Below are 144179 nucleotides of genomic sequence, written 5' to 3'. Positions count from 1 at the left end.
CTCTTCCTAACTGGAAAGACACAGTTAGATCCAAAAGTACTCATTTTCATTTCTGGTCATTGTCTGCACATGTCTGTCAATAAACATCTGGGATTCTAAGCAGTCCTAGAAACAGTTACAGTAATGAACTCTATTGGGCTTAAGGGAAGATCCGTATTTTCCCCTTTGTTACTTGGGTCACCACATTTTCATTAAAAAATATTTTCCCATTTGAGATCTTAAAGTAAAGCCTACCAAAAACAAAACAAAAAAAAAGTAAAAAAGAAAATGGGGATGCTGGGGATGGGATGTGTGTGCTTTCATACATGTGCATTTGCTATAATTTGGTACCCATTATTGATAGTTTGAAAAAAGCTCAGATGATGGTGCCTTTATTTGTGTATTTGGAGCTTCAGTAAGGTACTCCCTACCTCACCTCACTCCCCACTTCTGCTTCCCCAAGAACAAGAAATAACAGGAAATAACATTTGCCAATCAGTAAGATCAGCAACAGAGAGAAATGAAATTGCTTTAAAGAGACAAAATGGCTTCAGGGTCTCCAAAGCCCTACCAGCAACCCAGGGAATATGACCATTTAAAGAGCAGCTCTTCAACACTGGCAGCCTACAGAAAGGACAGGCTCAAGGGCACATGCTGATGGTGTGAACAAAGACCCTGAATGACCGTGGGAAGGGGCTGGGACGAGAGCCCAGAGGCCAAGAGAAGCCATGGAAAGGAGTCTTGGGAATCTTGCCCTAGATAGGCCATGGCTCTGCTCCTTACTTGTTGATTCTCCTTCTCCCACTTTTTTTTTTTTTTTTTGTACTGGGGATTGAACCTAGGGCACTCAACCACTGAGTCACATCCCCAGCCCTTTTTATTTTTTGAGACAGGGTCTCACCAAGTTGCTTAGGGCCTCCTTAAGTAGCTGAGAATGGCTTTGAATTTACAATCCTCCTGCCTCAACCTCCGGAGCTGCTGGGATTATAGGCAGGTGCGCTTGTACCTGGCAATTCTTTGTTTGATCATAAAATTCTATCATACATGCTCAAATAGAAGATGAAAATCCCTTCCCCCAAAACAGAATCCCTTGGTAAAGGGGAAGCAGCATAATTTTTAAGACCTCAAAAGCTCTCATTGAGGCTGTTCTCTCAACTTCTTAAATAACAAAGCGATTTTTTGGGAAAATGCATCCAGGTTAAACAGAGTCACTCTGTCTCCATGACAAAGACAATCTTTTTTTTTTTTTTTTTTTTTTTAAAGAGAGAGAGAGAGAGAGAATTTTTAATATTTTAATTTTTAGTTCTCGGCGGACACAACATCTTTGTTGGTATGTGGTGCTGAGGATCGAACCCGGGCCGCACGCATGCCAGGCAAGCGCGCTACCGCTTGAGCCACATCTCCAGCCCATCCATAACAAAGACAATCTTAATGTGAAGAAGAATGCAGAAGGGGACTGGGAATATAGCTCAGTTGGCAGAGTGCTTGCCCCACATGCACAAGGGCATGAGTTCAACCCCAGCACCCCCCCCCCAAAAAATGCAGAGGGTTGAAGACAATTGTGTTCACCTCTTCCAGCCCCAGTTAGTTCTAGATCCCAGTTGCCAGGAGGGAGCGTTATGCATATTATTTTGATTTCACTAAATAGTCAAGTCATCTAATGCTTGTGAATCTATGCTCTTCCAACAATCTTCTGATCATGACGTGGAAGCTACTTCAGACAAAGAATGAACTGGATATTCAGACTTGAGTGCTTGGGGCTCTGTAAGACAGCCCCATTGCCAGTTGGTACACAGTCAGTGCCCTGACAGTGCTTTTGTCCCTTAGTCTCACTATGTGGCTAATGGGTTTCTACCTGGAAAAATGGACCTGTTCATGGTGGGTTGTCCAAGTCTGAGCCTGCAAAGTTGAAGTCCAGGTTAGCCCATGGACAATCTACAAAGGTAATAAAGCCCATAAGTCAAAGTTTCCCAGCAGATGAATTGTTGATCTTCCAGAAAATTCTTTGTCTTGTGGGGTGAGTGCTATTTTTTCTATTGTCAAGTGATTGGATATTTGCTAATTCAAATGGCAAGCTTTTGATCCTCATCTCTGCAGAACTCCAGGTTGTTTCTCCTTTGTGCACCAGGAATGAACTTTGCAAGTAATGCCCACAATTTCTAGGTTACTGGCAACCTTAGAGGTGACAACTTTATCAGTTTTTACTTGCATTCCCAAACAAGAGCTCACAGAACCCTCAACAAGAATTGTGTATAAGACCTAAGCTGATGTAAACTGTATCTTCAAGACCTGAAGGCAAAGACTGGAGCCAATAAAGCTGACAACCAACTCTCTCTCCCTCCCTCCCTCCCTCCCTCCCTCCCTCCCTCCCTCCCTCCCTCCCTTCCTTCCTTCCTTCCTTCCTTCCTTCCTTCCTTCCTTCCTTCCTTCCTCTCTTTCTTCCTCTCTTTTTTCTTTCCTTCTTTCTTTCCTCCTCCCTCCCTCCCTCCTTTCTCTCTTTCTCTCTCTCTCTCTCTCTCCAAGCTCCTTAGGGAGTCCATTTCTTGACAGGTTACCATGTATCCATGTATATGCTTCTGAAATAAAGCTTTGGCAGGTGCTCAAGACTGCTATCATTTTTCAGTTTGTTAACAACATTCTAGAAATATTAAGTTTGTCTTCTCTTACCAAGGGAGGCTAGTTTAAAACATTGATTTTAAATAGAACCTGAAAACATCAGAAATCACTTGCATATAAGAACTTCAGAAATGAGAAAGCCTCCTTAGAAGGTTAATAGGTTAGAAAAGCAGATATCTGATCATTTGTAATAAAATTAACTAAGTGAATAATTCCAACTCCCTGGAATGTGCTCACATGGAATCTGTCTTCTCCTTTATAATCTTTTTGTCATGGTTATAATTAGTCAGTTATGCAATTATTGGGTTAATGTCTAAATTCTTGCTACATTTCAGGTTCCAAGAAGGCAGGCTTTTTTCTCCCTCTGAAAACTCAGCACCTAATGCTTTATACATGGAAGATGTTTAGTAAATAAATATTAGATGAGTGAATTATGTACCATCTAAGGGACTGTGTCTTTCATCTTTGAATCTCTAATGTCTAGCAGAGTGCTCCGTACAGTTGGAACTCAGGCATCAGTTCAGAAAGGAAGGAAGGAAGGAAGGAAGAAAGGAAGGAAGGAAGGAAGGAAGGAAGAGGGTAAGAGAGGAAGGGAGGAGTCTTGCCATCCACAAACTCAGTGTAGTTGGACTTCAGGTTTCCTGATTAATATCTTCGAAGGGCAAATCTCTTTTAGTTAGCAAAAGATGTGAAAAATAAACAGAATGACATCTACTTTAATTTGAGTAGCAAAAGAAAGTGACTAACGAGGCACTCTGTTTTGGGTACAAGGAGGACACCCCCAGAGTTACCTGGAAATGGCTTTAGTTACTTTGGTGACTGTTATAGTCTTGTGAGAATAATCTCCTCTTAATAAGGACAATTACTTAGATTTATTACTCCTCAGTGGTCTTGTTAAAGATCTAAGAAGAATCCTATTTAAATGGAAAGGACAATAGCAGCTTTTTAACAGGGAGCAATGTTTAATTAAAACCTGAACCTAGAACTGGTGCCTCTGTGGCTGGATGGAAAAACTAGGTTAAAAAAAGAAAGAGGAGTAAATAAATGATGGTATCTACTTTATCCACTTTTAAGAAAAGAAGTCCATTTTGAATGAAAAGTTTCAAAAGGGTGTGTGTATTCAGGTAACAAAAACATTCTTTTTTTGAGGGTGGCCTTTGGAATCAAGTCCTCCTACCCTGTTAAATGGAATATCCTTTCAGTTTGAGATAAGGAGCACTGCTACCTGCTGGGTGTCCAATCTGAGAAGGAGAGTGGGGATGACTGCTGAGAATTATTGTAATAATTATAATGCTCCCAGCAAGGAATAGAGACCCAGAGGGCTCCCAAAGAAACCCATCGCCCCAGAGTCCCATCCCACAAGTAGAAGTTCAGGATTCTTCCTGCTTGAGTAATAACAAGAGCCATTGGGAAGCCCCCAAATCTCTGACTCTGGAGAAATGTCATTAAAAAGAATTAACATCCTAGGACCCCAAAACAAAAATTTAGAATGAAAAACCACATATAAATAACCATAAGTCAAGAGGGTTCCTGGCTAGACAGGGTACCTTGCAGCAGAGGCAGAGCCTCTCAGCTGTCTGATGTACCCGGTGTTTCCAAGTAGGAGTGGCACATATAAATACTGCTGTCTGTCTGCTTGTGGCATTATTCTGCTCTAAATAAATAACCAACAGCCATTATTTAGATGTATTTTGGGTGACGATGGCACACAGGAACTCATCTCATCAAACCTAAGCCAGAAGTATTTTCCCATTAAATTATATCATTGAAAACAATGCAGGAGCAAGCACAGGATGGGACGGGGTGGACGGGCTCTTTCTTGGCTTATGGGGTCTGTTCTGATTTTATGTCACCCTAGTGGTCAACAAATGTCATGCCAAGAACAGATGAGCACTAAATGAATCTCTTCTTGTGATGATTATAACAAGACTGTAAAATGGAAAACAGTAAATATAACTCATCCTTATTAAGGCTCTCTGGTATTTGTTTCCAGCTAGAGCTCCTAACAAGAGAGTAAACAATACTTGGTCTCTTGTGATTGCTAATTAAAATGCAATAAATTATGGAATCAATTTAAATTCTGGATCAGCTCTACAGTGGGTTCAATAAACCTCCTAAATTTTATTTTCCCCTGGGGACCCCTTTTCCTTGAGGTAGGGGTGTGAGTGTGTATGGCCTCCCTTTTGTTTGAGTTTTAATTGCTCTGGCCGCTTCTCTCTGGCAAGATGGCCAATAGCCGGGCAAATCCCAAGATCCTGCCATGTGTTTTCCCTGGATCCAATTTACCTCAGGCAAGACTAGGACAAGACTTGGAGCCACTGCCCAAAGTTGTTCAGTGGTAGTGGCCTTGGCAGTACGCCCAGAACAACCAACCAGCCTGTTTCCCACATTCTTGTCTGGCCCCAGCAAGAACAATGGGGACCAAGGTCTACCCTTATGTGCCAACGACATGGAGGCAGAGTGTCAGTGAGGCCCAGCAAGAGGATAATGCCTCTTAGGAAGTTATGGTTTTGAAGCTATTCTGAGTCTAGTAGGCTCTTTAAGGAAACAAAAATTCTAAGAAAGATTCCATAAGAAGAGCAAAGTTACTTTGGCTAGATGTAGTGTGGCTCTTTCAAAATGTCAAAGAGGACAGAAAGAATGTGTCGTAATTGTAACGCTAACCCCAGATGCTAAGTAGCACTGTGTGAGTTGAGGACCTTAGAAGGTTTTACAGACTGCTCACAATTTTCATCAGCTAGGGGCAGGTGTTGTGGAGTGTGTGTGTGTGTGTGTGTGTGTGTGTGTGTATTCTAGCCAGAATGCCGTTCAGCTAGGCTTGCCGGTGAAGCCAACACCAAGACACAGTTCCAGTAATATTAAAACTTAGAGTTGAGGCACCTCCCAAGTCTGTGTAGAATGGACCTAGTTTCTTTCTGTTCCCTTCAGACACGCAACTTCAGCAATTTCAGCTTTCATTCCCTCAGAAGGGATGCTTGCTGTCCTCCACTTGACATCAACCAGTTACCCAACCAGAACTCAGGAGGACTAACTTCTACCCTATTTGTATGTATAAAGGGTTCTTAGCCTCAAACCTGGTGCTGCCTACCCCATCAGTACTTATACACATTGATTAGTTATTTGTGCTGCTGTAACAAAATACCATAGGCTGGGTAAATTATAAATAACAGAAAAATATTTCTTTTGGTTCTGGAGACTGAGAAATCCAAGATCAAAGCACCAGATTGGTGTCTGGGGAGCGGTACTCTCTACTTCTAAGATGGCACTTTGTAGCTGCATGCTCCAGAGGATAGGAGAGTTATACTCTCACATGGTGAAGGAACAGAAAGGAAGGAAAGTGTTTCCTTCAACCCTGAGCCCCTTTACAAGGGTGTACATCCCATTATAAGAAACTCTGCCCTCATGACTTAATTACCTCACAAAGGCCACACATTGCTACATTGGGAATGAATTTTGGAGAGGATGCCATCATTCAAACCATAATAGAAAGACAAAGGACATTTCACCTTATAGATAGATCCTTTGGTCTCTTTAAAAGTTATCATGAAGCCTGTCATGGTGGTACATACCTGTAATCTCAGCAACTTGGGAGGCTCAGGCAGGAGGATTGAAAGTTTGAGGCCAACTTCAGCAACTTAGCAAGGCCCTAACATACTGAGCAAGACCCTGTTCAAAATAAAAATAAAATAAAATAAAAAGGTCTGGGGATGTGGCTCAGTGGTAAAGGGCCCTGGGTTCAATCACCAGTACCCCTGCCAAAAAAAAAAAAAAAAATGTCATCATGATAGAGGAGAGTAAATATGGACTTTAGTTTGAATTGGAGCTGGGTTCAAAACTCTCTCACTACACTGACTGCATATTCTTGAGGAAGTTATTTTTTCTTATATATGAAATGGGACTAATACTATCTACCTACATAATTGGGGTAATTATAGAATTTAAGCATGTTTCTGCACATAAAATGCCTGAAACTTTACCAAATACATTCAGTAAATGTTAGCTAAAACAATTTAAAATCGGTTTAGTCTATTCTGTTAATTTTATTTTTATATACATTAATCATTTGACATACATATTAAAAAAAAGAAAACTTAATATAACCTGCTCCCATTTTCCTGCGGCAGGATATCTCCTTAAAGATATGGCATGACAAGATATTTCAAACAGCAAAGGGACAGAGGGATAGTTTTTCTTGCCTGAAAGAACACATATACACATGTGCATGCTACACACACACACTACACACACACAGCATATATACAGAGGCATCAGATGAATGACCTCCCAAGTGCCTCAAGCTTCATACTATCATCCTAGTTTAGAAGGTGATGTCCAGAGTGGGAAAACAGGCTGAACCCATCCACCAGCAGTGCATGATGGGGAGATGTATTCCTTTCTGATCTGTTAAAAGAAAATACATTCTGAAGAACTCAGCAGAAGCAGGGCAAATCTTGGGCACTTATGTTGGAAGGAAAACAACACAGTACCCAGCATCACTTGCTCTGATCCAACTCTGCAGTAGCTACTAATGAACATTTAATAGTTATTAGTTCTATTCTGCCCCCAGAAGCTGCCAGGAAAACTGTTGGCAGAGCTGCAAACAATAGCTAAAAAAGCCTGCATCTCTAGAGGGAATAGCCAGGCCACCAAAGGGTTTTTTCCTCCCTGTCCTTCTAATTGCCCTTGTATTTTCTATCTGACAGTGTCACATACAGTGAGCCTTTTCTGGTTTTGCTTTTTCTTGGGTGGATGTTAAATCCAACACCATCTTCCTATTTTGCTTCTGCCAGGTGCCTTTTTTGCTTTTAGTACTGCTTAAAGACAGATGGGGTTCCCGGAGAGCCACAGCCAACACAGTGGTCAGGAAGAGGAGTCCAGAGAATGTGGCCAGAGGAAAGAAACCCTGGGCTGGAGAAAGGCTGTGGGTGTGTTACTGTCCCCAGACAGGAGAAGGTCCCAGAAAAGTTATTAGAAATTAAATGCTTCATTATGATAAGCAAAATAAGCCAAACGCAGAAAGTCAAGGATTGTATATTTTCCCTCATATGTGAAAGCTAAAAGAAAAAAGGAAAGTGTGTATGGGGTGGGAGGGGGAAGCTCATGAAACTAGGGGACCAGGAGGAAGGAGGTGGGGAGGGAGAGAGAAGGTACAGGGGAATGAAACTGGCCAAATTATATTGTTATATTGTGTGCATGTACAAATGTGTAACAAGCAATCCCACTACTATGTATAATCATTATAAACCAGTAAAAAAATTCCATAAATAAATAAATAAATAAATAAATAAATAAAAGTTATATTCCTAATTGTGAGGATTAAGTGCTTCAAAGGGCTAAAAGTGAGCCAGGGAATCATTTCACCACAGAAGGCAAGGAAAGATCCACAAAGAGAGAAAACTGTCCCTTAATGTTTAAAAAATTAAAAACAAAGAATGCAAACCTTTGACTTTAAGAAGCCTCGTTTCGTTTATGGCTACATAAGTGGGTGGACGTGAGGGAAAGGAAATAGAAATAAAGACACTGAGAAAAAGTGACGGTTTATGAAAGACGAGCTCAGTTCAGGCGCACACGGGCAATCCGAGTCCCCAACACTGAAGAAGAACCGCAGCACAGCAAGGGCATCTCCAAAGCAGCTTAGGACGGAGGCCCAGGGACCCCGCAGTCACTGGGCCCAGCAGGTAAAGAGCCCCTAGTGGCGACTGGAGACAAAATGGAGAAAACCAGCCCTGCAGAGGGCCGCCAGCAACTGCGTGAAGGCCAAGTCCAAGGCTGGGAAGCGCGCCCTGCCGCACCGCGGTGCCCGCACTCAACGCCTGGCCACTTCCGCGGGTGCGAGAAAGGTCCAGCCTCCTCGTGCCCATTGTGCCTTTTTGCCTCTGTCCCTAGGAGAGGTCTCAAACTCAATCCCTGTTCCCTCACACACCTTCAATCCGTTTCAATCTCACTTTAGGGCTGTATTTTCTCCCCCCCCCTCCAGAAACACTTTTGCTCTCTCCTGAATTGTCAGTTATCTGCAAAATCCCCACATCTGCCCCCTCTTCTCTAAACATTCTTTTCACCTTGTGAAACTTGCTCTTCTGAGGACATTGCTTCTCAGTGGTAGATCCTAAGTCTGCTGCTCTGTCTACTTTCTCACTGTCCCTCAAGCCCCTCCAACTTCTTCCCAGCTTCAAGTTCACGGTTAGTCATAATTGCTACCTTATTTACATCTCAAGCCTGTACTCCTCTCCTGGTTGGATTCAGATATCCAGTTGCCAACTTGATGTTGCCACTCAGTCTTTCTAATAGTTTTCTCAAAACTTCAACAGATCTAAAATTGGGCTCATGATCTTCCCCTTTCTCCTCTGCTCCTCCTGTACCCTCCTCCATTTTAGTAATGACTCTTTTCCCTAATTGCTTGGATCAAGACATTTTTTGTTACCTTGAGGTCCTTTCTTTTCTCTGACATCTCATAATCTGTCAATTAATCCTGTTGGCTTGATCTAAAAAAATACATCCTAGATTGGACTATTTCTCACCATTTCCACCATCACATACTGGTCCTGGCCACCAACATCTGTTCCCTGGATTCCATAAGAGCCTCCTACTCATTCTCCCTTGTTCTCCTTCAGCCTGTTCCCACAGCAGCTACAGTGACCCTGCTAAACCAAGATGTCATGCCACCCTTCAGTTCCAAATCCTCCTATGACTTCCTTCAGCAGAGTAAAAGCCAAGCCCTTACCATGCCCAACAACAACCTTCTAGTTGTGCTCCCCAGCCCCATCTCTCTCTAATCTCATCTCCTGCTCTTGGTTCCTGAACCCTGCTTCCATCACAGTGTCTTTTCTGAGCTTCCTCGAGGTGTCAGGAGTGAGCTTCTACCTCTGGGCCTTTGCACTGTTTCTACTGCCTGGGATCTCCTCTCTAGTCCTTCTTGTCTTTATACCTTTTCAAACAGGCTTGCCTTGGTTAGGCCATCTCACCCACCCCACACATCTTCTATTCCCCTGCTTTCTCTCTCTACCCCTGCCTAACACCATAGTCTTTGTTATATTATATCATAGGTATTGTCTGTCTTCCACTTCAAGAAGGTAGGGTTTCTATCTATTCTATTCACCACTGAGTCCCTGTTGCCCCCAATATTGCCAGGCACACAGATGTTGAATAAATGAATGAATGCCTTGGGCTCTGGGAGCAGGCCACTGATGAAAGCATGAAGAGGAAGGTGGAATAGAAATGCAGGATAACTGGACAAAGCAGCTCTCTGAGATCAGCATTATGTCAACATTATTGACCTAGCATCTGGCACACAGCTGGGCCCCCAACAGCTACCAGGAAGTATTTATGAATAAAGGAACACACTTTCTTCAGGTTGGAGAAACCTGATTGTTTTTTCACTGCTGTGACTAAAAGGTCCCTACTGGAACAATTGTAGAGAAGGAAAAGTTTATTTGAGAGCTCACAGTTTCAGAGTCTTAGTCCACAGAAGGCCTGCTCCATTCCTCAGGGCTGGAGGTGAGGCAGAACATCAAGGCAGAAGGGTGTGGCAGAGGGAAGCAGTTCACATGGTGATCAAGGAGCAGAGAGAAAGAGAGATTCCACTCTCCAGATACAAACTATATACCCCATAGTTACGTCCCCAGTGAGCCACTTCCTTCAACCACACCCCACCTGCCTCTAGTTACCACTCAGTCAATTCCATCAGGGATTAATTCACTGTTTAGGTTAAGGCTGTAATCCAATCATTTCTCCTCCAAAGCTTGTTGCTTTATTTTACACATGAACTTTTGGGGGACACCTCACATCCAAACCATAACATTGATCAAGGAAAAACTAATGAGGATTGTTGATTTCATAATCTCTTATAATCTGAGGTTGCTCAGAAATCTGTCACTTGGGTGTCCCCTTGCTAGGTCACCTTTTTCTCTACTTTTTAAATAAAAATACTCCAAATCCTGTGGGCCAAATACTATGGGAAGTCCAGCATCTCCCCAGGATCTCAGTAAATCCCCAAGACCCAAGTTCTTTGTGTTACTTCTCTCACCAACTTCCCGTGCCTGCTAACTCCATCTGATGTGTGTTAGTTTGGGGGCTGTTCATTCTCCTATGGAGACGACATCCTCTCTGTACCCTGTTAATATAGAGCAGAGTATGCAGCAGGCTTATCCTAAAGTTGGGGATTATACCACAATAGCACACATCAAAAAAACTTAAACTGAAAATTAGTTATTTTTGTTCTTAAAAAGTCTCTTATCGTCTCTTCCTCTCCCCAGACTTCCATCTGTCTTCCTTTCTCCCCGGCCACATACATGGACATGGAAGGGGAACCCTGGCCCATAGCTATAGCTCTCCTCCTTGGGTCTGGGCAAGAGTTCTCTGGGATGCTGTCACCTATACTGCCAGGGACTTTGGGGCTAGGTCTCAGAAAGCTGTTTTGTACTTCAATTAGCTAAGTGTGATTTGGATTTTGAAAATGTGGGTGTTGTTTCAATTAAATATTTTGTGAACACAATTTCCTGTTTGCAAATAATTACAAAATTGCTTCCTTCTGGACCTAAGCCTAGGGTGGAAAATTAAAAGCAACAATTTAAATGGGTCTTGATATACCCAAGAGTTAAAAAAATCCAGACCAAAAAGCTCACTGAAACCCCAACCCAAGCTGCCACTATGGATTTGGGCAGGAAATAGGAGGTAAGGCACCAACGGAGTTGCTCCCAGTATGCCCACTCACTAGAGAGTAGGGGGTGGGAAGGAATAGCTTCAAAAAATCTTCAAGTTGTAAATGATCACTTGGCCCTAAGAGTAAGATTTCCTTTAGCAGAACTAGCTGGCCTCTCAGCCTGCATCGGAAGAATCAGTAGCCCTTTGAGTAGCACATAGGGGTGGCTGGCCAAGTGGCACATCAACACTGCCCATTCTATTTTGTCTTTCTTAAGGCAGCAGTTCTCAGAGTGTGGTCCCCAGACCAGAAGCATCACCTGGGAATCTGTTAGACTTGTAAATTCTTTAGCCTTACCCTACACCTACGAATCAGAAATTCTGTGAGTGAGGCTCAAGAATCCACATTTTAACAAGCTCTCTATGTAATGCTGATGCATGCTTGAGTTTAAGAACCATGGGACTAAGGACCCCCCAGGTCTTTCTGAAGTTACTGTTGATTCTGTATAGCTTATATGCAAAGTCAGGCCTGCAAATATGGTGAAATCTTTTTAATTATTTTCATGTGATGAAAAAAATAGTGAAAGAAAAAAAAAGAAATTTAACAGGGTTTATATAGATCAATCACCAAGAACCTAACAAAAAAGGCACAGAGGATGCTGGATGTACTGCTTTAATTCAGTAGGTACAACAATATTGGTCTGTCCTTGTCTCCACGAGTGAGGTGCGGCAGGGTCAGACCTCTAATACCCACCAAAGAACATGCACGCAGGTAAATAAGGCCCCTGAAGACCAGTCAAGCAAGCTGTCACAAAGCCTCAGGGTCCTCTAAGAAACAATTCACTTTTAGCTATACTCTATAAAAGCTGATGATTGGTGTCTCAGCTCTCAGAAGTCTCTGTGCCTGATTCTGTGAGCATGTGTTTTCCATTTTATAAACAAGGAAACTTAACTGCATAGAGGTAGTAAGCCTAGGGGCTCTGGACTCCAAAACCCCTCCCACCTGTCATGGTCCGTCTCCCTCTGATTAGAAGAGGTAAGTGGAATTTATAGGTAAGCAAACAGTCAGCAATAAAAGGAAATTCTAAAACAAAAGAGGAGATTGAAAGCCACAGCCAAAGAGCCAAATACAGCTCAGTGGCCCTGGGAGCCACAATGGTGTGGTCACTGGTGACAGTAATTCACTTTTATAAAGAAAATGTTCTGTTCCCTCAACTTTGAAAGATAAGGAAGTACACAATTGTGTTAGAAAGGCTAAAATGCAATAGTCTTACACCAGATGGTTTAGGATCCCATTTTAAATTTAGTTGTTTAGAAGATTCACTTTTATAGAAAACACCCCCTTTACTGACGGTGTTAGATAAACGAAGTATTATTACTGAGTTATGCTTTCATTCAAGAGCATGGTGAGTTTTTCAGAGTGGTTTTAGTGTTAAATTCTGGACACCCTATGAGCCCAGGAGAGGATGGAGGCAGCTCGAAGCATTTGTTCCACAGCGTGGGCTAGCAGCACTCTCCCAGTGAGGCACTTAAAACTAGAAAGTTTAACCAAAACCAAGCAGATGTAAGCACCTTGTTATTACAATTATTGCTTTATTAAGCATCTTCAGCAAATGTACCAATCTTGTCATCCTGAATGAAAAGAATCTAATCCTTTTTCCCTGGTAACAAGGGAATGACTGATAGAAAATATTGCCCTGCAATACACAGAATGGTGGAATGATAGGCAACATTCAAACTGGCAATTAATTAGTATTTGGGTCTCCCACCTGTTTCTCACATGTTTATTAGTTTGCCTGCAAAGTGGGGTTGCAGAATTCCTTATGATACACCCGAGAAGTCAGTAGCTTTGCTGTTCTGGGGATGGGGGAAACATTAATTATTCCTTTGAATTCTATTGTGTAAAGTGGTTCTTTTTCTTCCCTTTCCCAAAAGACAACAGGAGAATTATTTCCTAATAAAACTTCTACCAGGCCAGACAGTGTTGATGGAACATAATTTTTAATATGCAGTGGCCTGGAATCTGACAGATATTGGCAGAGTGGGTGCCCCTGTTTTAAAAAGCCGAATGTGGCTGAGAGTAATATCACTGCTTTCTTATGTCTATTATAGCCGGTGCAAGGTTAGACAAATACATTCCCACCAGCACAGAACAGCAACCTTCCAAAATGTATGTCAGTGGTGTATTTACAGCCAAATCCAGAAGGAGCTTGTACTTCTTATGTTGCTCCCATTAATGAGACAAATGTCAGCATCCATAAGCTATTTTTTTGTTCCTGCTTATCAAATCTTTCAAAAAATTGATAACTAGTCTTTATAGATTGTGAAAGTCAGATATAACTCTGAATGTATTACTTTGTGGGACCCCTTGGGGTAAACTTATCACCTGGAAACCATTTTACATGGACGATTTGACTTTCATGTGGAGTGTCATAATGCACCCTAGATGGAAATCTAAAATAAAATATCTGGACTACAACCTTCCTCTTGGTGGAATTTATGATTCCCTCAGTACAATAATTTTGAAAATTGTATCCCTTAAGCTACAAGACTTGATATATTATTAACTGCTTGAATTGAAGAAGCTTCCAATAGGCTTACGTGCTGTCTAGAGGCACGGATTAATTTCTATGGAACTACAAGCTTATCTCAAACTGTTTCTCAGCAATCTAAACTGCCAGCTTCATCTTCTCTAGGACAGAACAGAGTACCTGTGTCATCTCTGGTGGCTCCGGGATGCGCTGCTTTTAGCAAAGCTCTTCCAGGGGACGATGGCTCTTGATCCGCTAGAGAATTGGTGGCATTCAGTCAGTCACACCCCAGAGAGGCTGAATCCACTCAAGGTCTCTTATCGTTCTATTCCTGGTGGCATTTTTCTAGTTTTATTCTACTCTGGTGGAACTGACCTGTAGTCCAGACAATGCAGGAAGAGGGAGTCTGTAGGGCATAAAGGCTTTTTGATTTTTTATGTTTTTGTTTTTGACTGTAAGGGGCTTGAGCTGCCAGAGGAAAACTCTGTTCAAAAGTCTTCTACTAGCCTGGCCTGGTGGCGCACACCTGTAATCCCAGCAACTTGGGAGGCTCAGGAAGGAGGATGCCAAGTTCAAGGGCAGCCTCAGCAATTTAACAAGGCCCTAAGCAATTTAGCAAAACCCTGTCTCAAAAACAAAACAAAAAGGGCTGGAGATGTGGCTCAGTGGTTAAGTGCCCCTGAATTCAAGGTCCTATCCACACACACCTCTCCCTCCCCCCAAAAAAAGAAGGGGAAAAAAAAGTCTTCTACTGCTTTCCCACAGCCCCTCTTTCCGCATCACACATACCATATTTTGAAATCAGCAACAACCAGATATAAAGAACCACATCTATCTAAAGGCAGAAAGGGCCAGAAATCTTGCAGCAGGATTCACAAGATGCTTTCTCCTTCACCCGCAGCAGCATTGCACTGGGAATAAGCTCATTTGGAGAACATTTTATCTGTGTTTTACAGTCACATCTGCTTATGGTGAGGGCCTTACCACCCCGATACAGGGACAGCTTTGAGAAACTCTACTGCTGGGAACACAGACGTGCAGGGCTCCTTGCATACTGCAGTAGAAAGCGGTGTCCTAGTTGCTGGGAGAATGTGTATTTCGGATTAGTCACTGTAAGCACATAGGCACACAAAAGCAAGCTCTTCTTTATTCAGTGGTGGAGTCAATCGGACAAACCCCTGATGTGGCTCATTTTGGGGGATAAAATGGCTGCTGGCTACAGGGTTCTGGGCTTTATATACAGCTTTAATGGAGCCAGGCCATAGGCGGAGTTAGTTACTTTTGGGGGACCATTTTGGTGGGCAGCAGGCAGGGCCAGGTCATGGGAGGAGTTTTGATGGCAGGATCATTTAGGGCGGGGCGGGAAGACAGGTAAGTAACCATGCCCTTCAGTCACTACACAAGAAAACTTGAAATTCCCTGAAATTTTACAGCTCATATGTGAAAGAAAGGTTCTCCCAAAATGGACAACAATCCTAAAACTTCACATGAAATTACCCACAGCAATTTTTGGAAGTGAGATAAATTCTGAACTACCAATACTAAAAGCAAACTTTATCAAAAATAAAGGGATGATCAATTGTAGATGAAAAGTGGTTCAGAGGTCTGTCAACCAGTTAATCCATAAAAGTAGTTTAGTTTTGTGACTTTTGTCAGATTTACAATTTGTTGTGATTTTTTTTATCTTGTATGTTCATTTTTGTACTCAATTTTGTATCAGTGATTTTGTATTTTTTAAAGAAAGCCCTCCAAACTTTATATGCTTCAAAGGCCTTATAATACCTGGATTCACCCCGGTAGTATAAATCACCCTTCTCTAATTTGTGGATGCCAAACATTGGATAATAGGATCATATTCTGTCTATTTAATTTGATCAATTACAGGTCTAATCTTTGTAGAATTTATAGTTTTAAAATCTTTATTAAACCTAAACCACTATATATATATCTCCGTGAATCGTTTAAAGAGAATATATTAAAAACCTCAGCAAATTGAGATTTTCCATCCAAATTGGCATAATAGAGTTCTCTAAAGTACTTTATGAAGCATAAATTTATGGTGAGTTTCTATTTTTTCCCTTTTCCCTACTAGTTTTTAATTATTTATCAGCCATCTTTAATTATCTCTTTCAAAATGTGTGTGTATGCCAAGAACTTTATTCACCCAGTATATGTGAATGCATAGGGTTTAAAAATAAGCCAGTTACCTGGCTTATCAAATAATCCAACAGTCAATTATCCAATCAATATCAATATTGTCTATTGCTTAGAGGAACACAAGATACTTAATTTTCTAAGAGAAACCCTCAAGTTATCACTTACATAATTATCATTTTTGAGAAAACTTTCTCCCTGAGGGAGCTTTGGTCTGACTGGCAAGGTGAAGGTGAAGTATGTACATTTCGATGCCTTCCTAGCAGCTCATATACGTCCAGCAGTTTGTGAAAAATCTCTATTTTGCAGGTGGGGAAAAGAACCAATAAGCACCCTAATGCAGGGTCAGAATTTGAGGCAAATTCATGGGGACCCACATCTAATTCCTCTGAGCAGCACAGAGGGCTCCTATATACAAGCACTATGGAGATTCCAGGAGCTGTTTTGTTTTCTTTTTTTCTTTCAACTGTGAACTTCAAGCCACAGGTCACAGGGCAAGGAAACAATGGTGGGCACCTAGAAAGTTTGTAGAAATATCTGGAATTCAATATTTCCCTCCTAATCTTTGAGCCACACTGTTGGAAAACTTCTTAAAATATGGAAACTGATTTTTTTGTTGGCCCTTCAAAGAAAGAAAAAAGGTTGATCTCTTTTTTTTTTTTTTTTTTTTGCAGCGGAGAGACTGAAATCAGAGTGCTCTAGAGTCTCTTCCCCAGGAGACACCTGAGCACACAGCCCTCTTTGTTAGCTGTGAAGAAAACCAAGTTTGTATTGGTAACTTTGGCTGTCACAGAGACTATGCATTTGTAGAACATTTAGCTTATTGACCTAAATGTTCTCATCTTCGGGGGAAAAAAAACCGTAGTTTAATTAATTCACAATAAAAATCTTCCATTTCATAGAAGATAAAACTAATATAACCCAAACAGAATTGAATGTGTGATATGATGCAGTCATCAGAATGCAGCAGCCTTAAAAATTACAGTATCTGACCTTAATATGTGTGAATCTATCAGGATTCCATTGTCGACATGTATATTTTTCAATATTCTTCTCTGAGCTGAAATCATGTCATTTATATGCAAATGACCACATCTTCAGCAGCTGCTGCTTCTCCGTTAAAGCCCAGGGACTTATTTGCACTTAATAAAGCCTCATAAATAGGTTTTGCCTCTAAATGGGTGGGGGAGCAAGAAACCCATCATAGCCTTTTACAGTTACAAGCTTCTTTTTGTTTTGAAAGTGAGAGCGGCCACCTCTAACAGGATGGTTTTCAGTTGCCGAGAAACATATTCCTTATCCAGCCTCTCTCCCACTTCTCTCCTTAGGGGGAAAAAAATGTGCTTCCCTTTGATGGTGACTTCCCCATCAGAGCTGTAGGCATGTTACAACCTCCAGGCTGGGGGGTAACTTAATCCAGACTTCATTGTGAGGAGAGTTGCTTTTTGAGCACAGTCTCTTACCAGGTGCTAAGGGCAGGTGTCCAACTGGGAAAGGCCCCTCCAGCTCCCCTCAGGCTGTCCTGTCTGAAGAGCAGAAGGGGAAGGGGAAATTCCTAGGCAGGTGGAGAAGAAATTTTCCTTTTATGAGTTATGAGTTTGTTTTAAAATGCTCTGTGTAGGTAAGGGACAGTGTGGGGACTTTCTGCCCAATCAAACAACGGTAAGAGACATCAAAAACTCACCATAATTCATGTGATAATCACACAGTACTTCTCTTCCCTCTTTCCTAACTGATATATATATATATATATATATATATATATATATATATATATATATATGTGTGTGTGTGTGTGTGTGTGTATGTGTGTGTGTGTGTGTGTGTGTGTGTGTGTGTGTATAGATAGATAGATATATCTTTGTGGGTTTTTTTTCCTACAGACCAGGATGGAAAAGGAAATGATTATATGCATTTGGTATGCATATAACATTAATTCTACCCATTTTCTGTTAAACCTCCTATAGAAGCACCCATGTTTCTACTTTGGGGCCATCAGAAACATTGCATTTACCATTTAAGGCATGTTTTTAAAAAAGTAAGAAATTATTATTAGCTTAATTGTCTCCTGCTGTTAGATGCAAGACAAATGTGAAGCACTTATGAAAAATGAATAATTATGGGGAATAGGGTCGTTTACTTTTAAAGCACTGGCTGCTGATTTGGTAATAATGACCTATTATCCTTGTCAAGGTAATGGACTGTTTCTGGAGTTTCATTTCTAGAGTGTGAGCAACTGGCATAGCAGATGATTATACTGTCTAATAAATGTGTATAATCATTGAAGGCACAAGCTAACAAAACCATCATTAAATTGTCATCAGTTTAGCAAAGAGACAAGCAGCCCTACCATGTCAACATATCAGAGATATTTATAATTGCAAAAACTTGCAGGCAGAATATTAATCTAGAAAACTGAAAGCACCCCCCCACACACACACACACCCCTCAAAATATAGACAAACTTGAAGCAAAGTTCTCCTAGGGAAGATTTAGAAGGGAATGATATCAGCCCTTTAGACCACGAATACTGGGCTCTAGTCCCATCTCTTGGAGCCTCAGTTTCTTTAATTTTGAAAATATATCATGTGTATTATCTCTTAAATATTATTATCAACAATTTTAAAAATACAAAATACAAAGTACTTAACAATAATGGATTTTATCCTCTTGTATAAAGTTACTCTTGCTATATTTTCGATTTTACATTAGTTTTTTTTTTTTAAATTTGGTGAAATACACAGAACCACTTGTAAGTGTGGTGTCTGTGGCATTAATTATTCATATTGTCATGGAACCATTATCACCATCCATCTCAGAACTCTTTTCACCTTGTAAAATAAAAACTTTGTATTTATTAAGCAGTAACTCTCTCTTCTCACACTTTCCAATTACCATTCTATTTTCTGTTTTTATGAATGTGAATACTCTAAGTACCTTGTAAGAGTAGAATCATACTGTATTTTCTATTTGTGACTGACTTTAACCACTTAGCATAATGTCTTCAAGGTTCATCTATTTATTTATTTATATTTGGTACCGGGAATTGAGCCTAGGGGTGCTTTACCACTGAGCAAGTTTCCAACCTTTTTTATTTTGAGACAGATCTTGCATAGTTACTTAGGGCCTCACTAAGTTGTTGAGGCTGGTTTTTGCGATCCTCCTGCCTTAGCCTCCCAAGCTTCTGGGATTATAGGCATGCACTACTGTGCTAAGCTCATTCATGTTATTTTTATTTTTTGTACTGGGGATTGAACCCAAGGGTGTTTTACCACTGAGCTACATCTCCAGCCCTTTTTAAAAAATATTTTATTTGAGACAGGGTCTCACTAGATTGCTGAGGCTGGTCTTGAACTTGAGACCCTCTTGTCTCAGCCTCTCTAGTCTCTAATTACAGGTGTGCACACAGGTTCATCCATGTTATAATGTGTTAGAATTCCCCCCCTTTAAAAAGTTGAATAATATTTCAAAATACATTTTGTTTATACATTCTTCCATTGATAGATACTTGAGTTGCTTCTACCTTCTTGCTACTATGAATAATACTGCTATGAAAACAGTTGTATGAATAGTTCAGAGACTCTGCATTGCATTTTTTCAGGTAGGCATCCAGAAGCGGAAATACTGGGTTGTATAGTAATTCTTTATTTAATTTTCCAAGAAACCACCATAATGCTTTCTACAACAATATACCATTTCATATTGCCACCAATAGCACACAGAATTTCCATATTCTCCACACTTTTGATGACACTTATTTTCTGTTCTTTTTAAATAGTTGTCATCCAAATGGATGTGAGATAATATATATTGGTTTACTTTCAAATACAATGATGTAGAAAGGCCTTTGTCTGATATAATTTAAAGTTTTTACATTTAGAATGAATTTTGTATTTTTAACCATAGGTCAGATTATATATACATATATATACACACACACACATACATACATACATATATGCATATATATATATAGATGTATATATCTCTCTTTATGTGTGTATATATATATATATATATATCTTTATCTATATCCATATCTCTATATATACACATATGCCCCTCCCCTGGTGCTGGGGATTTAATGTAGGGGGTGCATGCTAGGCAAGAACTCCACACTAAGCTACATTCCCAGTCTCTAAATATATATATTGGATGAATATATATATATATATATATATAACTTTGCCTCCCAAGTTGTTTATATGTCTAATTATATATATATGTGTGTGTGTGTGTGTCATAATTTACAGTACAGTTATAGCAATATCTAAGAAGATTTACAATTTATATACATATACAATTGCAAAGCTTCTTAGTTATATATATATATGCTTATATATGCATATGTTCATAAAACTTTTTACATAAATAAATTAGTCTTCCTTTAGAGAGTAAGAATATTCAAAAACTTTAAAACATGCAGAACCTCAGAGATTTTAATTCAGTTGTTCTTGGTCAAGTCCAGGTGTCAGTATTTTTAAAGTTCCCCAAGTGATTCTAATAACCCTAATGTGGCAAACCCCTGCTAATCTACATGCATTTTATTGCAATTTTAAATATTAGTCCAGTGCTTTTCAAAATGATGGTTTTGAGGTCACCATTGTCATCATCATCATCACCTGAGAGTTTAGACATTCAAATCCCAGTCTCCATCCCTGACTCACTGAATCAGAATGTTCATTTTAAGTAGTTCCCCAGGTCATGACATGGGCATTAAAGTTTGAGAAGGGCTTATCCACAGAGATGGAGAAATGTTTTTCGCCCTCAACCACAACCATAGTGTTCCTTCTCAAATTCCTGCACTCTAATGTGAACCAGTCAAGGAAAATGGACATTAATCTCAATCCTATGGCAAATGGATGGCAGCTCAAGTCAACTCAATTCTATTGCACAGAGGACCCCAGCTGACTTCTGGTAGCCATGACTGCACCTTCCCTGTGGTCATCACTGCTATGAGCACTTGTTCAATCTACACCATAGATCTGCCTCCAAATTGGACATAGATGGTCTGCTGCCTAATCTCAGCCCATGAAGCAGTACAGTGACAGTGTGAGCTGTGGCTGTATAACATTCAGCCTTGTCTAGCAACTCATCAGCAATATGGAAGGTCCTCCTTCTGACCTTTTCTCCTTTATCTAGGATGTATGTTTTTCTGCATCTTCATCATAAGGGGACTTTGCTGAACCACTACCTAGATATGTGGACCATGTTTTAGTTGCAGGACAAAGAGTACCCCAAGCTCTAATGAATGATTGATGCTGGAATCTTAATGCTCATCTAATCCAGACTCTCATCCTTGGCATAGTACCCTCAACAAAGGCCTGTCAAGTGGTTGTCATCTGTGCGTTTGAGTATCTCCAGGGATAGAAGCAAAGTCACAAGGTTGACCTATACTGGCTTTATTTGCTCTTGAATAAAATCTTTTTTTTTTTTTTTTTAAATACAAAGCTGCTCAGATAGTACCTTATACTCTGCTTATAGAGTTTGATATTAGACTGAAAGATTAGACCCTTTTGCAGGCAAATATCATAGTTAGATTTGATCTGTTTTTTTTTCAGCCCTTTGAGAATTTTTTGAAATCTAATTTTGTAACTTAAATCCTTTCAGGTGATCAGCATGCTTCAGAAGATGGCATAATAGTCATTAAAGAAAATATTGCATAATTTAAGAACCACACTTCAAGTTATTCATCCTAGAAACCTTCTTCTAGATTTACACTATTTCTTAACTAATGTTGTTTGGGTTATTCAACAAGTTTAAAATGCTCCTAAGTGTGACAGACAGCCTGCAAATATTTCATAAGAGCATTTGTGAGACTCTTAGTTATGCCAAAATTCCAATACCCTTTGTCTATGAAATTCTTTTGATAGCCTTTTAGAAAAAGGAAAATATACTTTGGTTGATATGACTATTCAACTCATTCCTAGAAATTACTATTTATTTTAGAAACTGGTAAAAATATCTTTAAAATAATTAGTTCTAGTTTTATTATTTATTCATAATATTTATTCTTTCTCCATAATTTATTAAATATATTAAAGATCACTGATTACTGTCATTTCAACTATTTAGTTTATGAAGAAAATGATAAAATCAATTTATTATGTGCCAGATGCTATGATACAGTGCTTTATATTGAATTCTGACCCTAACTCTGTGAGGTATACATTGTTATCTGAATTTTAAAAGTGAAGATGCTAAAATTTAGAGGTAGAGAACACAGGAGACCCTAAGGTCTATTGACTCCAGAGTCCATTTTCTCAGCCTATAGATTACCTTCCCCTGGGATACAATGGTTCAGATGTGGAATCTTGAACAAGTCAGGTCTTCAATTCCTTCTAAAGAGCATTCCAGTTAACTCTGGTGGGTTATCTCCTTGCCTAGAAATAGCAAAGGAATAAACTGGGTGCAGTGGTGCATGCCTGTAATCCCAGAGGCTCAGGAGGCAGAGGCAGGAGGATTTCGAGTTCATGCCAACCTCAACAAAAGTGAGGTGCTAAGCAACTCAGTGAGATCCTGTCTCTAAAATACAAAATAGTGCTGGGGATGTGACTCGGTGGTTGAGTGCCCTGGATTCAATCCCCAGTACTCCCTACCACCAACAAAAATAAATAAAATAAGAGGGTAGTAGTAAAGTAGAAGTGGAAAAGTTCTGCTTCCTCAGGACTGTTGTGCTGATCTAGCATCATGATTTTCAAGTTGGGATCTTTCCCTTCCTCATGGAAGCCAGAAAGCCGAGAGGAAGATACCAGCATCCCATAACCCCCTTTGAAAGCACATCAATGGGATCTGTCAAGTCTTTCTGCATTGGATTTCTTCTTTTCTTTAGCATTTTCATCTTATTCTGAGTATTATATTCTTCCCCAATGTTCTTTACTAAGTCAGTCTAAGACTTTGGGTCTATGTCATCTTGTCCATGTTGAATTCATGCTCATCAAAAAGTTTGCTATCCAACCTAAGTGGTCTCTTTGGATTCTTCCAGCTTTCCTTTTCAGTGGGGCCATTAGTCAGAACCAAATGTGAAAATGAGTCCTTTCCTTTCCATTGTTTGCCTCACCTCTAATGGATTCACCACTGGGACATCAGTTCTTTTCCATTGGGACCATAAGAATTAGGGTACTTCAGAGAAAGTCAAGCTTGTAGCGCAGAGTCAGCCCATTTTCTGCTGAGTGCTTTTGGCAGAAGAAATTTGCTTGGTGCTATATGTAACATTTATACTGTATAACTGTATTCTAGCAAAGTCTTCCTGCATTCTCAGGGATTTTCTGGGGCAGCACACATAGAACATCAAGAAAACATTGCCATGACTATTATAGCAATAATATTCCAAGTTAGCTTCTGCTATAAAGAAAGGAATGCACAAGGGACACAGAGTCGTGGTAAACAATCCAGACCTGCAGTAACTCAAACCTACATCAGCCTGCTATAGGTCAAGGTGAAGTAGTTACATATTGCTATAATTTGGATCTGGAATATCTTCCAAATGCCCATGTGTTAAGTAAAGGCTTGGTCTTTAGCTTAGTGTTAGAAGGTTGTGGATTTTTTTTTTTTTTTTTTTGAACAGGGATTGAACTCAGAGGTACTCAACGACTGAGTCACATCCTCAGCCCTATTTTGTATTTTTATTTAGCAATAGGGTCTCACTGAGTTGCTTAGCACCTTGCTTTGCTGAGGCTGGCTTTGAATTTGCAATGCTCCTGTCTCAGTCTCCTGAGCTCCTGGGGTTGTGGAATCTTTAAGAGATGCACCTAGTGGGAGGTCTTAGATCACTGAGAGTATGATCTCAAAGGGGATTGTGGGATGCTGGTATCTTCCTCTCTTTGCTTCCTGGCTTCCATGAGATGAACAATTTACTCACCACATGCCTCACCATGATGTTCTGCCTTGCCACAGGTCCAAAAGCAACAGAGCCTACTGGTCATGGACTGAAACCTCTGAGACCATGACTGAAAACAAACCTTCCTTCTTTTTAAGTGCAATATTTTAGGTATTTTGTTTTAGTGTCAGATAACTAATACACGCGTCTTAAGTTTTAATTGAAAATGAGGATAAGTCTAAGATAAGAGCATGCCACATATGTTCTTTAATTTGATATAATATAAATGCTCTTTAGCACAGTAGCTATTAATGTTATCATTATTCAATTTCTTGGCCCCATGTGATATTTTGGTCAATGGCCCAAAGCCCCCTCCAAGCATATCCTATTATCTCAAGGGCATATCCACAGCTCATGACTCCCACTGAAGATACTTAACCACATTCTAAAGGCTTGTGAACATTCTTCTCAGCCTCCAGGTGGTTCATTTTTAACTTTGAGTAGAGAACATTAGCCAAGTTAGTGAAAAGTCATGGTTTGTAATTGTAAATATCCTTTTAGACAATATTGTTTGGGTTTTAAAAGTCTGGGAGATGGAAATTAATCACAAAATAACTGATTTCTTCCCATAGTTAGGAGCTCTCACTAATACACCACTTCTCTAAAAACCTGAAAACTATTAGCAAAGAAGTGAGCCTGTGATGAATAGAAGGCAAAGCAGGATCTTCTGCCGTAGGACCTCTCTGGTTTGTGATCAGACTTCTTTGGATTATAGACACAGTTTGGGAAAGTCAGTTCAATCTAACTAAATGATAAGAATATAGTTCTGTGCCACGTGATCAAAGATGCTGTGTTAGTTTTCAGAGCAGCTGTACCATAATTACCATAAATTTAGAAGCTTAAAACAACACAACTTACTATCTTACAACACAGATGATAAGTCTGTGTTGTAAGTTTTGGAGGTCAGAAGTCCAAAAATCAACGTTACTGAACTAAAATCATATTGCTTGGTTTCAGAATTTGGGGATACATTCCTTCCTCAAGATGGGGCCTTTCTTCCCTTAAATCTCTTCTCTGGTTCTCTCTCTCCTATCGTCACATCTCCTTCTCTGACTCTGACTCTCCTTGCACCCCCCCTTCACTTATAAGTCTCCTTGTGATCCTTGGCCCATCCAGATAATCCAGGAAAATCTCCCCATCTCAAGATCTTTACATGTGCAAATTAAATAATGTGTTATTATTTTGTCTAGGTGTGGATCGTATATTCTTTCCTTTGTCATAGGGCCAAGTTATTATCAGTCCCAGTTTATATTTTGCAGTCAAGACTTCTAATGGGACAAGCTGACATTCAAAGAAGCTAGTCAAATAAAAAGCAGGTATCAGCATGCACTTTATCACATCACCAAGAGAATCAAAACAGTATGATAGTAAATTTGACTTCTTGTCATGATGAATTCTTCTTTCAGTGCTATGTTATCAGAAAGAGAGAGTATTGTTATAATGTAATTTATATAGTGCCTTCCCCTGAGTGATGAACAGAATATTCCTTAGTATCCTCAGAGAATTAGTCTTTCTATCTCTTTTTATCCTGGCTCAGCCACTCCAGCAATATAATATCCAGCAATATAATATCTGTGTGCAAGAATAAACCAGATCCACTAAATTTAAGGATGTTCACTTAAATAAATTCCTTTTGGAGTTTCTTTCTTTTTCATTTTCTTCCCCACCCCCATTTGAAAATATCATTCTTTGGGTTCTATTGAACCATCGACCCATATTAGATTAATTAGGTCAATTAAACTTTATATAGTAATTATCACTCAGATGGCTCTGAATAATATCCTTTTAATAAAGATATGCTTTGAAGAGATTATCAGTTTAAATTCCTGCTACATAGTAGCATTAAGAAAAACTTGCATTTAGCAATTCTTTCTTCAGTGTGGCTTTGAGTATAGCAATGCTATCTGGTAGATAAAGCTTAAGGACTTTGCCTTGATGAGTTGATTATTCACATTCACACATTGTTAAAAGCCACATGGGTAGTTTCCATCACAGAGGCTATTGGTAACCTTGAATGCTAAGCCTAACTCAGGGAAACTCCTTCTCTTTCTCTAACCTGTCAACACTAATTCCTACATTTTCGACTCATACTGGCCCCAGTGCCTAACCTCAGACTCCCAACAGCCAACAGGACTATTTGAAATTTTTTAGCTATCTGCTTCTGTCCATCAACATCCCTATAGTTTATCTTAATAATGACAATGGGTATCACCTGATGAGTTCTAGGCATTTCATATTCACTATTCCTAATTGTTATCTTGAGTTAACTCACTGAGAAATATTTGTTGAAATATTTATTCTAAATACTGGAGATAGAGCCAAGTGGATATCCTTCTCCCCGTGTAATAGTTGAGGGAAAAGGGACTTAAAAGACTCAAGTGACAAGTCCAAGGCCTTGCAGAGCATCCTTGTGGGCGAAGCCCAGAATCTCACTGCTGCAACAGCTCAGCTCACACCACGTGTCCCTCATCCCCAACCTCTTCCAGTTGGGGAGTTGGAACTGCTCTCTGATCTGGTGAGGATGTTTGAATATCTTTTCAACTGTTTAGGGCATGATGTTAGAAAAATTAAAAGGCACTTTAGAAATAAAGCTGAAAAATAGAAAACTCAAAATCACTCAGAACACATGTTCTATTGTTAGTAATTAAAGGTATATTTATTTATTTATTTTGGGGGATTAATTTCAGGATTCTGATGCACAGAAACAGTGTGAAAAGTTGACATATTTCTGAAGTAAATACATACAAATGAAATGGGAGGTAGTTCCAGGTATACCCCTTCCGCTTTTTCTCAGTCCCTGGTGTGGAGAGTAGAATAGTGTCAGTAGTGCACTGACCTTAGCATGTCTCACACTCTTATCTCACACAACACTAAATAGGACTCTTGAGTAAGTTTACTCAATTGCTGAGAAGTCGACATTTGGATGGCCTGAGATTACGGAGATAGCTTTGTTTTTGCTTGTTCAGTTTTTTTGTCATGCATTTTTGGTTTCAGAATTTTTAGGGATTAGAAAATTTCATACTGGGAATGTAAAATGATATATTTCTGGAGGGCAATTTGACAATTTGTTTCAAAATTTAAATATGCATTTAAAGTAAAAGGCAAATAGTGGCTGGGTGTGGTGGCACACACCTGTAATCCCAGTGGCTGGGGAGGCTGAGGCAGGAGGATTTTGAGTTCAAAGCCAGCCTCAGCAAAACAAGGTGCTAAGCAACTCCCTGAAACCATGTCTCTAAATAAAATACAAAATAGGGCTGGGGTGTGGCTCAGTGGCTGAGTGCCCCTGAGTTCAATCTCCAGTACCCTGCGCCCCACCCCCCCAACCCCTGCAAAGACAAATAGTTACATATGTAAGAATGCTCATTACAATACTGGTTGTAACAGAAAACTGAGACTACTATAAATATATATCAATAGGTAGCCATTAAATAAACTGCACATCCACAAAGATACTACATAAAATGATTAGATATATAAATACATTTATATTATATTGCTAAGTAAAAAAAAATTAAAAACAGGTCATAATCTCATTTTAAACTGTGTGTGTGTGTGTGTGTGTGTGTGTGTGTATGTGTGTATCTGGATGGATATATGCCAAAACATGTTAAATGTGATTATAACAAAGTAGTGGGATTGAGGGTAATTTTACATTCTTGTGCATTTCTGTGTTATCTGAAAATTTTTCTGTTCTCTTTTATTCCCATTTTGTAGTTAGATCACCCAACCCTTTCTATTGGCTGCCCACACGAATACACATTGACAACTATTTTAATGTGTTTTATGTAAATTTTTTAGTTTTATGTATACTTCTACTGTGATGGTAATTTTAGGTGTAATTTTAATAGGGTTTGATCCTCTGAGAACCTTGACTAATATATATACAAAATATATTTTTGCTTCTTGTACAGGTATTTCAAATTTACTTACACTCACATCCTATTTCTTACATTTTTACCTAGACTACACCTTTAGATCTATATAGCTATGTGTAAATCTAGTCTAATGCATACAACTGTTGACTTTTTTAATATAGGTATTGTAAACTCTAAGAATAGGCATGTGCTACTTTCATAATCAGAAAAAAGTTCAAGGAAGTTATTTTTATTGTGAAGACAAAAAGAGATGGGAAACAACCTTTCTTTTAACATAAGAGCAGACATAGGTTACAAAATAACTGTAAATGATTTTGTCAATGGAATTATCCAAATGGAAAAATATCTATTATACTGGAGATTCTGTTTTACTAAGAACCTCTACATTAATAAAACACTATTACATAGATTGCATGCTATTAATAGTCTATAAGGGTAGTATTTCCTGTTTTATTGTAAGTTTCCCCATCTATCTTTTTTATAAACTCAAAGGTGGTTGTTACCAGGAATTTCAAATGAATTCATGAAATCTTTGTATGCTGCAAAGATGTACTGCTATTATAGCAAAGATGATCCAAGTCTGAAATTTGCTCACCAATAAGCAACCATTTTATCAGGATAGCAGAAATCTAATATGATGGTCTTCCCTCCAGATTTTCTTGATTGTGTGGCCACTCCCCTTTTTCCTTTCAAGAAGAGGACTGAATAGTTGGGTTTAAAAAAATTTTTTTGGTATTAATTGGTATTAATATTTGAAAGTCCACAAGGACATATGAGTAATCATAAACATTTTTACTTTTGACTTTGTGGCTAAGACAATAAATTGGAAACAGAAAATAGTGCCAGTTTTTAAAAATCTAGTCCTGGGAGATTCATTAGCCTGCTGTGTGTTTGGAATAAGTATAAACCTTTTTTCTCATTCAGTATTTCCCATCTTTTGGCTACTTCCGTCTGTCTTCCTCAGAGGTACCTGCTGTTCCCACATTGGAGCTGGTAAGGGACTGCTAATTTTGCTATGTTCCTAAATCACTGGGTGTGACATTTTCATCCCCCCTTTTCTTTCCTTCCATTGCTGTTTACTACCCAGCTAGAGAGAATGTTTTATGCATCTTTACAGTGATTATCTGTAAATGTAGCTGTGCTCCTTAGCTTTTGATATTGACTAAAGGTGATAAAGGTTTTTCTGTTTGGGAGGCATGAGCTAATGGTAGGATAAGCATTTGGGGTAGTGTTTTTTTTTTAACATATTTGTAAGTACTTGTGGAAATGTGTAGTTGACTAAAACTGTATGTAGCTACAAAAACCACTTTTGTAGTTCACAGTATACAGGTTTTGTGTGAATTTAACTTACTGCATTAAATTATTGCCCTTAGCTTAAAATAAGGATTAAAATTGCATTTAAAGAGATCACTGAATGTTACTGTTTGTGAAACTGAGCTTTTTTTAATTTTATTTTTTTTATTGGTTGTTCAAAACATTACAAAGCTCATGACATATCATCTTCCATACATTTGATTCAAGTGGGTTATGAACTCCCCCTTTTTACCCCAAATACAAGTTGCAGAATCACATCGGTTACACATCCACATTTTTACATAATACCATATTAATGACTGTTGTATTCTGCTACCTTTCCTATCCCTACTATCCCCCCTCCCCTTCCCTCTCATTTTCCCTCTCTATCCCATCTGCTGTTGTTTAATTCTCTCCCTTGTTTTTTTTCCCCTTTCCCCTCACAAACTCTTATACGTAATTTTGTGTAACAATGAGACAAAACCATGGATTTTGCAGGGAAATGGATGGCATTAGAGCAGATAATGCTAAGTGAAGCTAGCCAATCCTTAAAAAACAAATGCCAAATGTCTTCTTTGCTATAAAGAGAGCAACTAAGATCAGAACAGGGAAGAAGAGCACGAGGAAAAGTCTAACATTAAACAGAGACGAGTGGGGTGGGAGAAAGGGAGAGAGAAGGGAAAATGTATGGAAATGGAAGGAGACCCTCATTGAAACTGAGCTTTTTGATTCTACTTATAAATAGTATCTATAAATCAGTACCTGGGAAAATTTTACTTTCTTAACCTATTGATACAAGGAATAAAGTATAAAAAAATTAAACAGAAAAAAAAATGATGGCAGTTTGCTTTTATCTTTTCTCATTTTCTTTTAGCAGGTCTGTTCTTTTACCTTTTATTATTTTTTCTCCTCTTGGAGAGAGCATGGCATGTCCTGAAGGCCACCTTTACCTCTGAAAAGGGTTGGAGGAGTTGGCAGGTGACTGCCAGGCATTTGGAAAGAATGGGGATCTGTTTACTTCTGAACTTCGGCCAGAAACTCCTGATTGGTGTTAAGGTGGTTATTCCCTCGCATAATTTACTTTAGAATCACAGAATTTTAGAGATAGATGAGCTTTTAAAATTTTTGGTTCAATCTCATTTGACTATTGAGGTTATTAGATTCTTTGTTTCAGATTTGAGTTCCTGACTTAAGGCCCAATACTCTTTCCACTGCACCACAACTGTCTTAATTAAATGTGCTGTATTTTTCTTTAACAATTAAGAGTTCTACTTGATGTTTTCAGGAATATACTTGAAAATATATGCCATGTTTTGGTAAATAACCATCAGAGTATTCAGACTGTTTAAAGGAGTATATTAAGTGCAACCTTAGTGAAAAAAAATTTACCCCTTCTAAAACTACACTCAGTATAAACACTCTTTTCCATAAGGTGTATGTAGCAAAAACACATTATATTAGTTCGACACTGGCAGGAGCACAGCACAGCAAAACAGCCTTATTTAAGAGAGCCTTATAAAAGTTATTATTAAATGGAAGCGTTGAGCTCATACCTTTAAGTTTACTTTATGCTGATCTTTGTTTCATTGAGAATCTCTGTTTAAAAATTACAAGTGAAATGACAGGGCCTAGCTGTGTATAAATGATCCTTGCTAAATATCTTAAGTTTTTTTTGTAATAAAAACACAACAAAAAGCTTATTTTCACATTAAAATGAAACCTCTTTTGCAACTTCAGAATTATATGGAAAAGCAGTTTTTATCATATTTTGTGTCCATGTACCTTTTTTTCTTAACAAAATGATTTACAAAAAGAATGTAGACAATTTGTGATCTGGCCAGTTGTACTTTTTAGCTCCCAGAGAGTCGGTAGTGTTAAGTAAAAACCATTCAGGAAATTTGAGGGAGCAGTCTGTTGCCAGTAATTGTTCCATGTGTGTGCCATTAAACCACCTCCAGGTGACTGGGGCTACATTCACTTTTTAATTTTTTAATTGTATTTGGAATTAATTATTGCTGTGTACTAAGAATTTGACCTAAATAAAATCACAAAGTATATAAAAAAATACTTGGATGCAGGAAACTCTTTTTTTTTTATAAATACAAATAATTCAGAGAGAAAAGCAAATGTTTCTTCCTATGTAGACTCTAAAATATTTCACTTATTTTAGTAGGCAAAAATTTCAAAAGACAAAGTTATTTTGAAAGTGAAAAGTAGTGATATGAACTTATTACAGTGTGTTCTCACTATATATTAAAAATGAAATTAATATCATTTAAAATAAAAGAAGTATGACATTGTAATGCAAACAGAAATTAAGGAAAATCCCAAAAGAATAGGAAACGGTTGATGGACAGCACAAGAAAATGAAAAGACAGAGGAAGCAATAAAGTCTATTGGGAAAAACTTGAAATTTATATATTGAAAGTTCATAATTTTTAACACAAAAATCTAATAATAACTGCTAATCCCTTTCCTTTCTTTAAACTTTAATTTAAGGATAAAAATAGAACTTCAAGAGTAACTTTATTCAGTCATATTTTTTATAAGATAGACATCTAATGCTCTTTGTAAAGATTTGTGTTTAACTTTCAAACTTTTCTTCAAAACAACCTCATATTCCTATATGAGAAGTATAAAAAAAAGAAATCACATAGACTATATATTATGAGAGGAAAATGGAAAAATGGTAATCAAATTTCAAAGAAGATGTCAGTGGAGTGCTATGATCCCAGAAAAGGTAAGAAAGAACTGTGCTTCTCTCCCCTATTAGAATAATTTTCACTGGTAACAGCAGAGGAGCTTTATAACACATCTCTGGCAGCCAATACCAAGCAGCTCTTACTAAGAATGTTTTGTTGAAAACAGAGCTCCCCTACCCCCTGCAACCCCTTGTCCAGATATTTGGTTTCAAAATGAAGTCACTTACCCAGGAAAGATAAATAAATGGTCTTCAGAGACCCAAAGGCAGGTCAAAAAAGCTCATTAAAGTACAGAAGTTTAAATGTGAAAACAACCAAAATAGGCGTCTGAGGGTTCAGGGATAAATGGGAAGAAGGGATGTATACTATTGTTGACAGACCTAAATTCAGAAAGTGACCGGAACGATGACCAAATGATCTAGGGAGAAGTCATAACTATCTTCCTTCTCTAGGAACTAGAGTTAAATTAGAAACCAAGACCATAGAATAGGTCTTAACTAAAAGGTTGCTTGAATTTGCCTTAGATTCTCCAACTAAAAAACTATAAAGATTAGGAAAAGCATGGGTTTTGATAGACAATTTGTTGTAACTTTAAAGATGTAGCCATCATCTCATTCATTTCTAGGCAGAATAGCTTATTGGTTCTGCTAGGAATTTTTGAATTCCTAAAGTTCAAGCTTTGGAAAACTTTCGTAAATTTAGTTTCCTCATCTGTAGAGTAAGAAGAAAATACATAAATGTGTGTGTATATATATATATAGATAGATAGATAGATAGATACAGATATCTACATATACATATCTAGATATAGATACCTATATATCTACACACACACACACACACACACACACACACATACACACACACACACGAGAATTCATACCATAGGATTATTGAAATGATTAATCTAAATAAATCTTCTAAAGGGCTTAGGAGAAGTTCTGGCACCTAGTACATATTCAATATATGTTAGCAGGTATTGCAGTAGTTTGTAGAAAAAGCGAGAGTGGTGGATGTTTACCATTTGTGCATCCATCTGCCTGAGACATAGATGGGAGATTAGTATGTTGAAATGTTTTTGATAGATCTTATTCAATGTGAAGAAGACATTATTTGCTACTCACATTAGGAAATGAAACTTCTTTCAGATCTATCACTAATAATACAGCGAGCACAAATCTCACTCCATAATTTCAAGTACACAGGAAACATTGTTTTAATTTCTATTTTAAGTCCCCATTCCACTAAGATGTTAGAAAATAATCTCAGTCAACTCAAGGCTCCCCCATCCATGCTCATAATAATCCTGAAGGACACAATCCTGAAAAATTAAAATCCCAAATGATGAAATCCTGAAAGCTGAAATTCAGAAAATTGCAATTCTCCAGGGGTTGGGGGAGGCTATATAAGGTGTAGAAAGCCGAATTCTGGGGAAAGGACAATGACAAAAACTTCAGTTTAATAATACACCATTTGTCAGCATTGGTATTTCTTTCAGCTAATGAAATTACAGGAACTTTTAAGGAAGTAAAGTTGCATTTACCTGAAGAAGCCAGTGAAGGAAACTAGTATAGTTTCTGCCAAATCTTTGGTCTGTACATGAGTCCCTAAAGAAAGGATTTCTGCATATCCAATACAATATAGAAGCATGGCACAGAAGATGGGAAAATGTATTAGGGAACACTCATGTTGGTGTATACTGAATCATTAAAGAGTGTGTCATGTAAAAAGTGAATGTGAATGCATTCTCCAAGCACAGCCATGTCCTAAATGAAAAAAAAAAAATCACTATTCATCATGATATGAGACTTCAAAATATAGTTGATTGTAAAGTTGGCCAGTTTATAAGAACTCCCTCCCCACAATTGCCTATAACCTATCTTTGAAACACACTCTCATGTGTCACAGGCCATCCATGGATTGTGTGTGTGAGTTATGTGCATTTGAGCATATGGGAGGACTGGCCTGGTGTTGCATGCTCTTTGGGCCGTGCAACACATGTGTGCACTTTCCTCTTGCTCTGTGTTCACACATAGCAACTGAGATGGGTGTGACTTGTCAAGATGTCCATCAATCTACTGACCATAAGACATCACAAAGCTAGACTCAACCTCCTGAAACCTGACCCCTTGCCTTATTTGGAAAGAACATTCCATCGAACCTCCCTATGTGTGCCACCCCCCCATAAAAATAAATAATCCAGATGCAAGCTCTCTTTCTAATGAACCCCTAAGGTAGAGAGCCATCCCAGATTTTGAAAAGGTATTTCGGAGTGCTAGCGTGCTTTCTTCACCGTTTTCTCAGTTATTGATGTAGTCCAATTTTGTGAACCCAGCATAGGTCGCCAGCTGGGCTAGCTGGCGATACTCATATGTTGAACTATTTTAGTTTTTGTTTTTCCTTTTTAAAGTTTTTTCTCCAACTATTTTAAATTGTTAACATTATTTTTTTACAATGTGCTATACTCTGCATTTCATCTTTGCATCATTTCCAATACTGGAGGTACAAATTGTGTACAGACTTTCAGAGAGTTCTAATTCATTTTATGCATTTTTTTTTTTTGCAAATTTGACTCCACAAAAGTGCCTTAGCACAACAATATTGAGTTTGTGTGTAATCATTGTGTGTGTATGCAAAAATATTAAAACTTCTTCAATAAATAAAGAGATGTCCTCTTTTGTACATCTGCATTTGTAAAAGATAAAATTTCTTCAGATCTTGACTCTTAGGATGACTTAATATGTGGTGTAAGCCATCATGGTTTTGGATTGATCTTGTAAAAAGACTTAGGTTGTCCATTATGGTATTTCAGATGAGCATGGTTTTAAAGCTGGGTCCACAAATTACCCACTGTAGTGATATGTATTTACAGACTTCACTGTCTGTCCAATTTCTTTATGAATATAGTTCATCTGCTCATAACTGTTATTCCTATACAACTTGAGTGTTTATGCTTGCAAAAATAAGTGTTTTATAATTACCTATTTTGTTTTGTAAAGTTTTCTAGAAAGTATTCTATTATGTTTTTGTTTCTCATATAAATCCCCCTTTATAATGTTAATACATAAAATATAAATAAATGTCTTAAAAAAGTTTTAAATCATATTTTTTCAGAGTTATATTGTTTTTGGAATTTTGATCTTTCTGGATTTTAGATTTTAGAGAGTTTGATCTTTTGGATTTCAACATTTGGGATTATGGCATTCAAGACTGTGTATTCTGGCATTATGATGCAAATGACCCCATACCCTATAACACTAGATTATACATGTTCCAGGAGGTAATAACATTTTGTTAGTTGTCATCATCTGGCTATGCTACTATCTGCTGAGGCATACAGTCTAGTCCTGGTTGGTGAGTCCCCTAAATTTAAAGCTGTGTCCCCCTTGTGTTGGACACTAGATTCTGTGACTTTTGGGACAGAGAAAAAATGAGTAGTAGGACACTAAAAGGATTCTCAGCCCTCTACTAGTCCCTGGCTCATGGAAAAAGACCCTGCTTCTCCTTCATGCCATGCGACACAATAAAGGTACTTTATGAGGCTATTTCAGGCCCACTTCTAAGTCTAACATACCACTGTTATCTCTTTATATTGCTCCTGTGTCATTAACAGGGTGAATTCTGGGATTTGTCACCTTCTCAGATTAAATTGAAAAAGTGATATTCCTTCTTCTCTTGAGTCTCCAAAATTAAGGGGAGGGGAGTGTTCTATTATACTTTAAACCTACTGCCCACCCTACTTTAGAAGAAATCCAGGAGGAAGCTGGAAGTGGGTCTTCTTTGAGGTACCCAGCATCTAAGTGATTTTCTTTTCCTCTGACTTCTCTCCTTTTCCACAAGTCTAAAGAATCTCCACTTTGGGGCACAGAAAAAAACTTTTTGACCCATTAGGCACTTTCCAATTCTTTTGTGTTAGTCTGGATCTTGGCTTTTGAAATTTAAAAAAAAAAATCAAGAATTTCACAACTCTTCCTTGAAGAATATCTACTTCATAATCTAGCTGCCTCAACAAGGGAAGCAACAGGAAAAAAAGTAAAAATAAACTACCAACAATATTGGTTAATACAGCAAAATACATCAAAGTACATAGGAATGCCTGTTTTTCCCTTTCCATCTAAAACCTCATTTTAAATACACGTAAGTAGTCTTCCAAATAAAATAGTTTCTTTTAGTTAAAAGCATAAATTGCTTTATATTCTATTGAAAAGTGCTTGACTTTTTAATTACCTGTCAGCTCAAATTATAAATATTAATCACATAATTAAATGCATATATATGATCTTTATATCAGTCTTCCAGATGAGGAAGACTCATTGTCTTCAGTACTTTTTATTGCCTCTTCTTCTCTTTCCTTAAATCAATCTGTTCCTCAGTGACTTTTTGTCCCTTCTTAACTTTACTCCATCTTCTAACTTTCCTATTTGAATAATCCATTATCCAAAAGAATATGTAGCTTTGCTTTTTGCAAAATGTGTACTTGTCTGTGTGTTACCTCCTTAAGAAATTCGACATCATAGATTTAGGTAGACTCTAGAAAAACTTTAAAAATCAAGAGATATCTGGAAATATAACTTCATGGAGATAATATTAATTTTTAAAGCTATTAATAAAACTTTCAAGGCCCATATTTTTATTGCATTTTGATCACTGTAACTTGAATTAATCATCTATTTTTTGGCCCCTTGAAATAAAACTTAGTCATATTCATCTTTCCAGGATGTGCAGGGATATAGCTTGACATGACTATAGCCATCTTGGTTATAAATGCCATTTTATCTGTTAGGTGACCCTGGTACCCACTCCAAACCCTACAAAATAAACAAAGTCATTAAGATAGCCAAACTGTTTCTTAGCTGATGTTTGACATGTTAATAGTTTTAGAGAAAGTCCAGGTATGTTCCAGTTGGTTGACGCCCACCTTTGTCTAGCTTAGCATATAAACCCCTTACTCCTGCTTTGGGATGTGGGGATCCTCGTATCTTGCTGCTGCCCAAGACATGTTTCTGTCTGTTAAGTCCTTAATTAATTATACTCTGTGCAATCCTGGATTCGTCTGCTTTTTATTGGGGCTCTCAGCAATTTCCATGTTTGACAGCTGGTTCTCATACACAAGGTTTTTCTCAGACTTCTGCAAGACACAATAGGTAGCATATAGTAGGTGTCCAAACACTATAGAATGAAAAAACAGTGAGATATTTGTTTCCAAACAACATGTTGTAGCAAGATCATCATAATCTACATATAACATATGGTATATATGCCTGTAATGTTTCAAAATGGTAAGTGCAGCTACAATTATGTGTAAAGTTGTGTTTAGAAATGAGCTATTGCTGGGCATTATGGCCTATGCCTATAATTCCAGAGGCTCAGAGGCTGAGGCAGGAGGATTGCAAGTTCAAAGCCAGCCTTAGTAATTTAGTGGGTTCCTAAGCAACTTAGTAAGACCCTGTCTAAAGAAAAAAAAGGGGGGGGGGTGCTGGTGTGGAGAGTGGTGGGGACAGAGAATAGGAGGGCAGTGTCTGAGATTGGGGACTCTGATTACCTCATGGCTGTGGCATGGGAATGTTTCTGTGCAAAGGTGCAGGATGCCTAGCTGCTGTGGCAATGCCCTACATGAGAAGCATCTGCAGAAGAGTCCTATCAGCCTTGACCTTGATCTCAGGCCCATAGTTCCTCTGCCCTGCTAGACAACCACAATGTTCACCAGCTTCACTACTTCTGAAGCTGCCTGCTTAACAGTAACTTTAAACAATGGACTTTCTTGAGAGCTACACAAAGCTCCTAACATTGCCTACATTGCAGCTGTAGAATGTAACTGCAGAATAAGCTGCATTATGTTGCTAACTCTGTAACTTTCATGAATACAAAGAATAATGCTTGCACAGTCTCTAATCTGACAATGAGACATGTATCAATAAAGATTGCTGGGCCTGGGGCAGTAGCTCAGTGGCACAGTTCTTGCCCAGCATGTGTGAGGCACTGGGTTCAATCCTCAGCACCACATAAAAATAAATAAAAACTAGCTACCCTGGCTAAAAATAAAGTACAGTATGAGTGGGGGAAAAAAAAAGATTGCTGGTGTAATTCTTTAGACCTGCTTCTCCATCAAAGAGCAGTGCTCCACCTGATCTTAGCTGTTACCTTCACAATCTGCATCCATGAGTCTTTCTTTTTTAAAAAAATTATTTATTTTAATTAGGTGTATATAACAGTAGAATGAATTTTGATTTATTGTACACAATTACAGCACAACTTGTACACAATGTATCACCGTACCATATATGTAGTCATACATATACCTAGGGTAATAATGCCCATCACTTTCCACCATCTTTGAGTCTTTATTGTTCTTATTCCCCTTTAACCCTCACTGGAAGCTACAAGATTGGCTGTGCTGGTCGTGGCAGGCTGGGTTGTGGCTCAGTGGTAAAGAGCCCTTAGGTTCAATCCCTGGTACAAAAAGAAAAGAACTATTATAGTTCATAGCTAGAAAAAGAATTTGTTAACACAATTAAGGAAGAAAAATGGAATGAAATACATTTACATTTCTGATCAAAAGACAAAAAGTTTAAAAAAGTGAGCATGGAGATACAACCCTTAATATTGAAGTAGAAAAAACATGATACAACTTGGATTCCAGTTCTGTTTCTACAATTATATGCTGAGAAACTAAGGGCAATTAATATTTTCTATTTGTTCCTTTTAGATATACATGACAGTAGAGTGTATTTTAACATATTAACATATATGGAGCATAACTAATTAGGATCCCATTCTTGTGTTGTACATGATGTGGAGTTTCACCATCATGTATTCACAGATGAACATAGGAATATTATGTCCAATTCATTCTACTGTCTTTCCTATTCCTATCTCCCCTCCCTTCCCTTCATCCTCCTTTGTCTAATCCAATGGATTCTATTTTCCACACCATCCCCACCACCAATGTGTATCAGCATCCACATCAGAGAGAATATTCGGCGTTTGGATTTTGAGATTGGTTTATTTCACTTAGCATGATAGTCTCAATTTCCATCCATTTACAGGCAAGTGCCACGATTTCATTCTTCTTTATGACTGAGTAATATTTCATTGTGTATATATACCATAATTTCTTTATCCATTCATCTGTTGAAGTGCACTTAGGTTGGTTCCATAATTTTGCTATTGTGAATTGAGCTGCTATAAACATTGATGTGGCAGCGTCACTGCAGTATGCTGATTTTAAGTCCTTTGGGTATAAACCGGAGTGGGATAGCTGGGTCAAATGGTGGTTCCATTCCAAGTTTTCTGAAGACTCTCCATATTGCTTTTCATAGTGGTTACAATCTGCAGTTTCACCAGCAATGCATAAGTGTACCTTTCCCCCCATATCCTTGCCAACATCTACTGTTGCTTGTATTCTTGATAATTGCCATTCTTACTGGAGTGAGATGAAATTTCAGTGGTTTTAATTTGCATATCTCTAATTGCTAGAGGTGTTGAATATATTTTCATATATTTGTTGACCAATCGTATTTCTTCTGTGAAGTGCCTGTTCAGTCCTTTGCCCTTTTATTGATTGGGTTAATTGCTTTTTTGGTGTTAAGTTTTTAAGTTCTTTGTACATCCTGGAGATTAATGCTCTGAGTTACACGTGGCAAGGATTTTCTTCCATTCTGTAGGTGCTCTCTTCATGCTCTTGATTGTTCCTTTGCTGTGAAGAAGCTTTTTAGTTTGACACCATCCCATTTATTGATTCTTGATTTCACTTCTTGAGCTTGGGAAATTAATATTTTGAGGGGTTCAATCTTCCCTAAAACAAACTGAAATTTTGAAGTAGAATCTCTAGGTTTTTTCATTGTATCAATTATTTCCCTTATTTAAAAAATATATCAGATAATAATAGAAAGAATAAAAATAATTTAAAAAACAAAACTCATTATAAACCAGTTATTTAAAAAATATAAAATTATTTTAGCTTAAAAAAATGTTTCCAGACTAGGGATGTAACTCAGTGGTAGAGCACTTGCCTAGCATGCACAAGGCCCTGGGTTTGAGCCTCAGTGTGGGAGAGGAGGGTTATAATTTTTTAAAAATATATATTTTTAGTTATAGATGGACATAATATCTTTATTTATTTATTTTTATGTGGTGCTAGGGATCAAACTCAGTGCCTCATACATGTGAGGCAGGCGCTCTATCACTGAGCTACAGTCCCAAGGATTATAATTTTTAACTGGTAAAGAGTTTTTAAGTTTTCAATCTGATCAACATAGAAACTAAAATAACAATGACTTTATAGTTAAGTGTCTAAAGGGTTGAAACTATCTGCTGTTATAAAGGAGTCCTCAGAAAAATGCTAGTGTTAGCTTAGTCAGAATTCCTTTTTAAAATAAAAATTTTACAGCTGTAATATATGTATGCAGTGTAGGTTTATGCACATTTTTCTATTGTATTATTCTTTCAGATATAATTTAAAAATTTTTAAATAAATTTATTTATTTTAATTAGATATATATGACAGAAGAATGCACTTTTATTCATTGTACACAACTGCAGCACAACTTTTCACTTCTCTGTACACTATGTGGCGTCGCACCATATGTGCGATTATACACGTACCTAGGGTATCAGAATATTATGAGGGTGTTTCTGTTTTGTCTTGCCAAAACATGCAGTAATTTTTAAGACGTGTTAGTTTAGGGAAAAGTTTCCAAATTGAAACAAAAATTGCTCTTTTGAATTGTCTGCTTTTATTATGTTAGTTGAAAACTCTATAGAGTGTCTAAGTACCTCTCAAGCTGCATAAAAAATACCCAGTTGATGCATGAGAATTATAAAGATAATTTATACAGTTGGTGAAGAAAAAAACCTATTCTAAAAGGCAATTAAACAAGAGCTATATCATCCTATTACATTTTAAATAGGAAATATATGTACAGAAAACAAAGTAATCATCATTACTATTATACTTGTCTTCTGGAATAGATCCTCTTAAAATTCTGATATCGTCTTCCTTCCTTTCCACATTATACAAGTGCTCCTTACACTTTAATGTGCACATAATCACCTGGGGATTTTGTTAAAGTGCATATTCTGACTCAGACCACCTAGGGTGAAACCTAAGACACTGAGTTTTTAGCCAGCTTCCAGGCAGTTCCCATATTTCTAGTCTTTGGATCAGACTTTTGAGTAGCAAGGTTTAAAACTATGAGCAGCCAAGAGTTGAAATGACAAAAGAAATGGCAGGATTTCCCTTTTGTTTTGTTCTACAAACTAACCAATACTCAGACTGAAATTTACTTAGTTTAATTCTAAGCTTAGCTTACTTTTCTTTGCCCCAATCCTCATTGGTGCCTTCTCTATTCCCACAAAAGTAAAAGTTCTTAAATACAGTCAATTGTTATTATCTAGGATGTCACAGGCAAATATTATCCATGTGAGTCATAGACTGGGGTTCTCAAAGAGTGGTTCCCTACAGTGCCTGATGAAAATGTTTTCTAGAAATAGGGTCAGAGTAAAGAGACTGGTAAATGAGTAAATTGTGATAAAACTTAGAATAATGAGTAATTTAACAATAATTTCTATTTGGCTTTATAATGTATAATAATAAAAATTGTAGAAGACTTATTTTCTAATTATGTTTTACTTAAGGTAATAATAATACAGATTTGTATTCTCTGATCACATATCAACCAATAGAGTTGGTGAGGAGATACGGGTAGGGATATCTTCCTGAAAGAAAAAGTTTATGTAGAAGAATGATCTTGGAAAACATTTTTTTTTCCTATGAATGCTACATCTATGGAAATTCAAATCCATATGCAAATCAATGCAACTTGGATATTGTATTATTCCCCCCTTCTCAGTTGGTCATTTAAAGCGGTACAAACAGCTATCACTTACTGAACAAAACTATGAATCCATCCCTAAATTAAGTTTTCTATGCAGTGACTTATTAAATTCTCACTACATTCTTACAAGGTACATACTATTATGCCAACAAAATAAGAAAACAGCCTACTGAGGAATTTTCAATTGAGAAAACCTTAAAGATTTTAATCCACTAGTGATTTTTGTGAAAAGCTCTGTTGTATGATTCACTGTATATAAATAAATAAATCCAATATAACTTACAGATAGAAAAATTTAGGACTATTATTTACTTCATGAAAAGAACAGCCAGCAATTGGACTCCTTTAAGTGGTTAGTAATATATGTAACAGCACCATTGTTGTTGTTGGTTTTGAGTTACATATATTTAGCATACACATAATTTCCCAGGTAATCACTTAGGAGGTGAATCTATTTTCTATGTGTTTCTCAAACTGACCTGATCATAAGTACCATTTGGAATCTTTGTTATAACTACAGAATCCCTAGTTCCCTCCATTGGAGATTTTGAATCAGTAGATCTGAGGTGAGGTTAAGGTACTCTATATATTTAATATCTTATTCATTTTTTTAAAACGATGAAACAAGTTTGGGAGACACTAGTCCACTGAATAAACCTGAGTTTCATTTAAAGCCCCTCCTAGTCGGGCCTTATATTTCAAACAACCATAAAATTAACCTATGTTTTAAAAAAAATCTATCCATTTCCCCCCAAATAGATACTTTCCTCCTTTGCACCTTTGTTCAGGCAGTTTTCTATTTTTTCCCCCACAAAATCTTATTCATCTTTCAAGGTTCAACTCAACTCAAATTTTAAACTTTCTATAAGTAATTCCCTGACCCTCCGGCCAGGATTATATTCTTTCTTATATACACCCACAGCTATTTTAATCTCTTTTGCAGAGATTCTCTCAAAGTGTGGTCCATGAACCAGTAGGATCAGCACCATTTGGGAATCTGTTAGAAATTTAAATTCTCAGGAACTTTTCAGACACACTGAGTCATAAACTCAGGATAATCTGTTTCAAACAAGCCCTCTAGATGATTCCATATACCTTTAAATTTAAGAACCACTGCTCCAATGTATTCTAGATTTTATATTATAGACATACTTTGTTTTATTGTGCTTCACTTTGTTGCACCTTACAGACATCACATTATTTATTATTTAAAGGCTTGGGGGCAACTCTGCATGCAGCAGGGCTATTGGTGCCATTTTTCCAACAGCTCAGATGACTGTTAGCATTTTTAGCAATAAAGTATTTTAAAATTAGGGTATATACATATTTAAAGATATAATGCTATTGCATACATAATAGACTACAGTATAGTGTAAACATAGCTTTAATATTCACATAGAAACCAAAAAAAGTTTGTGTGACTTACTTTATTGCAATATTTGCTTTATTGTTGTGGACCAAAACCTAACCTGCAATCTCTCTGAGGTATGCCTATACTGTATATCTTAACTTCTCTTCTAGAATGTAAAGTAAGCTCCTTAAGAACAGAAACACTGTTTTCATTTTGCACAGTATCAACTACAGTGCTTTTCACTTAGCAGATCACAATAAGTTAGGTTGAATTAAATTGCTATTTCTTTAGTGTCAAAGTCTGTGTACATAAGATAAATAGATTTTAGTGCATCTTTTTTTTTCATTTTAATGGTGTTTAAAAATCTTTAAAAGTAGTAGTATGATTGATTCAGATACAGATGCATACCCATTGTAAAGAGGACAAAAATAAAGGAACTAGTTGCCCTTACTTTTCAACATGAGACAAAATCTCTTTTGTTCTAATCTTTTTATCTAAGCTTAACACATATCATTCCTTATAAATATTTACTAATAATAAAAATGTCAATCTTATCTGGAAGTTTCTCATCTCTAAAGTTTTTATGCTTAAAGAAAATAAGTATTTTCTAAAATTTTTTAAGTGGGTATCAACTTCACTTGGTATCTATGTATTAAATACATTAGAAATAAACATTGCTGGGTCAGATGGTGGTTCCATTCCCAGCTTTCCCAGGATGTGTAACCGACGTGATTCTGCAATCTGCATTTGGGGTAAAAATTGGGAGTTCATAACCCACTTCAATCTAATGTATGAAATATGATATGTCAAGAGCTTTGTAATGTTGTGAACAACCAATAAAAAAATTACAATGAAAAAAAGAGAAATAAACATTGCTTATGGTACCCTATATGCTACTTATTAATAAAGTTAATCAAAGTTGAAGTTGAGACATAATTTATTGGAAAATAATATAAATACCTTTTGCTAAAGGTCAACAAAACAAGGTTTTTGAATTCATGACACTGAAAAAACAAACTAAACAAAACCAACAATCTATATTGATTAATATTTCATTTATCATTGCTCAAAATTAGATAACAGTTCAAACAGCCATGGGATTTCTAAAAATCTAAAATAGTAAATAATAAAATAAAACACATGAAAACCATATGAGTGAATAAACCATACGATAGATTCACTGATTTAACATTATTTTCCTTTCACAGAATAACCTTCTTAAGAAAAATTTAAAAATGAAAACTTATATTAGTCCTGTCAAAATTCAATCAAAATCCAATTGGTAACTACACAGTTATTTCTAAGTATAAATTTTTTGAATTTCAATCAGCTTATTAAAACAAAGCTACCGTAAAAAGCATTTTTCAAGATGTTATAATATAATGGTCAAATCTTTATCTTTCATTGCACAAAAAATCAACAAAATTGATCTCATTTAAGATATAAAAATCTGAACAATTATGAACTACTTTTCAAAAATATAAAGCACAAAAATACAAATAAAAAACCTGCTTTGTGACTAGCTATCTTTATACTTTATTTTGTATTAATAAGAAGCATTATTTTTTGTTTGTTTTAGAAAATGCCATCAAATATTCCCAGAAAAGACTTCATTTCCTCAGCTTCATCATCAGGATGATACCTACTGGATAAAAAAGCAAATGCAAAAATAACTATTTCTGTAAGACAATTTAAAAAATACACAATAAATAATACAATACTAACAGAACATATAAACTTGATTGCTGTGAGGTTAATATGTCAAATAAACTTCAGTACGTATAACCTTGCAAGAAATTTGTGGGTAAAAAAATTAGACTTTGTAAACTATAAAAGGACCAAATATCAGACATAATTTATTTAAATATATTGGAAAGTAATGTCATTTAATGAAAGTATAAACATACATGTAAACTTTGACACCTGCAGTTTCTCTTTAAAAAATGGCCAGAAGATTTAACCTGAAAATTTCCCCTCCCTCCCTTCCTCCTTCTTTCTACCCTCCCTCCTTTTTCCCACCCTTTCTTCTTTCTTCCTTACCCCCCCTTCCTCCCTCCATCCCTCTTTCTTTTTTTTTTTGTACTGGGGATTGACCCCAGGGGTGCTTATTTTTATTTTGAGACTTGGTTTCACTAAGTTCTTAGTGTCTTACTAAGTTGCTGAGGCTGACCTTCAACTTGGGATCCTTCTGTCTTACAGACTTCTGAGTTACTGAGATTATAGGCATATGCCACCACCCCTGGCTGTGACTTTTTTCATTGAACCTATTCAATTGTGAAATAACTGTATAGCTCAAATACAACTGAACTTCTTAAAAATTAGCTGATTTCATTTGTATTTCTCAAATGATGCTATACTTTATACAAAAAAGCTATATTTGAATCAGTAAAAATAAGTTTATGAACTCAATATAGTTTCAAAAATTAGAATATTTGATGCTGTGAAATATCTTAAAAGAGCTTAGCTCACTACAGGTCTAAAATTTCAATGTCTTTAATATGTTTAGGTTCTGGTCTTTAAAATGAATCAAGGAAAAAGGAAAGCCAAATTTCTTTGTAAGATGTCTTTACTGACATAATCATGAATATGTTAAGAGTTCTTACCTGGAATCAACTTCCTTTATGGATTCACTGTTTCTAAAAAAAAAATCTACTTTCTTGAAATTTGAAATATTTTTGAAGTGAGTAAAGGACAGTTTCTCAATCTCTGGTGACAAACATTGCTTTTTTCTTTCCTGTAAACGGTCCTACATTTCGATGTAAAAAAATTGCAATCAATGAAAGTTTAAGTATTTAGGCAAAATTTATAGGAAAAACAAAGAAGTGCTTTTGCTTACAATATTTGCATTTCCAGCTTGTTGAGATAATTGTGTCATGGAGGATATATCAAACTTGGACATAGCAGAATTTGACAAACAAATGGCTGGCTTCTCGTGTGACGAAACAAAACTAAAAATTAAAATTAATTATTTGTAAAATATGGCAAATGGGAAAACAAACCATTTTAATTTACATTAATAGTGATTCTTTGGGAAGTACTATTTATCATATTTATCACAAAAAATTGATGCTGTTTCTTATACTCAAGGAGAACTTGGTGTATTTCCTTTCATTTAGACCATATCATAATTTATATATTCCAAATTTGATAATAGTACTATTTTTAAGGGGCTATAGAAATAATTGTTCAACAATGTTTTAAAAATTTAGTCTTATGCTTAACTGTCCATCATCTGAAATCCTGTTTTGACAACAGCACTTTGAGAAACACACCTTTAACATTAAGAGGGTTAAATTCACCAATACCATATATCTTCTCTGACACCTAATGACTTGATCCTCATCTCCAATTATGTCTCAAGAAAATATAAAGTTGTAAGAATAACAAACCAAAGTTTTTAAACACTTGCCTGTTTGACATTTCTCTTTGGAATTTGCTCTTTGACTGTTGGAAAGGTAGCTTACTTCCCCTGATACTTGAAATCAAAGTGTTTTCAGACCCTATATAAAGAGATAATAGTTTCAAATAAAATGCCAGTAAAGGGCTGAATGAAGTTTTTCACAAGTTCTATCAGGGAGCTGTCCAACAGATATGATCTGGTTAATAAAGGAATGACTAATTCTTTTCAATATCAAATTTAATTTGCATAAAGTGAGGGCATAAAGATAAAGGAGTAAAATTATAAAACACAAAGGTTAGCTTATTAGTTACTATGTTAAAAGGTCTTCAAACCACCACTATTTATTTCTTTATTTTTTAAATTCAGGTAAATGATCAAGTTGAGATTCATTCAATATTTTCAATGATCTTCATGTGATCATTTAGAAGTGCTCCACAAATGAGGGTAAGTAGCATTTATTGATTTTCCCAGTGATAAATCTATGCCTTCATAGAATTAGGCTATATCAAAGGATTAGCACGTTGTCTATTGCAGAACACAATAACATTTAATTGTGAGAAAGAGACTGTTAGTTGACATAGAAAATGATACATACTGATCTGATACAATAAAAATTTTTCAGGCCTATTTTGTGAAGGTGAGCAAATCCTTATCTTTCTGAGAAAAGCGTTTACTTTTTAGGGTAATTCTTAGGATCCTAAAACAACATTTCCATGGCTAATTGCTTCTCTTAGAAATATATATGTATATTTTTAAAAAGAGCATACAGTGGTATATATTAAAAATCAACAAAACTACAATTTTAGGAATAAGAGTCTGTACTGAGGCTGAAGGACTGATTTCCTTCTGTCAGCCCTTATGGGTAAGAGTATCTCCATTTGTTATCTTGTCAAACACTTGACATGACTTTCAATTTCTGTTTCAGTGAAATGGAGTAACTGCCTGTAACTCAAAGAACCACATCTCATTATTTTGGGTTTGTATATTATTTAAATATAATTGCCCACACAGGAGAAACAAATCCTTTCTTTTGTACTTATTTATATCTGAAGTCAATATTTTGATTAGAAATAAAAGTTTTGTTTTTTTTGCAAGCTGATGAATACTTTAAAAAATAGAATACTTTTGTCCTTCACAAAAAGTAGCAAACCATGTGTGATCTTAGAATGGAGAGCAGGACACTCTGTATTATAAGGAAAAATTCAATCAACAGTCTGAATTTGAATAGTGTCTTTAACCAGAGAGAGGGGAGCAACAATATAGAAAAAGTTCATTTGCTATATCACCATTGTGAAGTAACCTTGACCTCTGTTCTTAGTAGGTTGATGGTAAAATGCTTTTTATGGAAGGGTCACTTTTTCAGTTTTGCTAAAAATTATATTACTGAATCAAAACTAATTAAATAAGCACACATAAAAAGGTGAAGAAAATTACTCTGTGGAGCTAAAATGAAAAACATTCAAAAGAATTACTAATGAAATTACTTCATGCTAAAATACAAATTTACCTGGTGTCTTTATATTCTTAGTATCAACCGAAAAGTTAGTAACTTCTATTAAGTTTTCATCATCAAAATCATCCCAAACTTCATTTCCCAATTCAAAGTTCACATTCAAAACCTCTGAAAATGGGGAATTACTTTTATCCGTATCTAACAAATTTTGGTTTCCAGATATATTAAGATTTCTGTTGAACGTCATTGTTTGAGGGTCTTTCTCCTTTGAAGTTGTAGAATAGTTCCATCTAAAAAAATCTGTTATGTGTGTATATAAAAGAGTATAATTACTTTTAAAGTCTTAAACATCATTTTATACTGATACATCAAACACATCTTTCAATTACTAAGTAGAGTTTTCGAGCAGCAGTTTCCAAAAGCATTGTGTCAAGCATTGTTTATAGATGTATATTACATAATTTACAAAAATATTATATACAGGATGCTTAATTGTAAATTCCATATAATAATAATAATAATAATTATTATTATTATTTTAAACCTGAGTTCGAAGTAGGCTCCCTCTTTTTTTTTTTTAAGAGAGAGAGAGAGAGAGAGAGAGAGAGAGAGAGATTTTTTTTTAATATTTATTATTTTTTTTAGTTTTCGGCAGACACAACATCTTTGTTTGTATGTGGTGCTGAGGACCGAACTGGACGCATGCCAGGCGAGCGCGCTACCGCTTGAGCCACATCCCCAGCCCCCATATAATTATTTGATTCTCACTAAATGTTTTCATTCAGTTTTGCCACTCTTCTATCTATAGCCAACCTATGGTTGCAATTGACAAATCAGTAAAGTTCTCTCATAAATGTTGCTTAATATTTTTGTTGACTTTAGCAAGATAAAAGTAAAATAAAGACATATGTTGGGACTTCACTCATCCATCATTGATTAAGTAACTTTTTTTCTGAATTAAACAGTAGTTTTCAAATACTAAAAGAATATACCCTTAATTTTTTGTGTTATTTTCAATGTAATGATTCTACAACATACTGTTAAGTTTAATCTTCACTATTGTCTCTTAAATCTAAACAACAAACCAATAAGTCAAATCCTGATAGGCAGTATGTTTTTATTCCAATAGTAAAACTTTTCTCACCATAACTGATTTTAAGCTACTTGTGATATTACTGATGAGAAGTTGGGAAGAAATGTACAGTAGCACCCCATTACATTATTTACACCATATAGATAACAACCTCAAGAATACAGATAATAGTAAAATGTAGTAGAATAATGAGGAAGTGATGAATTTTGAGCATTTTTGCTTTATTTTTATTTTTTATTTTTTTTATTGTTGGTTGTTCAAAACATTACATAGTTCTTGACATATCATATTTCACACTTTGATTCAAGTGGGTTATGAACTCCCATTTTTACCCCGTATACAGATTGCAGAATCACATCAGTTACACTTCCATTGATTTACATATTGCCATACTAGTGTCTGTTGTATTCTGCTGCCTTTCCTATCCTCTACTATCCCCCCTCCCCTCTCTTTCTACCCCCTCTACTATAATTCATTTCTCCCCCTTGTATTATTTTTGCTTTTCCCCTCACTTCCTCTTGTATATAATTTTGTATAACCCTGAGGGTCTCCTTCCATTTCCATGCAATTTCCCTTCTCTCTCGCTTTCCCTCCTACCTCTCATCCCTGTTTAATGTTAATCTTCTTCTCATGCTCTTAGTCCCTACTCTGTTCTTAGTTACTCTCCTTATATCAAAGAAGACATTTGGCATTTGTTTTTTAGGGATTGGCTGGCTTCACTTAGCATAATCTGCTCTAATGCCATCCATTTCCCTCCAAATTCTATGATTTTTTCATTTTTTAAAGCAGAGTAATACTCCATTGTGTATAAATGCCACATTTTTTTATCCATTCATCTATTGAAGGGCATCTAGGTTGGTTCCACAGTCTTGCTATTGTGAATTGTGCTGCTATGAACATCGATGTAGCAGTGTCCCTGTAGTATGCTCTTTTTAGGTCTTTAGGGAATAGACCAAGAAGGGGAATAGCTGGGTCAAATGGTGGTTCCATTCCCAGCTTTCCAAGAAATCTCCATACTGCTTTCCAAATTGGTTGCACCAATTTGCAGTCCCACCAACAAGGAACAAGTGTACCCTTTTCCCCACATCCTCGCCAGCACTTGTTGTTGTTTGACTTCCTAATGGCTGCCAATCTTACTGGAGTGAGATGGTATCTTAGGGTGGTTTTGATTTGCATTTCTCTGACTGCTAGCGATGGTGAGCATTTTTTGATGTACTTGTTGATTGATTGTATGTCCTCCTCTGAGAAGTGTCTGTTCAGGTCCTTGGCCCATTTGTTGATTAGGTTATTTGTTATCTTACTGTCTAATTTTTTGAGTTCTTTGTATACTCTGTATATTAGGGCTCTATCTGAAGTGTGAGGAGTAAAGATTTGTTCCCAGGATGTAGGCTCCCTATCTACCTCTCTTATTGTTTCTTTTGCTGAGAAAAAACTTTTTAGTTTGAGTAAGTCCCATTTGTTGATTCTAGTTATTAGCTCTTGTGCTATGGGTGTCCTATTGAGGAATTTGGAGCCTGACCCCACAGTATGTAGGTTATAGCCAACTTTTTCTTCTATCAGACGCTGTGTCTCTGATTTGATATCAAGCTCCTTGATCCATTTTGAGTTAACTTTTGTGCATGGCGAGAGAAAGGGATTCAGTTTCATTTTGATGCATATGGATTTCCAGTTTTCCCAGCACCATTTGTTGAAGATGCTATCCTTCCTCCATTGCATGCTTTTAGCCCCTTTATCAAATATAAGATAGTTGTAATTTTGTGGATTGGTTTCTGTGTCCTCTATTCTGTACCATTAGTCCACCCGCCTGTTTTGGTACCAGTACCATGCTGTTTTTGTTACTATTGCTCTGTAGTATAGTTTGAAGTCTGGTATCGCTATACCACCTGATTCACACTTCCTGCTTAGCATTGTTTTTGCTATTCTGGGTCTTTTGTTTTTCCATATGAATTTCACGATTGCTTTCTCTATTTCTACCAGAAATGCCGTTGGGATTTTGATTGGCATTGCATTAAACCTATAGAGAACTTTTGGTAATATCGCCATTTTGATGATGTTAGTTCTGCCTATCCATGAACAGGGTATATTTTTCCATCTTCTAAGATCTTCTTCAATTTCTTTATTTAGGGTTCTGTAGTTTTCATTGTATAAGTCTTTCACCTCTTTTGTTAGGTTGATTTCCAAGTATTTTATTTTTTTTGAGGATATTGTGAATGGAGTGTTTTTCCTCATTTCCTTTTCAGAGGATTTGTCGCTGATATACAGGAATGCCTTTGATTTATGAGTGTTGATTTTATATCCTGCCACTTTGCTAAATTCATTTATTAGCTCTAATAGTTTCTTTGTAGACCCTTTTGGGTCTGCTAGGTATAGAATCATGTCATCTGCAAATAGTGATAATTTAAGTTCTTCTTTTCCTATTTTTATGCCTTTAATTTCTTTCGTCTAATTGCTCTGGCCAGTGTTTCGAGAACTATGTTGAACAGAAGTGGTGAGAGAGGGCATCCCTGTCTTGTTCCAGATTTTAGAGGGAATGCCTTCAATTTTCCTCCATTCAGAATGATGCTAGCCTGAGGCTTAGCATAGATTGCTTTTACAATGTTGAGGTATGTTCCTGTTATCCCTAGTTTTTCTAGAGTTTTGAACATAAAGGGATGCTGTACTTTGTCAAATGCTTTTTCTGCATCTATCGAGATGATCATATGGTTCTTAATTTTAAGTCTATTGATGTGGTGAATAATATTTACTGATTTCCGTATATTGAACCATCCTTGCATCCCAGGGATGAATCCTACTTGATCATGGTGCACAATTTTTTTGATATGTTTTTGAATCCGATTCGCCAGAATTTTATTGAGGATTTTTGCATCTAGGTTCATTAGAGATATTGGTCTGTAGTTTTCTTTCTTTGAAGTGTCTTTGTCTGGTTTAGGAATCAGGGTGATGTTGGCCTCATAGAATGAATTTGGAAGTTCTCCCTCTTTTTCTATTTCCTGAAATAGCTTGAAAAGTATTGGTATTAGTTCCTCTTTAAAGGTTTTGTAAAACTCTGCTGTATACCCATCCCGTCCTGGGCTTTTCTTAGTTGGTAGTCTTTTGATGGTTTCTTCTATTTCCTCAATTGATATTGGTCTGTTTAGGTTGTCTATATCCTCCTGACTCAATCTGGGCAGATCATATGACTTAAGAAATTTATCGATGCCTTCACTATCTTCTATTTTATTGGAGTATAAGGATTCAAAATAATTTCTGATTATCTTCTGTATTTCTGAAGTGTCTGTTGTGATGTTACCTTTTTCATCCCGTATGCTAATAATTTGAGTTCTCTCTCTTCTTCTCTTTGTTAGCATGGCTAAGGGTCTGTCGATTTTATTTATTTTTTCAAAGAACCAACTTTTAGTTTTGTCAATTTTTTCAATTGTTTCTTTTGTTTCAATTTAATTGATTTCAGCTCTGATTTTAATTATTTCTTGCCTTCTACTTCTTTTGCTGTTGTTTTGCTCTTCTTTTTCTAGGATTTTGAGATGAAGTATGAGATCATTTATTTGTTGGTTTTTTCTTTTTTTAAGGAATGAACTCCAAGCAATGAATTTTCCTCTTAGAACTGCTTTCAATGTGTCCCATAGATTCCAATATGTTGTGTCTGTGTTTTCATTTATCTCTAAGAATTTTTTAATTTCCTCCTTGATGTCTTCTATAACCCATTGATCATTCAGTAACCTATTGTTCATTCTCCAAGTGATGTATGATTTTTCCTTCCTTCTTTTATCGTTGATTTTCAGTTTCATTCCATTATGATCAGATAAGATGCATGGTATTATCTCTACTCCTTTATATTGTCTAAGAGTTGCCCTGTGACATAATATATGATCTATTTTTGAGAAGGATCCATGTGCTGCTGAGAAAAAAGTGTAACTGCTTGATGTTGGGTGATATATTCTATATATGTCAATTAAGTCTAGATTGTTAATTGTGTTATTCAGTTCTATAGTTTCCTTATTCAGCTTTTGTTTGGAAGATCTGTCCAGTGGTGAGAGAGGTGTGTTGAAGTCTCCCATGATTATTGTATGGTGGTCTATTAGACTCTTGAACTTGAGAAGAGTTTGCTTGATGAACATAGCTGCACCATTTGGGGCATGTATATTTATGATTGTTATGTCTTGTTGGTGTATGGTTCCCTTGAGCAGTATGTAGTGTCCCTCTTTATCCCTTTTGATTAACTTTGGCTTGAAATCTATTTTATTTGATATGAGTATGGACACTCCTGCTTGTTTCCGAAGTCCATATGAGTGATATGATTTTTCCCAACCTTTCACCTTCAGTCTATGTATATCTTTTCCTATCAAATGCGTCTCCTGTAGGCAGCATATTGTTGGGTCTTGTTTTGTGATCCATTCTACTAGCCTGTGTCTCTTAATTGGTGAGTTTAAGCCATTAACATTTAGGGTTATTATTGAGATATGGTTTGTTCTTCCAGCCATATTTGTTTATTTATGTTACTAAACATGGTTTCTTTTCCTCTTTGATTATTTTCCCCCCTTTACTGTCCTACCTACCACTGTTGGTTTTCATTGTTATTTACCATTTCCTCTTCCTGAAATGTTTTGCCAAGGATGTTTTGAAGAGATGGTTTTCTAGCTGCAAATTCTTTTAACTTTTTGTTTATCGTGGAAGGTTTTAATTTCATCTTCCATCCTGAAGCTTATACATCGCTGGATACACGATTCTTGGTTGGAACCCATTTTCTTTCAGTGTTTGAAATATGTTATTCCAGGATCTTCTAGCTTTCAGAGTCTGTGTTGAAAGATCAGCTGTTATCCTGATTGGTTTACCCCTAAATGTGATCTGCTTCCTTTCTCTTGTAGCTTTTAAAATTCTCTCCTTATTCTGTGTGCTGGGCATCTTCATTATAATGTGTCTAGGTGTGGATCTCTTATGATTCTGCACATTTGGCCTCCTGTAGGCTTCTAGGATTTGGGATTCTGTCTCATTCTTCAAGTCTGGGAAGTTTTCTCGTATTATTTCATTGAATAGATTGCTCATTCCTTTGGTTTGGACCTCTATACCTTCCTGTATCCCAATGACTCTTAAGTTTGGTCTCTTTATGTTATCCCATATTTCTTGGATGTTCTGCTCAGGGTTCCTTAAGAGTCTTGCTGAGCTGTCTATGTTCTTTTCAAGTTGAAATACTTTGTCTTCATCGTCTGATGTTCTATCTTCTAAGTGTTGTACTCTGCTGGTAGTATTCTCAATTGAGTTTTTAAGTTGGTTTATTGCTTCCTGCATTTCTAGGATTTCTGTTTGTTTTTTATTACCTCTATCTCCCTGTATAGTTGATCTTTTGCTTCTTGGATTTGTTTATGTAATTCATTGTCGAAGTGATCTTTCATTGTCTGATTTTGCTGTCTAATGTCTTCCTTGAGACTCCAGATCATCTGAAGCATGTATATCCTGAATTCTTTATCTGACATTCCATCTGCTGCAGCTATTACCTCTTCTAAAGTTGAGTTGACCTGCATTGCTTGTGGTCCTTTCTTTCCTTGTCATTTCATACTGCTCGTGTTTCTTTCTGCTTGGTGAAACTGTTGTGTTTTTGAAATTTTCCTCCTATATATTTATATTGCTCTTGTATAGTTGACAAGTCTCCCTTGCAGGGCGGGCAGCGGCTGTGCTCCTCCTCCAATTGGGGTGATCTGTCTAGTACGCTGGCGGGCCGCTGGGTCTGTTCTGCTGGTCGGTCGCAGGTCTGCCTACCTTGCAGGCGCGGGCTGCGGCTCTGCTTTGCCCTTACTCCAATTGGGGTGACGTATCTACCACCCCGGTGGGTCGCTGGGCCTGTTCAAGGTGCAGGCGGCGGCTCTGCTCTGCCCCTACTCCAATTGGGGTGACATGACTACCATGCCGGTGGGCTGCTGCGCCTATTCTGGGCACCGGCAGCGGCTCTGCTCTGCCCCTACTCCAATTGGGGTGACGTGACTACCACGCTGGCGGGCCTCTGGGCCTGTCCCGGGCGTGGGTGGCGTCTCTGCTCTGCCCCTACTCCAATTGGGGTGACGGGTCTATCATGCCGGCAGGCCGCTGGGCCTGTTCCTCTGGTCGGTCGCAGGTCTGCCTACCTTGTGGGCACGGCCGGCGTCTCTGTTCTGCCCCTCTGGCTTCCACAGTATTCAGCAGGATCCGGACCGAGAAGCAGTTTCCGCGGGTTCTTTAGCCCTGGGCCAGAGCCGTTCCAGGAGCCAGAATTCGGCCTCTCCGGGCTCGGTGTATGTTCTGATAGGAGCAGGCTCCAAGAGGCAGTTTCCGCGGGTTCTTTAGCACTGAGCCTGAGTACTTTGTCTGCGAGACGCAGGCGAATGGCAGCCTGAAATTACCTGTTCTATGGTTGAATGAGCTGCGATCAGTCGAAAACAGGGATGATGACGTCACCTCTCCAAGATGGTGGCCGCTGGCCTCCTCTGTGGTCTGACCGGTGTGGAGAACTGAACTGGACCGCTTCCTTCCCCCGTCTCAAACCCAGAATTCAGCACTGTGTACAGTGATTGCACAGCTGGCAGGAGCCCACAGAATCTGCAGCGCTGTATCTTTGCGTTGCTATCTCTTGCTTCCCAGCGCGTGCTGCAGATTCTAGCCGCGGGGCGATTTGCTGAATAAGCAGCGTGACCCTCCGTGCGGACAAATCGCTCGCGTTTGGGCCCCTGTAGCTGATCCTCGTGCGATGAAAATCCTTCCAGTAGGTTTTGGATCACCCCAGTTTTGCTAGAAATTCCTAACAAGATAGCTTTTAGCTGATCTAACTCATTATTCTCCGGAACAGTGACGCAGTACATGGGGGTGATGCACTCCCTTCGCCGCCATCTTCCCTCTCCCTGCTTTTGTTTTTAACATAATTTATTTAATTGAAATTTCATATAATTAAAATTATAATAATAAATGAAAATTCCAATCATATTTCATAAGCTTGTACCAGTACACCACTGGGTCATTTTACTTTAAATATTCCCCCATCCTTAGTTGGGAACACTTTGCACATCTGTAACCCAGAGACTTGAAAGCTTGAGGCAGGAGGATCACAAATTTGAGGTCAGCCCGGGCAACTTAACAAGACTCCATGTCAAAAGAGAAAAGAAAAAAAAAAGATGGGAATATAGCTCAATGATCGTGGGTGGTGCACCACTGGGTTCAATCCCCAGTACTGTAAATAAATAAGTAAGTTAATAAATAAATAATCTCTGCCCTCTTATTCACCTATTCAAATCCTACTTTACTCTTCAACTGTACCTACAATTATAGTTCACATTACTCTACTTTTATAAGTTGATCCATAAACACAATGTACTAAAAATGGAAGTAGATACAAAGTATAATGGGAAGGTAGAAGAAAGAGCAATGCGAGTCAAAAAGACTCCTCAAGGTGAAAATAGATGAAAGAAAAGTAGTAGGATTCTAAGCTTGATAGAGCTGTGATTATGAAGAAAGGCAAGATACATATGAAGGGACAATAGCATGTGAAAGACATAGGATGAGAGACCAAAGAAGATGGGAACTATAATTTTTCAGGATTTTTGGAGCACACAGCACAAGGAGAAGGCAGACCCAATTGAGACTGCACAGGGAGGTAAATGCCAGGTCATGTTGAAGTTTATTTGTCATGTTAAGGAGATGTGAAGATATTTTAGCAACAGATTTACTTAATTGTGATGCTTATTTATTAGAGGATAGACTAGAAAAAGAGAGAAAGTTAATTGAAATAAATGAAAAACAATGAATGCTTGAGCTAGAGTATTAGTAAAAAGATAGAAGAGGGAAGAATTGATGTGAGAAATGTGTAGAAGGCAAAATAATTAGGATTTGGTGATTAGTTACATGTGGGATGAGATATGTATGACAATTATTTTCTGCCTTTAGCAGCTTAAATAAGCAGAGGGTTAAATCACAAGGTTAAGGAAAACAGAGAGTGAGGCAAAAAGAAGATAGAAGGAAGGACTTGGGGTGCTGCTATGTTAACTTTTAGGCAGACATCTCCAGGAAGGTGATTATATAGAAGGAATTGGAGTTATATTTCGATGGGAGATACGGATTAAAAAAATCAACAGAATATAGTTAAGTGATTTAAGCCATAGGCTTAGGTGATAATGTCTAGAAGTTTTGAAGTAGGAAGTGAGAGGAATGAAAAAGAAAAAAAAATCTTTGCAACATCAATAGGAAGAAAAGCTCAAACGATCTGAGAAGTAGGAGAAAAATGAATAGAATGATTTAATTGAAACCAAAGGAGAAACTTGTGAAAGGAAGGAAAGACTAGAAAATCAAAAGTGTCAAATATTACAAAAGGCCTGGCATAGTGGCACACATCTGTAGTCCCAGCATTTGGGAGTTGGAAGTGGGATGATCATTTGACCTCAGGAGTATGAGATAAGCCTGGGAACACAGAAAGATTTTGTTTCTAAACAAAAACAAAAACAAAAACAAAAAACCTAACTGAGGTCCAAAAGAGAATAAGTTGAAAAAAAGTTCACTGAATTCAGTACTTAGGAGGTCATTAAATGACCGGAGTAAAAGCCATTTCAAAGTAATGATAGAACCCAAATTTTAATGAATGAAACATGATAAGGCTGTAAGAAAATAAGCATGCTAACAGTAAAATGCTATTTCAAGAATTTTTGTTTGGATGAAAAAGCAAGAGATAGAGGTTACAGAGACTCTAGGATTCTGCTTTTGTCTGGCATGCTTGTTTTCATAAAAGTACCTCTATTTTCCTTTGGATAAACAAGCCTTCACCATTCTATGTGATCCTGGGAAGGTCATCATTCAAGGTGGCCTGCTTTCGCTGGGGCCACAGAGATAAAATGACTCCCCACCCCAGGCCATAGGAATTAATGAAGAATAAACATGGGACTCAAAGGAGGATAGTCAAGATTAATTCAGGTCTGAGTTCAAAACTAACATGGAAGAGTAACTTTTTCTACTGAGTATTCTAACCTGGGAAGATTTAAATTAGGGACTACCTGCCATGTGAAAAAGCTCATTGAACAAATAAAGCCAATCAGTAACCAAGCATAACTAAAAGACTGAGAGAAAGCCAGAGGCAACGATGAGACCACTGGAGATTAAAGCTTGGATTAATGCTTGGACTTCTCAGTTTACATGAGATAATCAATTACCTTTTTGTGTGTTTAACTCACTTTTATAGAATTTTTATCACTTATAATCAAAAAGGTCATGACCAGCTAGGTGAAGATCTAGAGATGAAGAAGAAAGAAATTTAAGCTTATGCATATGTTAGAGAAAAAAGACAATAGAGAAGGAAGAATGAAAATATAGGAAAGAGGAGAGGATTAATTGGTTTTCTAAAGTCCCAGAGAGGATAGCATTTGATAAGATTAAGAAAATTTGGAAGAGATAGACAAATTTCTGGACACATATAACCTACCAAAATTGAACCAAGAGGATATAATACAAAAACATAAATAGATTAATAACAAGTAATGAAATTGAAAAATAAAAAGTTTCCCAACAAAGCAAAGTCCACACATGGATGGGTTCACAGCTGAATTTAATCAGACTTTTAAAGAGGAACTAACATCAATGTCTTTCAAACTGATCTACAAAAAGAAAGGGAAGGAACCTTTCCAAACTTTTTCTTGGAAGTCAGTATTACCCTGCTACCAAAATCTGATGAGTATACAACAATAGCAAAAGAAAATTATAGACCAAATCCCTGAATGAGCAGAGATGCAAAAATCCTCAACAAAATTCTTTCAAATAAGATTCAACAGTACATTAAAAACATTATAAACTATGATCAAGCTGGTATGGAAGGATGGTTCAAGATATACAAATTAATAAATGTAACACAACACATAGAGTCAAAGATTAAAAACCACATGATCACAGCAATAGGTGCAGAAAAAGTCTTGATAAAATTCAATATTCCTTTATGATAAAATCTCTGAATAACTTAGGTATAGAAGAATCATACCTCAACATAATAAAGGTTACACATGACAAACCCATAGCCAATATCATACTTAATCGGAAAAAACCCTGAAAGCATTTCCTCAAAGATCAGGAACGTTTCAAGGGCATCTGCTCTCACCACTCTTAGTCAATATAGTACTAGAAATTCTACCCAGAGCAATGAGGCAAGAGAAAAATAGAAGGCATGTAAACAGGAAAAGAAGGATTCAAATTATCCCTCTTTGTAAAAGATATGATTCTACATATAGAAATTGGGCTAGGGATGTGGCTCAAGCGGTAGTGCGCTTGCCTGGCATGTGTGCGGCCCAAGTTCGATCCTCAGCACCACATACCAACAAAGATGTTGTGTCTGCCAAAAACTAAAATAAATAAATATTAAAATTTAAAAAAAAGAAATTACTTAGAACTCCATCAAAAGACTTTTAGAACTGATAAATTCAGTAAGATAGCAGGATATAAAATATACAAAATCAGTTGCTTTTCTATATATCAATAATGAACTCTCTGAGAAAGAAATGAGGAAAGCAATCACATTCACAATACCCACTACACATAAAATACCTGGAGTAAACCCAACTAAGTAAGGATGAAAACTGCAAAACACTGAAGAAAGAAACTGAAGACAGCACTAGGAGGTAGAAAGACCTCCCATATTCATGGATTGGAGAATTAATATTATTAAAATGGCCATACTACCCAAAGTGATCTGTAGATTCAATGAAATCCCCATTGAAATACCAGTAATTTTTTTCACAGAGTTAGGAAAAAAACACCCTGGAATTCATAAGGAATAGCCAAAGCAATCCTGAGCAAACAGCAATAATACTAGAGGCATCACAAAACATACTTCATAACAACAGTAACAAAAATAGCATGGTGTTGGCATAAAACAGACCTATAGACAATGGATAGATAGGAAGCTCAGAAATAGCTGGGTCAAATGGTGGTTCCATTCCAATTTTCCAAGAAATCTCCATACTGCTTTCCATATTGGTTGCACCAATTTGCAGTCCCACCAGCAATGTATGAGTGTACCTTTTTCCCCACATCCTCACCAACACTTATTGTTGTTTGTCTTCATAATAGCTGTCATTCTGACTGGAGTAAGATGAAATCTTAGAGTGGTTTTGATTTGCATTTCTCTAAATGCTAGTGATGATGAAGATTTTTTCATGCATTTGTTGATTGATTATATATCATCTTCTGAGAAGTGTCTGTTTAGGTCTTTGGCCCATTTATTGATTGGGTTATTTGGTTTTTTTTTTTTTTGGTGTTTAACTTTTTGAGTTCTTTATATACCCTAGATATTAGTGCTCTATCTGATGTGTGAGGGATAAAGATTTGCTCCTAAGATGTAGGCTCTCTATTTACCTCACAGTTTGTTTCTTTTGCTGTGAAGAATCTTTTAAGTTTGAATCCAACCCACTTATTGATTCTTGATTTTAATTCTTGCACCACAGGAGTCTTATTAAAAAAGTTGGGGCTTAATCCCACATGATGGAAATTAGGGCCTACTTTTTCTTCTATTAGATGCAAGGTCTCAGGTTTTATTCCTTAGTCTTCGATCCATTTAGAGTTGAGTTTTGTGCATGGTGAGAGACAGGGGTTTAATTTCATTTTGTTGCATATGGATTTCTAGTTTTCCCAGCACCATTTGTTGAAGAGGCTATCTTTTCTCCAATGTATGTTCTTGGCACCTTTGTCTAATATAAGATAGTTGTAGTTTTGTGGGTTAGTCTCTGTGTCCTCTATTCTGTACCTACCAGTCTACTTTGGTGCCAATACCATGCTATTTTTGTTACTATTGCTCTGTAGTATTTTGGTGCCAACACCATACTGTTTTTGTTACTATTGCTCTGTAGTATAGTTTAAGGTCTGGTATAGTGATGCCTCCTGCTTCACTCTTCATGCTAAGAATTGCTTTAGCTATTCTGGGTCTCTTTCTATCCCTCTTTTTGGTCTATACCCAAAGGACTTAAAAACAGCATACTATAGGGACATAGTCCCATCAGTGTTTATAGCACTGATTAACAATAGCTAAACTGTGGAATCAACCTAGATGCCCTTCAATAGGTGAATGGATACAAAAAATGTAGCATATATACACAATGGAATATTAATCAGTAATAAAAGAGAATAAAATCATGGCATTTGCAGGTAAATCGATGGAGTTAGAGAAGATAATGCTAATCGAAGTTAACCAATTCCCAAAAAACAAATGCCGAATGTTTTCTCTGATAAAAGGTAACTGATTCATAGTGGGATACGGAGAAGGAGCATGGGAGGAATAGATGAACTCTAGATAGGGCAGAGGGGATGGAGGGGGAGGGAAGGGGAATGGGGTTATTAATGATGGTGGAATGTGATGGTCATTATTATCCAAAGTACAGGTATAAAGACACGAATTGATGTGAATATACTTTGTATACAATCAGAGATATAAAAAATTATGATCTATATGTGTAATAAGAATTATAATGCATTCCACTGTCATATATAAATAAAAAAATTAAAAAAAGAAAGCCCAGAAATAAATTCATGCACCTTCACCAACTGACTCTTTATATAAAGGTGTCAAAAGCAAGCGTTGGAAGGAGAGTCTCTTCAACAAGTTGGGAAAACTGAATAGTCAAATGTAGAAGGTTGAAATTTGATGCCTATCTCACACCCTGAAGAAACAACAACTCAAGACTTTAATAAAAGACCAAAATCTTTAAAACTACTAGAAGAAAATACAGGAGAAACACTTCAAGGTATTGGAACAAGCAATGATTTCCTCCCTTAGCCCAGGAAACAAAAGTAAGAATTACCAATTGGGATTACATAAAATTCAAGTTTCTGCACAGCAAAGGAAACAAAACAGTGAAGAGACAATCTACTTAATGGGAGAGAATCTTTGCCAGTCATTCATCAGACAGAGGATTGATTTCCAGAATACAAAAAGAACTCAAAAAACTTAACAAAAGCCAAATAATCTAATTAATAAATGGGCAATTGAACTGATTAGACACTTCACAAAAGAGAAAGTATAAATAGCCAATAAATATATGAAAAAATGTTCAATATCTTTAGTCACCAGGGAAAGCAAATCACAACTACATTGATATTCTACCTTAACTCAGAATAGCTACTATCAAAAACAAACAAACAAAAAACAATAAACAAACAAAAAATAACATATGTTGGTGAGGTTGTGGAGAAAAAGGAACCCTAACTATTGATGGGAAACAAATTAGTTCAGTCTCTATAGAAAATAGTGTGACAGTTCCTTAAAAAACTAAAAATAGAGCTACCATATGATCCAGCTACACTATTCTGGGTATATACATCTGAAGGAAATGAAGTCAACATGCAAAAGAGATTCTTGCACACCCATGTTTATTTTGCCATTTTTCACAATAGCCCAGATATAAAATCAGCCTGGATATGTATCAACAGGTGAATGGACAAAGAAAACACCACACACACACACACACACACACACACACACACAGATACATATATGGATAGATAGATAATGGAATATTATTCAGCTAAAAAAAGAATAAAATGTTGCCATTTGCAGAAATATGGATAGAACTAAGACAAAACGTTAAGCAAAATAAGCCAGACCACATAAAGACAAGTAATACATATTTTTTCTCATATAAGGAGACTAAAAAAAGAGATGACTTGAAAGTAAAAGAGGTGGATGGTGGGGCAGGATTACATAGGAGAAGGGAGAGTGAACATGATCAAATCTTAATATACACATGTATGGAAATGCCTCAGTGAAACCCATCAATTTGTACAATTAATGTGTTGGAGAATTACAATAAAAGAAGTTTGCAAGAGGAGAAATAAACCTTGAATAGAAGAAAAGATAATTCATCTTTCCAGACAAACAGAGGATTAAGGATAGGTTCAGAGACAGAGAAATAACATAGTTAGAGTGAAAGTTGAATAGGATGGCGGAAAGCTGAAAGAGTTCATACACTATAGGTTCAATTTTCAATTCTCCACTGATATCTAAAAGCCAATTTCGTTTTCTAGAAATGGCACTGGACTGGGAATCAAGAGATATGGAATGTATTTCTGGCCCTGCCATTAATTAGCTATGTGATTTTGGGCAAGCCATTTAATCTCTCAGAGTCTTGGCTTCTTTCACTGTAAAATGAGAAATTGCACAAAGGTCCTTTCCAATTTAAATTTTATGATTCAACACAGGTTTCTCATATAATTTCTAACATTTTTTTCTCTTCTGAAATTGGAATACAGATAGTAAAAATTGCCATATTTTTCTTAAAACATTCTCAAAAGCAGTATTTGAATATATTTGAAATATGTTTTACTAACAAAGACTACTGTATCAAAAGTATAATAAACATGCTCAATTACTATTCTAAATAGTTCAAAAATATTATTCTAAGAGCTTTATATAAGTTATTTCATTTAATTCTAAAATTTCTAAAACATACTCAGATGAGGGAATTGAGACAAAGTGGTTAAATATACTATAAGGGGCCACAGTAAATGACATAATTATAACTTGAACCTAAACAGACTGTTTCAGATCCTGTGAGCTTAACTTCTATACTATATGACTCCTTACTTCAAAAACAAAGAGAAAAATAAAAAAAGTAAAAGAAAATATGAAAAGTGGCCCACTCAGTAAAACTGGAAAATGGTTATTATTGAGGGTTAAAGTATCTTAGATGGAACTTTCATATCATGATATAAATTTGATTTGGGATGGTGGTAGGAAAGAAATAATAAACCTATGTAAATACAACATAAAATAAAGTAGAGGGCCTGGGTATTGTAGCATATACTTGTAATCCCAGCAGCTTGGGAGGCTAGGGCAGGAGGATCACAATTTTGAGGCCAGCCTCAGAACTTAGCAAGGCCCTGAGGAACTTGGTTAAGACCTTGTCTCAAAGTTAAAAAACTAAAAATAAAAAAAGGGCTGGGGATGTGGCTCAGTGGTAAAGTACCCCTGGTTCAATCCCAGTACCAAAAAAGAAAAAAAGAAAGAAAGGAAGTAAAAAGAGGAAAAGATAAGATAAACTACAGAGAAAAAAGCAGGGAATAGAGTGGCAGTACAGGAAGAAATCAATCATAGAGCTATACATTGAAGTAAGATAAAAATAAAAGGGCTGAAAATTTTAAACCTCCTATCCATTTTCTAATAATATCTGGCCCTCTCCCTCCTTCCCTCCTTTACTTCTTTCTTCCTTCCCTTCCTCTCATCTTCCATATTGGGTCTAATTACCACCATGTCATAAGAGGTTCCAGTCTTTGCCTCCCTAAGGTGTCTTCCTTCCTCCCTCCTTCCCTGCCTTCCTTCCTTCTTTCTGTCCAACCCAGGGCCTCACACATGCTACATAAGCACTCTATCACTGAGCTACATTTTTAGGCCTCCTAAAATGACTAAAGAAAGTATAAAGTGACAGCAACAAAGAAAAGAGTGGGAATAGAAGTCAATGTTAAACATGAAATTATTTTCAGAAAACATCAAGCTTACCATTTCATTTACATTAACATACAGCCACTTGAACAAACAACTCAATGGATAGGAATATTTCTCATGCATTTTAATAGTTTTATAGTTAATGGCATGATCAAAGGAAATAATGCTCTTCATAGTAGGAAGCAGACTAATAATAAGCCAGGCATAGTGCTGAAGAATTTATATGCATTATCTCATATTATCATAGAAACCATAAGAATCATAGGTTAAGAACTGAAGAGGTATTAATGGTCTACCCATTTCAATCCTGTCATTTTAAAGGTACCAATAAGGTCCAAAGAGGTTAAGTAGTTTCCCCAAGGTTATAGCTATTTTGTAAAACTGAACTAATTTTTTAAACATAAAGTTATTTTAAATAATTCTAAAATACATGAAAGTAATAATTTAACATTTTAATCCTATATTTATCCAAGAATCCCCTATTTTCTCTGATTATCATTAAATTAGGCAACACCATGTAGGAAAAAAAAATATATTCATCACAGTCATATCTAGTACATAAAGTCCAGAAATCAATGAACACACACATATGTGTGTGTGTATATATATATATATATATATATATATATATATATATATACTTTTCTAAATCCGTGACTATCTGAATTAACAAACTCAAGAACTTAAAATTGGTTCAAAGACCCAAGGAAAAAAAATGCTGCTTAGTTAAAAGTCAAAATAATTGTAGGTGTTGGTTTTTCAATAATATTACTTGTTAATCTAAAGTAATGACAAATCATATTCCCTCTCAGATCAGTATCACCAATAATTTACTTTTGTCTTGATATTCAGATGGCTCTTGTTGAACTTTTCCATGGATTTCATGCTGATCACATTGCTCCATTACAGGCAATTCAGGTATGTTTAAATATTCTGACCTTTATAAAGGTAGGAAAAAAACAGTAAAAATGTAAAAGTAAATATTAAAAAAGAACCTAGACTTAAAAATTAGTTACTTATAACAAAGGAAAAGCCCATGGTTTATCAACTCAGTACTTCAATGATAAAATATATTCAGACTAGGTAGCAAAGGGTAAAAACAGATGTTCAATGGAAGAGACCAACATTTAGTCCTCTTTACATGCTCCCAATAGATATTGCTGTCATTGTACAATCTTTAAACAAATCTATTGCTAATGCTATTTACAGTTAGATAACAAAAGCTGAAATCTTTAGAAGCAGTTCTGAATTTAGTATTCTGATGGTTAGTTCTTGTTCTGTACTGATTGTTGAATAAATTGAATGTCATCCCTATATCTAGAATGCTCTTGTCTGAATGGAAAATTACATGTGCTATTGGTTTCTAGGCATCATGATAGAAGAACACTGAATTATCACCTGAGGTCCTTGGCTTACTAATTGGGAATACGAAGTTTGGATTTTTTCATCAATAAGAAGAGATAAAAATACCTTATTTTATAAGCCAGGTTGTTGTTAAGGTCAAGAGAGATAATGCACAAAAGGGAAATTTTAAAATTACAAAATATTTTATAAATTTGAGGTATATTAATATAGAATGAGCACCTGAATAGAAAGATAAGACTTTGTATACCAATATGGTTTATCTTTTTAAAGCACAGTATATTCCTGTCACTTAAGTTAAGAAGGCAAAGAACCTGAAGTAGTTTCCTAGGAAAGAGACAATTCAATGAATATTAAAGTATTCTGTAACTGTAGAGTTCTAATTAAATTTAGGGTATGAAAGATAATGAAACCCTTATGATATTATTGCTTCATTATAGAACTAAATGATTACTGTGATTACTGTGAATAGTAACTAGTGATCACCTTTTTCTGAACAAGTAGTTATCTGAAGGAAAAGAGAATTTAAGATGAATATTTTATCATAGATATTAACATTATATTTGTACCTTGATAAACTAGGAAGGGAAGGTTTGGGAGTAAAACCAAACCCTTTAAGGTCCACACTTTGAGATTTATTCATCTGTACCTAATGAAAAAAATTATGAGTTCAACTATCAGTTTTACATGAAGACCTTTTAATAAATGAGTCAAATGGCACATCACAGTCATATCTAGTATATACACAGAAATCAGTGAACTAGAAACAACTCAGGCTAGTTCTCAGCTCAAATATTTCTCAGATCATTCATATATATATATGATTATATATATATATATATATATATATATATATATATATATATAATTTTTTTGTAGTTGTAGATGGACACAATACCTTTATTTTATTTATTTATCTTTATGTGGCGCTGAAGATCGAACCCAGGGCCTCATACATGCTAGACAAGTACTCTACCACCGAGCTACAACCTCAGCCTGTCAGTCTTTCTTAAATGTTGCAATCTTTATGGTTCTTTACTAGGTCTTCTCTTTTCACTCTATCTGTTCTTAAAAATTGATTTAGTCCCATGTCAACTATTATTTTTCATGTGAATGACTCTCAAATCTGTTTCTAGCTTAGCTCTCCCTCCTAATTTTTCAGTTACATCCTACTGTGTGTAGGGCAATTATACTAGACATTTTTGTACCTCTAAATTTGGTTATTTCCAAAATCGAATTTATCCTTCTGTTTCCCCAAACTTGTTTTTCCTTTACTGTTCCTACCTAACTTTTCTCCCAGTTGTTCAAGTCAGAGAGCTGGACATCAGTTTTGACTACTTCCTTCAACCTTCCCCTTTAGGATCAGTGAAGTACCAAGGTAGTTGATCCCTTCTCTGAAAATATTTTAAGCTCTATCAATTCTCCCCATTGCTACTGGCACTACCATAACTTAGGCCATCATTTTCCTTGAAATATTGCAAAAACAAACTAATGAGTCCCATTTTTCATCCTCTAATTCCTTCTCTACATTGCAGCCAGCATGATCTTTATGAAATGTAATTCAGATCATTTCACTGAGTAAAGCCCTCAGTGCCTTACCAATACTTTCAAAATAAAATATAAATCCCTAAATATTGAAAAGGTCAGTATGATTTAGTTTGTACTTAGCTCTTTAGCCTCATCTCACTCTATACTACTTGCAACTGAACTCTAGACATACTGTATTATTTCAGTTCCTTTAAAGATCTTTCTTCTCCCTACCTCTCCCTTGGGATATTTGAGTATTTTTTAATACCTTGATATATTTTTCTATCTCTCCCATTGGCCATTCTGTTCTCAGATACCTCCATACTTGGCTTACCTTTTGGGTCTCAATCACATCTACTAAGAATCCTTTCCTGGCCCATGGAATGAGGCTTCTGTATACTTTTGTTTAAATCTAAACTGAGCATTTAAAAAACTTTTTTTTATTTGTTCTTTTTAGATATACATGACAGTAAAGTGTATTCTGACACATTATGCCTACATGGAGTATAACTTATTCTAACTTGGATCCCATTTTTGCAGTTGTACATGATATGGAGTTTCACTAGTAGTGTATTCATATATGAACATAGGAAAGTTACGTCCAATTCATTCTATTGTATTTCCTATTTCCATCTCCCATCCCTTCCCTTCATTCCCCTTTTAAACTGAAGCATTTTTATACTTCTGTCATAGAAGCACTCATCACACTATATTGAAAAGGCCTGTTTTACTTATTTGTATCCTTCGTTCAACTATAAATTCTATGAGGACTGGAAATAAAACTGTCTTATTTATCACTGTATTTTAGCCCTGGGAATATTCTTAATATTCAATGATTACAGAAGGAAAAGAGAAAGAAAGGAAGGGAAAGGGAGAAAAAAAGGGGAGGAAGGGAGAAAGGGAGGGAAAACATGTCAATAAAAATTATCTTCTCAGAGAAGATGGTGACATTTCCTGCGTCATTCCTCTCCCTGTTTTCAGACATTCTTCTTGTTTAGACTCATGCCTTAAAATATTTATTCTTATAAGAGCCCAGAATAGGACTTTTCTAGGATATAACTTAGGTTTAAGAATAGTCACTTAGTGACTAGCCTATAAACCATTAGACTCTCATTTTTTTATCTCTTGGAAGGAAGGCTCTTGTTCTTCTAGATTCAAGAATCCAAATCGACTTCAGAATTTCCAATCCAATCCAGCACAGAAGGAGCAAGGATTCCTGCCCACCCAGGGACATGCTGCAAATGGGCTCCTGTGGAGCGCACCCAGATGTTTTCTTGGGGTAGGGTTTAGTGGCGCAGGCCTATAATCACAGTGACTTGAAAGGCTGAGACAGGATGATTGCAAGTTTGAGGCCAGGCTTGGCAAATTAGGGAGACCCTGTCTCAAAATAAAAAATAAAAAGGACTGGGGGTGTAGCTCAGAGGTAGAGCGCCCTTGAATTCAATCCCCCAGTATAGAGGAAGAGCAAGAAAAGGGCAAGAATGTCTAGTTCAGTTGTTGCTGAATTAAGCTAAACTCATATTCTCATTTTCTTTCTTCATCTTCATTTCTCTCTACACTAAAAAAAAAAAAGGTTTAAAAAAAAGGCTAAAGGGAAAGTAGCTGTATAAATACATTCTGAAAGTAGGTTTACAGATTGACTATAATGGTCATATTTCTATTCAAGTCCACAAGTAATTCTAAAGTACACTGTGAATACCTATCTAATTGAGATACAAAATAAGTGATATTTATTCATTTAATTGCAGAACAAAGGATAAATGTTATTAGTACTAACCTTGAGACGTTTAACTGGAGGAAGAGATGAAATAGCATTCCTGTTTCTTAAATCAGATAAATATGAAGAAATTGTTGGTTCTTTAATTTCTGACTTCTGTGCAACTCCAGTTTTACCTATAAAAATAAATTTCAGATACTTTAGGTTAAACTTTACGCATTGTTCATATAAAGCCAAATTTCTTCAAAATTTCAAATCTAATATTTATTTCATGTTGCCCACAGAAGACTGAATATTATATGAGAGTTATAAGTTGCATGATATAAATATCATAGACAGGTATTAGGATGTCATTACTATTTATCAAAGACTTTCAATTTTTAATGCCTAAAATGAACTTGTTTTATGGAACTCACAGCAGTCATGTCCACATGTATGTTTATTTTTACAATGATGATTACATTCTCGGTTCCCAGGCTTTTTGCAGAGAGTTATTCCTAAATCAATATAAAAAAAAGACCTATTTGTTAGGATAGCTATTATAATTAACTTAATGTAATTAATTTTTATCTAGTTTCTTTTCTCTCAGACAGACAAAAGGATTTTGACTTCACATTTCCTCAAGTGTTAACCCGTACAATTAAAAAAGTATTTTTGATAACAGTTCCTGTCCCATTAATAGCCCTAACCCATTTTCACAAAGAATATCTAGCCATCTATAAATTTATCACAACCTCTCTGGTATAGACAGAATCAAATACAGTGAAATATAAGTAACAAACTTTGTCTTTAATGAAGTGAGAATGAGGATAGAGATTTAAACATTGCTTTGCTTTATCCTTATGCTTGAGAATCTGGAAAGAAGCAAACCTCATGGCATTTTGATGGCCCTACTGACTCATTAGTAGATAGGACACCATTCATATTTCATAAGTGTTAAAAATAAATGCATTAGGGATATAAAAAATTTGATATTTGAATTCAAAGAAAGGAAAGATTGCTTCCAGCTTGACTTCTCTAAGCTAGAATTAACATACCCATATATATATAATTTATTCCTCATTTATTGTACTTTGAATAGGCTTTTTCTTGATCTTAATTCTGACTAGTAACATGGATAAGAAGAGAGATATTTAAATTGGTCCTTGAAGGATAGACAGGATTAGGATATGAAAAGGGGAAAAAGAGAAGATATTCAAGATAGATGACATATTATTTATATTATAGGAACCAACATCAGCTTATTTTTGCTAGAACACATATTTTAAGTGAAGTAGAAATGTTGGAGATAGTAGAGAGTTTTTAAAGACTTCTACAACCTTTCTTAGATTTTTTATTCTTCATTTTCAGAGTCACTCTTCAATCAACTTTCAGTCAAGTCATGATACACCTAGACAATGATAATATATGTCTAGCAGTGTGGGATAAATCGATGAGGCTGCTCCCCAGATGAGGCTGGTTTCTCTGTTTTTTTTTTTTTTTTTTAAATATCTACTTTTAGTTGTATATGGACACAACACCTTTATGTATGTATGTATGTATGTGGTGCTGAGGTTTAAACCCAGTATCTCACTAGTGCCAGGCAGACGTTCTACCATTGAGGTATAAATCCAGCCAGAGGCTGGTTTCTTTTGTGGCCTTAATCAGTACCTTACCTTATCAAGGAATTAAGTACTGATAAAGTAATTTTTAAAAAATCCCTGGTAGCTGAAAACTGACAGGTAAACCACAGTGTTCCCAACTAAACATTAAACAACTTGGAGAATATAAACAATATACAATGCTACCATAGTGGAAGACAAAGATTACTATGCAATTATTTCTGAAACTATAGACAAGAACACTCAAGAACCACAAAAATAATGAAATATCCCCCTCTTCTGGCTAACACAGATGACTACTATTTTTAAAATCCACCTCCAAGATAAAAAGACCAAAATAACCCATTTTTCACTTCCCAAAAGTATCCAATTTAGAACTAATCTCTGCTTTCCCTAAACCCTTCTAAGAATCACCCAACATAAGATGAAATCCTGTCAGTTTCTCCCAACTTCCTGAGGTGATCGATAGTTCAGCTGGTATTATATTCTTGTTTGCTGAAGAATGTTAGATAAAGCTAACTTTCTTCAAAGACAGGTGCATTCCTAGGGGTCTTTGGTTGAAAGGCTTGTTGGCATTATACACTGTAAGGAGTGCCAAGACTTACTTGTTTGGAAGTTGTTCCCAGAGTCATGGTCTCATTACCTATAACTTAGATGGTATCTGGTTTCTTTGAAGTCAATCCTTCATGCTTCATATATTCCATATACTGTTGCTTAATTAATCCTCATAAAGTTCAACTCTGATTAGATAATTTGCCCACTTATCAACATTAGTTACTTCGCACTGACAAAATTAATTCCACATCCAAGGTCCTGCATAATCTGGAATTCCCTTTATAGCATCAATATTAATCCTACAACCATCAAAACATGTTCAACTGCCATTCTTCAAATAATCCCATGCCTTTTTCTGACTGTATCTTTGATATTACCTCATGTTAGAAGACCCTCACTTTCTTGTGTACCAGAAGCTTATCAACTTTTAAAACACCTCAAATGGCACCTCTACCACAAATCTATTCTGATCACTTCATCTGAAGTAATTTCTTTCTCCTTTGAGTCCTTGTGGCTTATTATTGTACATTTCGCTTATTATATGCTACCTTATATTTATATAGGTAAAGTACAGGGCACATTAGAGTAAAAAAACATGAGTTCTAATGTGAACTTTTATCTGAAAAACAATATAAAACAAGAATTAAAAATAATACCTGTTGGGGCTGGAGTTGTGGCTCAGTGGTAGAGCACTTGCCTAGCATGTGTGAGGCACTGGGTTCAATTTTCAGCACCACATATAAATAAATAAATAAAATAAAAGTCCACCAATATCTTTAAAAAAATTAAACAAAATAATACCTGTCACTAGCATAAAAACAGACACAAAATCAATGGTACAGAACAGAAGACACAGACAAACCCACACAGATATTATCTTATCTTTGACAAAGGTGCCCAAAATATAAGTTGTAACAAATTGTGCTGGGAAAACTAAATATCCATATGGAGAAGAATAAAACTCTATCCTATAGCTCACCCTGCACAAAAGTCGATTCAAAATGGATCAATGACCTAGGAATTGGACCAGAAACTTTGTAAATACTAGAAGAAAACCAAGGGTCAACACTCAACATGTAAGTGTAGGCAATAACTTCTTCACGAGGACTCCTAATGCTCAAGAAATTAACTAATGAAATGGTATCAAATTTAAAAGCCTCTGCATAGCAAAGGAAACAAGTGTGAAGAGAGTACCTACAGAATGGGAGAAAATCTTTGTTAGCTATTTTTATGTCAGAATTAATATACGGGGGGTTGGCGTTGTAGCTCAGTGGTTGAGCACTAGCCTAGCACGTATGAGGCACTGGGTTCAATCCTTAGCACCACATAAAAATAAATAAATAAAATTAATATACAGAATATATAAATAACTCAAAAAATAACACCCCAAATAAATGAATAAATAACCCAATTATTAAATGGGCAAATGAATTAAACAGACATTTCTCAAAAAAAATTACAAATGGCCAACAAACATGAAAATGTCCACCCTTTTTAGCAATTAGGGAAATACAAATCAAAACTATACTGATAGTTCATCTCATTACAGCTAGAATGGCAGCAATCAATAATACAAATAATAAAGCTCAAATGGATGCTGGGGAAAAGGAATACTTTTATGCTGTTGGTGGGACTGTAAATTAACCATTGTGAAAATCAGTATGAAGATTCCTCAAGACTAGGAATGCAACCACCATATGACCCAGCTATACCCCTCGTTGGTATTTAAAGTCAGCATACTATAGCAATACGTGCAAATCCATGTTTATAGCTACAAAAGTAGCCAAATTATGGAAGCAGCTTAGGTGACCATCAATGGATGAATAAATAAAGAAAATTATATATGTGTATATATGAGATAATTTTATTCACCATAAAGAAGAATGAAATTACGTCATTTGCAGAAAAATGGATGTATCTTGAGAGCATTATGTTAAGTAAAAAAAGCCAAACTCAAAAAGTCAAGAGTCATATTTTCTTTCATATGTGGAAAGTAGATAGAAAAAATGGGCAAAAGGCAGTGAAAATAGAAGGAAGACCAACAGAATAGAGGAAGGGAACCACAGGAGGCAGGTTAGGAGATAAAAGGGAGGTATTGAGGAAAAAAAATAATTAAATTATCTTCTTATATTATGTGCAGGTATGAATGTGTAGCAACAAATCCCACTATTATGTATAATTACAATGGACTAATAAAAGTCTTAAAAAAATACCTGGTCTCTCTAACGTCAGAAAGGTAAAAAGAGAAAATAAACTTAAGTATATAAAAGTATTTTTAAATTAAGTGAAAAAATAATATATTAATGTGTGTATCATCTATAATCTTACATTAATTCAAGATTATACAAATAATCATAAAATTAAAACCTCTGATATCTGGTGTTGTGACTCACAGAAAGAAAGCTTGCCCAGCATGTGTGAGTCAGTGGATTTGAGTCTCAGCACCACATAAAAATAAATAAAATAAAGGTATTGTGTTCATCTACAAATAAAAAAAATATTAAAAAAATAACCCTCTGAATATCATGAAGAAGAGGAACACACTATACATATCACCATGCTATGTGATAATGAGGTGTTGTCCTAGTCAGGAATGTTGGGCAGAGGATTGAAGAAGAGTGGGAGTTAAAAAGGCAAAGAAATAGGAGAAAGAGTTTTAGGCAGAGGGCACAGCACATACTAAAGCTCTATGAAAGGAAAAGCATAGCCCACTGGAGAAATCAAAATATTAGTTTGGCTGATGCAAGCAAATAAGAGAGAGTACATGAGACTACTGGTAGAAAAGATAGCTTATGTGTGTAGGGGAACAGCTCTACCATAGGCACCCTGGCAATTGCATGTTTTCACATAGACCATGTTGATAAGGCTCAACTACTGGCAGAATGGCCTACCATCCTCCTTGGAAGATAGGCAGTCTTATGAGGAGCTGTTTCTCATTTGACTCCTTAGCTTGTAGGAGGCTCCCTATCTTGCATGAGGCTGCATGAAGCAGTTTCTCATCTGCTTTCCTGATTCCAATAAGGCATGAGACTTTCCATTTTTCCCATTTCAGACATAGCTGCAGGATAGAGTTCATACCTCAAAAAAAGCAACCCACCATTCATGTTTGGCCCCTAAGGTCCAATGTCATCCTGTGGGATGAAGGATGTTGAGTAGCTGATACCATGCTGATTGTGCTTTGCTGTTTGTGTAAGTATTAAACTGAGTCTCTTATGTCATTTCCAGCCAACTCTTCAGAAATGAGGCAAGATCATGTATAAGCTGCCATCACATTGTTGCTTAGGCACAGGTTGACCATATGACTGTGTGGAACCCTGTAGGGCATGCTAATGATTTAAATTTTAAGAGCTATAGGAAGTCACTGAAGTGTTTATAACCAAACAAGAGACATCTTAGATTTGTATTGTGAAAAACATTACTCTATGAAAAGTAATATGGAAAAGAGATTTGAGATAGAACAAAATAGATGCAACAAAACTAGTTAAGAAGCTACTATAGGAGTCTAGGCAAAAAAAAAAAAAAAAGATGTTAACTCAGTCTATAGTAATGGTAGTAGTAAAACCAGAAAAATAGGCTGATTTGAGAGACATAGAAAGTAAAAATATTTTTAATGAAGAATCAAGTGAAGTGTTTTTCTTTCTTAAGCAGCACACTGCCTCCTCTGAAGTTTTATTGCTTTTTTTAAGTTTAGCAATATCTACCTTATATTTTTTAAAGTTTACTCAATATTTCAGGGTTATATAGAAAAATATAAGGAAACACCTTGCCCATTTATTTCCCCTTCACAGATACCTCCTTTCTTGAGTCCTACATCCTCTTCTTAATACAATGGAAGCCTGCCTTATAGCTGTCATCCTGGAACTTCCTTTCATTAAGCTAAATAAGCTGAATTCACTATACCTGAATTCTTTTGACTTTTTCTTTCCTGGTAACTCTCTTGTTTTATTGGTGCTCATCCTGAAGCAACTACCTAAGAATGAATGTATAAGAGTGAAACTTAAGAACCTTTGAATGTACTGAGTCTTTATTTTACTTTTGCACTTAATTAAGAGTGTGATTGGATATAAAGAACACAGGATTGAAAATCATTTATTCTTTGGAATTTATGTCCACTATCTTCTAATATCCAATTTGCTCATAAAATACCTTAGTTTTTTTCTTGGAAACATTTATGATTTTCTGTTTGTCATGATGTTCTGAAATGTTGTAATTATGCCTTATCTTTCATTCACCCTAATTAGTATTAAGTGAGCCTTTTTGAGGTGCAGATTTGTAGCTTATTTTAGATCTAGAAAATTTTCTCAATATTTTTCTTCTAATTCTTATTTTTCTGGAATATTTGTTAGTCAGACAGTAGGCTCCTAGATTGCCTCCTTTGTCTCTTAAATTCACTCTCTCCCTTTCTTTTTCTTTCATTTAGTGTTTTTGTTTTTATAATTATAGTTTACTTCCCTGTACTTGCTCTTGTCCTTTTTTCCCCTTAGGAATCCTATTTAGTTTTATGGTTGCAATTTAATCTTTAATTTCTCTGAAGTTAATATTTGAAGTTTTATATTGTTTTATTACATTTCTGAATTATTCTGTTGATGTTTCATCCACTTTCTATTTATTTATATTGTTCTATAATTTTCCTCACATATCTGGTCATCCTTGGTTGTTTGCCTATAAGGTATTTCTGTTACATTTTCACTTCAATAAGAGAAAAGTAATTAATGCAGAGGTTAAATAACATGGTCAAGACCATACTCTTAATAATGAGCAAATTTGGCATTCTAATTCCTGTAGTCTAATTCCAGAGTCTAATCTCTCAACAATTTTGCCTCTCTGGTAATACTAATTGTTTTAGAGCTACTCAACGGATTCATTTAATGTATTTAGAGAAGGAATGTATTATTTTGGGAATGGGAAAATTAAGAAGAAATGCCTTGCAAGTTTTTTTTCCAATAAGGGATAGAGTTGCTTTGTCTCTTAATCCAAGGACTTCACACACAACTGCATTTTTAAATATCGCCACAAGATGGTGTACAATGACTATGCACAAACATTTGCTGCCCGCAGCAAAAACTGACCCAGGATATGGATGTCTATATCAGTTTCTAAGAGCTCCCCAATATTTCAAAGCAGAGTTGGCACATCTTGTCAGGAATAAGAATTGTATACAAGTCCATTAAGAATGCTAGCACATGGATGTTATCTAAATGTCAAAAAATTTTTTTCCCTGTATTTTTGTTAGAAATGGTACTTAGACCTAGGCAGTAGGGCATGCCTATAATTCCCATAACTTATGAGGCTGAGACAGAAGGATCACATGTTCAAGGCCAGCCTGGGAAACTAAGGAAGTAGCTCAGTGATAGAACAGCCCTGGGTTCAATGCCATGTAGTATATAAGTGCTTCTTCACCCACCCTACATTCTGAGAATTATCTGAATTTGTCTTATTAACAAATATGGAGATTGATAATTTAAAAAAATAAGGCTCTCAGAGAATATTAATCTAAACTATACTTTTCAGTATACTTTCAAGATAGCAGATCCTATATTATCACAATGTGAGATGCATAGTTTCATAGTTATAACACATGAAATTTTAATTAACATGTTTTTACAGCCCCCAGTTCTAAGTCAAGCAAATTTATTAATGATACTAACTAGAAATGTATTGAATTATATGCTCTGAACTAAATATAAGATACTTTCCAATAATATAGTGGTTCAACTTAATGTTTTTTCAATTTTATGATGGTTGGAAAATGATATGTTTCAGTAGAAACCATACTTCAATTTTTGAATTATTCCAGGGGTAGCACTATGTACACAATATGTACACAATATTCTCTCTCGTGATGCTAGGCAGTGGCAGTGAGCTATAGCTTTATCAGCCACATAATTATGAGGGTAAACAATAAATTGTCTACAGTGTAGTATGTTGCTAAGCTATGATGTTCAGTAATTTAGAATTAAGGTGTATTTTTGATTCATGATATGGGCTTATCAGGATATAACCTCATTATCATAAGTCAAAAAGCATCAACATTAGTTTGTATAATTTAATTACATGATCTGACAAGAGATCAGAACGGCTGAAATTTGGATTGTGTTACAACTATAGTAGGGTAAAACTATGGTCTCTTCTTTGTGTTTGTTACTAAGAAAGAGAATGTAGACAGTGAATATATGTTATGTTTAAAGGTATAAAAATATTTTTTTTATTTGGGAATATATGACTTTTCATGTAAAAACTGAATTGTACATCAGGATGTATGTAAATTCACAAGATTTGGGATGGGTGTATAGATATATATGCAAAAGGTGTATATTTGTGTGAATGTAATAAAACATTACTTGTCTGATAGGGTGCATGATCTGTCTGCTTTCCACAGGATTTTCCTGAGTATAAGGGAAACTTCTGCCTATAAAAAAGGCTCGTGATAGTAGAAAGTATAGCAGACATTCCAGCTTTCACTACAGGTGCAAGTAAGAGAAACAATCAAAGAAACAATTCAAGCCATTTTAAAGAAATAACTGTTGGTAAGTAGAAAAAAATATGAAAACACAGGAGAGAGCTTGTGAATGGCTGCCTTTCCCTGTGTCTTCATGTAGTCTTCCCTCCATGTTGACAGTGTCCTAATGTCCTCTTTCCATAAGGAGACCAGTCATTTTGGATTAGAGTCCCTAATGATTTTAATTTAATTACCTTTTTATAGACCCTCTCTACAAATACAGTCACATTATGAGGACTTCAACATATGAATTCAGCCTACAATACCCAGGAATATGTATTGAAATTTTTTTCTCATACTCCATGAGTTGCCTTTACTCTCTTATTGGTGTATGTTGATGAACAGTTCTTAATTTTAACACAGTCAAATTTACCAAATGCTTTATAATTAGAACTTTTGTGTGCTATTAAATCTATATATTCCAAGGCCTGAAAAAACTGTTTTTCCTCTAAAAGTTTTATTGTTTCTCTTTTACATTTAAATCAGCAATCTAATTAGAAGTAAGTATTGTTCAGAGTATGAGTTTGGGACCAAGATATGATCTATATTAGTCTATTTTCTGTTGCTTTAACAAAATACTGGAGGCTGGGTACATTAAAAAGAAATTTATTTAGTTCAGTTTTGGAGTATATTGAAGCTCAAAGGAATACAGTGGTTTAGCTTCTGGTTAGGGACCATTTCACTATATCACAATGTAGAGGAGAAGTGAAAACTACCTGCATAAAGAAGGGGGCAAGCATGTGGAATGGACTCACTTTATAAAAACCTGCTGCTCTTGGAAGAACTTACTTACTCTAGGAGACTAGCATGAATCCTTTCCAAGGGTAGGCATGACCCAATCACCTTCCATTATGCCCCACCTTTTAAAAGTTCTATCTCAAAACCACAAGACTGTAGATCAATCTTTCAGGATATGAATCTCTGGGGAACACATTCAAACCATATCCAGCACAATTTTGTTTTCCAATATGAACATTCAATTAATCTAGTCTCATTTATTGAAAGACTATTTTTTCTCTACTGTGCTTTGTCATAAATCATTGCTTATATAACTATAGGTCTGTTTCTGAATCTTAATCTATTCTATTAGTTAATGTGTCTATCCTTATGCATACATCAAAATCTCTTAGTATCTATTGATTAAGAGGTCCTGATATCTAGTATAGTCTCCCAGATATATCTTTCTTCAAGACTGTCCTGAATATTCTTGTTATTTTGAATTTTCACATGAATCTTATAGTTACCTGTTGTTTCAGGAAAAAAGCAAACAACAATAACAACAAAAAACCCACTGGGGTTTGGGATTGGGATTATATTGAACCTAAAGATTAATTTGAGCGAATATGGCGCTGCGAGCAGTCCGGAGCGCGCTAGCTGCGGCCCGCAGCCTGCGGGCAGCCCCTGCGGGAAGCCCCTGCGCCCGTTGCGCTCTGCCCGCCGTGGCCCTGGGGGGTGAGGGCGGGAGCTGTTCGGACGCTGCGCACCGGACCCATTCTGCTCTCCGTGCGTAAATTCACAGAGAAACATGAATGGATAACTACAGAAAATGGTATTGGAACTGATGTATTCTGCTGTCTATCCCATTCTCCACAGCAATCTGTATACGGGGTAAACATGGGAGTTCATAACCCACTTGAATCAATCTGTGAAATATGGTATAATAAGAACTATGTAATGTTTTGAACAACCAACAATAAAATAATTAAAAAAAAAAAGGTATTGGAACAGTGGGAATCAGCAATTTTGCACAGGAAGCTCTGGGAGATGTTGTTTATTGTAGTCTTCCTGAAGTTGGAACAAAATTGAAAAAACAAGATGAGTTTGGTGCTTTGGAAAGTGTGAAAGCTGCCAGTGAACTCTATTCTCCTCTATCAGGAGAAGTAACTGAAATTAATGAGGCACTTGCAGAAAACCCAGGGCTTGTGAACAAATCTTGTTATGAAGATGGTTGGCTGATAAAGATGACACTGAGTGACCCTTCAGAACTAGATGACCTAATGAGCAAAGAAGCATATGAGAAATATGTAAAATCTACTGAGGAGTGAAAATAGCACCCTAAATAAACTAGTGTGGAATAACTGCAGCAGTTGTCTTATAGAAGACTTAAAAACTATTCTTAACAATGCTACTGAAAGAAGATACCCCTTAACTTCCCAATGACTGCCGATAAACACAATATGCATCTTTTTTTACAATTCCTTATGATTTTTAGAGTAGGCACTAGGTTGATATCAGAATTCATGAAATTATCTGTGGTAAAAATACTTATAAAAAAGTATGTAATTCAAGGATAATCTTGTTATAAGCCTAATATAATACTGTAACGTGCTTACATCCATCCCTGGATCTGGGTCAATATACTTAATGATCTTCCACTTGAAAAAAACTGGACATAGAGGAAAGTGTGTGTTGTACAGTGTCAGAAGAACAATACTGTCTTAATTTTATAATGTACTGCATTCACTGGTGTTATTTTTATACACTGAAACAGCAGCTTGCAACAAAATAAGAAATAAAATATTCAACTTCATTAAAAAAAAGATTAATTTGAGAACTGACATCTTTTACAACATGAAATCTTTCAGTCCTTGAAATAGCATATCACTTGATTAATTTATGTTTTCCTTAATTTCCTCTTAATAGTAATTTTTAGTTTTCATGTATTGGTCTTGAACATCTTTTATTATAGCATCTTTTATTATAGCATTATTAAGTATATATTTTTGATGTTATTGTAAGTGGTTTTACTCCCCATAGCACCACCCTGGAAACAAGGCCTTTAAGACATGGGCCTTTAGGGGACATTCAAGACCCAAACTTTAGCATGTAGGTTTAACTAGGTAGCTTTTCATAGTTGCTGCTGTGGGAGCACCAGCCTGCTACAAACTACTATATCCTGTTCCGAAATGAAAGCTCTTTTGTGTTCTCTAAAGAGGAATGAGTTGAGTACTCAGTGGTTCACAGATTATTTGTAAATATACTCTTTCTGCCACTACTCAATGCAGTTTCTACCTATTTTAACTACCAATACTATTCAGAGTAAAAGACTATTCAGGCACTTTGGTATAAGCTACAGCTCTCATATTCTCTAGTATCTGTTAACAGCTCCCTTTACAGAGTGAAAACAGTGACAATAGAAGCAAGTGAGTGAGGAACAGCTACATGTTCCATAGTCCAATCTACAAAACAAACACTAACTACTGTTAGTACTTGGAGGCATAGATAGTCTACCATGTTGAAGAACTATTCCAAGTGATTTAAAACCCATTAATTTGACTGTATATAAATAGATATATTCTGAGGACAAAAATATCTGTAAAATATTCTTAAATTTTAATAATCACGTTAAGTGGAATAGCTTGGTATTGCTATCCTTTATATTGTTCATTGTGAGTATATTGTGTATGAATGATTGAAAATTAGCAAGATTTTATCATTTTTTGAGTCACTAAAATCATATTTCTCAGCATGATATAAAAGAGATATAGATATTTGAGTTAAGGATAAAGCCTATATTCCTGAATTTGATTTGGACTTGTAAGAATGAGTTATACATATGAGTATGATGAATTTTATCTTTTAAAACAAAACAAAACAAAATTACTTATTTCCTAACTCTGCATGGAAAAATCCAAGTGATCACTCAATGGCAAGGAATTCCTCTAGGACACAGACTGTGATGTCAGAAAACTACTATTATTAAAAGAAACCAAGGCTCCTTGGAGAAAAGGGTTATTAAAGGGATGAAGCTAGAAATATAGAAGCTGAACCTGGAATAGCATATCAGCCTGGACAGAAGGAAGCTGTCAAAACTACCAGGGACTCAGGGGTCAATATCTACCACATGTATGAGACAATTAGTAACTTGAACATTGATTCAGTATTGGATGGCATTAATTTTTATATAATAAAGTAAAGCAGTTATGTTTTTGTGAAAACATCCTTACCATTTACAAATATACAATGAAATATTCACATAGTGAATAATATATCTGTGATTTGCTTTAACATATGAAAGGAAAAACTGAAATGAGGTATAGCTAAAACAATATTAGCAATGAGTTGATCACTATTTTTTTTCTTAAAAAGAGAGAGAGAGAGAGAATTTTTTAATATTTATTTATTTATTTTTTAGTTTTCGGCGGACACAACATCTTTGTTTGTATGTGGTGCTAAGGATTGAACCCAGGCCGCACGCATGCCAGGTGAGCGTGCTACCGCTTGAGCCATATCCCCAGCCCCAAGTTGATCACTATTTAAGGTAGATAATGAATACCTGAGAGTTCATTATACATTTCTGTCTACTTTTATGTATGTTGGAAATTTCCATCACAAAAAATTTAATTTATTTTCATTCTAGTTTGCCTCATCAAATCTGTAGATTCTTGTACATCACTTGCTCTCCCTCTGATAATGGCTATAAGAATAAAGTTGGTATGAGAAAGGGGAAATGTATATAAAAAGACTAATAAAATAGCATGTGTTATAAACATCAAACAATGACAAATATTAACTACAAGAAAACATTTCTACTATATATTACTAATGTAGATATTATAAGGTCTAAATATCTAGTTCTAGAGTATCCATAATCTGACTAGAGCTATTTACCTTTATTGGGGCCTGCTACAGTAGATTCAGCTGAATATTTAGAATGGGAAATCTCCATTTCTGATTTTCTTTGTATAATTATTTGATTTCCAAACCTCTTGGGTCCTAAGTAAAAGACTGTAAATTTCTGCTGAATATCAAGTCCAACTGAAAAGAGAAAAAAGTAAATAAGTGCTCATTTAAGTTATATAAGTCCAAAAATGAGACCATTTATTTCTTTTTATATCTCTTGTATTATTGTAACTCTAGAGTCGAGAAGTCCAGGAAATGAAAATATTTCAAAAAGGTTAAAAAATATAACCAATGAAAAGTCAAACATTCATCTTAATAAAAATAAGTCAATATTCCCATAATAATTGAAATTCAACTATCTAGAAAGAAAATGTTTATAAATGAACAAAATATGAATTATATTATCTTGTCCATGTTACCTATTCCATATCTAATACATGAAACTTCCCTTAAAGTTTATTCATATTATTTAAATATATTATTTTTACATAATAGTTTTATTTTTTTCTGTATCAACATAAAGGAAATAATGTGGGCTGGGGATGTGGCTCAAGCGGTAGCGCGCTCGCCTGGCATGCGTGCGGCCCGGGTTCGATCCTCAGCACCACATACCAACAAAGATGTTGTGTCTGCCGAGAACTAAAAAAAATAAATATTAAAAATTCTCTCTCTCTCTCTCTCTCTCTCTCCTCTCTCACTCTCTCTTTAAAAAAAAATAAAGGAAATAATGTTTAAATACTATTGTATTTTTTTACATTTATATCTTCATTACTTTAATTAACATACCAAAATCAGAACTAATTAGATTTATGCTAAGATCTTCAGATATAAGAGCTCTCTTCACATCAATTTTTTTAGTCCAATTTCCAGTTTTGAGCAAAGCAGAATCCCTGAAAATAGTAAAGCATAATTTAAATAGTGATCCAAATACTAAATGAAATAGCATTAAATCCTAATGGCTGACTGTCTCTAAGATAGGTACTCTGTAGTAGTAGAGTGAAATTGATTACTAAAAACTACTTTACCCAAATTCTGAGGAGGGAGAATAAAGTATCAGAGAAGTTATGGTGACTATAATTTTCTTAACTATAACTATCTCCAATTTTCATTGATTCATTTGAGGCTCATCTGGAATATATAGCTGCTACCAATAACAAACGAGCTTGTCCCTAAGTCACTACCATATTAAAGTGGCTATACATAGTTACATTTATTTGTAAGAAAAACTTAAGTGGAGAATGGGATAGACAGCAGAATACATCAGTCACTAGAAAGGCAATTTGTAAATCAATGGAAATGTAACTAATGTGACACAGCAATCTGTATACGGGGTAAAAATGGGAGTTCATAACCCACTTGAATCAATCTGTGAAATATGGTATATTAAGAACTATGTAATGTTTTGAACAACCAACAATAAAATAAAAAAAAACTTAAATAATATCTCTTTTTTTAAAAAGAAATGCCCTTTTTTTTTTGGGTTGTTGATGGACCTTTATTTTATTCATTTATTTATATGCAGTGCTGAGAATCGAACCCAGTGCCTCACACATGCAAGACAAATGCTCTAACATGAACCCCAGCCCCAGACCTCCAATAATATCTTTAAAATTGTTCTGAAATAGTTTGTATCTAATAATATCACAAACAAACCAGCCACCAATTTTATAATTAAATTTAGTTTAGTCTCAGACAGTCAGGGCTATCATTAGATTTAAGATTCACAGAAAACAAAGATTTGTACAACAGCATATTCTAAGTGTATCATGGTTAATTGCAGAGAGCAGTTACCAATGAAAGAATTATCTTATTATTTCTGCAGTCTCTTTAGTAACCTTGTATATGACCTTTTGGGAAGGTATCCTTTATACTGTCAACCATTAGGAGATTCCCATCTTAGATTCACTGTCATTCCTGTGCTTACAAATACAGTAACATAATTAGGAGCATAGGTTCTGGAATAGGAATGCTTAGGTTCAAATCTAGACTTTGCTATGAACTATATATGACCTTGGCAGAAATTACTATTCTTTTTCTCAATTTACTCCTCTATAAAATGTAGATGATGATAACTCCTGTCTCATATAAATATTAAACAATTCAATAGCTACTACTATCCAAGTAGTAGCTATATAACTGGAATGAAAATCCTTAACAGTTTGCTATGATATCCTGGAAGAAAATAATAGTTTCTGGAAAAATTATACCATGGCATGCTAGAGAACTAAGCATAGGAAGGGTACCTCCATTTATACATGTGATCTGGTGGCCTGGATCCTACAACTAACCACAGTAGTTTGTTAGATTTTAATCTGGAAATAGAAGATAAATTTTGAGATGAGTAGGAGGAAAACTATCAAAAAAGTAGGAAGGCCATAAATGACTGGAGAAAAGCAGCAAAATAAGAAAGATCTCCTAAAGTTCATCTATTTACTTGTTTCAGATTTTACGCTTTGTTCATTTGAATACTAAATATAAAAATCTAAACAGACCTAATGTTAATACTGTCCTTAATAGACAAATTAAAAAACTACCCCATTATTGTCTTAGGAAAATGTAATTAAGTTGATTCCACAGTGATATTATTACTCTATTTTTCAGTAAAAAATTTTTATCTACAGTATATGCTTAGAAATAAAATAAATGTCATAATTACTTACATAACTCTGTGCTTAAAAACCACTTGATTATCTGCATCACCTATGATTAAGGTAATATAGTGAGAATCTGGTGCTGTTCTTTTATTTTGTAGCTGTTCAAAGTTCCTTAATATAATGGTCACTAATATTTCAGCCACAGTATCACTATATCTTGTAATCTTCAAAAAAGGATAGGCATAAGAAATGTTAAAATATAACATTATTACTCACACTCAGTTCTAAGTCTAGTAATGGGAGCTTTATTCCTGAAAAGAACCAAAATATTTAATAAACAAAATATTTACCTGTTCCACTTCAAGTTCATATTTTGGCAGATATAACACAGCTTCTTTTATTTGGGTTCCAAAAGGGGGGTGTCTATTTAAAATCTAAACATATTTACATCATTATATTCTTACCACAACACTTGAAACTTTTTTAGTAAAATGTTTTTAGGATAAGGTTTTAGTAATGATAATGAAGTTATAATACTTATGAATATAAAAAAGAAAATAATTCAAAAGAAAAGAAGATATAAAAATTAGGTTCTAAAATTTAAATAGGATTAAGGTAACATTAGGAATAAGTAAATACTAAATACCAGTTCAAGTTCCCTTGCATCTGTATCTTCTATTTTTTTAAAGGAGGTCAAACCTGCATTTACCATGGTATTTGACAATGTTATACCTATGGAAAAGTAATCAAAGGACAATTTTAAAATAATCCACTTAAAATTAAATCTATACTTTAATTATTTAATAACATATTAGTAAGAACATTTTTAAAGATGGAACTTTAAAAAAAGATTCAGTCAAATATCTAACTACTATGGTTTGGATACGGTTTGAGTGTTCCCTTAAGGTTTGTGTGCTCCATGCTTGATCCTAAGTATGGCAGTACTGAGTGGTAGAAACTTTGTTTACTATTATTTTATTTTATTACTTTATTTACTATTATTGAAAACAGGTAAAAAGTTCAAATACAAATGACTGATATAATTTTCTGGTAATTGAGAATATCCAAGATTGTTACCTTTGTACTTTGGCATTGAGATCACAGCAAAATATTAATCACAGAAGTGAAAGAAACAGCATCATATAGTTAGTTACCTAATTACTAAAAGAAAAGCTTACTCTTGGTATGAAAACAAATTTTAAAATAAGAGTATTTTTATTAGATTTCTTATGTACTATTCAGCTGCTTTCAAAAGGAATCATTTAAGCAGGAGCAAATGAAAACCAGATTTTCAAAGTACAGTACAGTACCTTATTTATGTCTATAAACACATATTTTCCTAAATGGTTTATAAACAGAATAATTTGCTTAATGGTGAAATATAAAATAAATTGCTAAACTGGCCTCCTGTACGCAGTACCTACCAATTTTTTCTAGCTGTTTGGATACATGCAGAGAGTTTTCCCATAGTTTGCATCTAAAACATTTAGCTAAAATCAAACTATTCAACAGTACGGCAAACTTCTTTTCCTGAGCAGCCACAAAATCCGACAACCCTGAAAAACATATTTTTTCAATATTAAACCCAGTACTAATTTATTGGAAAAATATTGAAAACCCACTAATCCTGTAACATACATCTTGTAATTCGTGAGCCATTTCTGAAAATCTTTGAGGTGTCTTGTGTCAAAGCAAAATCTTGTATTGGAATACATCCTAATTGAGCCTGTATAAGACTGGAAGAAAGAAGAAATTTCATTATTTTATTTTAAAAGCTAGAATCTCACAGTATTTGACATTATTTTTATTTTTATTTATTTATTTTGGGGTTCCGGGGATTGATCTCAGGGGCACTCAACCATTGAGCCACATCCCCAGCACTATTTTGTATTTTATTTACAGACAGGGTTTCACTGAGTTGCTTAGCACCTCACAGTTGCTGAGGCTGGCTTTGAACTTGGAATCCTCCTGCCTAAGTCTTCCAAGCTGCTGGGATTACAGTCATGTGCTACCGCGCCTGGCAGTATTTGACATTATTGACTCAAGTATTTCTTCTTAGAACTATCTATGCTTGATTTCCACGTACTGCATGATTCTGTATCTTGCATTATTATTGTTGCAGGTCATTATTGACTTACTTTTCCCAACCCTTAAATGTTCAGTCCTTATTATTATTTTCTATTTTTTAACTCTTCTACACTCACTCAATATCCCTTTCTCTCAAAAACCTTTTATTTAACAAAGAAGGAACTGATGGAAAAATGTGCATGAGGTGCTTTTAAATACAGATAAGTAAAACTCTTTACGGTGTCTTAGGATACACAAATGTGGGATATATTCATTACATCTGAAGTAAAAATACTTTATTTAATATAAGTATTTCTATTAATAAATAGGACACTTTTCAATATCAAACCTCCCTGTTATTACAAGTAGTAATAAAACAGGAATGGGAGAGAGAACAGGGATTCCACTAGGTATAGAACCAAGACACAGGGCTAACTATTGCTTTCCACCAGATAAAGCAAGCCGTGATGTACTGTGATCTTAACTTCCTATGATTGTCCTCACACTCTCAGGTGTGATGGTCCCTCTGCCCCTAACCAGCGTAGCAGACATAGCAGTATAATCTTAGTTTACTCTTCCAGTTACTATTCCTCCATACAAAATCCTCATTTTTAGCAAAAGTTATCCACAGGCATATATGCATGCTTTTACTCAGGTTTTTGCTTTTAGTATTTTTTCTCCCCAAATGCCACTACCATTCAAAAGACATTGATTATATGTATTTTAATGTGCCCATTATTTAAAAAAAAATTTAGTTGTATATGGACACAATACATTTATTCTATTTTATTTATTTTTATGTGGTGCTCAGGATCAAACCGAGTACCTCACATATCTAGGCAAGCACTCTAACACTGAGCCACAACCCAGCTTTACCCATTATTTTTATATGCATAGTTTTCATTCAAGCTAAATTGAGAGCTCCTGATTATGAGAAGCATATTCTGTTGTCTATCTTGCCTCAACATAACACATTCTCAACAAATATTTGTTGATTAAAAATATCCACAGTTGGGGCTGGGGATGTGGCTCAAGCGGTAGCACGCTCGCCTGGCATGCGTTCGGCCTGGGTTCGATTCTCAGCACCACATACAAACAAAGATGTTGTGTCCGCCGATAACTAAAAAATAAATATTAAAATTCTCTCTCTCTCTTTCTCTCTCTCCCTCTCTCACTCTCTCTTTAAAAAAAATATATATCCACAGTTCATTTTAATTAACACCTCAGAGATCTTGGAAATTAATTCCATATCTATATTTTGACTACTTACTTTTATTTACATGTTCTTATTAAGAAAAGCAAATTTAAAATATTTTAAAACTTTCAAAAATTTCATAAATATAAATGTTAAGACATTTAAAAATAATATTATTACCAATTTACTTTCATTTCCCTTGTTTTAATTCTTCCTTCCATTGGAAATCTATAAATAAAAACACAAGGCAAAAATTTTATTATTTGTTTCCACTAAATAAAACCTCTTAAAATTATTTAAAAGATATGTAATTTCTGTACCTGATGGTTACCCGATTTGGATCTTTGTTCAAAGTATTCAGTGTTTTCTTTTCATTTATCCTTAACTGCACATCTAGAAATTCATTGCAGCTAGCTATCATTGCAACCTATAAAATTTAAGCATTTGTCAATTTAATTAAGTACACTTTTTTATTTCCTTTCTTTCATCTTCTTTCTCTAAATTTATTTATTTGTTTATGTTGTCTTGGGCCATCATAGTTTTATTAGTTAACATAACAGTTAAAAACCTGCCTTACACATTTTGCTTTTTTAAGGATTTACTTATTTACTACATCTTATGTACTTACATACATCTGTTATATGTCATGATGATGAGGCCTATAATGTTGTTAGACATTAGAACTATACCAATAAAATTGTAAAGATCAACAAGATAAAATTTACAATTCAATGCCCACCACATAGTAGCAGGCACTCAAAAAATGTTGTTTTTGTTACTACTACAATTACTACTATTATCTGCTTTTCTATAGTTTGCAACTCATTATCCCAAGTATTCAGTATTGGAAAGAATGCTTTATATATTAAGAATTTGGATAATATATCCCAGTTCTGCCAGATAACTGGGCAGGAACTCTCGGTGCTTTGTTTTCCCACATCTGCAAAATAAAACTAACTCTAATTTTCCTACATACTTGCTGAACTCAAGATAAAATGAGTTAATATCAATACTGGGCATTTTCTATTCCTAATTTCTTCTTAGTAAGAATAATATATACATGAAAATATAAATCTTCCAAGGTGATCTTGAAATCTGTACATGTGGAAAAATAAGATTATGTACCCCATTTGAATCAAATGTATGATATGTCAAGATCATTGTAATGTTTTGAGCAACTAATAAAAAAATTTAAAAAAAAGAAAATATAAACCTTTCACCTTTTAACATTTTTGTTCATGTGACTCCTTAATAATAGACTTTTATTGTTCAATTTTAGTATAATCTTATCAGTCAGATATTTAAAATAGAAATGAATGGCTTAAATTTGAGAATAAATATTTTCTTTTGCAAATCCCTTATTTCCTGTTCATATCTTCATTAAAGGAAGAAAGGACCAATGTAATTACCATACTCCAACAATATACCCATGTTCTGTTAATTCCTACAACTGCAAATTTTCCCCCACCAGTTGATATTTTAGTATTTTTCTCAACAATCACTTTTTCTGGGGTATCACCAGTTTTACTCTATTTTCACTGTTATTGCTATTCTGATACAAAAGACTTAGTAAGGGACTGCAAGTACAAGGCACCACTGCACCATGTTGCAACTCGTCATCATACATGGCAGACTCACCTAATATGTGATGCTATATTATCTTAGATTCCTGCATATTACATTTGGTAGGCACTACCAAGGTAATCATTATTGACAGGCAAATTGGGTAATTCTTGCATATTACATTTGGTAGGCACTACCAAGGTAATCATCATTGACAGTCACCACACCTACTTTGTGTATATATACTTTCTAAGTTCCAATAAGAAATACAATATATTCTAAGGAGGAATATTCCATATCACATGATCAGAGATACCCTGAGGCATAAGCATCATTAGAAATGATCATTCATTCTTAAATTATATGAGATATAAATCAGTAGTTTCTTCAATATCATTCTGTACTCTATCATTATCTATTTATTTTCTAGTGAAAATTAATTTACCAGATCTGATAAAGATTCTTTTCCACTGATTGTACAAAATTTCTTCACTGTTTCAAATGTAATATAATACCAAGCCATCAGTCTTCCTGCCTCTGTGAGAAAAGATGGAAAAATAAACATATCCCACATTAGCTGAAACACCTTACCTTTTCACCAGTTTAATAAATATTTCCTTAATATCTACTCTGTGTCTACAGTGATACCTGGCACAAAAGATATACCAAAAACTGTACAACACACATCTCTGGAACTTGTAGGTTGCCTAGGGAGATGATTACATGTTAAGTAGCTAGAGGACAAAATCCAGAGAAATAAAACCAATGAGTTTGGGAAAAGCAAGGATTGTTTATTGAAAGAGTAAAATTAAAAAGACTAGCTTTAGAATACTGTAATGAAAAGTATGGCTTAATAGTGATTATAAGTTCAGGTCAACTGAGTTAGAATCCTTGTTTTCTCCACTTATGAGGTAGATAGATAATCATATGCAACTTTCTTACCAGTTTCTTAATGTACTGTAGGATAATAAATGTATGCCTCTTGGAAATTTGTGAAGAAAATTAAATGCAATTTAAAAAATACATATACAGCACCTGGCATAGTGATTAACCTTAATAAATGTTACCTACTTTTGTTATTAAGAAATGATGATAGACTAGAGAGGCCCATAAAGAGCCTTGAAATGCTATTTAAAGGAGTTTACATTTTGGATTTGGTTTGGAAAATAACAGAGGGCCACTTAAAAGTATCAAGAAATAGTTTAATTGAATTGGAGTTTCAAATTAACTGTACAAAAAATAGAAAAGCAGGTCAGTTGGGGATAGGGGGTGAACGCCGTAGAGGTAGGTAACTGATGGAATGAAATACACATAAGAAGATACTAGATTCAATTTTAAGTTGTCTAAAAGCATTTCAAAGAATTTCAAGCATTGTGAACATACACAGAAAACAGCTGGGAAGATGAAAGTAACATACTGCTTCTCAAGGAAAAGGTCAACATTTATGTAGGCACTACTGGTTTTGCTGAGGAAGAGAATATTTTTGGCATTTCAACAGAGTTATAGGCATGGAAGACATGGTACAGCAGAGAGAATTAACAATCAGAGACAGGGAAGTAGCCAACCCAATTTAAGAGCCATTTTCTCAATTAGGAGCTTGGTGAATATGTCAGCCAAAATGTGGGTGATGCAGTGAGTCAAGGAAAGGAGCTTCTAAGAGAAATATGTTAGGAATCATGAGTAGGATTACCAAGGGAACTAGTATATTAATCTTTATTTTATATTTAAACATGGTCCTTTCATTATTGATGTTTTAAAATTAATGTAAGTATCTCCCTGCTAGAGAAAATGAAAAGTTTTAAGAAAAAACTTGATACTTGCTGGCTTATTAGCAGGGATGAAGCTCTTAGGTAACACAGAAAAAATAACCTTGAATGAAAACCATGAAGAAAAGGAGTCAAAGTTGAAGGAATGGAAAGAAATGAGAAAGATCTGAAAGTAAACAGGAAATATAGACAATTTGCTATCAGGATAGCTAACAAAAGCTCTCACAGTATTGAATAGTCAGTTTCACAGTAACAAATTCAGATTGATTCAATTTAAAGACCATAGAGTTTTCAGGGAGGACATGGAGGCCATGAGATTGTAACTCTCAGACCTTGCAATGGTTAATCTGAATTGTCAACTTGATTGGATTAAGAGATGCTGATGATTAGGAGGCTTCTGGGTGTGTCAATGAGGGTGTGTTTAGGATTGGCATGTGGGATAGCCAACTGAAGTGGAGACTCTCCCTAAGCATGGACAGCACCATCCAATAGGATGGCAGCTTGGATAGAATAAATTTGGAAGAACAAGGAAGCAGCAGTAGATGCAAGCTCCATTCTTCTTGAATGGGTTCTTGATTGCTGCAGCGATCATCTGAGGATATCAGACTCTTGCTTCTTCACTCTTCCAAAGTGAACTCTGCCAGTGTTTCTCCAGGGAGTTTCCAGAAGCCTGTGGTCTCAGACTAGGGTAGCACTGTTGATCCCTCTTGTACTGGAGCTTCAGCCTTTTGAACTACGCAGCTATTGGTTCTTCTAATTTTCCAGCTTGCAGATAGCCACTGTGGACTATCCAGCTTCTGGTTGTGTAAGCCAACCTATAAATCCCTTTTTTATAATCACACTTCCTGTTGATTCTGTTCCTCTAGAGAATCCTAATACAGATCTCCTGTTGCAAGAAGTGTCACTGACTGATGGTTGCTGTGTTCTGAATTCATTACCATGGAATCCACACCAAGCTCATGTTTTTGTGAGATCCTCTCAATGACTGAGCATGGCAGAAAGAGTAAGGAAGATCTATGAGATAAGAAATTTCCCTGATGGACCTTTAGCTTGAAGATTCTTCACCAGCTTTGCCAAATGTACTTAGTATTTAATGGGGGCTAAGACTCTCCCTTCCTCCATCATTTCCTTCATAAAAGTAAGATCTACATTCCAATTTAATGACTCTCAAGCCTCTTAAGTTACTATTTTAAAGGGTTAATCCTTAAAATAGGCAAAACCCTGGGTCTGAGCACAAGTTAACAAATAAAAATACCTAGATACTTGAATATTATAATCACAAACTCAAAAGCAAAAACTTTAAGAAACAGAATTAATGAAACATATAAATTAATAATTGATATACAAAAAAGAAGCCCAAAAGGACAAAAAATATTAGTAATAAGAAGGAACAAGAACTCATAAAAAAAGAACTAATTAGAAATACTACTGGGGCTAGGGATGTGGCTCACTGGTTAATCACCCCCAAGTTCAGTTCTTCGTACCAAAAAAAAAAAAAGAAAGAAAGAAATACTACATAAGAAATTTCCACCTATATTAATGTCAGGCTAAATAATTATGTAACAACCCTCCTGATAAAGGTAACTACAATAGTTAAATGAAATTCGAGTATCTTCTAGAAAGCATCAAGGAACTAACAATGCACACACACACACACACAGTGTGTGTGGGGGGAGGGGGCTTAAATCAAACAGGTAAAATAAAAATTCCTAGGTTTCAGTCCTAAAAATTGAAGATTGTATGTCTTGGGTAGAGTTAATTAATTTCATTTTTAACATAATAGCACACTTAGTCGATTTTGACTGTAAGTAGTAAACCTAATCACACTTAAAGAAACATTACCCTAGTGTGTGACAAGAATATTTTCAGTTCTAAGTCTAGATTGTGCTTTCAGTGTTTAATAATTAACTGAATATGGAGTAACTGAGGAATGAAAGAGAAACCAAAGGTATCCAATATTTTATCTTAGGTTTAGCAAAAATGCTAATAATAGGCAAGTAATATTTCCCAGCTATGAACAATTCCTGTTACAGTAAAATGTTTTTATATTCATTATTCCATTTGATCATCACAACAACCCAATAAGGTAAATAGGACATGTAATAGATTTCTGTTTTTCAGATAAATAACTAAGGCTTATTTAGCATAAAGTCACACTAGCAAGCAGTAGAACTGGGACTGAAATCCAGGTATTTAAAACCCAAAATCTATGTTCACCCCACTTCACAATATTCTAGGTCAAATGAATTCTTTTTTTCTCAATTTTCATGATTTAATAGTACAATTTGGCCAATATCATTAAATGCCAAAATCAATTTTCAAGTCATATATGTAAGTGAAGATTTACTTTATTTTACTTGAAATTGAGGGTCAGTTTTTGCAGCGCAGTTGAGAAACTAGGATCAAAAATATAATTGTAAATTAATTTACATAATGATTATAGCTACAGCTGTGAAGGTAAATTATATTTTCAAAGAAAGGAACATAAACTGGGAATAAAGATCCACGACCTGAAACTTTAAGCCCATAGTAAGCAGAAAGGTAAACAAAGAGAGACTGAAAAAAGCAAAAGGAAAACCAAAATAGAATTTTAAGAAGAAAAAAATTAATCAGGTAGTATTCACTGATGACTGAGAAAGAAGACATGCTTATTATATATATTAAAAGACAGAAGGTATTGTATCAGATTCAAGAAGTATCACAGGAAAAATTGATAGTGGGAATAATATTCTTTATGAGGGTAAAATATCTGAGAATAAATGAAGAAGTTAATTAGTATTTCTCATGCTCCCTCTAATGAGATACCCTAGAATACACAGAAACCAATGCTCACAAACAAAATTAGACTTGTCAAAATAAGGACCAGAAAACAAGGGGGAAATGTTATTAATTTAGGCCTGAGTAGGGCAGTAAATTATTTTTAAAACTCAACTTTATATTAAATACAAATAAAACATAACATAAAATCATTAACTTCTATAATATGGTTATAAAAATGTAAAATATGGAAGGATATGTGCCAAATGTTAAAAGATTTTAAAACAAAAACTTTTCTATACTTACCAACTTTTATATAGTTAAATATCTTTTCTTAAAAGGATTAATTAGAATAATGAAGTTGATATTTTCCCTCAAATGCTTCTAATCATGAGGGCTAAAAACCATGAAACATTTTTTTTTCCTTTTTCTATTACACTATAAACAAAACTAAATGAAAAAAAGAGGGAACAGAATTGGCAGGGCTTAGGACACTCTCCCCCAAAATATGACATCATAACATATTAAATATTTTAAACTAAAGGAATTTGAGAAGCAGTATGTGCAAGGAGGATTTTCTAATCTTCCCACAATGCATGAACCTCTCATTTGAGATTTTCCCTCCCTATATTTGGAGAAAACAGGACCCCATCTCTGAAGACAAAGGACAGAGAAAGGAATCTGAATGTACAGGCCTTGTTAAGTTTCCCCCAGTTTATTATACTTAGTTCATATTCCCTTTGTCCTATTATATTTCTCTATGACTTTCCATTCTTCATCAAACTTAGCATAAAAACATTCAGGTTTAACCTCTTCTTTGGGTTCTTTGGGTCTTTGTTTTCTTTTTTTTTTCTTTTTTTTATTGGTTGTTCACAACATTACAAAGCTCTTGACATATCATATTTCATACATTAGACTGAAGTGGGTTATGAACTCCCAATTTTACCCCAAATGCAGATTGCAGAATCACGTCGGTTACACATCCACAATTTTACATAATTCCCTATTAGTAATTGTTGTATTCTGCTACCTTTCCTATCCCCTACTATCCCCCCTCCCCTTCCCTCACATCTTCTCTCTCTACCCCATCTACTGTAATTCATTTCTCTCCTTGTTTATTCTTATGATGACTTCCATGTCATGTGAAACTTACATTAGATAAATCTGTATGTTTCTCTTTTGTTAATCTCTTTCATTACACGGGCCCTAGCCAATGAACTTATGATGAGTAGAAGGAAAAGATACTTTTCTGCCCTTCAAGAGCCTAACCATCCAGATAATTAATGCTTGCATAAAGAAGAACTGGCAAAATATCTACAATAGTTATATAAGGTATGAAGCAACCAAAGATTCAAGCATTTCAAATCTTTTGCGAAAAGTACCAGAATTGGTGAAGACAAATTCTCTCTATCAAAAAGATGCCCTAGACTTTTATAAAGAGTACTCATGTAGAAATGCAAATCAAAACCACCCTAAGATACCATCTCACTCCAGTAAGATTGGCAGCCACTATGAAGTCAAACAACAACAAGTGCTGGCAAGGATGTGGAGAAAAGGGTACACTTGCACATTGCTGGTGGGACTGCAAATTGGTGCGGCCAATTTGGAAAGCAGTTTGGAGATTCCTGGGAAAGCTGGGAATGGAACCACCATTTGACCCTGCTATTGCCCTTCTCGGACTATTCCCTGAAGACCTTGAAAGAGCATGCTGCAGGGATACTGCCACATCGATGTTCATAGCAGCACAATTCACAATAGCTAGACTGTGGAACCAACCCAGATGCCCTTCAATAGATGAATGGATAAAAAAAAATGTGGCATCTATACACAATGGAGTACTATGCAGCAATAAAAAATGACAAAATCATAGAATTTGCAGGGAAATGGATGGCACTAGAGCAGATTATGCTTAGCGAAGCTAGCCAATCCCTAAAAAACAAATACCAAATGTCTTCTTTGATATAATGAGAGCAACTATGAACAGAGCAGGGAGGAAGAGTAGGAAGAAAAGATTAACATTAAACAGAGACATGAGATGGGAGGGAAAGGGAGAGAAAAGGGAAATTGCATGGAAATGAAGGGAGACCCTCATTGCTATACAAAATTACATATAAGAGGTTGTGAGGGGAATGGGAAAATAAACAAGGAGAGAAATGAATTACAGTAGATGGGGTAGAGAGAGAAGATGGGAGGGGAGGGGAGGGGGGATAGTAGGGGATAGGAAAGGTAGCAGAATACAACAATTACTAATAGGGAATTATGTAAAATTGTGGATGTGTAACCGACATGATTCTGCAATCTGCATTTGGGGTAAAATTGGGGGTTCATAACCCACTTCAATCTAATGTATGAAATATGATATGTCAAGAGCTTTGTAATGTTGTGAATAACCAATAAAAAAAAAAGAGTACTCATGTAAATTTATTATGCCCTTCAGCTAATAATAATGATACTCTATTGGGAATGGCTATCACAATTCAATTTACCATCATCTAAATTTTAGTACAAAAATTTTTAAATTTAGTCTTAAGTAAGCAATTATTAAATACACTAACAACTTTCAAAGGAAAATTACCTGTTGGTTTGAAATTAACATCTTCATCCATCTTTATCAAGTCAAGAGATGACAAATCATTCAGATTCTTCAAACATAATTCTGTTCAATTATAGAAAATACATTTTAATTGTAGTAAAATAAGGAAGCAAGACAAAATAGAAGTTATTATTAAATATGCTAAAGTTATGTTTTAGTGTAATTGTTCTGGGAACAACTGTATTCCCTATTTAAGGAGTGAGAAAAAACAATTAAAATTAAGAAGCCAAATAACATGTTAAAAAGATTTTCTAATAGTAACAGTAATACAAATAATAAAAATAACATTCAATAAGTGGTAAAATAACATTTGTCATTTGGAGCATTTAAAACGATATACATGTGCTACCTTATTTAATTCTCATAATAACACAGTAAGGTATTCATCAATATTATTTCCATATACAGGTTAGGAGACTTAAGAATAGAAATCTAAGTAACTTGTTCCAGATGTTAAGTAACTGCTTTGTTAGCTGTCTTCCATTATAGCAGTAGTTTTCTATTTCTTTTGTCTCTTCTTTAATCAAAGATATATATGCATAAATTAAAGATAGTTAAATACTTCTAAAAGTTTGTTACTTTCCCCACATCCTCATTTGCCACTTTCTTGAGGCAACCTCGTAAATCTGTCTCACCTGATGCTTTTAGTATTTACTTCCATTTCTTTGTATATTCCATCATTGCTACCTGGAAGGAACCTCTGAACAGGAAGCAATACTATTTCATGTTAATTGATAGAGATTACTAGACCAATACTAATTGCAGTCTGGTGCTTACATTTCTTACTCTACCCCATGCTACAGCCCAGAAGTGAGGTAGTTCAGAGCAGAGTGAATATGACAACCTGTTCAATCATAAGAAAGTCAATACATTATTCAGCAAACCCTCACAGAGCTACAACAAGAAACCATCTTGAGAGGGTCCTTCTGATAGAGACCAAACCGCTCTGGGGAGCAGAAAACTCAAAGAGTAATCACAATTAGGGGTCTCAGTGGACATGCACCACATTGGCTATGTGGGAGATGGCCATTCAAGATAGCTGTAGGTGGTGAGAAATATAGAATGAGTCTGGTAAGTAGTTTAAGCAGCAGAGATCATGGGTTGGGACAGAGAATGGAAGACACAGAGGTTAATGGTCTCTCCCTCTGTGAGGAAAGAGAAAAGATGTAGGTATCATGGCAAGAATCTAGGTCTGAGAGTGCTGGGACTGTGGGTGGCAAAATGCTTGGTTCTCATGACTCGCCCTCTGGTGAGGAACTTGCTGGCTTGACTTACATGAGGTATCCTGATTGATTGGTGCAGCTTTGACATTTGCCAGGCCACAGTGACCATCTCACCAGGCATTCAGACTAAGGGTCTCTGGCATGAGTGTGCACATGCTCAGAAAGAAGTCTCCAATCCAAACACCTCAGCTAGGAGGAATCTTAATTTAATTCTCTTTTTTTTTTTAAAAAAAAAGCAAGTGCATAATAATTACACATAATAGTGGGATTCATTGTGACATATTCATACATGCATTTAACATAATTTGGTCAGTTTCATTCCCCAGTACCTTCCCTTGCCTTTCCCTCCTCCTTCCCCTGAAACCCCTTTCTCTATCATACCAGTTTCCCTTCTGTTTTCATGAGTTCTCTTTTTTTCCTCTCCTTTTTGCTCTCTAGCTTCTGCATAGGAATAAAAATATATGACCTTTTGACTTTCTAAATTCAGCTTTAACATGAAGCTTTAGGGGAATTTTTAACTGGTATATATTTTTTTCTTTTTTTCACTATTCTACTTTCTATTATTTTTATTTTATTACTTTTTATTTCTTTACTTTTATTATTTTAAATTTTAATTATAATTTAATAGGATTTCCCTCTTTATTCTTCCATTGTCTCATTTTCCCTTTTTAGTTTATTGTGTAATTGTTTGCCACATTTTTTTGTGTAGTTATTGGTGTTATTGTTGATGCCTACTGTTTTTATACATCTGTTTTGTTTTATGTTATGTGTATTACTGTTACTAGTTTTCTTCCTTCTGAGTGGAGCAGGATATCAAGCCTACTGCTTCAAGCAGGTTGGGTGAGTGCTCTGTACAACCTTAGCACAGTTGAGAAGAAAAGCACTTTATTCTAGTCACAACCTAGTCCCACCTAAACTTTGGCAAATACTTCAACTTTGAGAACAGGGGAGATAAATACCCCCAGCTGATGACCCAGTCCCAAGTAGACATATAGTGCTATGGGGGCTCTAAGTTCTTTCCTGGATACTAGATCCCCTGGCCCCAAAGCAGGGGCAGAGAGAAATAACATAACTGTCGTAGACACTGTAACTATGAGGGATCGCACTCTAGGCACTCCTATCCTTGCACACAACACATTATGAGTGCATACATTAAAAAAAGAAAAAAAACTGAAAGATCACAGATAAATAACCTTATGATGCATCTTAAGATCCTAGAAAATCTTAAATCAGTGGAAGGAAAGAGAAAATAAAAATCAGAGCAGAAATTAATGAAATAGAGACAGAAAGAACAATACAACAGATCATTGAATGAAAAAATTGGTTCTTTGATAAACAAGATTGACAACTCTTAGCCAAACGAACCAAAAGAAAGAAAGAAGACCCAAATAAATAAAATTAGAGAAAAAAGAGGGATATTACATCAGATACTACTGAAATCCATACTCTCGTTAAAGACTATTTTAAAAAATCACATTCTGATAAAATGGAAACTATAGAATGGACAAATGTCTAGCAAAATTGAATGTTAAAAACCTAAACAGATCAATTACAAACAATGAGATTGAACTTCCCAACAAAGAAAAGCCCAGGTATGGATAGATTCACTGCTAAAATTCACCAAACTTTTAATGAAGAACTGACACCAGTGTTCCTGAAACTATTCCATGAGACAGAAAGGGAAAGAACTCTTCCAAACTCCTATTATAAAGTAATATTACCCTGCTACCAAAAACTAAAAAGGGCACAACAACAAAAAAGAAAATTGTAGACCAATATTCTTGATGATCATAGATGCAAAAATTCTGAATAAAATACTTGCAAATCAAAGTCAAGAACACATTAAAAAGATCATATACCACGATCAAGTTGATTTGATTCCCAGGATGCAAGGAAAGTTTAACATATACAATTAATGAATATAACACCAGACAAAATCATGAACAAAATCAAATGATCATCTCAATAGAGGCTGAAAAAGCCCTTGATAAAATTCAACATACCTTCATGAGAAAAAAGACATATAAAGAAACTAGTTATAGAAGGATCACATCTCAACATTTTAAAGACTATATATAACAAATGTATAGCAAATATCATACTGAATGGGGAAAAACTGAAAGCATTTCCTCTAAAACAGGAATAAGACAAGAATCCATCTACTGTCATCACTCCTATTGAAATTTTAGCCAGAGCAATAAAGCAAGAGAAAAAAATGAGAAGCATACAGGTAGGAAAGGAAGAAGTCCTTTGCAGATGATATGATTCTATCCTTAGAAGACCTAAAGAGTCAATCAACCAAAAGACTGTTAGAACTGATAAATGAATTCAGCAAAGGAACAGGATACAAAATTAACATTAAAATATTTTTAGCTTTTCCATATACCAATAACAAACTCACTAAGAAAGAAATCAAGAAAACAATTAAAAAAAACAAAATTAGGAATAAACCTAACCAAGAAAGTGAAGACCTCTACAATAACAAATTATGTAAAACTAATGAAAGAAATCAAAGAAGACACTAAAAGATGGGGGGAAAACCTCTTATGTTCATGGATTGAGAATTCTCAGTGTTAAAATGGCTGTACCACCAAAAGCAACTTACTGATTTATTGATATCCCCATCAAAATACCATGATATTTTTCAGAGAACTAAAAAAAAAAAGTCCTAAAAAGTCATAAAAGAACACAAAAAAACCCAAATAACCAAAGCAGAATTGAGCAAAAAGAGCAATGCTGGAGGCACTGGTTCTTTGAAAAGATAAATAAGATTGACAACTCTTAGCCAAACTAACTAAAAGAAAGAAAAAAAAGACCCAAATAAATAAAATTAGAGACAAAAGGGGTACCACAAAACCTGATTTCAAAATATACTACAGAGTCACAGTAACAAAAATAGGATAATACAGATATAAAAACAGACACATAGACCAATGGAATAGAATAGAGAACCCAGAAATAAATTCATGTGTATATATAGTCTTCTGACTCTTGACAAAGGTGCCAAAAACATGTTGGGGAAAAGATAGCCTCTCAAACAAACGGTGTTGGGAAAACAGGTTATCCATCTGTAGAGGACTGAAATAGATTCTTATCTCTCACCTTATATATGTTAAAAAATCAACTCAAAGTGGATCAAAGACCTTAATAAAAGACCTGAAACCTTTGACTTTTTAATCTATTAGGAGAAATACTTCAAGATATTGACACAGGCAATAACTTCCTGAATAGAACTCACGTAACTCAGGAAATAAAAGCAAGAACTGACAAATGAGATTACATCGAATCAAAAGGCTTCTGGCACAGCAAAAGAAACAATATAGTAAAGAGACAATCTACCTAATGAGAGAAAAATTTTGCCAGCTACTAATGGCAGAGAACAGTTATCCAGAATATATAAAGAACTTAAAAGACAAAAGAACAAGTAATCCAATTAAAATGAGCAAACTATCTAAATAGACATTTCTCAAAAGTAGTACAAAAAGGAATACAATAAATACATGAAAAATGTTCAACAACTTTAGTCATCAGGAAAATGCAAATAAAAATTCCCTTCAATAACATCTTACCTCAGTCAGAATGACTGTCATCAATACAAAAACAAACAAAATATAACAAATGCTGGCAAGGTTCTGCAGAAAAACCAGAATAGTATTCAGCCATAAAAAATGAAATTATGTCACTATGTTAAGTGAAATAAAGCAGACACAGAAACATAAGTATCACATGTTTTCTCTTACACGTGAAAACCTTAAAAAAAATCCTGAAAGGAGAAGAAGAACTAGTAGGGGAAAGAGGAGGAGGTGGGGGAGGGTAAAAGAGGGCAGTAGGAAGGATGGATATGATTAAAACATGATCTATGCATATATGGAAATGTCACAGTAAAATCCATTAATCTGTACAATTAATGAGTTAATTTTTATAATAAATAAGAAGGAAAAAGTATCTTTGCCAAGCTTTATTTGTGTGAAAAAAGTATTATTTTTCTAGACAAGTTTATTTTTAAAAAATTATAAAAAAGATCCTTAACTGTAATAATAACTGATGTTTTTCATTAAAATATATAGAATATATATTTTATAGAAGGAAGTACATCTAACCTTGTAATTTTGCTTCAATTCCCTCTTTGTTCAATCCAGATGTAAAACCTGTATAAGTCATGAAAATATATAAAAAATAAAATGAGTTTAATTCATCTTTATAGTCTCAATTTATACTCCACTTAACTAGAAAAGAGCATCTAATTAAATCTTATATAGGAAAAAAGAAAAGAGCTTGTTAAGTTCAAACAAGGCTTAAATATCTATAGAACACAACCACTATTTTGAAATCCTTTCATATCAATTGGCTCTCTTTTGCTTATTATATTATGTAAAAGTGATCAGGAATATTATATTTTAAAAGGAATGATGAGAACAGACTTCTAATGTTTATGAATAATAAATTTCTGTCAAGTGATGAATATTTTCTAGTGGACTTTCATTATAAAATAGATGTGCCTATGAAAAAATGTTTGATAATACTATCACTTTAGAAAACTGCTATATACTGAAGTTGAAACTACACATACTCTATAATAGTAATTTCACTCTTAGGCATGTATGTATATAAGGGTATCAAAGGACATATAACAAAGTTGATAGAGGCATTATTTAAAATTTTTTATATTTATTTCTTAGTTTTAGGTGGACACAATATCTTCACTTTTTATTCTAATGTTGTGTTGAGGATCGAACCCAGCACCCCACGCATGCCAGGCAAGCGCGCTACCACTTGAGCCACATCCGCAGCCTTATATGGCATTATTTAACTAAGAATTTTCTTTTATCAAAAGATTCCTTAAGAAAGTGAAAAGTCAAGCCTGATTGTGAGAAGACATTTAATACATATATTTGGCAAATAACTCATCCAGAGTATGTCAAGAACTCCTCTGTATTAATCATAAATATACAAACAATTGAAGTAAAAATGGATGAAAGACTTGAAAGGACATTTCACAAAATAGCATATCTAAATGCCCAATAAGCATATGAAAAGATCCTCATGCTAATATTTGTCTTAGAAATACAAAATAAAATCACAAAGAAACCACTACACACACACACACACACACACACACACACACACACACACACACACAAAAGAATGGCTGAAATAAAACCAATCATTGACAAGAACGTAAACCAGGATGTAAAGCAACTAGAATTCGGCAACTAGATTTTTTTTTTTTTTTTTTTTTTTGGTAGTGCTAGGGATTCAACCCAGGGCCTCCAGGGCCTTCTGCATGCTAGACAACTGCTCTACCACTGAAGTACCCATCCAGGTTCTTTTCAGGTGGATGGGATATCACTATGTTGCCCCAGCTGGCCCTGAACTTGTGCAAGGCTCAAGTGATACTCATACATTAGCCTCTCATGTAGCTGGAACTACAGATCGCTTTACCTTGCTAGACTTAGAATTCTTACACATTGTTGCTGAAAGTGTAAATTAACTGCTTTGGAAAATTACTGTATTTGAGGGTATCTACTAAAGCTAAACATGGTTAATAAGTCTACCTGATTTACTCCCAAGTATATACTTGAGAAAAATGAATGTCTTATCCATCAAAAGACATGTAGAAGAATATTCATAGTAGTTTTATTCATTATAGTAAAAAATTGAAAATGACCCACATGTCCTTCGTAAAGAAAATGGATGCTTAAATTGTGGTATATTCATACAACTGGATATTTAATAACAAAGTACAAATTACTACTAAAATCCAATAATATGAATAAATTTCATAAACAATATGTTGAACAAAAGAAACTAGAGATAAAAAGAGTAAATACCATACATATGTATACACACATATGCCTACATTGATATGAAGTTCAAGAATAGACAAAACTAACTAACCTATGGTGAAAGAACTGTATTTACTTCTGGGTGTGTAGATACTAACCAAATCAGCATGAGGGAACCTCTGGGAAATTCTTTGTATCTTGATCTGGGCAGTGGTTTTGTGTGTGTGTGTGTGTGTGTGTGTGTGTGTACATGTAAAATTTCACTGACATTGATATTAAAGATTTGTACATATTATTGTATATTAGTAATAACTCAATATAAAAAGGAACTGCAATATATGTATGTAAATTAAAAAAATAACTACAAAAATAAAGTGATCATGAGAAGGAAAAAAATGCAAATTAAAGCATATCATTATTCACACATAACATTTTAAAAAATATACAACTATACACCCTTAAGGTAAGGCTGAAGAAATAGAAGGAATATGGCATTCTCAAACGCTGCTATAGCTATGAAAATTGAAAACCAATCACAAATTCAGAATAAGAAAATAGCTAAACACTAAGTACAGAAAAAAAAACTGTAACTTATTTTAAATTACTTTAGGCATTTTTGCTATTTCTACTAGAATTGAATTTTTTTCTACTATATCTGTTTTTAAAGGCATTGATTTCAAAGCTTATTAAAAGACTAGAAGTAAAACAGATAAAAGTTTTCTCACTTTTTTCTACTTTTGCTTCTAAACATATTTATGATGCTGTTACCTTTTATTACCTTTTAGTTTCTGGAGTCTATTCAGTAACTTATTAGTCTAAACAGAGTCACAGCAGGATTTTAAAAAGTACTACTTTTCTAGGTCAAAGTGACAAACCATAATGAGATGGGTTTTTCAAGGCTCTGATATAAAGTAAAGTTGATCGTATCCATTCCAAAGCAATATTCACATCTGTGATGGTATGCAATACTATCTCTGCATTTAAATGTTCAATAAGATGTCTGTGCAAACTAATGGGGGAAAAAAACACCTCTGTATTACTAATATTTATTTCAGTACTATAACTCTTACTTTTTAAACTTTAATAATATATAATATACTCATTGCTATATTAATAATTCATGAAAGACAATTTAATTTCAAAAACTGTAAGAAAACCTTAAGTCAGTTCAACTCTTAAAAATTTTTACATTTCTCTTTACTTCATTGGTCTAGAAGGCAAACTATTACTTAAGAAAGTGTATATGTGTGGTGGTGGGGGGAGAAAATATTCTATTTTCCCCAAGAAAAAATATATCAAATACTCTACTAAAAAGTCCCAGATTATCTCTCTTATTATTATTATAAATTAAAATTTTAAAGATATAAAAATATTTCCACTTACTACAAATTAGTAATTATAAATATATATAATTTAGTATGTAAATTATAACGATAATTAGTAAGAACTTACTACAAGGTAGGCCTTTTATAACAAGGATACATGTTACCATGTGCTAATAAACATCACTGAGTAAAATTATTCTATTATCTTTTTTTAAAAAAAACTATTAAATTTCTTAAAATAACACAAACATTCTAATTAAATTATTAAAAATTTTCTGAAAATAGCCTTAAAACTAAAAATTTCCTTTTAATATTTTAAAAGAAAATACTTGTATTAGTATTATTATCTTTTTTGGAATTTTTCTGTATTACCTGCTTTCTACAGTGTCACTACAAGCTAACATTTGAATGTACTTCTCTCTTGTATTTAACCGAGTCATAATAACTGCTGTAGCTGTAGAGTCAAACTAGAAATAAACAAACATCACATAGGTAAATTCAGTAAAGAAGGACATATTGTGGCAACAGTCCTTTTATTTTCTCTCTCTCTCTCTCTCTCTCTTTTGTAGTTGTAGATAGACAAGAATGCTTTTATTTCTTTATGCAGTGCTGAGGATCAAACCCAGTGCTGCACCCATGTTAGGCAAGCACTCTACCACTGAGCCAAAGCCTCAGACCTGCACCAGTCCTTTTAATACTTCAAGACTTTAAATTTTATATTAAAGAGTTTCTTACCCCTTTGTCTTAAATAACAAGCCAAAAGGCCTAAAAAATGCTTCTGAATTTAAATGTTAAATTTAATTTTAAAACCTTCCAAGAGTATGAATGTAAATGCCACTTTAGTTTCAATGTAACAAAATTTTGGCAATGTTAAAATCAAAGCAAACTTCAGTAACTAGGTAAAAGTTTTTTTTTTGTTTTGTTTTTTGTGGTGGGGTACCAATGATTAAACTCAGGGGCACTCAACCACTGAGCCATATTCCCCGTCCTATTTTGTACTTTATTTAGAGACAGAGTCTCACTGAGTTGCTTAGCACCTTGCTTTTGCTGAGGCTGGATCCTCCTGCCTCAGCCTCCCGAGCTGCTGGGTTTACAGGTGTGCGCCACCGTGCCCAGCTAGGTAAAAGTTTTGAGATTTGATGTAGTTTACACATAATCTAATTTATCCTACATAATTATAAATATGTATAACTTAATATTTTGACATTCTTTGAAAAGATATTTTTCCTGAATGTTGCCTTAGTAACCTATATGAATGACTTCTTCAATCAAGTATTTGTCAGAATAGGGTAAGTTCTGAAATGTATATAAGCTGACTTTTAATTGTTACAATGCCTGGGGACACTACTGGAATTTAGTGTTAGAACCCAGGAATGTTCTATAATGCACATGACAACCCTATACAATGAAAAGCTTACTCATCCCAAATGCTAAAAACATCCCTAGATTCAGAATAAAACAAAACAGAACCCCCAAAAATCAAAACCAAAAATCTTCAACAGTATATTCATTCATAATTCCATCCCTTCATTAACCAATGGAAATTGAGAGACTGTGGGAGTTTGAGGAGAGGTCTGATATATCCCAATTAGTGAGGGTTGTTTTAATTCTATTCCTTCATCAAAGTAGATTTTCTGAGTTACATAACTTTCAACTTTAATTATGAAAAGCTACTAAAAAAATACACAAAACAGTTTTTATTTTGCCATGTCTCTAATACAAGTTATGAAAAGTAAAATTACTGTTACTTACTTGAGGACGACCAGCTCTACCGATCATTTGTAGAATATCTGTTTCACTGTATTCTTCAAACATCCCTCCAGTATAATGCATTGTAGATTTTATAACTACTAGGTGAGCAGGCAAGTTTACTCCCATAGCTAAAGTACTGGTAGTAACTGCATCAGATTAAGGATTATTAATCTCAAGCCTTACAATTTTTTTCACTCCAGGAAGACATTTTCTTATAAAAGACATCACTATAAATGCAATAAGACTCATTCACAAAAAAATTTCAAAGAGGAAGAAAATAATAAAATTTTAATCTAAACTAATAACACATGCTAAAACCAAAAAATTATTAAGCTTTTACTTCTCAAATTGTACTTCATTCAATAACATGATAAAAAACTAAAAACATTGCTAAGAATTTACCACAGCATGCACAAACATAGGTAGTTACATAATTTTAGCTTCTTAAAAGAAAATCAGAAACAAATCATAATATTTAAGATTTTACCTTTTTCTCTTAAAAATAATTTTTCAAAATAATTTATAATATGGGTAAGAAACACATTCTACTTACAAAGAACTGGTAGATCTCCAGTAGTAAAAGCTCTTTCAACTACTTTTCTATCTGACAGCTCCATGCCAGCATGATGATAAGCAACACCATGTATTAGGATATCTATAATAAAAATATGACACCTGTCAGTTACTGTTAATATTTCATCAATTGACTCATTTTATCTATATTTGAAAATGTTATTCAAAAATTATCTCTAAACCTACCTCTCAGTTTTGAATCTCTTGTGGAATATGCATACTTCTGTAACCTATTTTAAAATATCATAAAATTATTGAGTTATTCCTATTAACATCAGAAAATTCTAAAAGTTTCTTAATTATTTTGAAACTTACAAATATAAAAGAGTTTTCATAATATTATCTGAAAACTATCTTTAAACAGAATAGACTACATAACATTCATATTTAGAAGTCCCTAACTTATTAGCTAAAACACTACAGTTCCCTTTCAAACCCACAGGGGGGGAAACATTATAAATATTATGTTCATGGGTCAGAATATGAAAGTCTATATTCATAATTTGCCTAAAATATATTTGTAAAAAATAACAAGTTTTAAAATTCTGCTATATTACCAATAAGTAAACCAAAAAGACTGAAATAAAAAAAATTGTTTTTTATTGTGCTCTGAGATATGTCATGTAAAGAAAACCAAGAAAACATTAAAACAGAAGTTAATAAAGTTTCTTAATAATTTAAAAAGCAATTCTTGTACTTTCAAAGATTCTGGAGGTTGGTAGGCTTGATTCTTGAACATGTCTAAGATCCCCCAAACTGGTGTTTTTCCACTTCCTTGTTGCAGACATGAAAGTAAGAAACATTATTTTATAATACTTGTGATTTTTTCAAAAGAATTCACAATGGAATGAAGAGAAGTCAAGTGGAAAGGGCAATATACTATTAAACCTAAACTATTTTTTCTATAATACACAGGTATTACAGAAATGTTGCTTAATTTAATTATCAGAGTAAAATGATAAGAAAATTGATTCCCATATGTTGAAACTTAATTAAGAAATTGAAGCTGATAGGCTGAGGATTTAGATTGGTGGTAGTGCATTTGCCTAGCATAAAGTGAGGCCCTGGGTTTGATTCACAGCACCAATAGGGAAAAAAAAAAAACAAGAAGAAGAAAGAAAAAGAAGGAAGGAAGGAATAAATTGAATCTAGGAAGTTATATGCCTAATTTCTAACAACTAGAAAAAGTGGTACTGTTATTCAAATCTGCGTTTCTACCTTCATGCTAGTTCTAATACCAGTATTTTATTGACAAAAAAACCCCACAAGAATTTAAAAAGAGATAAAGAAAGAAAAAAAATGAGGGACAAAGAATGAAGAAAAACAAGAGTTGAAAGAGAAATTTTCCTTGAGTAGCTAGGCAAAAGTGGGAAATGATAAAGGAATTTAGATACTGCATATGCTTCTGTTTAAGAAAATGATTACCTGAAACAAAATTAATAATCTGTGCAGGGATTAGGGAAAAATAGAAAGGATGGAATGTAGTGGCAAAGGGACAGACTGGTAATTTGGAAGCTGATCTGACCCAAAAGCCAAAATTAATAATAAGAAGCTTGGGGCTGGGGATGTGGCTCAAGCGGTAGCATGCTCGCCTGGCATGCGTGCAGCCCGGGTTCGATCCTCAGCACCACATACAAACAAAGATGTTGTTCCGCCAAAAACTAAAAAATAAATATTAAAAACTTCTCTCTCTTTCTCTAAAAAATAAAATAAAATAATAATAAGAAGCTAATATTCATTAAGTAGTAATCAAGTGCTAGTACTCCACTAAGACCTGCCAAGATTCAGGGGTAAATAAGATGAACATAAAGTCCCCCTTTCCTTAAGAAGGTTATAATCTAAGTTAAACAAATGTTTTAATAACAATTGAATAAAAGGATATTTATTACAATTATAATAAGTGCTATGAAAAAAGTACAGGGTACTTATAAAAGTGAATAAAGGGAAATTGAAGATTATAGAAAACTGATATTAATGATATGACCTAAAGAATAAGCAGGAGTTAGGTAAAACAATACCAAGAAAAGAAAACATGATGCCTGACAGCCCTGGCTATAGCAGTTTAATATATTCACAGAATAGAGAGTCTTATATGGCTTGATATGAGTATAGAAAAAAACATGGTCAAGATGAGTCTGAAAAATAGTTAGGCATCACATTATATAGAGTACTGCAAACCATATTAAGAATTTAGGATTTTATATTAATAACAAGACAGAGCTATTATAAAGATTTTTGATGGGAAACTGATATGATATGGAGTTTTAAGCTCCATATCATGCATCTTTTGAGAATCATATCTGGTAGTTATAACTGCAGAAACAAATTAGCTTTGCTGGTTTGCAGACAGATTTGGCATAGTACTCATCACTTTGGGTAGAAAGAGATGTTCTTTCCAAACAGATGAATGTATGTAACACTGTAAAATGTTGATTTCTACAATTGTTTAACCAGTTTTTTTTGTACAGTATTAATGACCTAAGTTATTTTGCTATCCCATTTTTCTAAATCAAATGAAATTATCAAAGAGGATTCTACCAGTAGATATTTTACTTATGTATATATGCTGTCCAAATAAAAATAATAAATGATAAAGATTCGGGGGAAAAGAATGAGCCTCAGGCAGACCCCTCTACAATGTCAAAATTTAAGAATTGGGTAGTATTATGGTTTAGATATAAGATGTCCCCCCAAAGATCCTATGTTAACGCAGGAATGTTAAGAGGTAAAGTGATTGAATTGACTGAGAATTGAATTGATTGAGAATCAGTGGCCTGTAAAGCAGGAAGAAAACTGGTAGAAGATGATCATGGAAGAGCAGAATCCAGTGTGTTAAAATAAGGTAGACGTGATCAAATATGTTAGAGATTCATGAGAAATTACTTGGCAAGGTTTTTAGTGAAAGATAACAAAAGATACTGGATTCAAAGCCACTCCTCTGCTGTGGGTGGTGCTACCTCCAGTCTGGACCTCTACTCTGTTCCCTGCATCTCTGAACAGTGGAAGGGGCCTGAATTAGGGCTATGCCGTTGGAACCAGAGAATATGAAGTAAATAAGACAGATTTGACATGAATATGAGGGTGCCATGGAGGTGACTGCCAGGTTCTTAGCTCAAATGCCCTGTAGAATGGGAAATAAAGGAGGAGCAGGTTTGCAGAGTGTGTCCCCCCACCAAATTCGTACAATGAAGCTCTAACCCCCAATGTGACTCTATTTGGACACATGGTGTTTAAGGAGATAAGTACAATAAAATGAGGTTATAAGGCTGGGGCCCTGATCTGGTAGGGCTGGTGCCTTTATAAGAAGAGAGAGAGACACCAGAGATCTCTTTTTCTCTCTCCACGCTCTCACACAGAGAAGAGGCCATGTAAGGATGCAGAAAGAAGCCAGCTATCTACAATCAGGAAGAGAGGCCCCACCGGAAACCAACCCTGCTGGCACCTTAATCTTGGACTTGTAGCCTCCAGAACTGTGAGAAAATAAATTTCTGTTGTTTAAACAAAAAAAAAAAAAAAAAAAAAAAAAAAAAAAAAAAAAAACAAAAACAAAAACAAAGTGGATGAAAAAATGAAGACAGCAATATGGATAACTTTATCTTTCAAGAAATTCAGTTATGAAAGAAAGATACAATCACATCTACACTAAAGAGTTGTTATCTCAATCCTCAAAATTACTATTATTCTTATGATACAGATGAGAAACCTGAGGCTTTGTCAAGTAACTTGATCAAGGTAAGGGATAAACCCACTTTTCTCATTTCATCTAAGTGATCCTAAAAGTCCTTCTACTTCGAAGGAAAAAAAAACAAAAAAATTTACCTTTGTTTCTGTTCCATAGTCATAATAAATTTAGCATCTTTCACAAGAACAGAAGCAGCCTGTTGCACACCTTTCCTAGTTGCACAAAACTGAAAATACATCAATAATTTCTATATTAATCATGTTAAAAGTGAACATCACACTAAAAGATAATCGACCAACAATCCATACCACAAGTGTGGGCTTCTGATCAGAGTATGTTTGTATAACACTGGCAATTTTGTAGTTGAGGGTTAAATCAAACTTAAATTCAGTTTGGTTACTACTGCAGGGAAATCCCAGGACCACTTTCCGAAGTTTCACAGGTCTATGGCTTTCATCCATTTTCAGACATACAGCAGGTCTTTCACCATCTGAAATCCATTCTGCAATCTTGAAAAAACAAAAAAATGTACATTAAGCATTTTTTTCTAGTCAATTTTTATGGCCTAAAACCCCCAATTTTAGATTACTTTAAAGTCAAGGTATAAAAGTACTGAATCAGATAGTCTTTTTCAGTATTACATATTCCATTGATATTACTCTATTGATAAACTGGTAAATGCTATTGGTAAATATTGCTAATAGCAGTATTTCTGGTTTTTTTTTTTTTTTTGGTGGGGGGGGGGGTAACCAGGGATTGAACTCAGAGGCACTCAACTACTGAGTCATGTCCCAAGCCCTATTTTGTATTTTATTTAGAGACAGGGTCTTACAGAGTTGCTTAACTCCTTGATTTTGCTGAGGCTGGCATTGAACTCTGGATACTCCTGCCTCAGCCTCTGGAGCCACTGGGATTATAGGCATGCACCACTGCGCCTGGCAGGTAATTTTCTAATTAGTTATTTTATTTTCCTTCATGAGAGTCTAAAGTAAAATTAAAATTGCTTTGGCAAGAGTTGATAATTTTTAATCAAAACATAAACACTTGAGAGAAGGCAGAGCCAAAAGCATATTTCATGTTTAATGCAAGAATCAGTAGTTAGTTTACAGAGCTGTGTCAAGCTATCCTTATCTTTGCTTAATCTGGTTAGTAATCAGGCTCCATGCCCTGCTATGAAATTGACCACTGCTTTGACAGGAGAAAGTTTCTTGTTGCACAGGAAGGAATACTGAAATATTTTCAAGGTTATCATGAGTAGGAATAAGATCACACAAGAATTTACATTCTGAGAGGAGCAGAGGATCAAGGATAAAGACTTTAACATATGGGGAAATTGAGGAAGAGGACCAGAAGAAAGGGACAGAGAAATAGCAATCAGAATTGGTAACTACCACAAAATAGAAGAAAGTTTTAAGAATTGGAGGGTATTTATATTTATATAATTATTGCTTACAAATCAATAAGTAAAAGTTTCCCAGTGTGAAAAAAGGATAAAGGGCATGACCTGGCAAGTAACAAAAAACAAAAGTTTAAAAGTTGTTGATAAATATATTTTAAATATTTACTACAGTAAAAATCAAAGAAAAAAAATTTAAAATAAGATATATTAAATAATAAATTTGAGAAATATTTAATATTCAAAATTAAATAAAAATAACAATTTTATTATTATATTACACACTGTTAGGATATAGGAAAATGACAGCTGGCAGGATTCAGAGAAATGGCAGCTAAAATAAATGAATGTAACATGGAAGGCAGTGTATCCTTAAAAGTTCTGCATCCTTTGACTCAATTATTTAACTCTAGAATTCATCCTAAAAATAATTATGGATGTTTTCAAATTGCAGGATTGTTTATAATAGAAAAATGGAAATAATTTAATCTTCCATTATTATGATGTTAGATAAATAAATTATACCCCCAACACAAAACAGTAGTAAAGACTAATAACATGGAAATATTTGTAGGTAAAATGAAAATGTAGATCAAAAAACTATAATATTATAATTTCATGTTACTATAGTCTGAATATGGTTAGTGTGTCTCAAAATTTCCTTTGTTGGAATGCCTGTTCCCCGGTGTAGTAATAGTACTGAGGTGATGGAATCTTTTAAGAGGTGGGACCTAGTAAAAGGTGGTTAGGTTACTGGGGACAATGTTCTTGGAAGGAATTAATGCTGATCTCCCAAAGTAAGCAAGTTCTCATGAGAGTGCGTTGTTAAAAAAAAGAGTGAGTCTGACTCTAGAATCTCTCTGGATTGCATGGGATCTTTCCCTGTCAGGCATACTCCTGCCATGATACTGTCCACCATGTTATGAGGTAGCCAGTAGGGCCCTCACCAAGATGAACAGATGAGGTCACCCAATCTTGGACTTTCAGACTCCAAAACTGTAAACTAAATAAACCTCCTTAAAAAAACATATTACCAAGCCTCAAGTATTTTGTTATAACAATGGAAAACAGACTGATGCACATGTAAACATTTGAAAGGACAAAGTCTGGGTATTAGTTTTATTGTTTTTATAAACTTTAAATTTTTATATATTATTCTTGAATATGAACAAAACAAGTTTTCATTTCATGAATAAGAAAATTATTAACTGTGTAAATTTAAGGATAAAGACAAAATTTTCCATTGGAAGAGCAAATACAGGAGGTATTTTTTCTAAGAAGTGTTGGAGAAAAAAAGCTACATTATAGTAGGCTGACAAGTAAACAGGAGTAAAAAAGTAGAGTGAAACTGTATCACTTCTCAAGAAGTTTACCTAAAAATGAAAGAAAAAGGCTGGACACAGTGGTACACACCTGTAATCCCAGCCATTCAGGGGGCTGAAGTAATAGAACTACAAATTCAAGGACAGCCTCAGCAACCTATGGAGATCCTGTCTCAAATAATAAATTTTAAAAGGATACACAAATTTCAGCATGTCAAAATGTAGTTCAGTGGTAGAGCCCCGGGAGTTCAAGCTCTAGTACCCCTCCATACACAAATTAAGTTGTATATTCATTATATGAAGTATAATATTCCATGTAACTATTTCTTTCCATGTCCTTCTACCATTAACCATGAGATTCTCCTCAAGGACAAGTTCCATATGTTCTCACTTTTGCATCAATCATTTTGGCTTACTGCAATGCTAGGCATATAGAATTGGGGGAGAGTGATAATCATCTCAGCAATTATTTTTATGTCTACTATACTTTTCTATACAATTAGAGACAGCTGGCTATAATGACCATGTTATTAGTCAAGTTATGACAGGTGGATGAAATCCATAAAATTAAGACTTTTAGATACTAGCTAAAAACAGCCATCTATTAAAAATATTAAACTTGAATGACCAAATTTTTATATCTGAGAAAACTAACCATAAATTTCTACAACATACTTTATCAAGTGACTGGTAAAAAAAACAAAAACCCTCACTGTTCTCTAAGATCAAAATAACTAAACATTTCACCAGTCATAAAACAAAAACCCTGATGGTATATTGAAATTCTAACTTACATCCTCAGCATTTGGAATTGTTGCAGACACAGCTACAAATCTCATTGGGATAAAAGTGCTAGTATTTTCTAAAGGCTGAGATAAAGACTGTACAGTTTTCATTCTGCTGACTACAACTTCAAGAGTTGGACCACGATATTCATCTTTTACAATATGTACCTATACAAGAAATCAAGAAAGAATCATTAGCTGTAGGACTACAATCTATTTAAAAAATTAAAATGTACGATGAAATTAACATTTTTCTCTGAGAAAATGGGCACTTTCCAGCAATTTCCCCTAGTAGCAATTAAACAAACATTGAAGTTGTTTTCTTTCTAAACATCTTTTTATGCTATCTCTGAAAGTGAATAATGTGTTCACTACCTCATCAATGAGAAATAGTCGCACCAGCTGAACCAAAGAGTTGTCTCTCCATTTCCTAGTCAAGCTATCCCATTTCTCCTACAGAAAAAGTGCAAGTAGTTTAATGTGATAAGGAATTATAATAAGTACTGTTTAGGACATCAACAAAAATTTTACCATGACATAATACAAATGACAGGTAAAGGTTTGATTGATACATTAAAAGTATTCTGAAAAAGATTTAAAGATTAAAAATTTGAATTTTGATAGTTTGGTCAGTGTTTTAAAACTAGGCCTTCAATTCTTTTATTAAATTTAACCACACAACATTTAAATTCCCTGTCTGATTACATACTTTTAAACTCTACCAAGGTACTCCCTCTATAATACATAATACTTGGGCAAAAAAATAAGAGGAATAAATATGATTATAAATTATCAACAATAACAAATTGGATATTCTTTGTCCATTTTTCCTATTGGCCATTTGTCTTTTACTTATGTTTTTGTAGGTAATTTTTTTTTTGTACCTTGAATACTATTACTTTTTTACTTTGCAAATATATGCTTCTACTTTGTATTTTCTTTGAACTTCTTCTGAAAAGAAACAGATTTTTTCTAATAAACCAAGGAAATAATAAAGGATAAATAATACCTACTGGAGTTGTCATAATAATATGGGCATGCTGAATCTCAAATAGGTCATCTATAACTGTATCTCCAGTGAGTTCTTTACAATTCAATCCAATTGGTCCAAATTTTTCTTTCCAGTCATCAAAACGCTGACTACATAGGGCTTTTATTGGTGCCACTATAATGATACATTTTTTTAATATAAATGCAATTTTAAAATTATTTTCACAAATTTTAGTTAAGAAAATTAGGACAAAAGTATACATCTAGGTACTAATATTGACAAATTAAAAGTTAGTAATTTAGGCATATCATTTAGAGATAAAAAGGTAATCACCAAAAAGAACTAAAGATAAATAGAAATAATTACTCAGGAACTTATAGCTAAGAGCGGAGAGAGAGGTGGGGGCGGGGCTGAGTGCAGAACATTAGTGCTTTTCATTATAAGGCTTTTTGTAATATTTGGGTTTTTAAACCATGTATATATACTACTTTGAGGAAATTTTAAAAAATACACACCCAGAACAGGAGAGCAGAGGTGTCTATGTAAATTTCTAGAATTATAAATGTTTATTTTGTTCATTTTAACTGACCTTTAAAAAACAAGCATGTGAAGTTAAAATTCTCAATTAAAATATTACTTTTTATTTATAACTCTGAGAAAATGTGTTTTGAGTTTAATGGAACAGACAAAACCAATTGTAATATATCCATTAAAAATATATGAGGACTGGATGTATAGGTCAATGGTAGTGTTTGTTTAGGAGTACAAGACTTCAGGTTCAATACCCAGCACCACCAAAAAAAAAAAAAAAAAAAAAAAAAAAAAAACCAAACAAACAAACAAACAAACAAACAAAAAAAAACAGAAGGAGAATTTATTAGAGCTGGGAGCATAGCTCAGTGATAGAATGCTTGCCTGGCATACATAAAGCCCTGGGTTTGACCGCCAGCAACACAAATAAATAAATAAAATCAGTTTCTTTAAAAATGTATGGGAAACCAAATAATAATGCCTATGACTGAGCTGAATTTACTTCATTTTTGCTTTACTGAGCTTTTATTATAATTAATCACTATTCTTACAATATATACTTACTGTAAACAATTTTAATGTTTAACCATGGCAATGGTACTTCCATTAACAATCTTGTTATAGCTAGTTCGAACATTACAGTTTTTCCAGAACCAGTTGGAGCACAAATTACAAAATTTCTATCTGTATAAAGAAGCTAAAAAATAAAATTTTATCAATTACGTAACATCAAATTTTTCACACACATCCTCAACTTGTTAGAAAATATGTCTTAGGAAGACTCTAAGGAATAATAATACAAAATAATAACACAAACATTCAATTATTAAAACTGTAACCTTGCTCCAGAACCTCCACCATCAAAAAATAATACTATTAATATTTAATCTCTTTTATTTGTCAAAGTGATGTGCTAGACATAGAAGAAAATCATTCCTTTATCTTCTAGAGAAATTCTCATAAATCTAACAAATACAAATTAATCTACCTGTGAGAATTGTATATATGTATCTAACAAACATTTTCTGAGCTTCTATAATGTACTAGTCACTGAATATGGCACTGGGAACCAAAATGTGATCTAGTCTCTCTCCTTAGAGAGCATATAATCTGGTGAGAAGAGGAAGATAAGTAAATAATTATAAGATACTTACATCATCAAAGGCTTTGGACTGTATATAGTTGAAATACGGGAATTCTTTGAAAATACTTCTAAATTTTGCTGCTTTGAATAACATTAAGGAGTCAAATATTTCAGAAATTTAAAAACAGGTTACATCTGATTTGATTTTAAACTTCAATTAAACTGATATTGACTCCGACAGCATTTAATAATGAGGCTTTCACATTTCTATTTTCTTAAGAAAGAAATTAACAATTTTTATTAGAGTCTCCACTCCCACTCTGTTTTACAAAGAACTTATGAAGTCCCTATAGGGAAATAAGAGATTACATAAGGCTTATAACTTGAAAGTTAAATATGATGGAAGAGATGCAAATATACAGAGATTAAGTCTATCAAAACTTTGCTTCTAGTTTATCTTTTCCACAGTACACTTTGACGAGGCTACTTTATTTTTACTTCTTTAATATTTCAAATTTCACTAATTATTGATTGTTGATTGTGCTTCATTAGATAATGTCTTATTTCTGGTCACCTAACCCTGAAATGAAACCCTTTGTTTCTGATAATTATAACTGAATTATCAGCATACTGGCTCCTCAGGAAGAATTTAAATAATTCTTTAAATCATCCCCTGAAAAAGTTTTTTTCTTTTTGGTACTAGGGATTGAACTCAGGGTCACTTGAAACTGAACTACATCCTCATCCCTATTTTTGTATTTTATTTAGAGACAGGGTCTCACTGAGTTGCTTAGCTCCTCACTTTTGCTGAGGCTGGCTTTGAACTCATGATCCTCCTGCCTCAGCCTCCTAAATTGCTGGGATTACAGGCATGTGCCACTGCGCCCAGCCCATGAAAACGTTTTTAAAATTAATAGATTAAAGAATAAACATCTCTCCAAGGTGAGAATCTATTGCAAGCTTGAAAGAGATTTTACAGCATTCTGCTTATTCTGAATCACTATTAGTTAACTACATTTATTAAACACTATAAGCATGATGCATTATTCAATTTAGAAAACTGCAAATAAAGAAGAAAATGAGTTCCTACCATAGAGACTTTATACTCTAATAAATGATATGACAGATGATATATCTGAAAACTCAAACATAAAATTATGTAAGCAGTATGTTTTTAAGAAGATATATAAGAATTCATGGATTGTTCTAGTGATCCTTTTATAGCTCAGATTATATGACTCTGCAAAAAAACCCTCTTTCTCTTGATGTAGACAGCTATGTAGTCTTGTCACCCTACTACTGCTCCTTCCTGCACCTGATTTAGCCTTTATTTCTCTGACTCCATGTTCTACTACTGGCCCCCACTCCCATTCCTCTCCTCCACCTATACTGCCGTTCTTTGAAAACATCAGTCATATACCTTCCATGAAGCCTTCCCCCTGCCTAGATTATTCTTCCTTCCAAATTTCTTTGGCTATTTCACATCCTTTAATTGCTTAAATTGTACCTTCTCATGAAGCCTTATCCTAACTATTCTATTTAATTCTACATCCTGAATCCTCAAATCCAGCAGTCCCAATTAAACCCTCCTTTACCCTGCTCTACATTTTTCTTTTTCAATATTACTCATTGCCTTTTAAAATACTATATGACTTATTTATATACTATTATAATTGTTTAGATCTATCTTCTTCCCCACCCTTATCCCAAGGTTAACTCTCCAAAGACAAGGATTTACTGTCTATTTTCTTAACTGATATATCCCAAATACCTAGAACAATGCCTGACACACAGTAACTCAGTTAATATATGATTGCATTAAGTCAAGCCATTAATTTAGAAATTTTCATTTTACTTTCTGTTATGCATGTCAGAATATTTATTCCAAAATAAAAATGAAATTTTGAGTTTGTCAATCCATCAGATTTTGAAGGAATCTCATTTTCCTTCAAGATATGTCTTTTCTTCTAAAATATTTATTCATAACAAGCCCAGAAGTAGGTATCATGCCATTTTTCTCTCATTAGATAGTTATACATCAATTTATATTAACAAAAATGAATCTTTGATTCAGAGTAGGTGCAGAATCAGTTTCCCAGCTCATGAAAAAGCTCAATCACTAACATCATTTATCATCATTATCAACACTCAAAAAAATTTTTAACAAACTAAGTAGTGGCACTATAATTATATGTTATAAAGGGGAAAACTGTCTCTAGAACTGAAAATGACAAGAGTACTGTGACAGGATCAATCTGACAAAACTTACTGTCCTGAGTATTCAAATATTGTAAAATATTGGAAAAGAATCAGCAAATATATTGTGTCCAAGTAATCCACAAACTCAAATTATCAGGAATAGACTTCAATCTTCTATTGTATACATTCAGAAACAATAACCCATAGTACTTCAGTTTTATAGCAAATGAAATTTTTGACAATAAATCAATGAACAGAAGTATACATAGTAGTCTTAACTAACAAAGATACCTAAACTACAGAACCACTTAAGCTAATATATAGCATGAAAATCTCTAAAAGTCTTAAGAAGGTAGTGCCATACTATGGAAAGCCCAGTTATACAAATAGTTGATTGTTTAACTATCTTTAAACATGCTTTTTACTAATCTATTTCCTATGTTCCATTTTATTTAGATCACAAGAGAGAAGTGCAGCAGGATTGAGACATGGTGCTGAAGAGCAGTGCTAAAGACTGACTACGTCTGAAGTTTAATATCATGCCGGCCTTCCCCCATTTTAACCCAATTTAGTTATCTGCATTGGATACAACTTTTCATAAGTGTTCAGGAAAATATTTTCTAACCATACTTCAGAATTGCCTCAAATGATCCTCTGAGTACTTGGGACTAGAGTCACTATTGCCTAGATTTCCCAATATCTGGAATTCACTTTTTGTTTTGCTAACTAAACCATAACTTTTGTGAATTCTACAACATTCCTCAGCTGTGAGTCACTAATTCCATAAAGCATAGTTTAGATGAGTTAGCTTGACTGCTCAAAAATTTACATGGTTTCTCCTCATTGTTTAATAAATTTATTAAAAATAAAAACAAGGGCATGGGGCTAGGATTGTGGCTCAGCAGTAGAGCGCTCACCTAGCACGTGTGAGGCCCTGGGTTCAATCCTCAGCACCACATAAAAATAAATAAATAAAGTAAAGGTATTGTGTCCAACTTCAACTAAAAAATAAATATTAAAAAACAAAACAAGATCATGATGGCATGTAGCTATAGTCCCAGATACTTGAAAGGCTGAGGCAGGAGGACTGCTTGAGCCTAGGGGTTCAAGACCAGCATGGGTAACATAGCAAGACTTTATCTCAAAAAAAAATTTTTTTAATTAAAAAAATAAAAACAAAATGCTAAGAGAACAGATCCTAAGTATTCTCACCACATATACCAAAAGGCAAATACATAAGGCGACAGAAATATTGATTATGGTAATCATTTTCAGACTGTAAAATAATAATAAGATATCATTGCATACTTCAAATATATACAGTTTTTACCTGTTAATTATATGACAATAGAGTTAAGGAGGAGTTTAAAAACAAAAACATAAAATATTCTTTATGTTGATATTTATGGCATTAAATGATCTGATCCTAAGATACCTATCCAGGATTATTTCCTATTTCTTTTATATCTTTAATCAAACTGGAATGCTTGTTATTTCCAAACAATTTTTTACCCTCCCCCTTGCTCATGGCTACTTTTCTGCCTACAAGGTTTCTTACTTATGTGCTTTACTTTATCTGCCTTTAAAAGTATCTGGAGATGGGAAAATAGATAAAGCACAACCCTTGCTTTCAAGGAGTTCTTAGGTCTTGAGGAAATAGTCACATAAACAGCTGGTAAGTTGTAATAAAATTGACATGCACAGGGTATTGAGAGGCAAAGAATGGCTAAGGGTCTGTCGATCTTATTTATTTTTTCAAAGAACCAACTTTTAGTTTTGTTAATTTTAGCCAATCCCTAAAAAACAAATACCAAATGTCTTCTTTGATATAATGAGAGCAACTAAGAACAGAGCAGGGAGGAAGAGCAGGAAGAAAAGATTAACATTAAACAGAGACATGAGGTGGGAGGGAAAGGGAGAGAGAAGGGAAATTGCATGGAAATGGAGGGAGACCCTCATTGTTATACAAAATTATATATAAGAGGTTGTGAGGGGAATGGGATAATAAACAAGGAGGGAAATGAATTACAGCAGATGGGGTAGAGAGAGAAGATGGGAGGGGAGGGGAGGTAGAGGATAGGAAAGGTAGCAGAATACAACAGTCACTAATATGGCAGTATGTAAAAATGTGGATGTGTAACCGATGTGATTCTGCAATCTGTATTTGGGGTAAAAATGGGAGTTCATAACCCACTTGATTCTAATGTATGAAATATGATATGTCAAGAGCTTTGTAATGTTGTGAACAACCAATAAAAAAAATTTTAAAAAAAGAGGCAAAGAAGATATTACCATCAGAATACACCCAAAATATTTGCACTAGAAATGGCCAAACATGTAAGTTGGATTATATGTATAAACTAGGTTCTTTCAAAAATGTTAGATTTGTAAAAATGTACCCAATTAACAAAAAGTCCATTTCTTTCCATTTCCCCTATTCAGTTTAATCCACTATGGTTGATCTTATCCAAAACATAAGATATTATCTGTATCTATGTGTAAGTAAAGCTGACCAGAGTTCTGCCAATAATACAAATCTGATTTCTGTATTTACCTTGTCTTCTACTGGTACATACAATTCAAGCTGGCACCAGCACGCAGATCAATAATACAAATCTGATTTCTGTATTTACCTTGTCTTCTATTGGTACATACAATTCAAGCTGGCACCAGAACACAGACCACACTTGGAATAGCACTATCATACACATGTATCTCTTACATGACTCAAAAGATACACTTTTCATTTTTTCTTTGTAACCAAAACAAATGTACAGGAACACAATGAAACAATATTTTAATAATGTGATTTCACAATATCAAATATGTTGTAAAATAATTTAAAGGATACGAATTTCTGTGACAGCCTTCAAGGAACCTATACCACTTCTGCTTACCCCTAAAAAAATCATAGATGAATATTTTTAAACTTTTTCTACAAAAAAATTGCTTCAATAAAACTTACACAACTTTTTTTTGAGAACATAGGCAAAAATATTAGAATACAGCTAAAAAATAATGCAACATAATAAAGAAAGGCAGAAATTGCACATAGATAACCCACTTAAATATACTATAATTTTGTATTTTCTCTATGCTACAAAATGCAGATTAATTTGTATTTTTATAAAACAAAATGAAAAAGCAAGAAATCACCTTGAATATTATGAGGTTGGGATGCAAGTGAAAATGATGGTACTTTGAGTATGTCATCTCCAATTTCAGAAGATGAAAAAGCTTCATTTGCTATAAACATGTTTGATTGAGGTTTTTGCTTATTATTGCTACAGTTCCATGATTTCTCCTTGTTCATTTCTGTTTGAATAATTTTCACTGAGTTAACTACGGAGTCCAAGTTTGCACTATTATTAGAATAAGTACCTCCATGCATATTGTCACATATTTTAAATAATCTGAAAAAGAACCACATGTTTTTTACCTGTAACAGTTGCTTAGAATATTAAAAATAGCATTAAATTGTCTCTTTAAACATGCCCATAAAAATAAAAAATTCAATCAATCTCCTAAAATGTGACTTTTTAAATTTACTATGGATATACATCTTTTCATTTTCCTAAAACTCAGATAAATCCATTTGTGGTAGCCAGTGTCTAAGATGGCCTCAATGATCCTTGCCTCCTTTTTTTTCACACTCTTGCAGTCTGCAACAAATTGAATCATTTAATCAGAACTGGCCTTTGTAACTAGTAGAGTACTGCACGTCCAAGTGTGTGACTTCCAAAGCTAGGTCAAAAAGACAAAGACATCAGACATTGTCCCTTTCACAGTCTCTTAGAGGACTCACTCTGTGAAGGAACTCTATCAATAACACCATATCCTAAGAACTCTCAAACAACCTTATGAAGAAGGCCCATGTGGATAGGTACTGAAGCTTCCTGTCAAGAGCCAGCACCAACGTGTCAGCCAAGGTGAATGATCCACCATGAAAGCAGATCCCCTGTCAAGTGTCAGATGACCACAGACTGTGCCAAAATTCTGATTATAGCCCTGTCAGAGGTTCCCAATCTCTTTTGCATTCTCATGAGAGACCCCAGGCCAAAACATCCAATTAAATTGTTCCTAAGTTCCTAACTTACGAAACAATGAGAAAAGCATTTATTGTTGTTTTTAAGCCACTAAGTTTGGGGATAAGCTGTACACAACAAGATAATTAATGACTGCTGAATAAGTCAGAAAAGTGCTAAAGGGAGGGAAAAAGGCCACACAATATAGTCACAAAAAAAGTAATTCACCTAATAGTAGTTATATTTTACTAAAGTGATTCGATATAACAATATATTAACACATGTATTAAATTTATAGGAATAAATCAACATACTTGTCATGAATTAAAAGTTGTTATCAATAACATTTAGCTTCACAGAAAGTATCAGTTCATTCAGTTTTACTTGCCAGTCAATTCAAGGTTGTATACCCTAGCCTACATCATCCCCCCAAATAGGAAAGTGTATTAGCAGATCAAATCATCCCAAACACTATCTAATAATAACCCTAGTGTAAAGAATACTTCTTGGCAAAGTTCTGAAAAACAAGGAGACATCATCTTTATGACTGTATTATATTTGATCAAAAGAAAATCTACCACAGTAATTTGTTCAAAATAGCCTCAAGAGATGTAGTAATCATTAAGGTTTCCAATATAACACTTACATCTGATAGAATAAGTAATGGGGATGATATAAGGTATCAGACTTACAGAATTCTATAAGAAATGATACTTAAACACTATGCAAACATGAAATAATTTGTAAATTACTCTGTCACAATGATATGCTTTTGTATAAGAACAAGTCTTTGAAAAAACTTGAAAAATGTATTTTAGCATCCTCTAATGTTTTATCTTTGAAGATGGAAAATTCAAAAGCAGATAATCTTAGATAATACATATTGTACTGGGAACAAGGATATTCAAGCTATAGTATGATTCCCTGCAATATGCTGTGATATTGGTTAGAATCAGACAGACCTAGGTTTAAGTTTAAAGCTCCTCTGCTTTGTAGCTGTGTGACTTTAAAGTTAGTAAGAGTTTGAAATAAGTTTTACAAACTGTAAAGACATTATCTACATTCTAGTTATCAAAATTCTCTGGACCTCAGAATCTTCCTAAATCCTCTGGAACTCCCACTTAATAAACTCCCCTAGGTCCTTGACTTCCTCATTGATTATTATCCATGGCCTTAAAAACAAACAAACAATGTGGCTCTGCCCTAGAAAACTGTTGCTTCTTAAGAAAACCCCTAAGTGGAAACTCCTAATTCTCTTACATTCAATGTACTTGAAGATTGAGAGTGTTTTTCTCTCTATTCCAAATCTAGATCATTTTTCCAGTCTCATAATAGTAACCTACACTATTCATCTATGCCACTTCCTAATAGCATATATCACTTATCAACCTTCTGGTCACTTCAGAATACTTTCCTCTTGCTTTCAGAATTTTGCCAATATTCTGTGCTACTGCAGCATTCATGGAGACAACACATTCAAAATCCTTATCTCTCAATTCCTCAGAAAATTCATTTCCAAAGGCATTCTCCTTCACATGACCTCAGTCATCTACTGTCTCACCAGAGTCTGTCATTATCCCAAACTGCCCTTCCTCTCAATAATCTGATGAACAATGATTCCGATATATTATTTTCTAACTTCAAACTTTTTTTCTGTTAGTTTATTTGCTCAAGGAACCAGTGAGTTCAAAGAACAAGTTAACTGTAATTAACCTATTTTTTCCTAAGCTATCTTCCCTTTTTCTTTTCTTGTCTACCTTTTGTGGACTTAAATTCCATGGCCACTTTCTTACCAATATTCTAAACTCTGCTTATCCTGTTAATATAAAAATAACAACAGAAGCTGGGGACAGTGGCACATGTCTGTAATCCCAGCCACTTGGGAGGTTGAGGAAGGAGGATCACAAGTTCAAAGCCAGCCTTAGCAACTTAGCAAGGCCCTAAGCAACTTAGCAATATTCTGTACCTATATAAAAAAAATAAAAAGGGCTGGGGATGTGGCTCAGTGGTTAAGCACCCCTGGGTTCAATCCCCGATACAAAAACAAACAAACAAAAATAAACCCAAAAATACTAATTTTAAAAAACAGAGCAAGAATCACAGCTTTTGGGACAGGAGTCCCCTGTGTTTCTCCTTTGCTAGCAAAGCAATAAACCTTTTTCCTTTTTCTCAAAACCATGTCCTCGTTATTGTACTGGCACCGGGGATAAGGACTGAGCTTTCTGCAATATGGAGCTTAAACACTGGAGAAATACTGAAGAGAAAGGCCCAGGGTGAGATGTCTTTGGAGGTGAAGCAAAGAATACACATTCAAGGGAGAATGCCAGACATCTGCAGAGGGAAAGACTGCAACCCCTTGGTCTGGGATGTTAATATTCACAGAGGAACATATGCATACTAAAATTGGAATGGTACAGAGAAGAATAGGTGACACACAAATTCATGAAGCATTTCACATTTATTCAATGGACCAATGGATAAAGAAGACAGACGGCATTTCCAGAGGATGAGAAAATGGACTCATTCATCTATAAAAATAATGATATGCTGTCAACTTCAACATGGATGAACCTGGAAGACAATGTGTTAAGAGAAATAAGCCAGGAACAGAAAGACAAATGCAACATGAGCTCATGTGAAATAAAAACATTCATCTCATAGAAATTGAGAATAGAATATTGGTTATTAAAGGCTGGGGAGGGTATAGGAGTAGGATGGGAAGAGATTGGTCAATGGATACAATGTTACAGACAGGTAGGAGGAACAAGTTCTGATGTGTTATTGCATAATAGGGTGATTATAGTTAATGATAATATATAATCTATTTCAAAATAGCTAGAAGAGAGGATTTTAATTTTTAATTTCTCTCATCACAAAGAAGTGATTAAAGGTTTAAAGTGATGGATATGCTAATTACCCTAATTTGATCATTACACAGTTGTATATATGTATCAAAATATCACATGGTATCCCATAAATATCTACAACAATTGTGTCAGGGACTACAAAATGGTGAGGCCAATTTGGAAAGCAGTATGGAGATTCCTGGGAAAGCTGGGAATGGATCCACCATTTGACCCAGCTATCGCCCTTCTCGGACTATTCCCTGAGGACCTTAAAAGAGCGCACTATAGGGATAGCCACATCAATGATTATAGCGGCACAATTCACAATAGCTAGACTGTGGAACCAACCTAGATGCCCTTCAATAGATGAATGGATAAAAAAAATGTGGCATCTATACACAATAGAGTATTATGCAGCACTAAGAAATGACAAAATCATAGAATTTGCAGGGAAATGGATGGCATTAGAGCAGATTATGCTATGCTAAGTGAAGCTAGCCAAGCCCTAAAAAACAAATGCCAAATATCTTCTTTGATGTAAAGAGAGCAACTAAGAACAGAACAGGAAGGAAGAGCATGAGGAAAAGACTAACAGTAAACAAAGACGAATGGGGGGAGAGAAAGGGAGAGAGAAGGGAAAGCATATGGAAATTGTAGGAGACCTTCAATGATACACAAAATTATAAGAGGTTATGAGGGGCAAGGGGGAGGGGGGAAAAGGGGAGAGAATTGAACAACAGCAGAGGAGGTAGAGAGGAAAGATGGGAGGGGAGGGGAGGGGAGGGGGGATAGTAGGGGATTGGAAAGGTAGCAGAATACAATAGTCTCTAATATGCCATTATGCAATAATGTGAGTATGTAACAGATGTGATTCTGCAATCTGTGTTTGGGGTAAAAATGGGAGTTCAAAACCCAATTGAGTCTAATGTATGAAAGATGATATATCATGAGCTCTGTAATGTTTTGAATAATCAATTAAAAAAATAAAATAAAACTTTAAAATAGTAAAAAAAAAAACAGAGCAAGAGGCTCTACAAAGAAATGAATTTACTTGGAGTAATGGCAAACCATATGCATACCAGAGAGGCAAAGAATGGCAAGGCTTCTGAAAGGTAAAATAAGGTTAATAAGTTACACTGAAACAACTGTCCTCAGCAAGGATTAATAAGAAGAGCAGTGTCAGTTCAAGGCTGACAAATTGTTGGGCAAATGTCATTGCAAAAGTATTCTTTGTGTAAGGATGTGGTACCTTAATGCCTTTATGCAAGGTTGTGGTTTTCAGAGTACTCATAACAGTTTTTATCATAGGCCATTGTGTGAGAGATCCCCTTCTTTATGACCTCTCTATTCCCTTTTTGTTAGGGTTTGACAAAAGTGACTCCATTTTGATTCTGACAACTTTTATCCACTTTATTATTTTTATCATACTTACATCACAAAACCTCACTCTTGAATGATTTTTTAAAATAATTACAGCAAGGCAGTGGAATATGAATGGGTAAAAAGTACAACTTTGGAGCAGGTGATTAGTATTAAAATTCAGAGTCATCATCAACAAGCTTGCAGGATATAATGTCAATATACAAAAAACAATTATATTTTCATAAACTAGCAATGGAAAATCTGAAGAAAAAAATTAAGGAAAAAAGAGAGTCCATGTAAAATAACAGCAAAAAAATAAAATACTTAAGAATAAATTTAACAACATAAGTATAAAACTATCCACTGAAAAACTAAAACATAATTGAGAGAATTAAAGAAAACTTTTAAAAATGGAAGGACAACTCATGTTCCTAGATTGGAAGATTTTAAATTGTTAGATGGTAAGATTCTTCAAGTTGATCTACAGATTCAACACAATCTCTATCAAAATAACAGCTGGCTTCTTATACTAAAATTCATATGAAAATGCAAAGAACACAAAATAGCCAAAACAATCTTGAAAAAAAAGATCAAAATTGGAAGACTCACACTTCTTAATTTAAACTACAAAGCTCCATTGTAGAATTAGCATAAAAATAGCATATATTAGTCCATGGAGTAAAATAAAGAGTTCAGAAATGCTGTAGTTTGGGTCAGAAATGCTGTAGTTTGGGTCAAAAGCCCAAGTGTTAAAGGTCAAATCCCCAGCTACTGGGACATAATGGAGACTTTTAGCTCAGTGGGAGGTGTTCTAGTCATTGGAGGTGTGCCCCAGAAGGACTCTGATCTCCTTTCTCTCTCTCCCTTTTTTCTCTTCTCTCTCTCCCATCCAACCATGTGCTTGCTTAGCTGGTTGAAACTTTTGGTCTCCCTACTCTTTCCCCTTTGACCTTCAGGATGGGCTGGAGATTAAGTTCACTGCCACTGACAAATCATTTCATCAATCATGCTCATATAATGGGACCTCTGTTAAAACAAATAATGGTGCTCAGAGAGCTTTTGAGTTGGTGAACACATCAAGGTGCTGACAGGGTGGCACACTCATAGAGGCTTACTCCACCTCATCCCCAATAGTCAGCCCTATGAATTTATTTATTTGGAGTTGTATCCTTTATAATAAACCAGTGAATGCAAGAAATGTGTTTTCCTGAGATTTAAGTCATTCTGGCAAATGAACCTATACAGACTGGATTGTAGAAACACCTGAGTTTTTCAGGCACATAGAGAGGTAAGGAGTCTGGGCACCCTGCTTTCCTGGTTGGCATTCTGTAACAGAAATAATTTTGTAGGACTTTATTAATATTAAGTTTGTTTGGGTGGGGGGTAATGAATATGTCTTAAAATTAAATAATAGTGATGGCTGTACAACTATGTAAGTATTCTAAACACCAATGAGTTTGTGCATTCAAAAGGGTGAATTTCATGTTATCTGAATTATAACTTATTAAATCTGATATAAGAAATCATACTTACCTCAACTGTTCTTTTTATAATATCCAGCATCATTTATAGTGCCCAGCATTAGTCTAATTAGATTGCTTTCCTAATCTCCATAATTTTTCCTATTCTTCCCAATCTTTCATAATGCCCTACTTATTCTCTCAAAATGACAGATAACCTCATCTATGTCATAGAGAGAACAAAAACTATAAACTAGATCTCTTCTGAATCTTGAACCTATATATTCAATTGTCTGTCTGCATAATTTATAAGTACCTAAAATCAACATGTCCAAATCTATTCATCACATTCCCCTAAATCTAATCTTTCTTTAAGTTTTTTTTTATATATTACTTAAGGGCGCACCATTCTTCATTATTTTGGTTCAAACTAGAAATGTAGGTTTAAGATCTCACATACAGTAATCATGTAAGTCCCACGGGATTCTACCTCCTATATAACTTTGGACTCTCTTCATTTCTGCTATCAAAGTCCTAGGTCAAGACTTCTCTCCTACCTACACCAATATAATAACCTTTTAATTGACTCTTCACAATATATTCTAACTCCCTTCTTGTTTGTCCACCATACTGGGGCCAAAATCAATTTTAAAGGAAAAGAAAAATCTAATTTCACTCCTTTGCATGGACTCTTAGGAAAATGATTCTCAAACTTTAGTATACAATATGACCATCTAGAAAATTTGTTTAAAATTAGTTTCTAGATCCCATTCTCATCTTTACTAAAACTATGATTTAATAGGTCTAAGGTAGGATCCAGAAATCTAAAATTTTAAAAACCATTCTAGGTGCCTCAATACAGTGTGTCTAGGGGCTATAATTTAAGAAACATGGCCTTAAAGTACAAGATGTTGATCATGGTCTATAAGATTCTGAATGGCTTAGTTCCTTCATACCTTACCTCTCAGCATTGTCTTACTTCAAACTAAAGGAACTTTTTGCAAAGAATTGCTTAACTCTGTGCTACCTCGGGACTTCTGTACATTCTACTCTTTCTACCTATTAACACTCTCCCTCTTTATTTTCACCTACTTTACTTCTATTTTTCTTTAAGGTTAAGTGTAAACACCACTTACTCAAGAAAGTTTTCCCTGATTGGGGTAGATCATGCCTCATGTTAAATGTTCCAGGACACCTGTTTTCAAAGAACAGTCTGGGACTCTTTCAGGGAGTCCATTAAATCAAAATTATTTTCACAATATTACTAAGCCAAGTCACAAGACATCACGACAGACTTAAAAGACATAAATGAGAATCCAACTATATTGCAAAAATATAAAACAATGCCACTTTTCTCACTAAACTATTTCTTTGTTTTAGAAAATAGAACTTAATTTTTTAATTTTAATAGATAACTGGTAATTATATATAATTATGGGGTGCAAAGTGATATTTTGATACAAATATACAGTTTGTAGTAACCAAATCAAGGTAATTATTAAATCTGTCACCTCAAACATTTATCAATTCTTTGGAATGAGACCATTCTCTTCTAGCTATTTTGGATTATACAATACATTACTATTAACTGCAGCTACTACACAACAGAACACCAGAACTTCTATATAACTGCAACTTTGTTCATCAATACCTCTGCATTCCTCCTTCACATCTCCCCCAGACTCTGATAACTGCAATTCTACTCTCCATTTCAGAGTTCAACCAACCTCTTTTCTTTTTTGAAGTGCTGGGGATCAAACCCAGAACTTCACATATGCTAGGCAAGTGCTCTCCTCCTGACCTACATACCCAGCCCTATGTTTGACTTCTTTAGATTCCACATACAAGGGAGATTGTGTTATTTGATTCTCTGTGCCTGGCTTAGTTTACTTAACATAATGTCTTCTACATTCATTCGTGTTGCCACAAATGACAAAATTTCCTAGGTTTTTAAAAAATATATATTTATTTTAGTTATAAATGTACCTTTATTTTATTTATATGTGGTGCTGAGAATCGAACTCAGGGCCTCACACATACGAGGCAAATACTCTACCACTAAGCCACAATCCCAGCCCCTCCTAGGTTTTTTTATGGCTCAATAGTATTCTATTATATACATAGATGCTCCTGGACTTAAAGTGGGGTTATGTACCAATAAACTTATCATAAGATGAAAATCATAAATCAAAAATGCACTTACTATATCTAACTTACTGAACATTGCAGCTTAGTAACACAGTACACTGTAGATTATCTGTTGTTTACCCTGGTTACTGAGTGGCTGACAGAGAGCTATGGCTCTCTACTGTTGCCTGCATAGTTTCAGTGAGAAAGTATGGTACCATATATTGCTAACATGGAAAAAGATCAGAGTCCAAAATTTGAAGTACAGTTTCAACTGAATGCACATTGCTTTCAAACCACCATAAGGTCAAAAATTCCTATGTCAAATCATCACTATGTCAGGGACCATTAGTATACAACACATTATTTTTAATATGTTCCTCTAATGTATTTTTAACACATTATTTCCTACATTTCATGTAGGAAAAGTCTTTTTAACTGAAAATTCATTAATTAGATTAATCGGTAGTAGGTTTAGTATGAGTTTAAGATGAATTAGTAAATAAGTACTTTTTAATTTTTTGGTTTTAATTTCTAATATGATTAAATACTGATATATATATAACCTACCTTAATAAAAACTTTTTGGGAATCTTCAATACTTTTTAAATGCAATGGGGTACTTATGATAAAAAGTTTAACAATCTCTGCTTTAACAATATACTTACTTCATGAAAATAACAGTCATACCATGAAGTATTTAGTCAATTATTTTTAGTTATGTATCTATGCTTCCCACTAAATTGTAAGGTCCTTAAAGGTAAAAATCTAGAATCCCAAATATAACAGAATGTTTAATGTATAATACTTTGTTATTACTGTTTTTCTCATTCAGAATCTATCATGTTTAATATTTTTGGATGAACACATTAATATTCCACTTTATTCACTGAATGTTATTTATTACATTTAATTAATTACCTTTTTCGAAATGCTGGTGTGCTCTCTCCCTTTTCCTCTATAACGTTACCTAATTTTGCATCATCAGGAACAGTATCCTCAGGTGCTATCTTGGTGCCCATGTGGTTTGTATATTTCTGAGAAGAACCATATGTCAGCTTGCCAGCAACATGTGATGAGTCATTAATACCTGCTACTCCTAAATTTAGATAATCATATTCATATTTATAAGAGGGAAACTGGAATTTTTGTGTTGGTGAAATATAATTTATGTCTTCATTAGTAATCTTTAAATTTGACATTAACATTTTTGGATTATTTTCCTGACCTACAAAAGAGGAATATATTGGTTATTATATATTATTCATTAAAACACATTTTCAATATAATAATGAAAAATTTAATTAATTTTTAAAAGTTTACTAGTTAAATTTTTTTTTGTTAAATATGAAAGCCAAGAAAAGTATTAGTATAATAACAAGATACTCTATAATACCATATATGGCTTCAAAATACCAGGTTGTTTCTGAAAGCAACTTAGAAATTACTTCAGAATTATTAAGATTAAATTCAAAATTTATACAGCATCTATGTTATAAAATAGGTTTAAATCCTGATGACAAAAGTAGTAATAATTTTAATATTTAACTATTTTGGCTACTACAAATGGCATACTTATACAAGTAATTATGAGGATGTAAAACTTTATATAAATAATTTACACACAGAAATACAATGGTCAATCATATAAAATCTTAATGAATATGATCCAGTATTAAAATATAGGACACAGTGCTTTTTTTAACTTTGTAATCCTGCTTCTAAAATCAAGATAAAGAAATATCTTCATCAGAGTGATAGAATTTTAAACATTTCTTTAGAGTTTTTTTTTCCCCAGAATCTATGGGATGTTTAGAGGAAGTTCAGAAGTCTTATTAGAGCTTAAATTTGCTTTACCATCTATTTATAAATATTACACCAGATGTATACCATACATGAAGTATAGTATTTGATACATTCAAGAGTATACATATATCTATTTATATATAAATCATGTAACTTATAAGCTTAATATTAAAATATTTATGCATGAAATTACCAATTTAAGATTAAAATTTTACCAGTAACATCATATTAGATAACATATATTGTTTAAGCATTCCTCAAGATTTAAAAAAATGGTCTCAACATGTATAATCTTCTGTTATCTTGTTCTTTCACATAAAGTTCTGTCTCCCAGAAGATCTTACCAATTAGAAAAGAGCAAAACTGAAGAGCAGTGACAGGAGTTTTAATGGTTAAAGAGAAACAAATATTCACTGAACAACAGTCAGAACAAGTATGTGATAGGATATTATGTACTATGCACACATATGTGTATGTATATATGGAGAAGGTAAATGTGTTAGATCATAAGGTTTGGTGAGCATTATTTTGAATAAGAGAAGTCTTTGACTCTCATTTTTTTCCATTAAAATAAAGGAATTAATATTTTCATGTGTTACTGGTTTTTTATATTGACATTAACTGCATGCATTTGGTTTCACAACAAATATATGATAACTTACCTTGCAATTTATGACTTTCTATTTCCTCCTCTAATTCCTGAGTATCTGGAATTTCTGAAATCAATGGAGGAGGAGGGAGAAACCAATCCAATGATTTTTCATTGTCTGGATAGCTATATAAAATATAAAAAATGTGAATATATGCTTAAAAAGATATACAATCAGAAACATATATTTATTAAACTTTACTCAATTTCTATTACCACTATGATTTATCCCTATACAGCAATGTTCTCAACCTTTTTTCCCTTGTGTGTCACAGAATTAATAATACGGGGACTGGAGTTGGGATTGGAACTCAGTTGGTAGAGTACTTGCCTAGCATGTATGAGACACTGGATCCAATCCTCAGCACCATATAAAAATAAAATAAAGGTATTGTGTCCATCCACTATAAAAATATTTTAAAAAATTAATAACACTGCATGTAAGATATGCTACCTAAATAGGAATGGCAATAGTTCCACTTCATTTTCTCTAATTGAAATGCCAGTGATAGGAATTTTAAATCTATTCCAACTTTTTAAAAAGTACTAAACCATTCTCAAACTCTGCACTTTAACTATTACATGTAACAAATTACTTATGATGTATCTTACCTATAATCATGGGTCTTTACTGGGTAAATCACTCCATTATTAGTATTCTTGAGTATTCCTACAACTTGAGTGAAAATTAATGTCCTAACCCAAATACTTGGTTCAGAACCATATGCAACCACAAAATCTCTAAGAAATTGGTTAAAATTGGTTGACTTTATAAGTCAATGGTAATTGATGAGATTTTTGCCACCCTGTTGGCATCTTTACCTGTCCATACATTTCAGCTGTGACCTTATTAACTGATACTGCTTTAACATATCTTTACCAATCAAAGTTGACTTGCTTTCATTAAGATAAAAAGTAAGTGCTAGGTGACAGGAAAAACTTGAGGAAAAAAACCATATATACTGCCTACACTGAATCCCAAGCATTTTAAGATTAATTTATTTTCATTTATTGTACTAAGTTCTCCCAAGTAAGAGACTTAATCTTTGAATTTTCTGTCCCTCTTAGTACCTAGCACATAGCTACTATGACTATATTTTTCAAATAAAAAATCCACAACATTATTTGACAATGTCTGAGAGACTGAGCAAATGCCAGAGCAGTTGAAATTTAGGACTATGACAGAGGGTTCCTAAGATCACACCCAGTTCAACGATTTCCTAGCTGAGTCCTACTCCTAGCAATTGGGCAAAGTCCTAGGGAAACCAGGCACAAGTTTCCAAGAGTCCTCTCCACACAAGGGTCACATTAAATAACCAATTGTGACAATATGCATGAAATGTTACCAATGAGGAAAGTTCATTTGGAACTCAATGGTCAGGGTTTATTGGGGACTAATCACCCCCAAGCATTCCCTGTCGGACATATAAATTCCAGAATCCCAGAAGAAAAGCAGGTGTTTGCATAAACCACATTATTTGTATAAACAGTTTATGCACAGTGAGCCACTGTTATCAGTTAATGGTGGGAACCTTCCTGAAATCTGTTCTCAGATTCCAACCAAAGGTCAACCTTGCAAACAGGCTTTGCAAGGATAGCCATTTAGGCCTGTTATGTTAACTCTTTTCTATATAGAGACCATTCCAGAAAATCCAAGAAAGAGAATAATGGGATATAAGAAGTATACATCTAGCTCTACTATTCAGTCTCCTCATAAAATTAAATCTTCTTTATGATTTCCCTCTTTTTTTCTAGAGGTGCCATCATTCTCCCAGTCACCAACTCCAAACCATAGCATAATCTTTTTTTATTCACAATATATAGATACATATTCCTTTTAATGCTTCTGAAATTCATCATTTTCTTTGTATTTCCATTGTCACTATTATAATTAAGATCCTAATCAACTTACATCTGATTGAGAACAATAGTGTCTTAACTGAATTCACTGCCTCCAGGCTTTCTCTCTAATACACCTTACACATTCTTACATTAATTTAGAATCATTTTCATCATAGTACTCTATTCAAAATTCTTCAGTGGCTTTCAGATAATGACAAACTTCCCAAGGGACTTAGAGTACCTTACAGTTTTAATTCTCCTACACATACCTTTAGGTTTAGGGTAAACTGAACTACTTGTTATATACCTGTTAAAGTTTGGATAAGTGTCCTCCAAAGGCCCATATGTTAAAAGGCTAGCTTACCAGCTTGTGACACTATTGGGAGGTGGTGAAACACTTAAGAGATGGAGCCCAGGGGGAGGAATTTATCTCATCAGAGGGATGCTCTTGAGAGAGAGTGTGACTCTGACCCTTTCACCTCTCTTTGATTCCCAGCTGCCATGAAGTGAGGGCTTTTTCTACCAGGTGCTCCCACCATGATATATTGCCTCACAACAGGCCCAAAAGCAACAAACCAAATGACCATGGACCAAACTCCTCAAAACTACGAGATAAAATAAACTTTTGCTTTGTTTAAGTATTTTGTCACAGTGATGGAAAGCTAGTACAATACCAAACAGATAACACATTCTGTGCCTCCTCATCTTTATTCAAAGATACATCCTTTATTGCTGGAACTGGGTACACACCTGTAATCCCAGTGACTCAGGAGACTGAGGCAGGAAGATTCCAAGTTTGAGGCCAGCCTTAGCAACTTAGCAAGACTCTGTCTTACAAAATAAAATTAAAAAGGACTGGGGATGTAACTAAATAGTTCAATCACCAGTGCCACCTTCCTCCCTAAAAAAAAATTTAAAAAGATAAACTCTATACTCTTCTGGACCTTTTACTCAGCCTCATACCCATATCCACCTATAGAAATTCTACTATTATTCATTCATTAATCCATTCAACAACTATTTAGCACATGCCAGGTGCTTTTCTAGGCACTAGAGTTTAAGTTCATTTAAACCCCACTTCAAATTCTACCTTTTCCAAGAAATTTCCATAGGTTCTCAAAGATTTTCTCCCCCTCTTTTTATACACTGAATCCACAATATTTCTCATACTTATTGTATTGTGTGTGTGTATATGTGTGTATACAGATAATAGATAGAAACAGCTAATTAGTCTGATATTGTCTCTAGATTGTAAATATCCAAGGGCTTTGCTTTTATTTCCATTTATATAAGCAATACTTAGCACAGTGTTTTATATAATTAGGTGTGCTGTTCAGGAAATGTTTGTTGATTTAATTTCACAGCTTTTAACACATAGAGAATTATACAGCATTTAACACCCACCACAATCTATGCTCAACTTTAGAACTCTATGCACCATTTGTCTCCTTTATGAACCATCTACTCTAAAAAACTTCTATATACTATCCCCTCAAATACTGAGACTTGTCCCATCTTCATTCCTTTTTTTTTCCCCTTTAACAGTGGGCCTTCAATGCCTACTTTCTCTATGTCCAAAGAATTATCAGATATTTCAAAGACTCCTGAAGCCTCTCCTCACTACCATAAAGCCTGACCTGATCATCTTGCTAAAGGTTACTTTCTTCCAAATCTGAAATTTTATTGCATGAATATTAATCATTTTTCATACATTTTTAATGTTTTATTGTTAGAACAATCATATGTTCCAAAATTTGCCTAACCCTAATCCTAATACACTGACTTACAGTCCTGATTTACTCCTGCTGCTCCAGCAGGATGTACTTTTTTACTCTCAAAAGTTTTCCAGTCTATACATATATACACAATGGAATATTACTCAGCAATAAAAGAGAATAAAATAATGGCATTTGTAGGTAAATGGATGGAGTTAGAGAAGACAATGCTAAGTGAAGTTAGCCAATCCCAAAAAACCAAATGCCGAATGTTTTCTCTGATATAAGGAGGCTGGTAGTGGGGTAGGAAGAGGGAGCATGGGAAGAATAGACAACTCTAGATAGGGCAGAGGGGTGGGAAGGGAAAGGACAGGGCATGGGGTTAGAAATGATAGTGGAATGTGATGGACATTATTATCCAAAGTACATGTATAAAGACACAAATTGGTGTGAATACCCTTTGTATACAACCAGAGATATGAAAAATTGTGCTGTATATATGTAATAAGAATTATAATGCATTCTGCTGTCATATATATAAAAAATTAGTTAAAAATAATTCCCAAGTGACATATTTCTACTTTCTCATACTCTTAAAAGGAGCTAACCACAATTCTCAAACAAGATCAAACTACTGTCCTTCATCATCATTGCCACCACCACCATCATAAGTTTTTAATATTTAAAAGTATTTCCTTTATAACTAACCATAGAATATTTCAAATACTGATTCTGTGTCCAAAAAAAAAAACCCCGAATATGAGTCATGGATATGTTATATCATACTATGTAATGAGTTTAAATACAGAATATTGAAATATGTGGTTAAAAAAAAGTATTCCAGTCTGGATCATGATTTACATAGTCAGATTATTTATTAATGACTTCCCATATGTGTGTTTAAAATCAATTAGATTTTAACTTTTAGAAGTGAGTTTCTTTCTTTTTATATCCTTTCAGCATTCAATCAATATTTGAATTACTATTAGAATGAAGGAGTGAAAGCAATAAGGGGGTTCATTAAAATAGGTTATTATAACAAATACATATAAAATTCAGAATTGAGAGCAATCTACATGGTCTCACATCTTTATTTCCATCCCTACACATTGCCGTGCTAAATACGCTTATCACAGTTAGTCTTTGGTACATGCTCATTCTGTTTTCAAAACGTGTCATCACTTCTTGTTCTCAGCTACTCTTTGACCATTATTTCCAGTCTTTACCTTAGTCAAGAACAACTTGACAAATTAAAAATGTAAAGCAAATGAACATAAAACTGGCAGGAATTAATTGAATTTTTAAAACTATAACATTTAAGATGCTGAACCTTACTTACCAGTGAATCTGAATTCCATGTTTCCAAATATACAATCATTCTGTTGATCTGCCATTTTTATTTGTGTATTTATCAGAAAGAAAATAAACTCCCTAATTTTTTTAAACTCTAAAATAATATACTGTATTATTAGCCCTTGAGATAGACTTACTTTTCAATTTCATCTGGGTTTTCAAAAAACAAACTATCCACAGAAAACAAGCAGTCATTTAGTTTTGACATCTTTGAAAACTGGACTTTGTCATAAATCTACAAGATATAGAAAAGGTAGTTTATATTTTATTTACAAAGATGGAGAAAATATGGATAAGTAAACTATAGTCATTAGTTTCTCAGAACATCCTTTAAAATATAACCACAGATGAGTCTTACAGTTTCAACTTCTGTGACTTTCAAAGCATTTCAATATCAACATACTGTGTTCTCTACTCATTCATATATTTTCACATTTTGTACCCCTTTCTTCATACTGCACCAATATTTAAAATATTTTCTTCCTGGAAAATTCTTGTCCATTCTTCAAAGTATAGGTTAAATGTCATTTCTTCTTCAAAGACTTCTCTAAATTTGTCCTCTTCAATAACACAAAATTAACTGCTCCTTTTGGGTTAATACTTTGTTTATAGTATTATTTTTGAGTTATTACAATTTATTGTGAATGTGTGTACCTCTAATACAACTATGTACCTATGCAGGAATTTGCTTCAAAATAAAGGGGGAATGGTAGAAATGTACTGATAAAATATTATTGGTGACAAGTTGGTAACTGCTAAAACTATGTAACGTTATGTGTGGGTTCAAAATAATAGTTTATTTTTCATGTGTTTGAACTTTTACAAAATAGATAAATTTAACACATACATATTTTTACACTCAAAAATGGTGTAAAATTTTTTTTTTTTTTGCTTTAAGATATTCAGAGATGTAAAGGTTAAAAATGTTCACCTCTGGCCACCAGGAATATAATAAAAATGTAGGGCTGAAAAAAGACTCAAATGTGAAAGGAAACCACAGCACCATTTCTACAGGTTCACATTGCTTCTTTCTTATTCCAATTACTTCCCTGTGCACACTAAATCTACCTTCCATTTTTTTTCTCTAAATTCTGAAACAAGATAGAACATTCTATAGGTCAAAACATGAAATGAGATGCACAAATTATAAACGTGAATTATATTTCGCTTACTCTGTGATAGTTAATACATTACAAATTCATCCTCAGGATAGAAATTAAAATCAAAGAAATTATATGAGTACCATCTTGAGGAGAAATCCTCATTACCAATTTTGAGAATTCCCTGATGTGGAAAAAAGATACAAGTAGAACTGATGTGGGGAAGAAAGGAATATTTCCAAGTCCATCTCTGGAGAAATACCACTGATAAGAGGGCTAAACCTGCAAATGGCTTTAAGACTGTTCTTACTGATCCAGAACGTTGTGGAGTTTTTCACTGTTTTAGTTGCTGGGTTTTCTGTCCTCTAATATGTTTAACTGGCCTCTTTATTTTTCTCAATTTACTAATCACTCAGTCATCAACGAAAAGATATAGTAAAAAAAAATTAATATGGTTTTATATATATCTCGGACAATCTGTTAACATCGTTATTAGATAACCAATGTTAAAACTTGAAAACAATTATATGAAAAATAATAAACAAAAATGCTAGTCATTTTTATACTGTCCGAAAAAATAACAAATGTTTCTTGGCTTTAAAATAATACCTCAGAATTTAAGAAAATCTGAAGGCTAACATCATTTATATGCTTGTGTTTCTTTTCTTCTTTTTCTTCTTCTTCTTTTTTTTTTTTTTTTTTTTTGGTATCAGAGATTGAACTCAGGGGCGCTTGATCACTGAGTCACATCCCCAGCTCCCTTATTATTTTATTTATTTTTTTAGTTGTGAGTGGACATAATACCTTTATTTTATTTATTTTTATGTGGTGCTGAGAATGGAACCCATTGCCTCACACATGCAAGGCAAGCGCTCTACCACTGAGCCACAACCCCAGCCCCTCCAGCCCTTTTTTATACTTTATATTTAGAGAAAGGGTCTCACTGAAGAGTTACTTAGGGCCTCGCTAAGTTGCTGAAGCTGGCTTTGAACTGGATTCTCCTAAGCCTCCCTAGCTGCTGGGATTGCACGTGTGCGCCACCACGCCCAGCTTGAGTAAAATAAGCTGCAAACAAGACAATAAAACTACAAATAAGACAATAAAACTACAAATTTAAACTATTATAGCCGGGCACTCTGGCACCTGTAATCCCAGCGGCTTTGGAGGCTGATGCTGTCTTCTCTAATTACATTGATAATATTATAGCACTTTTTATCTTGTATAATCCTTATTGATAAAATTTTCGTACCTATGACTTTATCATTTTTAATGTAAAAAATACAATTTCAAAAGTGCAGAAACTCACATACAAATAAATTACTGACTTGCTAGAAATCGTTAGTGAAGAAACCGAGACCAACATTCAGCAACTGCAGGGAGTTTGACACAGTAAGGGAACACCTTCCCGCAGTCTCCAGGTCTCAGGCAGCGAAAAGCACCCCAGTCGCAGCCCCAGCCCAAGGCTCCCCCTCCCACACGGTGGCCCCCCGGGGCGCTAGATCCCAGATCGCCCACTAGAACTCCCCGGCGGCGCGGGAGCCTCAGGGCGCCCGCGCGGCCCACGCCTGGAGCGCTGGGACCACGCACTTCACCGCGGCCTCCTTCCCGCCGCCGTAAGACGAGTCGCCTAAACAGATGCGGAGGCCCACCCAGCTCTAGCTCAGGAGAGAAACCCCGGACACACACCCAAGGGGGACCACAGCTACCGGGACAAAACACCACACGACCAACCCCGTGGCGGGCGGGTCCCTTAACGTGCGCGAGTCAGGTGGCCCGGTCTTCTTCTGACAGGAACGCGCTGAGGAGCCTAGCGCCGGCCCAGACGCGGGTCTGAAGCTTGGGGACCGCTGGCCAACACCGCGCCCCGCCTGGGCTGGGTCCCTACCTCCCTGCGGGCCTCCAAGCCGGTCCCCACCTTTCCTGCCTGCGCTCCCAGTCCTCACCTCCCCGCCCGCAGCTCGAGGCGGAGCGCCGATTCTCTAGCCCCTCGGAGGACCCCCCTCAAGGGGTCTTAGCCGAGCTCCAAGCAATGGATCGCTGGGACTCGACTTCCTTTTCCACTGCTCCTGGTTTCCCCAGTAGTTTATGATTGATTTTGAATACATCATTCTCAGTGTACGGCATCAACTCTCATTAAATAAATATTTTGATTTTAGGTGTTAAGAGTCTACCAAGTGATAGCTCTTCCCGAACAGCCTGCTTCTCCCACTGCCCCAACAGCACCCCACTCCCAAACACACTCCAAGCTGCCTTTCTCATGGAAGTTAGGAGACCTCCATTATATTATTACCTAAAAAATTCTTTAGGTATATTATTTATCAAAATACCATAATGACACCCATGAGGTCAATATGACCTTGATGAATTTATTTCAGAGATAAAATTAAATTTCAAAAATAAATATTTTAAAAAGTACAATGACACTTAAAAATGTTTAACCATCAAGGGTTTACAGAAACAGTGTGTGTACTCATGCTATAAATGTGAACAAACTATAAGTTAACCTTTTAAATTTCCTTAACAGAATTATTGTCTGAAGATTGACAGGGGTTACTTTTGCTGAAAACTTTTGTAGATGGAAAAACAGCAACTAATCGATGATGTCTTTCTTTCAGGGATATTTATCCTTTCTTTGACACCCCCCACATCTGACATCTAGGTCCATATGCTACAGTCTGCTTGATTCCTGTTGGTTCTTCTCTCTGCATCTCTGTTTATTAGCTAGATAGCCTTGGAAAAACACAAACTTTAAGTCTTAGTTCATTATCCCCAATGACACTAATTCCTAACTAAAATATTCTTGCAAGGGATAAATAAAATAATAGTGGTAACAGTCCTAGCACATGATAAATGCTCAATAATATTTTTTCATCTGCCCTGGAACATAAAATCATTCTAGGACTTTGGTAAACCAAATATTTTAATAATGATAAACTAATAAACTGACTAAGTATTTTGGGCAAAGTAACTAATAATCTAATGACCTCATAAACTATTCATACTAGAAAAGCTGAATTACCATTTCTCTCAAAGGTATTGGACCTATATATAAGAAACTGTCTTAGCAAAATAAGATACATATGTTAGGAACTGAATGCTTGTGAATCCTCCAATCTGTTAAAATTCATATGTTGAAATTTAATCCCCAATGTGATGGTATTTGAACCTTTCGGAGACAATTAGTTCAAGAGGTAGAGCATCCATGAATAACATTATTGCCTTTATAAAAGAAGAGGCCAGAGACCCAACTTGTTCTTTTCCCCCCTTATGTGAATGTAAAGAGAGTCAGAAAGGAAACCCTCAGCAGACACCAGATCTGCCCGCACAGTCATCTTGCACTTTTCAGTCTTCAGAACTGTGAGAAATAAATTATTTAAGCCACCTAGTCTATGGTATTTTGTTGTAGCAACCCAAACTAAAACAGCATCTGTGATAAATTAAGGGATTCAGCAACAGGCTAGTACAGAGAAACCTATCGTCAAAGCACACAGTAGCAAATGGTACCATGTTCATAAACAAATCCAATCATTTATTCAAGAATGTACTAGGAATGCTACAGAGCCTTGCCTTTCCCCTAAAATAACTTCATACAAATATGAAAGGTTTAGTTTTAAAAAGGAAACATCAGGACATTGATTACTAAAAATCCCATTTTGGGGACATTGTCTTGTTTTTTAGCCATGCTGCCACATTTCTCAAGAGAACATTTTAATCCTAAAGATTTAATTTTACAATCAATGCTATAACTATTCTCCAAATTAAATAGCATAACTTAACATTTGAAATAAAAAGTCATCCATATCAACTTCTGAGTGAGGAGCTCTGCTAATTCATTCCTCAGTGAAACTGGTGAAAATTAAAGAAACAACTAGTCATGTCCTCTGGAAATGGTCATAGGAGCAAACAGAAAAAAAAAATTGGTCTGTTCAAGGAGAAAAAAAATCTATGAAAGTTCAGCAGGAAAGGCAAGAGTCTAGTATTTTAACCAAGACTGATTCCTCCTTCTGCCTTGCAGCTTAGCAAGACAGAGAGTCCGACTATTCTAGACTCTTATGGTCAAGAACACAGGGCTCCTTCTGCTTCCGCTTCCACCTAAAGAGCTTTCTTTTCCCTTCTTTCCTTCCTTCCTTCCTTCCTTCCTCCCATCTTCTCTCCCTCCCTCCCTCCCTCCTTTCCTTCCTTTTTAAATTGTGGTAAAATATGCATAGTATTTATAATTTCTACTATTCATAAGTGTATAATTCAGTGACTTTGAATACATTCATACTGAAAGGTTAATAAAATAGGTACTTGTCATTCCGTTTTTCTATATGCTTAACAAAACACTGTTTGCTAATCTTGTTCCCAGGATGTGCTGTCCCCAACTGTGAACTGTTTGCTAATCTTGTTCCCAGAATGAGCTGTCCCCAACTGCCAAACTACAAAATGTAACTTCTCTCCCTGCCCTCTCCAAGGAAAGTATATAAGCTCTGCTTAAGCTGTTCTCAGGGCTCTATCTCTCTTTGCTATAGAGAGCTCTGGGCCCTAGCATGCTGGTCTCTAAATAAACCCTCCTTTTTGTTGTTGTATAAGACAGTCTCTTGTGGTCTCTTCCTCCGACGTTTCG

General features: G+C 34.9%; 1 protein-coding gene and 1 pseudogene across 3 annotated transcripts; one reads left to right on the top strand and one right to left on the bottom strand.

Moving 5' to 3' along the window:
• Positions 1-44428: 44428 nt before the first annotated feature.
• Positions 44429-138695, bottom strand: HFM1 (helicase for meiosis 1; the record flags this gene model as incomplete). Of its 2 annotated transcripts, none has more annotated exons than XM_081307664.1 (38): positions 138611-138695; positions 133577-133689; positions 132030-132336; positions 122445-122701; positions 122140-122187; positions 117160-117230; positions 116570-116702; positions 115497-115648; positions 114859-114936; positions 114493-114651; positions 111289-111489; positions 111118-111206; positions 107485-107528; positions 107279-107380; positions 106726-106871; positions 105346-105440; positions 104524-104657; positions 101963-102010; positions 96622-96702; positions 89969-90060; positions 88281-88387; positions 88141-88188; positions 86337-86434; positions 86123-86254; positions 85345-85430; positions 85049-85132; positions 84765-84922; positions 82891-82994; positions 82093-82239; positions 69243-69323; positions 68887-69002; positions 66152-66231; positions 65055-65158; positions 47761-48006; positions 46263-46353; positions 45690-45801; positions 45457-45599; positions 44429-44498 (listed from the first exon to the last, which is right to left on the bottom strand). In XM_081307664.1, exons 1-38 carry the CDS (start codon positions 138679-138681, stop codon positions 44429-44431), a joined length of 4428 nt encoding a protein of 1475 aa, XP_081163790.1. In that variant the 5' UTR covers positions 138682-138695. The 2 variants fall into 2 exon arrangements, with proteins under 2 accessions (XP_081163790.1, XP_081163791.1); XM_081307665.1 differs by having other exon boundaries at positions 47761-47874.
• LOC308656505 (glycine cleavage system H protein, mitochondrial-like) lies at positions 78825-80021 on the top strand (annotated as a pseudogene). Its single transcript, XR_014024288.1, has 2 exons — positions 78825-79030; positions 79198-80021. The product of XR_014024288.1 is annotated as a glycine cleavage system H protein, mitochondrial-like (transcript).
• Positions 138696-144179: the final 5484 nt, after the last annotated feature.

Source organism: Spermophilus citellus (genome assembly GCF_964194105.1).
Source record: "Spermophilus citellus genome assembly, chromosome: 9".
NCBI classification, from domain to species: domain Eukaryota; kingdom Metazoa; phylum Chordata; class Mammalia; order Rodentia; family Sciuridae; genus Spermophilus; species Spermophilus citellus.
The sequence above is the reverse complement of the archived record's forward strand: the minus strand, read 5'-3'. Positions and strand labels throughout refer to the sequence as shown.